Here is a 144,179-nt window from a genome sequence, read left to right as displayed (position 1 = left end):
CACAAAACAATAGGCCTACATGTATACTGTGCAGAGACATGACACGTAGAAATGTAGAATACTTGCAGCAATGTATATGTGAATACACATGGCTCAGACTTTCCAAATAAATAAATAACAGAAGGGAAAACAGTGTACTGTACTGTTGATCAGTAAGTATGATTTGTGTATAAATGACATATGAATATGTGCATTATATGTTTTGAATGCTGAATGTGTTGTGGACATTTTCACTCCATGATGCAATTACCATATAATGGAATGACCTACAACCTATGTGATAAATATATTTTGATATATTTATATTTTGATAAATATATATTTATATTTTGATAAATATATATATATATATATATATATATATATATATTCTGGGCCCTGGTAAAAAAAAAAAAAAACTATAGTGACAGTTGTAGTGACGGTAACAGGTAGTAGGGAAATATTGTGTGTGTGTGTGTACGTACCCTGTAGGAATCAGACACTAGAAAACACTCGGGCATCCCGGGGCCTCTGGAAGGATCTTCATTCACCAGGTACGTGTCAGTGGCCTGAAACACAATAATTGATTAATCGTTGATTGGATTTATATACATAACACAACATAACATAACATAACAACACACATTTCAAACTCACTTGTAGGCCTAAATTGCATTGATGTATTAGTTTAAGGCTTATCGTTAAGCAGTCTGAATAATCCTAGGAAAAACAGCTCCTGTTCAAGGACTTGGTACTATAGAGAACGCATTTTGTTTTACTACTGAAACATTCTGTTCTTCACCTACTTTTTTTCTACCATTTTGATTATATATGAACAAATTAACATACAGAACACAATTAAAAATGAAAGAACAACCACAGAAAGATGATGTATAGGCAGTTCATTATTCTATTGTTCACCTTGGTCACCATGAGGTTGGTACAAATCAGAGCTTTGATTACATTTGAATATTATCCCCTACAATAGGGTTTCCCAAACTCAGTCCCACACGGAAATGACAGTTTGCATGCCAATAACTCAAGTCAAGTTTCAACACATCCTGTCTACATCTTGGATGGAGGCTTTTATACCTTCTGTCTGGTCAGTGTACTAACTAGTCTGTATTCAGAGGGGACGTGTACTAAGTAGTCTGTATTCAGAGGGGAAGTGTACTAACTAGTCTGTATTCAGAGGGGAAGTGTACTAACTAGTCTGTATTCAGAGGGGCTTCATTTGTATTCTAAAGGAAGGGAAGGCTCTGGCAATGGCCTGGAGTTGTGAAAACGTGTGTGTGTGTGTATTTGTGCACTTCAGTATGTGCACGCGCTCCAGTTTTTGTGTGTGTGTGCGCTTCAGTGTGTTTGTGTGTGTGTGTGTGTGTGTGCGCTCCAGTGTGTGTGTGTGAGATACAGCTCCCTTCCCTTCCAGTTCTGCTGTGATCGGGCTAACTCACTCCACTCCACTCCACTTTGCTGACTGGAGCCCAAATCCACAGCCAGGTAGCTAGCCGCACAGTTCTGTGAAATCCTATTTACATTTCACAACTTTCACGGATAGAGCAGGAGAAAGAAACACACACATTGTTGCCAAACCGGTCTCCCCCCCCACTGTATACATCCACAGAAAAAGCCTACCTGGTAGTCTGAGTTTATATAATATACGCACACGAGGGCAAACATAATCACTAACACATATATGCATTTGTACATGCCCAAGTATGCCCTCTCTGACACTACACACACACACACACACACACACACACACACACACACACACACACACACACACACACACACGTGCAGTGCAGACACAAAGCCCATAATAAGAGCCAGACGTTGGCAGACCACACAACCCTGAGTTGTGGTGAAAACAAAGGCTATTCATATCCCTCCATTCGCAATGAACGCTCTCTCTCCTTCTCTCGGCCTTTCGCTCTCTCCATTCCTCTCTCTATCCTGCTCTCTCGCTCTCCTTCTTGCTAGGCGGCAGGTAGCCTTCCGATTAATAGCGTTGGGCCAGTAAATGAATGGTCGCTGGTTCAAATCCCCGAGCCAACTAGGTGAAAACAATATTTTGATGTGCCCTTGAGCAAGGCACTTAACCCTACCTGTGCCTGTAAGTTCCACTGCATAAGAGCGTCTACTAAAATGTAAATATTATTCTCTTTCTTTCACTCTCTCCTCCTTTCATTTTTTTATTGGGGATAATCTGTGCCCACAATGTTCTTTTTATTTATTGCGTATTGTGTGATTTCTAATCATCTTTATTAGCACATAAGCTTATTTTTACGGCGAGGCCCTCGTTTTTAATGTGGGCACACTGCTCTCATTGTTGAGAGAGAGGGGGAGAGGGAGAGAGAGGGGGAGAGAGAGAGAGAGAGAGAGAGAGGGAGAGGGAGAGAGAGAGAGAGAGAGAGAGAGAGAGAGAGAGAGAGAGCGGAGAACACTGAGCTGGGATAAGAGGGAGAGAAGGAGAGGGAGAAGGAGGGAGAGGTGGCCCACTGATAACACAATGCATGATGGGAAAGGGATGCTGCCACCCAGTCCAGTGCCAGGACACGTGTTAGATAGCAGGGCTTGGTCTTATTGGCCAGTGCTCCTCATGGACCTTAGCCACGGCACCTGTGTGTGTGTGTGTGTGTCTAGGGGCCGGCCACTGCTAACACTGTAGCCGGCCCCTAATGCATCACCAGGTGCACAGGCCCTCTGTGATTGGACGTCCCGGGCAGAGACACTGTCAGTTGCTCTGATTGGCTAAGCCCAGACCCAAAATGCTACGTGTTGGCACTGGGCACATGGGCTTGTCCAATTGGCTGCTGGCTCGTTTACTGGTGTGTGTGTGTGTGTGTGTGTGTGTGTGTGTGTGTGCGTGTGTGTGTTTGCGTGTGTGTGTGTGTGTGTGTGTTTGCGTGTGTTTGTGTGTGTGTGTGTGTGTGTGTGTGTGTGTGTGTGTGTGCGTGCGAGGATGCTACCAGGACTGCTGAAAGATGGCGTTCTGCATTTGGATGGAGAAAGCCCAGTTACAGAATGAGGATATTGAAGGATGGCTGAATGATCGCAACAGGAAAACCTTTCTAATCATTCTATTGGGAAACAAATGGAAACCTCATCATCGCACAGTAAGAATAAAGATGAAGCAATCCTATGCTCTCTACCTGCCAAGGGAGGGACAACACAGACCCCACAATATACTGTCTCCCTTTGTACTGAACCAATCCCCCTTCGGTTCTGTCCCAAATGTATCTCCTCTATCCCTCTCTTATCAATGCTCATCCCTGAGCCATGTGTGAATGATATATTGTCCTGTATATACAGAACATATGCTTGGTCCATATGGCCAGCCCTGAGCACAAATATCTCAAAGCACAGGCTAATTAACATTTTAGAGGGAAGATACGGAGGCGTTGGAAACGGAGGCAGCGTCCCAAATGGCACCCTATTCCCTTTAAGGTGCACTGCTTTAGTCCAGAACCCCCTATGGACCCTGGCAAATGTAGTGCACTATAAAGGAATAGGGTCCCATTTGGGACGCTGACAGAGTCTCTGACCTGTTTGGAAGTGGGTCACCAACACTAACCCAATGCAAATGTGTTAATTGAGATATTCCTGAAAAAAAGACGTGAGATGGATATAGGATGGATGCTTTTGTGGGAAGATCCAGTTGGTTAAATAAATTGCCATCCAGCTTGGTATAACTGACAAAAGAGAGATTCTTTGTGGGGATATATTGTGGACCATATGGCCCAACTCTCTGGAGGTGAGATCTCCCAAAACCTGTACTGGAACACACTAATAACCACATGCGCAATCACACAACACTAATAACCACAATCACACAAACACGCACACACACCTCCACTGAGCTTTGGGATTGATCCTCAGATAGTTCAGTTTTCAAGTTAATTACTGGAACTGTATACATAATCACACACGGCCACACACACACACACACACACACACACACACAGCCACAAACACACACATCCTCTTCCACGTTCACACACATGCTGCCCAGCACTGTGCAGACCACACCACACCTGGCAGTTCATGCTGTTCTCTCCAAAACCAGTTATTCTGGCTGCAGAACAACCATCCCAACTATCCAACCATTGTCAGTTTCTCTCTTTAACAACCAGTCATTATTATCAGCATTATTGTTTTGATTTATTATTATCAATTTGGTGGCCGGGATATCACGATGCCAAATAAACACACACACAGAGCCGTACGTACACGCGCTCGCGCACACACACACACAGAGCGGTACGCACATACACTGATAAACCAAGGAAGCCAACCTGCATGAGATGGCAAGCACATCAAAGGCTGGGCCGAAACCGGTCTGTTCCAGTGTGTGTGCATGTGTGTGTGTGTGTGTGTGTTTGGGAGAGGGGGGTGTATGAAAGGCAGAAATGTCCTCCGTGTGAATCCCTGCCAGAGCCACCTCAGGGAGAAAATGTTGGAAAAATGTGATTTTTCACACCACTATCTCAGGGGGGTGAGGAGGGAGTATGGGAGGAGGACAAAAGAAGAAGAGGAGGGGGGAGGGAGGAGGAGGGAGGGGGTAAGTAGTGGTTGTGTGTATGGGTGGGGGGGGTTCTGGAATGGATATGGGGCCTTTGCTAATTATTTCAGTCCACTTTTAAGGGTTTTAACATTATTTTCCTGGGTTCAGATGTTGAAGCCAAGACAGAGTGGTGCTGAATGTTGTTTTCTGGTTAATTGCGTAGCAGGTTTACACAATAGTAAACTGTGTGGTTAGAGATATATGTGGTCCACACATACAGTAGGTGTGTGGGGAAAACTCCTTTAGAAGAAAGTATCTGACCTCACTTCAGTGTAAATTAATGATGTGTGTGTGTGTGTGTGTGTGTGTGTACACGTTTACTATACTTGAGTACCAGAAGTCCTCACAAGAATAGTTAACCACCTACATTTCTGAGAATTGATTTTTCCGGACCTCACTTGAAAAGAAGTTAGGGTTAGGATTAGGGTTTGGTTCAAATTAGGGTTAGGGGTTAGTGGTTAGGTTTAGGGTTAGGCTTAGGAGTTAATGTTAGGTTTAGAGGTTAAGGCTAAGGTTAGGGTAAGGGTTAGGTTTGGGGAAAATAGGATTTTTAATGAATCAAATGTTGGTCCCAAAAATGTCCACACAAGTATATTAAGACATAGCTGTGTGTGTGTGTGTGAGTGTGTGCGTGCGTGCATAGGCGGATGTGTGTTGTGTAGTCACGACAAGTACCATTACCCATAACAAGTGTGAGTGATGTGGGTGGCTGACAGTATGTGGGTGGCTGAATGAATAAAGCATTGACAATGTAGACTAGCCCAGCAATTACCCTGACGAACTGATTGACAGACATACAGTAGAAAATCCCTCACATCATAAGAGTTAAAGGCAGACAGGACAGGGTGAACAAGTTCATACAGAACTGCATGGCAGCAGGAGAGAGTTACTGTACACCACCACGCCCCAGAAATGCACTATAAACCTGGCATGGTGACAAATACCCATTCTTTGAGACAGGATAGCTAGCTAGATGTAGGGTGAAGTTCCCCCAGCCTAGACGCTGATCTTAGGTCAGTTTTGCACTTTCCGCCCCTAATGGTTAAGGTTAGGATTGGGGGAGGGAAAACTGATCCTAGATTTGTACCTAGGAGAAACGTCACCACAGAACAAATAGCTAACTTCTAGCACAGGTTATACCAGGGCTGTATTGTATCAATATAGATATATTGTATCTATACCACGTGTTAAGTGTTAAGTGTTTAATGGTGGGAAAACGATTGGAACCATTTCCCTGTTTGACCGCTAGGTTTTATGGGTAATATGACAACTCCAATGTGGGGCTCTATAGTATCAATAAATAAATACAGTGGGGGAAAAAAGTATTTAGTCAGCCACCAATTGTGCAAGTTCTCCCACTTAAAAAGATGAGAGAGGCCTGTAATTTTCATCATAGGTACACGTCAACTATGACAGACAAATTGAGAAAAAAAATCCTAAAAATCACATTGTAGGATTTTTAATGAATTTATTTGCAAATTATGGTGGAAAATAAGTATTTGGTCACCTACAAACAAGCAAGATTTCTGGCTCTCACAGACCTGTAACTTCTTCTTTAAGAGGCTCCTCTGTCCTCCACTCGTTACCTGTATTAATGGCACCTGTTTGAACTTGTTATCAGTATAAAATACACCTGTCCACAACCTCAAACAGTCACACTCCAAACTCCACTATGGCCAAGACCAAAGAGCTGTCAAAGGACACCAGAAACAAAATTGTAGACCTGCACCAGGCTGGGAAGACTGAATCTGCAATAGGTAAGCAGCTTGGTTTGAAGAAATCAACTGTGGGAGCAATTATTAGGAAATGGAAGACATACAAGACCACTGATAATCTCCCTCGATCTGGGGCTCCACGCAAGATCTCACCCCGTGGGGTCAAAATGATCACAAGAACGGTGAGCAAAAAATCCCAGAACCACACGGGGGACCTAGTGAATGACCTGCAGAGAGCTGGGACCAAAGTAACAAAGCCTACCATCAGTAACACACTACGCCGCCAGGGACTCAAATCCTGCAGTGCCAGACGTGTCCCCCTGCTTAAGCCAGTACATGTCCAGGCCCGTCTGAAGTTTGCTAGAGTGCATTTGGATGATCCAGAAGAGGATTGGGAGAATGTCATATGGTCAGATGAAACCAAAATAGAACTTTTTGGTAAAAACTCAACTCGTCGTGTTTGGAGGACAAAGAATGCTGAGTTGCATCCAAAGAACACCATACCTACTGTGAAGCATGGGGGTGGAAACATCATGCTTTGGGGCTGTTTTTCTGCAAAGGGACCAGGACGACTGATCTGTGTAAAGGAAAGAATGAATGGGGCCATGTATCGTGAGATTTTGAGTGAAAACCTCCTTCCATCAGCAAGGGCATTGAAGATGAAACGTGGCTGGGTCTTTCAGCATGACAATGATCCCAAACACACCGCCCGGGCAACGAAGGAGTGGCTTCGTAAGAAGCATTTCAAGGTCCTGGAGTGGCCTAGCCAGTCTCCAGATCTCAACCCCATAGAAAATCTTTGGAGGGAGTTGAAAATCCGTGTTGCCCAGCGACAGCCCCAAAACATCACTGCTCTAGAGGAGATCCGCATAGAGGAATGGGCCAAAATACCAGCAACAGTGTGTGAAAACCTTGTGAAGACTTACAGAAAACGTTTGACCTGTGACATTGCCAACAAAGGGTATATAACAAAGTATTGAGAAACTTTTGTTATTGACCAAATACTTATTTTCCACCATAATTTGCAAATAAATTCATTAAAAATCCTACAATGTGATTTTCTGGATTTTTTTCTCTCATTTTGTCTGTCATAGTTGACGTGTACCTATGATGAAAATTACAGGCCTCTCTCATCTTTTTAAGTGGGAGAACTTGCGCAATTGGTGCCTGACTAAATACTTTTTTCCCCCACTGTATTGTATTTATACCAGGGCTGTATTGTATCAATAAAGACACAATGCCTTTGGAAGGTATTCAGACCCCTTTACTTTTTCCACATTTTGTTAGGTTACAGCCTTATTCTAAAATGGATTTTTTTCTCTCATCAATCTACACACAATACCCCATAATGACAAAGCAAAAACAAATTTTTAGAATTATTTGGTAATTTATTAAAAATTAAAAACTGAAATAGCACATTTACAGTGCCTTGCAAAAGTATTCATCCCCCTTGGCGTTTTTCCTATTTTGTTGCATTACAACCTGTAATTTAAATTGATTTTTATTTGGATTTCATGTAATGGACATACCCAGAATAGTGAAGTGAAAACAAAATAATAACTTGTTTCAAACAATTCTAAAAAATAAAGAACGTAAAAGTGGTGCTTGCACATGTATTCACCCCCTTTGCTATGAAGCCCCTAAATAAGATCTGGTTCAACCAATTACCTTCAGAAGTCACACAATTAGTTAAATAAAGTCCACCTGTGTGCAATCTAACTGTCACATGATCTGTCACATGATCTCAGTATATATACACCTGTTCTGAAAGGCCCCAGAGTCTCCAACACCACTAAGCAAGGGGCACCACCAAGCAAGTGGCACCATGAAGACCAAGGAGCTCTCCAAACAGGTCAGGGACAAAGTTGTGGAGAAGTACAGATCAGGGTTGGGTTATAAAAAAATATCTGAAACTTTGAACATCCCACGGAGCAACATTAAATCCATCATAAAAAAATTGAAAGAATATGGCACCACAACAAACCTGCCAAGAGAGGGCCGCCCACCAAAACTCACGGACCAGACAAGGAGGGCATTAATCAGAGAGGCAACAAAGAGACCAAAGATAACCCTGAAGGAGCTGCAAAGCTCCACAGCGGAGATTGGAGTATCTGTCCATAGGACCACTTTAAGCCGTACACTCCACAGAGCTGGGCTTTATGGAAGAGTGGCCAGGAAAGAATCCATTGCTTAAAGAAAAAAAATAAGCAAACACATTTGGTGTGGTTATGCACGCTCAAGTTCAGTTTTTTTGTCTTATTTCTTGTTTGTTTCACAAAAAAATGTATTTTGCATCTTCAAAGTGGTAGGCATGTTGTGTAAATCAAATGATACAAACCCCCCAAAAATGCATTTTAATTCCAGGTTGTAATGCAACAAAATAGGAAAAATGCCAAGGGGGGTGAATACTTTCGCAAGTATTCAGGCACTCAGTACATTGTTGAAGCACCTTTGGCAGCAATTACAGCCTCAAGTCTTCTTGGGTATGACGGTACAAGCTTGGCACACCTGTATTTGGGGAGTTTCTCCCATTCTTCTCTGCAGATCCTCTCAAGCTCTGTCAGGTTGGATGGGGAGCATCGCTGCACAGTTATTTTCAGGTCTCTCCAGAGATGTTAGATCAAGTTCATGTCCGGGCTCCGGCTGGGCCACTCAAGGACATTCAGAGACTTGTCCCGAAGTCACTCCTGCGTTGTCTTGGCTGTGTGCTTAGGGTCGTTGTCCTGTTGGAAGGTGAACCTTCGCCCCAGTCTGGGGTCCTGAGCGCTCTGGAGCAGGTTTTCATCAAGGATCTCTCTGTACTTTGCTCTGTTCATCTTTGCATTGATCCTGACCAGTCTCCCAGTCCCTATCGCTGAAAAACACCCACACAGCATGATGCTGCCACCACCATGCTTCACTGTAGGGATGGTGCCAGGTTTCCTCCAGACGTGACGCTTGGCATTCAGGCCAAAGAGTTTAATCTTGGTTTCATCAGCCAAGAGAATCTTGTTTCTCATGGTCTGAGAGTCTTTAGGTGCATTTTGGCAAACTCCAAGTGGGCTGTCATGTGCCTTTTACTGAGGAGTGGCTTCCGTCTGGCCACTCTACCATAAAGGCCTGATTGGTGGAGTGCTGCAGAGATGGTTGTCCTTCTGGAAGGTTCTCCCATCTCCACAGAGGAACTCTAGAGCTCTGTCAGAGTGACCATTGGGTTCTTGGTCACCTCCCTGACCAAGGCCCTTCTCCCCCGATTGCTCAGTTTGGCCGGGTGGCCAGCTCTAGGAAGGGTCTTGGTGGTTCCAAACTTCTTCCATTTAAGAATGATAGTGGCCACTGTGTTCTTGGGGACCAATGCTGCAGGAAGTTTTTGGTACCCTTCGCCAGATCTGTGCCTCGACACAATCCTGTCTCTGAGCTTTACGGAAAATTCCTTCGACCTCACGGCTTGGTTTTTGCTCTGACATGCATTGTCAACCGTGGGACCTTATATAGACAGGTGTGTGCCTTTCCAAATCATGTCCAATCAATTGAATTTACCACAGGTGGACTCCAATGAAGATGTAGAAACATCTCAAGGATGATCAATGGCAAACAGGATGCACCTGAGCTCAATTTCGAGTCTCATAGCGAAGGGTCTGAATACTTCTGTAAATAAAGGTATTTCTGTTTTGTTATTTTTATAAATTAGCAACATTTTCTAAAAAACTATTTTTGCTTTGTCATTATGGGGTATCGTGTGTAGATTGCTGAGGAGGTTTTTTTTTTTTTTAATCCATTTTAGAATAAGGCTGTAACATAACAAAATTTGGGAAAAGTCAAGGGGTCTGAATACTTTCTGAAGGCACTGTATATTGTATTTATACTAGGGCTGTATTGTATCAATAAAGATATATTGTATTTATAACAGGGCTGTATTGTATCAATAAAGATATATTGTAGCTGTGTTTCATCCCAGGAAGCTGTTCCCTTCTTTCTGTCCTTGTTCACTTCACTTGTCTCCAACTTCAGCCCAGCACTACCACACCTGATTCCTGTAATCATGGTCCAGACTAAATATCATGATTACCGAATATTTGAATGATTATTTGAAACAGGTGTGTTAGTGCTGGGCTGGAACAAAACCCTGCATAACCCACCCAATATACTGTATCTCCGGCACCATGTAGTGAGAGAGATCCCTATAGGCCAACACTATACATTTAGTTACACAGTAATGAGGGAGATCCCTATAGGCCAACACTATACATCTAGTTACACAGTAGTGAGGGAGATCCCTATAGGACAACACTATACATCTAGTTACACAGTAGTGAGGGAGATCCCTATAGGACAACACTATACATCTAGTTACACAGTAGTGTGGGAGATCCCTATAGGACAACACTATACATCTAGTTACACAGTAGAAGGCTGGTATTAATGTATATAACACAATAACTCTGTCCCTACATGTCTGTCTTTACCCAGATACTCTTACTAGTGAAACCACACTCTCTAACAACATGAAACCACACTGTGGTAACTTACTAATGAAACCACACTGGTAACTTACTAGTGAAACCACACTCTCTAACAACATGAAACCACACTGTGGTAACTTACTAGTGAAACCACACTGTGGTAACTTACTAGTGAAACCACACTCTCTAACAACATGAAACCACACTGTGGTAACTTACTAGTGAAACCACACTGTGGTAACTTACTAGTGAAACCACGCTGTGTGGCGCAGTGGTCTAAGGCACTGCATCACAGTGCTAGCTGTGCCACTAGAGATCCTGGTTCGAATCCAGGCTCTGTCGTAGCTGGCCGCGACCGGGAGACCCATGGGGCGGTGTGCAATTGGCCCAGCGTCGTCCAGGGTAGAGGAGGGAATGGCCGGCAGGGATGTAGCTCAGTTGATAGAGCATGGTGTTTGCAACGCCAGGGTTGTGGGTTCGATTCCCACAGGGGGTATGGAAAAAAAATAATGTATGCACTAACTTTAAGTCGCTCTGGATAAGAGCGTCTGCTAAATGACTAAAATGTAAAATGTAAATGTAACTTACTAGTGAAACCACACTCTCTAACAACATGAAACCACACTGTGGTAACTTACTAGTGAAACCACACTGGTAACTTACTAGTGAAACCACACTCTCTAACAACATGAAACCACACTGTGGTAACTTACTAGTGAAACCACACTCTCTAACAACATGAAACCACACTGTGGTAATTTACTAGTGAAACCACACTGTGGTAATTTACTAGTGAAACCACGCTGTGGTAACTTACTAGTGAAACCACACTCTCTAACAACATGAAACCACACTGTGGTAACTTACTATTGAAACCACACTGTGGTAACTTACTAGTGAAACCACACTCTCTAACAACATGAAACCACACTGTGGTAACTTACTAGTGAAACCACACTCTCTAACAACATGAAACCACACTGTGGTAATTTACTAGTGAAACCACACTGTGGTAATTTACTAGTGAAACCACGCTGTGGTAACTTACTAGTGAAACCACACTCTCTAACAACATGAAACCACACTGTGGTAACTTACTAGTGAAACCACACTCTCTAACAACATGAAACCACACTGTGGTAATTTACTAGTGAAACCACACTCTCTAACAACATGAAACCACACTGTGGTATTGTTGTTTCCCACAATAGGCTGATCCTGTGGAGTAATTTGCTTCTGAGCTCTAATACAGGGAGAGTTTACCACAACGCATTAGATTACAAAACACAAGCGTTTCAATGGGGCATATAATGTTAACACACGGGTGAGCCCATAGAAATAGAATCCAGATATTCAAATCAGTCAAATGTCATGGTGATGACGTGATGTCGAGGTTCACGCCCCCTTGCCAACTCACCAATGACAATATTGCACTTGACAGACGAGGCAGTTCAAAGTCCAAATCTGAGACTAATAATAAGCACAATATAGACTACAGGAAATCTTGTCAATGCTGTTAATGATGTTTTGTGTTGAATTATCGTGCTCATTGATGCATGAACTAACCATTTGTTAGGATACATTTTTCTATCTCTCAGGAACTTATTTTTACAACCCTGGCCCTCTACAGCAGGGTTTCGCAAACTCGGTCCTCGGGATCCCAAAGGTACACATTTTGTTTTTTGCCCTAGCAGTACACAGCTAATTCAAATAATCAACTAATCATCAAGCTTTGATAATTTGAATCAGCTATGTAGTGTTAGGGCAAAAACCAAAACGTGCCCCTTGGGGTCCTGAGGACCGAGTTTGAGAAATGCTGCTCTACAGTATTTGCTAAGTCACCTATAACGTAGGGCTGGCACAATTACCATATGGTTAAGGATGAAGACCCTCATGAAAGTAAAATAACCGTCATAACCGTTTAAAAAAAAAACGTTTTTGTGTGGAACAAACAGCTGACTGAAGACGGGAAGGCTGAGCATTCGTGCTGACTGAAGACGGGAAGGCTGAGCATTCGTGCTGACTGAAGACGGGAAGGCTGAGCATTCGTACAGTTGAGTCCGTTTTGGCCTTAACATGGACTCTTAACAACGTGATGAAACTTTGTTGCTCCTTGTTGAAACAAGCAAACTAGTCTTTGGTTGCCTAGGCAACACCCCCCACAATGCAGCAGCAGCACATAGAACTAGAATGAATAGAACAGACTTGGAACCTCTAACACTGGAAATTTGACTGGTAAACTCATGGGTACACTCAATAATTTATATGGTAATGTAGAATGTTCATTCAAATGATGTTAACTGATGTGGCTCATGCAATGGAGCGTATTTTTTGTAATGTCAGTTTAGTTGAATCAACAAATCACAGCACATATTTTAGCACCTATCTTTACTTCCTGTTTTGCTCCTATTTGCTCCTATGGGGCTATTTGAACGGTTATTACGGTGACAGCGGTCATTTGGCTGGCCAATTGCCATCATCCAAAATGCCATGACCGTCACAGCCCTACAGTATAACGTGTTAATGTATTGTATTATGTTTGTATGTTTGAGAGTCAGTGATGTGAGATTCCATGTGTGCAGGTGAGAGCCAGTCGGACTGACGGATTGTGTAGACTGAATAATGCTTGGTGCCGTAGGGCCAAATCACATCAGACACTATCCACACACACACACACACACACACACACACCACACACCACACACACACAGCCTATCAAGTAGTACATTTCAGAGGTGGGTGTTTGCCTCAGAAAGCAGGCTTCAAGAGAAGGCCTAGTGTGACACTCTGGCTCCATGGACTTTGATATTTGAGCCAGGGTGTATTTTGTTTTGTTGGGTATTTGGGTGTATTTCGATGTTGGTAGTTCTGTTGTGTGTATTTCTAGGTTTGCCTTTCTGTTGGGTTCATTTCTAGGTTTGGTCTAAGACTCCCAATCGGAGGTAACGAGTGTCAGCTGTCGGCTCGTTATCTCTGATTGGGAGCCATATTTAATCTGTATGTTTTCTTGTTGGGTTTGTGGGTTTTTGTTCCTTTTGGTCAGTGTACCGTAGGACTTCACATTCGTCATTTGTTTGTTGTTTTCGTGGTTGCTTTTATTTAAATAAAGTCATCATGTTCACTCCACGCGCTGCGTATTGGTCCGTTTCCTCAGACGATCGTGACAGAAAAACCCACCATAAAAGGACCAAGCGGCGTGTCAAGCGGCAACAGGATCCACCTACACAGGATTTATATCCACCCATAAAGGATTCATGGACATGGGAGGAGATTCTGGATGGTAAGGGGCCTTGGGCACAACCGGGAGAATATCGCCGTCCTCGTGAAGAGCTGGAGGCAGCTAAAGCCGAGAGGCGGCGATATGAGGGAGGCAGCATGGAGGCAAGACTGGAAGCCTGTGGGTACTACCCAAGAATTTCTTGGGGGGGCTAAGAGGGAGTGTGGCGAAGTCAGGTAGGAGACCTGCGCCTACTCCCTGGACTGACCGTGGAGAGCGAGAGTACGGGCAGACACCGTGTTACGCAGTTGAGCGCATGGTGTCTCCTGTACGCAGGCATAGCCCGGTTCGGTACAGTCCAGCTCCACGTATCGGCCGGGCCAGATTGAGTGTTGAGCCGGATGTCATGAAGCCGGTCCCACGCAGCGGGTCACCAGTGCGTCTCCTCGGGCCGGCGTACATGGCACCAGCCTTGCGCATGGTGTTCCCGGTTCGCCCACATAGGCCGGTGCGGGTTATTACACCTCCCCGTACTGGTCGGGCGACGGGGAGCATCAACCCAGGGAAGGTTGGGCAGGCTCAGTGCTCAAGGGAGCCAGTACGCCTGCACGGTCCGGTATTTCCGGTACCACCTCCTCGCTCCAGCCCAGTACCACCAGTGCCTACACCACGCACCAAGCCTCCTGTGTGTTCCCCGAGTCCTGTGCGTCCTGTTGCTGCTCCCCGCACTAGGCGTTATGTGAGTCCCCAGGGTCCAGCATGCCCTGTTCCGGCTCTCCGCACTAGGCGTTATGTGAGTCCCCAGGGTCCAGCATGCCCTGTTCCGGCTCCCCGCACTAGGGCGTTATGTGAGTCCCCAGGGTCCAGCATGCCCTGTTCCGGCTCCCCGCACTAGGCGTTATGTGAGTCCCCAGGGTCCAGCATGCCCTGTTCCGGCTCTCCGCACTAGGCGTTATGTGAGTCCCCAGGGTCCAGCATGCCCTGTTCCGGCTCCCCGCACTAGGCGTTATGTGAGTCCCCAGGGTCCAGCATGCCCTGTTCCGGCTCTCCGCACTAGGCGTTATGTGAGTCCCCAGGGTCCAGCATGCCCTGTTCCGGCTCTCCGCACTAGGCGTTATGTGCGTTCCCAGGGTCCAGCAAGCCCTGTTGCTTCTCTCCGCACTAGCCCTGAGATGCGTGTCCTCAGCCCGGTACCTCCTGTTCCGGCACCACGCACCAGGCCTACGATGCGCCTCAGACGGCCAGAGTCTGCCGTCTGCCCAACGGGGCCTGAACTGTCCGTCTGCCCAACGCCGTCTGAACTGCCCGTCTGCCCAACGCCGTCTGAACTGTCCGTCTGCCAAGCGCCGCAGGAACTGCCCGTCTGTACTGAGCCTGCAAAGCCGCCCCGTCTGCCATGAGCCTTCAGAGCCGTCCGCCAGACCGGAGCCGCTAGAGCTCTCCGCCAGACAGGATCAGCCAGAGCCTTCCGCCAGACAGGATCAGCCAGAGCCTTCCGCCAGACAGGATCAGCCAGAGCCTTCCGCCAGACAGGATCAGCCAGAGCCTTCCGCCAGACAGGATCAGCCAGAGCCTTCCGCCAGACAGGATCAGCCAGAGCCTTCCGCCAGACAGGATCAGCCAGAGCCTTCTGCCAGACAGGATCAGCCAGAGCCTTCCGCCAGCCAGGATCCGCCAGAGCCGTCCAGCCAGGATCCGCCAGAGCCGTCCAGCCAGGATCCGCCAGAGCCCCTTAGTCAGGTACTGTCCCTTAGTCCGGTGCCGCCCCTTAATCCAGTGGGGGTTAGTTGGGGGGTGGTCATGTGGAGGGGGCTACGGAAGCGGATAGTGACTAAGGTGGGGTGGGGACCACGACCTGGGCCAGAGCCGCCACCATGGACAGACGCCCACCCAGACCCTCCCCTAGACTGTATGCTGGTGCGCCCGGAGTGCGCACCTTTAGGGGGGGGTACTGTGACACTCTGGCTCCATGGACTTTGATATTTGAGCCAGGGTGTATTTTGTTTTGTTGGGTATTTGGGTGTATTTCGATGTTGGTAGTTCTGTTGTGTGTATTTCTAGGTTTGCCTTTCTGTTGGGTTCATTTCTAGGTTTGGTCTAAGACTCCCAATCGGAGGTAACGAGTGTCAGCTGTCGGCTCGTTATCTCTGATTGGGAGCCATATTTAATCTGTATGTTTTCTTGTTGGGTTTGTGGGTTTTTGTTCCTTTTGGTCAGTGTACCGTAGGACTTCACATTCGTCATTTGTTTGTTGTTTTCGTGGTTGCTTTTATTTAAATAAAGTCATCATGTTCACTCCACGCGCTGCGTATTGGTCCGTTCCTCAGACGATCGTGACACCTAGGGCTAGGCTAATATAACTCCTAATGTGACTGGGGTGTAGGTTACAGTATACTATTACTGATGCTGCCTGAATAATATAAATAAAATGCCCTTTTTTCATTCATGGTAACTATGGACTTAATATACATTATTATTAGTGGCCTCTTGAATAATAATGACTTTTCTATATACACTGAGTGTATACAAAACAGACAACAAAACAAAAAACTCAACAGAGCTATCAAAAGACTAATGCATCTGTCCCTTTACATATGAAATCATATATTAACGAAGAGTTATGATACAGAGATTATAATGGTAATCCAATATGGTTATGAACAGTCAGAGTTAAGGAGAGGAACACCATCCTAATATTGAGTTGCACCACCTTTTGGCCTCAGAACAGCCTCAATTCGTCAGTGCATGGACTCTACAAGGTGTCAAAAGCATTACACAGGGATGCTGGCCCATGTTGACTCCAATGCTTCCCACAGTTGGGTCAAATTGGCTGGATGTCCTTTGGGTGGTGGACCATTCTTGATTCACACAGGAAACTGTTGAGCGTGAAAAACCCAGCAGGGTTGCAGTTCTTGACACACTCAAACCGGTGCGCCTGGCACCTACTACCATACAGTACCCCGTTCAAAGACACTTAAATATTTTGTCTTGCCCATTCACCCTCTGAATGACACACATACAAAATCCATGTCTCAATTGTCTCAAGGCTTAAAAATCATTTTTTAACCTGTCTCCTCCCCTTCATCTACACTGATTGACTGTAAGTCGCTCTGGATAAGAGCGTCTGCTAAATGACTAAAATGTCAAATGTAAATTTAACAAGTGACATCAATAAGGGATCATAGTTTTCACCTGGATTCACCTGGTCACTCTGTCATGGAAAGAGCAGGTGTTCCTATATAGTATTCCTATTAAATTTTATTCAAAGTCATATATTATTCTAGTTATTATTAGCATATTATTATTATAGCTTGTGGTAAGGTAACCACGTGCTTCTGGCAATAAAAACAAGTCTGATATCCATTGGATGGTTTGAACGGCAGGCCTATGAACTATAAACACTCCAATACTGAAGGCAAACATATACCCGCTTCCCCCTCCCTTTGCGCGAGGCTATATGAAGTGTCATCAACCACGCAACTCAATTAGCCGACCATTGATGAACATACAACCGACAGGCTACAGAAAAAAAGACAATTCAGCAAGTAGGAGGAAGAGAGAAAGAGATTGGGATTATTTGTGTATTAGTAGGCATATTGTACTCTTAGACATTTACTGCACTGCTGGAGCTAGGAACAAAAGCATTTCGCTGCCCCTGCTTTAACATCTGCTAATCTGTTTATACATACACGACAAATACACTTTGATTTGATTTGAAAGAGATGCACCCCAGACACTGAAGCTTCTAAAAGGTTGAACATTGGGTCTCCAACACACAAGAACCACCCGCACTGTCCCATATTCTGGCCTGTCAAACTGCTCTCTCAGAACAATAAAACATGCTGTCGTCGCATGTGTTATTCGTTGGTTATTCCTTTTGATGTAGGCTAACCACCGCAGAATAGACCCAGTTTCCCGCCACTTTGTCATCACATGGGTTTTATATTCAGATGACTATTTTGTTCTCAATGTTTTTTTAGTGTTTTTTTTTATATAGCCTCATATTTATTTTGACTTCGATAATAATAAATAATAGGCCTATAGGCTAAATATAATAAATGTTATAATAAATGTATAATAATTTATCATAATAAATTATCATATAAATAATAACAGGCCTACATTAAATCAAAATCGTGGTTAAATAAAAAAGTGTGAGAAAATAAATGTGGGATAATAAGCAGTTTATGATATTCAGACACATCACAATAACAAAACGGAGTGGTTACCACTGGCACCTTGTCTAGCCAATTATAGCAAACACGATGGATACAGGTGAGCTTTGCTTGCATTGTGGTGCTTCACTTTTGACAGTTTAGTGACAAGCAATTTCACTCAACTCTCTGAATCAACATACGAACCTGCACACATACACACACAGTAACACACACGCGCACACGCACACTAAATAAAATAATATTACTTAAATAATAAAATAATACACCTGCAGGCCTATACTAAAGTAATTCGTCTAATCAATAACAAATACTCCACTTTTGACTGACTGAGAGGTAGATTTTTACTGACGTGAATCAAATAAATCCCCTCTTATATTAATTGTAACATAATGAGAACATATTGTTAAAGTGTAAAGGTATTCTACATTTCAACCTTAGAAATAATACGGCAATACTTTGAAAGGCTTTCTCCAGTGATATTATTAATTTACATCACGTACCATTATAGCGCAGGGAGATGTGCCAACTCTCTCAAAGACCCATTTTACTTTAAAAGTTCTGCTTCCAGAAAAAGTGAGAGAGAGGGTGAGGGAGCGAAGAGGGCGAGAGAGCGCGACTCGGTTTTTTCTTCGATGTTACCGGAAGCAAAAACAAGTCCTTTAAACAAGTCGGCCTGTGGCCCAGAAAACGGTATTTGAAAAAGTTAGTCTTCTCTTCTGCGAGAGAAATGGAAAGGAAAGACAGCGTAGCAGCAGCCTCCCTCCCCACTTCTCGTCGTTATTCTGGGTTCTTCTTTTCACTTGTTAGCACAAGTTGCATCCATCTTCAACGCTCGTCGTCGGCCCAAGAAGTTCGGGAGACGTTTGAGTCCAAATCCTGCTGCCTTCAACACCGAGCGGTGAAAGAAAGTTCTGCAACAAATCAGTGACGTGAGAGAGACGCCGAACCACCAACAAACGTCTCACAAATAGGCTAAATACTGTGTGGACGGAGATAAGATTGAAAGTAAGTTTTTGTTTATGTATTTTCTCCCCCTTCAAAATAACAGCTCTCTCTGCTCCCGTTTCCAAAATATGAATCCAAACTAACACCAACACCCCTATCTCTTCCTCCACCGTCTCTCTTCTCCCTCTCTCTCACTCTTGATCCACAATCGGAGAGTCCCCTGGTCCCTCGCCTCCTCCTCCTCAAAGCGTACGAGATGAAAGAGACGTCTTCAAAATCATTATTGCATTGCCGAGATACCAGAATGCCTACACTTCAGCAACAAAGACCTGTCGAAAAATCCTCACGTAAAATGCTGACTGCTGAGGCGATAGCCTTAGCCTACGTTCCAATATCAATGCTGATGGTCGGTTTATTCCCCAATATCAGCGACACAAAAGGAGGTTAATGTTCCTTTAAAATTGAATAAGAATGAGGGCAGTTGTATAGCGTTATTAGCGTCTGGGCTGGTCAGAGCGATCAGCCGGTCGTGGTCTCGTGGAAGCGTCGAGTTGGTTGAATTATTAATAACGCGAACTGTTCGCAGTCTGTCGCGGGGAGCAAGTGGCCAGGGTAGCAGCTGGGGGGTTAGGAGCATTATGCGGGCTCGGGCTAAATCACGGGCAGCGGGGATTACGGGCTGCCTGTACTGTCTTGCGCTACCGTTACCAGCCGCAGAGGAACGGAGAGAGAAAGCGGGAGATGAGTGAGGGATAGAGGTGTCAGGTGTAGACTAGTGGAATAGTCCTGGTCAGGTCAGGTCAGGTAGTCAGTTCAACTAGGAACTTTTCCCATAGTGACATATTCATTAACTGCAGTCGATAGAAACCTATTAACAATGTCTTTAAAGGTCATCTGGGTCAGCTAAAGTTTCCAAAGTGACCAGAGTACACGTCCTTTGGCAGTGCCACAAACTTGGTGAGGTGAGGCAGCGCGCGCTAACTTTGCTCTGAGGCCTCCCAGATATTCTCATAAAAACGTCCCAAAGTTCAGAGCCTATAGAAAATGATATTTAATATGCATGGATCATGGATGCAATAGCAATTGAATTTGGAATATCCTACACTGGAACATCCAAAAAAAGGTTCTGGATAGAACCAAAAAGAGTTCTATGCTTACTTCATAAATGTTACCCTTAAGGTTCTAGAACCGAAATTGGTTCTATATGGAACCAATTTTGGTTCAATGAAGAAGAACCCCTGGGGTTCTGATCAAAGAACCCTACAAAATGGTTCTATATAGAACCTTTAGGGGTGCCATATGAAGCAAGCAATATAAACCTTTTCGTATCACAGACAAAAAGTTGACCTTGAAGACACAAGCTGAGGAAAGTTTAGGCCATCCACCTAAGCTTATTTAGCTAACAGGTGCAGCACAATTGATGTGACATTACTGAATTCAGGAATGGAATTTAACCCATGCAGTTGGGTTTTTTGTTCTCTGTCTGTCCTGCATGGCTATACTTTTCGGGAGTTCGTGCAGTTTTCTAAAATGTATATAGGACTGAAATGCCGCTCATTTGCAGCCATAATCACATTTGCAACGCAGGTTGAAGACACAAACACACCACATATAGGCCTACACACATGCGTAAAATAAAAATAAAAACCTGCTAAATAGGCTATTTATGTACTTTTGATAAATAACGATAATCCTAGTTTTTTGGATAATGTTCACTGCTTATGTTATTATTTTTGGGTTGATACTATCCGGACTAAAATCTGGAGCTAGTCAACCAGACATGCCACATATAGCCTAGGACCAAGAAATACAACCATTAACATGGGTGGGGGCCAACACATGTATGTGTTATTGATAGGCTACATATATCTTTATATTTTGAGGTCTTATTTTTGGTTTGTTTGAGAGTAAAGATAAGTATCCGGCCTAAAATCTGAAGCTATTCAATCAGACACGCAATGACATTCCTGCAGCACATCACATCAGGAGTAACATAACGGCGTGATTAATTATTGAATATTGACCTCCCAACGCATTTGGCCTCATCTATTATTAATTCCTTGAATTATGATTTAAGTTATTATTTAAACCTAATTTAGATTATTCCATTTAACACGAGAGGGTTAAAAGGTGTGGGGGGGAGGGGGATGTGGGAGCAAGTCTGTCAAGAACGCGACAAAGCATTAGTTTATGCTCTGCTTTTGAATATAAGAAATAGACTGCAGTGTGTTGAGGAGTGTAGCCTAGAGACCAAACACAGAAAGAGTTTAACCTAATCCTCGCACAGTTAGGCTAGTTTTTTCTCTTAACTCATTTTAACAAACAAAACAAAAACATTGTCTTAAATATCTCAATTATGTCTGTATCTTTAGCAACATTATTTTGCCATGGTAATATTGATTTTCACAGGCCTTAGACAAATATTGTCTCTGAAGGAATCAAAATAGAATAAATAGAGATTCCAAATTCCAATCGTTTCTCTTTTATCGTCTGTGGTAGGTCATTTCACCGAGAGAACATAGCTTATGAGCCCTGCTTACCACGGTTGAACAAATATTAAACAATAAGTAGGCTAATAAATACAACTTTGATCACTAAATAGCCTGCAGGGTAGGCTACTATGATAATGATATTGACTATAGGATCTTAGTTGTGAAGATGAGATGACCCATTGTTTATAAATCAGACCTATGTGAAAACGTCACTTAGTTAACTGTGAATTGCACTTGTCTATCAGCTATAGCCTATATTTCAGCATTGTAAAACGTTTTCGGAATAACTATACACAATTTTCGTTTCAAAATATGTTATGTCCATTTAATTATCTAGGGCAAGTCCTTATCAATTCATAGACAATGTTCTTTTATAACAAATTATGTGCGTACTTCCTAAAGCCTACAATAAGGGCATTCGATTATTTTAGTAATTCATTTTCAATGCATTTGTTTTTCAAAAACATTATTTTTCTCTTATTTCCATCGTCAACTGGCACATAGTGTTTTATAAGTTATTTCAGTCTTTTTGAACATTCTTTACAGAATTTCTGACATCATATTATATTTCACATGCAGTTGCTTATTGAGAAGCTGTCGCTTCGTTGACACAGTAACTTTTATATACTCCATTGTTACAAATAATTCTTCATGGTCACGATATCAATTTAGCATAACCAGTTTCCATTTAACCCTCTAGAAACCGGTTTCACATCATATTTTGCATATAGGAAACAAATTATTAATGTTACACATTTCAGAAGAACAATGACAAATATAAAAACGAAAAATGACTTTTGTTCAACAAATATTTAAAGGTTAAGGCTTGAGGAGCGGAATTTACCTCTAAAGCAATCGAAATATGTGATGTGTGTTATCATTGATAATTCTTCTGGTCTTTTTTTTTTAAAACACCTAGCTATTATTTTCTATTCTTTGTAAACATTTAATAAATAAAAATGACCATAAATTTGCACAACTATAGGTATAACAAAACTGTTCAGAATAAAATAATTTCATAGTAAAAAAAAAATGGCAATCAATTCGTACAATATTTCATCTGAAAGCTAAACACTTTGTTCAAAATAATATTGTCAAAAAATATACATGACATTAAGCCTAGACGAACGAAGAAAAACGAATAATGATGGGCTATATCCAAAAATGTAAAGTATGAGGGATAAATGAATGCAAGAACTTGGACCAATAGGACCGGATATGCCTGCAGTATAAATATATAAATGCATATAAAATAGGAACTTATTATGGTGGTAAATTCTGCAGTCCTTTGTGCACGAGGGCACTGCAATGCGTCGGACTCTTGTCGCATAGCCAATAGATTTGAAAATAAATACTAAACCTCTGTCAAATATACTACTTTCAATGACACACGTTGTGAAAATGTTTCACAAAAATATGACAACTGACAGATTCATTATTAATAGCCTGTGTTGCAATATTTTTAAAGTGGCCTAGGCTTGTTGATGCATTGCATGCACGCGAAGCTGGCTGTCCTATATTCACAACTCACTAGTGTGGCGGGCATGAAACTGCCCTCAAAATGGTATTTTCATGATTTGACAATAGAATCAATAAATATAATATAATGTATTCTAATCTAGGCATAATATAATCTATTTCTGCAATATGAAGTCTCCATGCCCCCTCCAGTTTCACCCCTGTTCTGTGGTTATAGCTGTAGGTCCGTAACCTTTGTCTTATAATAATCATAATCATTCCCTATTTTTATGGATATGAAATTAATAGTCTTTACTTGAAACTTGGTAGCAGAAAACTATTTGTTTATAAGAACAATGAAATAATGTTTTTAAGATGTTGAGATAAAGTTGGGATAAAATAAATAAATTGGGATTTGCTTGATTTAATTAATCAAACGCAATAGGCCTAGCCAAGAAGAGAAAAGAAAACAGTGAGACTGTAAGCCTTCAATGCTGGGAAAAACAGTTTCAAATAGTTTGTTTTCACTTGGACAGAGACAACATGGAGCAAAACCATTCTCTTCAAAAAAGATCGAAATAATACTATGTTCCAGGGAGTTAAAAAAACAAACAGTTGAACTTTTGTTGGCGTGCGGGCTCAGTAGGGCATAATTGTCTCCACACAGCACGAGCAAAGGGAAGCCTAACGCGAGCCCTCTACGGTCTCTACGCGTCAATTAGAGGAAGCTTTGGACTAATGAAAGGTAATTAAGGGTTAGCGGTGCACAGCGGTTACCGCAGCCCCCATTACGACCTCTCTCGCGACCACATTGTTTTAAGAGCAGCCATTATGTGGGCTATGAGTTCTTAAAAACCTCACTGTCTGGAAGCTCGAGTGACGGCGGTATATGGAACGATCAGAGAGGAAAGTTCACCCTGGACCCTCTTTCAACTTTTCTAGCTCTTTTTCGATAAGACAAATGAGTTATGGAATAAACAGTTATGGGATAGGTGGCCTATAGTTATGAAAAAATAAGGCACAACATGTTAGGCCTGTCCAGTTATTGCAGCATAGAGGGCAATTGTCAATGTTGAGAAATACATATTTCTATCACCTTTCCTAAACCATGTGGATGTATTCATTAAGGAATGACATATTCCCTCACATCAGGGACTGGCTCACCACTTTGCTCATCATATCATTTAGTAGGTGAGCAGTGGAACAATATAGATCCACACTAATCTCATCCAGGTGTCCACACTGAGACTCAGCCCTCAAACTGGGCCTTCAATCAGGACATCTTCTAGAGTGAATTATTAACATGAACTTCACATCGATCGAACAACTAAGAGTAAACGCAAAAACACACAGAAGACCAAACGGATATGATGAGATATGATGACTGTAAATGTGGCCTTGACACAAGGTCTCCGATGTACAGTATCCCACCCTGGCATTACATATCCATACAGACAAAATCATGGTAGCAGGCCTATTTCACAATTCGCTAAAGCAATCAAATCAAGATAAAGACAAGCGTTCAGCCTTCAACATAAAAACCCCAAACCGAATCTGATCTGCCTAGTAGGCCTATACTGTGTGTTCCTCCTCTATTTGGACTGGCCAACAGAGCTGTGAGAAGGGAGAAGTGCCATATCCCACACAAGGTCTACGTCCCAAATGCCACCCTATCCCCCATAGGGCAGTGGTCAAAAGTAGTGCACTATACAGGGTTTAGGGTGCCATTTGGGGCATACACAAGGCCCTGGAACACACAAGGCCCTGGAACACACAAGGGCCTATTTGTCTGCAGGCAGAGAGGGAGAGGGGTTTATTCTAGCATTGCATTGCGACTGACTGAGTGTTGTCTAGCATTACAAATCTCACTCTCTGGCTGGATGGAGTTTGGACGGCTTTTCTGGCCATTTCTCCTTTTCTCTGTCTGCATCCCATTTACAGTCTGACAGTAAGAGTAACAGAAAAGAGAGGGAGGGAGAGAGGGGGAAGGAGAGAGAAAGCAAGAGAAGAGAGAGAGAAAAACCCAAAAGTGAAACAGAGGCACTACTGGCCAACCGAGGGTGAGGGTGAGGAATGCTAGCTGCCTCCTGGCTGGCTGACCAACAAGCTTTAACAGTCTCTTTACATGTTGTTCCAAACGTCTCATTTCGAAGTGTTTAAGGTTAAGGTTAGGCATTAACTCCAAAATCTTAAGGTTAGGCATTAACTCAGAACGGTTAAGGTAATGGTTAAGGTTTGGGATAGGCTTAAAACAAAATCAACAACTTTCTATTGCTGGATTCGAACATACAACCTTTGGCACCAGAGGCTGATGCTTACGCTCATCCACATCGCCTTAGCAAAACCTAAACCTACTTGAAGGTAACAGCGCTCACTGTTGCCCCTAGTGGCCGTTTTCCACATAATCTCCCGACGTCAAATACTGATTTGTATAATAATAATAATAATAATATGCCATTTAGCAGACGCTTTTATCCAAAGCGACTTACAGTCATGCGTGCATACATTTTTTGTGTGGTCCCGGGGATCGAACCCACTACCTTGGCGTTACAAGCGCCGTGCTCTACCAGCTGAGCTACAGAGGACCACATGTATCACGGGTGACCAGGCTGGGCTGACACAGTTAGGTATGGAGGGTATAAAGTATATCCACATCACTGTGAGACTCAATACCATGTGGCTGGTGGATTGAATTTGAAACTCCACTAAACCCAATACACAACTAATACTCAAAGGCAAAAAGTGAGTTGTGTTCCTGGTTACTAGACTTCTGGTTACAGTACCAGGAGTTGAAAATGGAACACTACCCTGGTAAATGACAGGCCTGTCCAGGCTAGTGCAGTCTGGTTGGACCGGTGCTTATCACCTACTGCCATGGGCAGCTCTGTGAACCTGATAAGATACTCGGAGACGCAGGCTGGCACGCAGACACACACACACACACACACACACACACTCACACACACACACACACACACACACACACACACACACACATATACACACACACAGACACAGACACACACACACACACACATATACACACACACAGACAAACGATAGCCATGCACACACACCACTTAAGGTACATAAAAACATTCATACACTGAAATACAACCACAAGATACACTCATGCACAGACACCTGCCCATGAAATGGAGCAACCGAGCCATCGACAGTGGCAGTGTGTACCTCAGGAGGCTTTCTAAGTAAATATTCCCTGTTTGCAAACGTGACACAGGGCAGAGAAACCAGTAATTACCCCTCTAAGTCCACATGTTGGTCAAAGGAGGAGACGGCACACACAAACTGTCTTAGGTGCAGCATTGAGAAAACAAGCAAATGAACTAAGCAGTGGGCCGGGTCAGTTAGAGTTAGCTTCAACTACTATTAGCCAACACAGTTGTTATTTGTAAAGAGGGCCGGTGCAGTGGAGGGTCTACAGTGTGTGTGTGTGTGTGTGTGTGTGTATTAAAGAGTGTGTGTCTGTCAGTGTGTGGTGTGTTCGGGGGGTGCTCTGCTCCCCCAGGAGAGAAAGAGTGGACTCCTAATCTGTTTTCCTGGCTCTTCTTTAAAGGGAGAGCAAGACACTAGAGACTCTCTCTGATCTGCTGCCCCATCCCTCGCTTTCTCTCTCTTTCTCTCCTCCATCTCCCCGTCCTTCTCTCGCTCCCATCATCTGTCTCTTGCTCCCTTTTGCTTTTACCCCTATTTTTCGTCCCTGTGTCTGTCCCCCCATGTCCCTTCCCTCCCTCCATCTCATCTGCTGTTTTGGCCAGCGTGTGTGTGTGTGTGTGTGTGTGTGTGTGTGTGTGTGTGTGTATTCTTTTTATTCTGACAGCCCCTCTCCTCTCCTGATGCAGTAGCTATAGCTGTATAACTCTGACGTCATCATCACATCACTCACTTTTGATTAGTTTTCCTTCCAATCTGTTTGCTATTATAACAGAATGCATGTATGTACTGTGTAAAGCCATAGGCTGTCATAGTGCTTAGTCTTGTGTAACCAGACAAGTGTGTCTCTGAATATTGCATACACTCAGCTGTGACCAAGATTATAATGCTTTACATTGTGGTGGTAACTAACTCACCCCATCCACTATCAATGTGTAGCTAGAATTAGCGGCCACCTGGTAGATTTAGTAATGTTGAGTAAAAAAATAATATATATTTTTAAATTTATGATGGCACTTATTTAGCTGTTTGGATGACTCACTTACATTGACATTTTAGTCATTTAGCAGATGCTCTTATCCAGAGTGACTTACAGTTAGTGCATTCATCTTAAGATAGCTAGGTTGGACAACCACATATCTCAGCCTTAGTATGTACACTTTTCCTCAATAAACTAGCTATCAGCAAAGTCAGAGATGGGGGGGGTCATGTGTAAGTGTTGGTTCAGGAATTATTAATATCATTTTTATTCGAGGTGAGGAGGGGGATTATTTAAGATACTGTGTGTGGAAGTTGAAATGATCTCGCCCCAAAATGGATGCCGCCCGTCACTCGATGGCCACCATTTTGTTGCCTCCAGTCTGTTTTCGGCACTTCTCGTGTATAGCTTTTTGATAAAAAATATTTTGGATGAAACTACTCGGTCTCTGTGTCCCACTCCTTAGATGACTGGTTGTCTACTTATTGGTTACAGTTTGTGTATTTTGAACTCTTCGACCAATGAGAACCAGGAGTTTGACTGACGTTGCCCTCCCTCTCTCTGTTTCCAGGGGCTTCCTGTCTGTGACCGGGGGAGACATGGGCGCTGGCCATCACCTTTACTGACTCTACTGGGAGAGAGAGAGAGAGAGTGAGAGGGAGGGGGGGAGAGATAGATAGGGAGAGAACATTAGAAAAAGGAAGAAAGGGAGAGAGAGAAAGATGGAGGCAGGAATCTGCCAGGATTTCTGATCCTGCCTGGGCAGAACTCGGCTGTGATCATAACATTAATATTCATGAACTCGGCCCCTCCCATCCCAACTCAGACCCCCTCCCCCCACCCTTTCTCCCCCACCACCCTTTCTCCCCCTCACCCCACTCCCTCTCTCCCTCCATTGGGTGGCAACACTTGGTAGTGCCACATGGTGAGACAGCTGTTGCAGGCCAACATGGGCATCTGTGCCCACTACAGAGAGAGAGTTCAGGCGAGGAAGGAGGGAGGGGTGGGGTGGCATCAGTTGGGCCAGGGCAGGGCAGGGAGAGAGAGAGGCCATCAGTGGGCCAGGGCAGGGCAGGGAGAGAGAGAGGCCATCAGTGGGCCAGGACACTGAGGGCAGGGCAGGGAGAAAGGGAGACGACCCTGATGCAACCTGAGGCCTGGACTGAAGGAGAGATAAGGGAGAGAGGGGTATAATCACCCAACCCCAGCTGTGGGTAAAAAGTAGAGAGATGGAAAGAGAGACAGGGAGAAAGAGAGAGAAAGAGACAGGGAAAAAGAGACTGTGAGAAAGAGGGAGAGAGAGGGCATCCCAAGCATCCCATGCCAGCTTGTTATGGGTGAAACGTAGCACCTGTCCTTTAAGAGCAGAGCATTAGCATGATAAAACCATTCATACTCCCAGTTCCATGTGAAGTGTTAAGAGTTCTCTCAATACATACACTAACAACCCATCCATTCTCTCTCGCTCTCACTCTCTTTCTAGCGCTCCCTCTCTCTCTCTCTCTCCCCCCTCTCTCTTCATCCCTCTTTCTCTAACACCCAACATCCCCCTATCCCTCCCTCCCTGATATCTACAGAGGGCATGGGACCATTCCCAGGGTGATTATCCCATGCCAGGTGCCCTCTCCTCCCCCTCTCTTTTCCTCACTCCCTCAGCCCCACCACACACCCTTGCCATTTCCCTCTCTCCCCGAGCGCCAGCAGTACCCCCCCCCAGTGGTGGTGCCAACGTGGGCAGCCTCTGCCTTGGCGGTTCCCGGGCCTTCTGGTGCCCCAGATAGGCTGTGTGTGTGTGTGCATTTTGGTGAGTGTGTGTGTGTGTGTGAGTGTGTGTATGTGTGTGTGTGCACAATGGGCCAGCTCTATGTGGGCATCGCCAAGCCTTTAAACTGTGTCAATGCTCCAGATGCTGAGAGAGACTGGGATTAGAACAGGCGGGCGGGCATCCGTGTGGACACACACACCAACATTAACATTGTATTAGAATCCCCATTAGCTGTTACGAAAGCAGCAGCTATTCTTCCTGGGATCTACACAAAACATGAAACATGACATAATACAGAACATTAATAGACCAGAACAGCTCAAGAACAGAACTACATACATTGAAAATAAGTAAGCATGCATTCATACATGTATGCCTAATCATGTGATTCATAACGTTACTGAATGCAAGTGTAACACACGAAAACTAAAATGCAATAACAAGGAGGTGCATTGCAAATAGGCTGACACTTTTTGCTAAATTCCCCTGACGTGAATATAGCAACCTTGTTTCAATAAAATTCCCCTGATGTGAATAAAGCTACCTTGTTTCTATAGTTACCGCCCGTAATGGGTATGCTGGGGTAAAGTGTAGACTTTTTACAGTTACCACCTGCAATGGGTTTCCTGGGGTAACATGTAATCTCTTACATTTGTTGGCCTTTTGTTACAGATACCACCCGCTATGGAATTCATTAGGTACAATGCAACATTCATGAAATAACCAGGCCTTGAATCTTGAGCCTTGTTACAGTCTATCGCCCTTAACGGATTAGCTGAGATAGTGTAACGTGTTACAGTCTACCGCCCATGAAGGGTTAGCTTAGGTATAGTGTAACGTGTTACAGTCTACCGCCCATGAAGGGTTAGCTTAAATATAGTGTAACGTGTTACAGTCTACCGCCCATGAAGGGTTAGCTTAAATATAGTGTAACGGGTTGCAGTCTACCGCCCATGAAGGGTTAGCTTAAATATAGTGTAACGTGTTACAGTCTACCGCCCATGAAGGGTTAGCTTAAATATAGTGTAACGGGTTGCAGTCTACCGCCCATGAAGGGTTAGCTTAAATATAGTGTAACGTGTTACAGTCTACCGCCCATGAAGGGTTAGCTTAAATATAGTGTAACGTGTTACAGTCTACCGCCCATGAAGGGTTAGCTTAAATATAGTGTAACGTGTTACAGTCTACCGCCCATGAAGGGTTAACTTAAATATAGTGTAACGTGTTACAGTCTACCGCCCATGAAGGGTTAGCTTAAATATAGTGTAACGTGTTACAGTCTACCGCCCATGAAGGGTTAACTTAAATATAGTGTAACGTGTTACAGTCTACCGCCCATGAAGGGTTAGCTTAAATATAGTGTAACGTGTTACAGTCTACCGCCCATGAAGGGTTAACTTAAATATAGTGTAACGTGTTACAGTCTACCGCCCATGAAGGGTTAGCTTAAATATAGTGTAACGGGTTGCAGTCTACCGCCCATGAAGGGTTAGCTTAAATATAGTGTAACGGGTTGCAGTCTACCGCCCATGAAGGGTTAGCTTAAATATAGTGTAACGGGTTGCAGTCTACCGCCCATAAAGGGTTAGCTGAGGTATAGTGTAACGGGTTGCAGTCTACCACCCATAAAGGGTTAGCTGAGGTATAGTGTAACGGGTTGCAGGTTACAACCCATAAAGGGTTAGCTGAGGCATAGTGTAACGGGTTGCAGTCTACCACCCATGAAAGGTTATCTGAGGTATAGTGTAACGGGTTGCAGTCTACCACCCATAAAGGGTTAGCTGAGGTATTGTGCTAGGCTTTGGACCTGCTGAACAAGGTTCTCGTGAACCAGATGGAGTTGTTACGCTCCTGCTAATATAAACTGAACCAGAATCAGATGGGGGTTTCACTGAAGGTCCTTGGCTCCCACTGAGGCTTTCACCTCAGTCACTGTGATCAGAGTTAACAGACGTGAATGCAGCAACCTTGAATCGTGTGGAGTTTCCTCCCTCTCAAGTTTCAACTGAATGGTTTCCACCTCAGCAGCTTGTCTTACATTTCCACCTCCATTCCGCTACACCCATTCACACCCAGCAGTGTCCACCAGTCACTAGTGATGGGGGGAAAATGGATACAGTTCCATATCAGGATATCATTCTTTGACAATATTTCGTATCATTTGGACAATTATTATTTTGCCACTAGTTGGCTGTACCTGCACCAAAACGCCACTATTTTTCCTTCATAGCTTGTTCTCCATATTCTCTTCAAATAGGGAGACAATTGTTTTCAGCACTTTTATTTCCATGACTGATCAAAACTCGTTTTCTCATGGCTCTCTCCTCTCCCTCTGCAGCAGACATACAGTGAGCAATATGTTGGGAACATCGTATCGCAATAAAATTACAGTATCGAATCGCAATACATATAGAATTGTGACAATTGTATTGTGACAAAAGTATGGTGATAATATCGTATCGTGAGGTCCCTGGTAATTCCCAGCCCTACCATTCACAAACATACCAGTACATAGGTATCAACTCAAGAACAGGACTACATACATTTAAAATAAGAATACACAATTTATACACTTAAGCCTAACATTCAATACATCAATAATACTTTGCTTTACTGAGGAAGGCCCTGATATCCTAATGTCACTGCACCAATGTTCCTCACATCACACATGTGCTAAACATGTAATGCACACACATTCATCCATGAAAGTAAGTTATTGCTACCATTTATGTTAGTATTATAACTGCTGTACAATATCACTGCGCTTGCTAAAGCATTTCTATTGTACTTTGCACAAATGAGTTAGTTACTTAGCAATATAGAGAACATTTATCATTTGAATATAGTGGTTTGAATATATGACTTTGGCAATGGCGTCACATGGTGTATTGATGCCAAAGCAGCACCTTTGAAAGTGGATTTGGATTACACAGAGAGACAGAGGGAGAGACCTTGGAGACCTGACATACACACACCCGTGTCCACACACTGGCCCTTTAGCTGGGTGCCAATACCCCGCGGGCATGGAGAGATTGGAGACAAACAGGCTTTTACATTCAGCCACATACAGTGCCTTCAGAAAGTATTCACACCTCTTGACTTTTTCCACATTTTGTTGTGTTACAGCCTGAATTTAGAATGGATTCAATTTAGATTTTGTGTCACTGGCCTACACACTATACCCCCATAATGCCATAATGCCAAAGTGGAATTATGTTTTTTAAATGTTTAACAAAATGAAAAGCTGAAAGGTCTTGAGTCAATAACTATTCAGCCCCTTTGTTATGGCAGGCATAAATAAGTTCAGGGGTTAAAATGTGCTTAACAATCACATAATAAGCTGCATGGACTCAATAATAGTGTTTAACATGATTTTTGAATGACTACCTCATCTCTGTACCTCACACATACAATTGTCTGTAAGGTCCCTCAGTCAAGTGGTTAATTTCAAACACAGATTCAACCACAAAGACCAGGAAGGTTTTCCAATGCCTCGCAAAGAAGGGCACCTATTGGTAGATGGGGAAGAAAAAAAAAAGCAGACATTGAATATCCCTTTGAGTATGGTGAAGTTATTAATGACACTTTGGATGGTGTATCAATACACCCAGTCACTACAAAGACACCCATACACACAAAAAAATGTATGCACGCATGACTGTAAGTCGCTTTGGATAAAAGCGTCTGCTAAATGGCATATTATTATTATTATACAGGTGTCCTTCCTAACTCAGTTGCCGGAGAAGAAGGAAACTGCTCAGGGATTTCACCATGAGGCCAATGGTGACTTTAAAACAGTTACAGAGTTTAATGGATATGATAGGAGAAAATCCACATTACTAACCTAAATGACAAGAGCAAAAATAAGGTAGCCTGTACAGAATAAAAATATTCCAAAACATGTATCCTGTTTGCAATAAGGCACTAAAGTAAAACTGCAAAAAATGTGGCAAAGAAATGAACTTTATGTCCTTAATACAAAGTGTTATGTTTGGGGCAAATCCAACACAACACATCACTGAGTACCACTCTTTATATTTTCAAGCGTGGCGGTGGCTGCATCATGTTATGGGTATGCTTGTCATTGGCAAGGACTAGGGAGTTTTTTAGATTGAAAATAAATGGAATAGAGCTAAGCACAGGCAAAATCCTAGAGGAAAACCTGGTTCAGTATGCTTTCCAACAGACACTGGGAGGCAAATTCACCTTTCAGCAGGACAATAACCACATTTCTAAAAACATGTTTTCACTTTGTCATTCTGGGGTATTGTGTGTAGATGGATGAGAAAAAATATAAATTGAATCCATTTTGAATTCAGGCTGTAACAACAAAATGTGGAATAAGTCAAGGGGTATGAATACTTTCTGAATGCACTGTATGTATACACAGTGATGAGCAGTCGCGCGCAAACACACACACACACACACACACACACACACACACACACACACACACACACACACACACAGGGTATACATATGCAGATACAGTACTAACTCATTCCACTGGGCATTCTTTGTGACATCATTCTGCCAGGACTCAGAGGATGGTGCTGAACTGTTCTGAAACCGTTGAAGAGCCACATCAGTATTATGGAGGAAAGATGGTGATGACACCAAGACTGTAAATAAGGGTGGCATGTGCGCTTGCTGAAATTAGCTAAGGCTGTATACTACACTGCTCAAAAAAATAAAGGGAACACTTAAACAACACAATGTAACTCCAAGTCAATCACACTTCTGTGAAATCAAACTGTCCACTTAGGAAGCAACACTGATTGACAATACATTTCACATGCTGTTGTGCAAATGGAATAGACAACAGGTGGAAATTATAGGCAATTAGCAAGACACCCCCAATAAAGGACTGGTTTGCAGGTGGTGACCACAGACCACTTCTCAGTTCCTATGCTTCCTGGCTGATGTTTTGGTCACTTTTGAATGCTGGCGGTGCTTTCACTCTAGTGGTAGCATGAGACGGAGTCTACAACCCACACAAGTGGCTCAGGTAGTGCAGCTCATCCAGGATGGCACATCAATGCGAGCTGTGGCAAGAAGGTTTGCTGTGTCTGTCAACGTAGTGTCCAGAGCATGGAAGCGCTACCAGGAGACAGGCCAGTACATCAGGAGACATGGAGGAGGCCGTAGGAGGGCAACAACCCAGCAGCAGGACTGCTACCTCCGCCTTTGTGCAAGGAGGAGCAGGAGGAGCACTGCCAGAGCCCTGCAAAATGACCTCCAGCAGGCCACAAATGTCACAAATGTGCATGTGTCTGCTCAAACGGTCAGAAACAGACTCCATGAGGGTGGTATGAGGGCCCGACGTCCACAGGTGGGGGTTGTGCTTACAGCCCAACACCGTGCAGGACGTTTGGCATTTGCCAGAGAACACCAAGATTGGCAAATTCGCCACTGGCACCCTGTGCTCTTCACAGATGAAAGCAGGTTCACACTGAGCACGTGACAGACGTGACAGAGTCTGGAGACGCCGTGGAGAACGTTCTGCTGCCTGCAACATCCTCCAGCATGACCGGTTTGGCGGTGGGTCAGTCATGGTGTGGGGTGGCATTTCTTTGGGGGGCCGCACAGCCCTCTATGTGCTCGCCAGAGGTAGCCTGACTGCCATTAGGTCCCGAGATGAGATCCTCAGACCCCTTGTGAGACCAAATGCTGGTGCGGTTGGCCCTGGGTTCCTCCTAATGCAAGACAATGCTAGACCTCATGTGGCTGGAGTGTGTCAGCAGTTCCTGCAAGAGGAAGGCATTGATGCTATGGACTGGCCCGCCCGTTCCCCAGACCTGAATCCAATTGAGCACATCTGGGACATCATGTCTCGCTCCATCCACCAACGGCACGTTGCACCACAGACTGTCCAGGAGTTGGCGGATGCTTTAGTCCAGGTCTGGGAGGAGATCCCTCAGGAGACCATCCGCCACCTCATCAGGAGCATGCCCAGGCGTTGTAGGGAGGTCATACAGGCACGTGGAGGCCACACACACACTACTGAGCCTCATTTTGACTTGTTTTAAGGACATTACATCAAAGTTGGATCAGCCTGTAGTGTGGTTTTCCACTTTAATTTTGAGGGTGACTCCAAATCCAGACCTCCATGGGTTGATACATTTGATTTCCATTGATAATTTTTGTGTGAATTTGTTGTCAGCACATTCAACTATGTAAAGAAAAAAGTATTTAATAAGATTATTTCATTCATTCAGATCTAGGATGTGTTATTTTAGTGTTCCCTTTATTTTTTTGAGCAGTGGTATATACAACATCTACAGTCAAATTAATTCAAGTGAGTGAGTGGAGATGTTAACAAGGGCCTCTCTCTCTCTCTCTCTGTATGTATGTGTGTGTGTGTGTGTGTCCTCCTGTCTGTCACTGAGCAGTAGTTAGTTCTAGTAGTACCAGTCAGTTCTGGAGTGTTAGCCTTAGCAGGAGCCCTCCTATCTGCCTAGCCAACACACACTGACTGAGCAGTAGTTAGTAGCTAGTTCTAGTACTACCAGTCAGCTGTGGAGTGTTAGCCCTCCTATCTGTCTACACACACACACACAGTCTTGTACAGACAGCTAACCTTGTGGGGACGCACAATTCAGTCCCATTCAAAATCCTATTTTCCCTAACCAGTGCTCTTACCCTTACCCTAACCTTAACCCCTAACCCTAAACTTAACCCAAAAACCTAATCTTAACCCTAACCCTAAAACTAACCCTAGCTCTTAACCCTTAAAGTAATTCTAACCCTAACACTAATTCTAACCTTAACCCTAAACCCCCTAGAAAAAGCATTTGACCTCGTGGGGACCAACAAAAAGTCCCCAAATCTTTGTTCGTTTACTATTCTTGTAGTAATAGTTAAACACGTCCACACACACACACACACACACACACACACACACACTCACCCACTCATTCAGTGAGCAGTAGTTAGTTCTAGTAGTACCAGTCAGTTCTGGAGTGTTAGCCCTAGCAGGAGCCCTCCTATCAGCCTTGGTTGGCACCAAGCCCTAATTTAGGGAATTAAAAAGCACTAGACAGGCCCTTTGTGCCACTGCGCGCCCACTTTAATCTCCCCACGCCTCAGCGGACACCCACAGCACGCGCACACACAAACACACACACACACACAGCGTCAGGAGTGGGCACGGTGCCCATATGACCCTGGGCAATATGGAAATGTCCACCAAAACCCCTAACTAAGCGCCCAGGCTGCCTCTGGTAGAATCAGTACACAGTGGGAACACACTCTAATACCGTCCCCCCACTGCACTGAAGCACAGAGATACACACCGCACTGCACACACACACACACAGCATGCAGATGCTTCCACATGCAATTAAATGTATGCATAGTTGTATTCATAGACAGACAGAGCGAGAGAGAGCGAGAGAGAGAGAGACAGACGGACAGACATACACATGCATTCTTTCACTGTCTTTCTCCATCAAACACACACACACTTGTCAGAAGTTTCTCTTTGAAGTGTAGGTAAGTGTAACTGCAGCGTCGATGAGGCCAATTTCTCATGAGGTCATCCATCACCTCTAATGAAACTGGCAGAGCCTGACTGTCTCGCTGTGTGTGTGTGTGTGTGTGTGTGTGTGTGTGTGTGTGTGTGTGTGTGTGTCTCCCTGGGCAGATCCACTGGCGCCTTGCTAACCCAGGGAGGAGAAATGGACTGATTTAATTACAGATGAAACACACACACAGGCTGGCTATCACAGATTTTTTCACACAGACACAGTCAAAGAGCACAGATTTTATACAAAGTTCATAAACACACCTTTTTTCAAGCCAGTCTGGTCATGTTAGCATGCTAGGAGGCTACAATGGGGAGCTGAGTGGTTGCTGACTGGTGTTCAAGCTAAGCTACAAAGTCAAAGCTAACTTAAAGGGGCAATCAGCAGATGCTACATCCATTTATGTACCGATTGATTTTTGAAGAATATAATGTATAAATGCCTCATGAGCTTAGTTTAACTGTCACACCCCATCAGAACCCAAAATATAAGCTTGTTTTACTCCAATGTTTGCAAACAATGTAAACAAACACTATATAGCCTCAAAATATAGTTAACACTATACTTTTTATATCGTGGATGGTCAGTCCTTGCATCCATAGCTCTGTCAATGAATTTGAGAGTGGTAACATTTCTCCAGCCCCATCCCTCAGCTTTTTACAGAAACAGGAGAATGCTTTGTTATTGTTTCTACTGCTGATTGCTCCTTTAAGTAGCTTCATAACAGTACAGCATGAGTTACAGTTGAGGGTAAATTGATCAGCATTTGTTAAATCTGTAGTTAACAGTCCTCTTTTTGATACTGGTGATGGGAGGCGACTATCTCTTTGGTTCTTGTTACGAAACCAATAACTAGCCTGCTAATATTGTTGCACTCACTAAGTCTAAGGGGTCTTAGGCCTAGTTAACTGGTCTGTAACCTGATTTAAGGTTGTGAGAAATCAGCGTATGCGCCTAGGCGTTGAATGTACAGTATGTACCCAGGAGACAGCTACCTATCTTAAGTCCAGGGCCAGCTCCGTCTTGACCTCTTGGTCGGCCAGTCCAAGCGGATTATTATTTGTTCATATTGTGAATCAATAAGTATGTACAAAAAGAAAAACTACAAAAAGGCACGCCCAAACTAAAGACTGAAAAACAAACAAAAGGCCTCAAACAAAACCAGCTGCTTCATGGCTTTTCAACCTGAGACACTCACTGACAATCTTAATTGGCAGCACCTGATGTGCTTTTCAAGCCTTGGCTCAGCACCTAGACCCGTTTGCTGCCACCTGGGGGATGGAGTGTGGAAGTGTGTCCTGGATAGTGTGTTTATCTATGTCCTAGCACTAACCTTCCCCCCAAATCATAACATTCTAAAGAAAGGCAAACCAGCTGACGAATGCTCTTTCATTCAGGCCTATTTCAATCCAGAATTTAGCTGTACGGCTGTTGGCCAAAACATTGGCCACTAGACTAGAAGTGGTGCTCCTGTCACTCATCAATATCGACCAGACAGTATTTGTCAAGGGCAGATACTCTTGCCATAATATAACAAGCCTTCTAAACATTATTCAACATGCAAATCTATATAGCCCAGAGGCCTTAGTGATCTCACTTGATGCAGAGAAGGCCTTTGATTGGGTCGAGTGGACCTATCTGATTATGACACTTGGAGATGAGTTCATCAAATGGATAGGGATTACTTTACACCTGTCGTACTACTGCTGTTCTCACCAATGGGATCAGATTTCACACTAGGAAGTGGAACCAGGCAGGGTTGTCCAATGACCGCTCTGTTATTAGCTGTGGCAATAAGGCTGGAGGCTGCTATAGGTGGGATCCGATTGGGGACCAAAGAGCATAACATTTCCCTATACGCAGACAATGTTTTGCTGTATTTGGACACATCTAGAAATTATATTCTAAAACTTCTAGACCTTATTACCTCTTTAGGAGCTACAGCCTTTCCAATGGTCTCCCTCTGCTTTTACTTACTTGACTATTAAAATCTATCCTGTGCTAAAAGACATGTATACACTACCGGTCAAAAGTTTTAGAACACCTACTCATTCAAGGGTTTTTCTTTATTTTTACTATTTTCTACATTGTAGAATAATAGTGAAGACATCAAAACTATTAAATAACAGATATGGAATCAAGTAGTAACCAAAAAAGCGTTAAACAAATGAAAATATATGTTATATTTGAGATTCTTCAAATAGCCCTCCCTTTGCCTTGATGACAGCTTTGCACACTCTTGGCATTCTCTCAACCAGCTTCATGAGGTAGTCACCTGGAATGCATTTCAATTAACAGGTGTGCATTCTTAAAAGTTAATTTGTGGAATTTCTTTCCTTCTTAATGCGTTTGAGCCAATCAGTTATGTTGTGACAGGGTGTGTGGGGGGGGGGGACCGCCACAGGAATGGAAGACCCAGAGTTACCTCTGCTGCAGAGGATAAGTACATTAGAGTTACCAGCCTCAGAAATTGCAGCCCAAATAAATGCTTCACAGAGTTCAAGTAACAGACACATCTCAACATCAACTGTTCAGAGGAGACTATGTGAATCAGGCCTTCATGGTCGAATTGCTGCAAAGAAATCACTACTAAAGGACACCAATAATAAGAAGAGACTTACTTGGGCCAAGAAACACGAGCAATGGACATTAGACCGGTGGAAATGTGTCCTTTGATCTGGAGTCCAAATTGAAGATTTTTGGTTCCAACCGCCGTGTCTTTGTGAGACACGGTGTGAGTGAACAGATGATCTTCGCATGTGTATTTCCCACCGTAAAGCATGGAGGAGGAGGTGTGGAGGTGTGGAGGTGCTTTGCTGGTGACACTGTCTGTGATTTATTTAGAATTCAAGGAACACTTAACCAGCATGGCTACCACAGCATTCTGCAGCAATATGCCATCACATCTGGTTTGGGCTTAGTGGGACTATCATTTGTTTTTCAACAGGACAATGACCCAACACACCTCCAGGCTGTGTATGGGCTATTTTACCAAGAAGGAGAGTGATGGAGTGCTGCATCAGATGACCTGGCCTCCCCAATCCCCCGACCTCTACCAAATTGAGATGGTTTGGGATGAGTCGGACCGCAGAGTGAAGGAAAAGCAGTCAACAAGTGCTCAGCATATGTGGGAACTCTTTCAAGACAGTTGGAAAAACATTCCAGGTGAAGCTGGTTGAGAGAATGCCAAGAGCATGCAAAGCTGTCATCAAGGCAAAGGGTGGCTATTATAAAATATATTTTGATTTGTTTAACACTTTTTTGGTTACTACATGATTCCATATGTGTTATTTCATAGTTTTGATGTCTTCACTATTATTCTACAATGTAGAAAATAGTAAAAATAAAGAAAAACCCTTGATTGAGTAGGTGTTCTAAAACTTTTGACCGGTAGTGTATAGTGCCTTACAAAAGTATTCATCCCCCTTGGCGTTTTTCCTATTTTGTTGCATTACAACATGTAATTTAAATGGATTTTTATTTGGATTTAATGTAATGGACATACACAATATAGTCAAAATTGGTGAAGTGAAATGAAAAAAAAAAATCACGGAAAAGTGGTGCGTGCATATATATATATATTTTTTTTAATCACCTTTATTTAACCAGGTAAGCCAGTTGAGAACAAGTTCTCATTTACAACTGCGACCTGGCCAAGATAAAGCAAAGCAGTGTGATAAAAACAACAACACAGAGTTACATATGGGGTAAAACAAAACAAAGTATTCACCCCCTTTGCTATGAAGCCCCTAAATAAGATCTGGTGCAACCAATTACCTTCAGAAGTCACATAATTAGTTAAATAAAGTCCACCTGTGTGCAATCTAAGTGTCACATGATCTGTCACCTGTTCTGAAAGGCCCCAGAGTCTGCAACACCACTAAGCAAGGGGTACCACCAAGCAAGTGGCACCATGAAGACCAATGAGCTCTCCAAACAGGTCAGGGACAAAGTTGTGGAGAAGTACAGATCAGGGTTGGGGTATAAAAAAATATCAGAAACTTTGAACATCCCACGGAGCACCATTAAATCCATTATTAAAAAATGCAAAGAATATGGCACCACAACAAACCTGCCAAGAGAGGGCCGCCCACCAAAACTCACAGAGCAGGCAAGGAGGGCATTACTCAGAGAGGCAACAAAGAGACCAAAGATAACCCTGAAGGAGCTGCAAAGCTCCACATCTGAGATTGGAGTATCTGTCCATAGGACCACTTTAAGCCGTACACTCCACAGAGCTGGAAGAGTGGCCAGAAAAAAGCCATTGCTTAAAGAGAAAAATAAGCACCAGTTAGACTGTGCTATCATATATTTTTTCTGGCGAAGGAAAGGACCTAGGTTGAGGTACAGCTCTCTCACCCTACCTACCAGGTTAGCTGGTTTAGCAGCCCCTTCACTTAAATGTTAGCAACTGGCATCTCAATTGAGGTTTATTGAGAGCATTGAAAACCCAAGTGTCTCTTGGCTTAATGGTGAATCAGCTACTATTGGGACAATCCCACGCCGTACACTTTTATACATATCCCAGACAAAGATAGCCAAATGGACTAAAGACAATTCATTATATGCTGAAGAACAACTCTCTATCTGGGGACAGGTCAGAAATTTAGAAGGGCATGATCATTGTTTCTCATTACTGACCCCTTTGAATGAAACCTAATTTGTCTAGTCTTTACAATAAGTGTCATGGTGCGGATGGTTTTCTTATTCATTGTTTCTGGGATTGTCCTTACATATAAATATTCTGGTCGGAGGTTCTACAGGAGATTGATACAGTTTTTGAATGCTCTCTCCAGCTGGGTGCAAAGTTTTGTATACTGGAAACTAGAGATGAGCTGCCTCTTAGTCGTAAAAATAACAAACATCTGTAGTTCAGTGCTAACAAACACTGGCATAATCAGTGAGAAGCTGATTGGCTAACTAGCCTAGCTGCCCTCCCTGTTGCTGTACACACATATTTTACTATATTGTGCACAAAAATGTATTATTCTGCTGTGGATATCTGATAAGGCTTCCTCAAGAATTCAATGGGAACAAAGGGTCATTGATTTAATTCCCAATTAGGCTTTCTCTACAGCATTGGAAAATAAGCCTTATCAATTCTTTAAGATGTGGGACCTCTTCTTCAACTAACTCCGCCAAAACAAAGCCCAAGTGTTAATTTCAGGACTGTCGGGCCTGGCCTGGTGCGATTCAGCTACCTGAGAATGATCCTACTCTATGTAGGCGGCTTGTACTCTTTTCACATACTTGACCTCTGTGATTGTGTAGTCTGATGCTTATTGTGTGTCTATGATCTGTATACTGATGAATGGTCTTTTTATTTATTTTGTATTGTTGTCTTGTCTGTCTGTCTGTCGGTCTGACGTCTTTATGCATCTGTCTGTCTGTCTGTCTGTCTGACGTCTTTATGCATCTGTCTGTCTGTCTGTCGATCTGAAAGTTATGCTCCTCATTCCCCTGTTTGTTTTTAGCCTTGTTTTCTTCTATGATATATTTAGTGTATTTGTCTTACTCTGTAAAAGCCACAAAAGTTAGTAAAAATAGTTGTAAAAAATAAATAAAAATCTGCTGTGAAGTGCTAACAAACACTGGCATAATCAGTGAGAAGCTGATTGGCGTTAGCACGCTAACTAGCATAGCTGCCCCTCCCTGCTGCTCTAGGCATGTTCACAGTGTCCTTTTCCTAAAACAAAGACACACTTTGGCCCAGAAACCGGATACACTCCCACTTCTCCTCCTTCTCTCTCCCTCTCTGCCTCACACTTTCTTTCTCCCCTTCTCACCCCGTCGCTCTTTCCCGGCTTCCCATTCTCCCTTTCTCCTTCAACTCGCTTTTTCTCTCCTTTTCTCCCCCCCCCCCCCTCTCTCTCTTCCTCCTCCCTCTTTCCTTCCCCCCTCTCTTTCTCTCTCTCATTCTCTCCATTTCTCTCTCCCCACTGGTTTCACTTAATAAGCTTCAAAGGGTTTCTGGGCAACGTGGTTTCTTAAAAAAAGTAACCATGGCATTTATTTGGCACACAACATCTCCCCTCTTTCTGAGGATATGGGGGTTGCCATGACATCGGTGGGCACCTTATAAAGCGCACCATTGTTGCTGTGTGTGTGTGTGTATATGTGTATATGTGTGTGTATATGTGTGTGTGTGTGTGTGTGTGTGTGTCAGTCTTGTGCCAGCTTGGTCTAAACGCTCAGACTCCTCATATGAAACGCAGAACGTTGCCTATGCCAGGGAGGAGAGAATACAATTATACCAGCCAACTCATGCTTACCAGACTAGTCACACACATTCTCTCTCCTTTACTCTCCCTCCCTCCGACACACACCCAACTGAATGGTTACTCACACAGCGTTCACACTAAACTACGATAATTCTATAAGATAAAATGTTGTGGTTAGCGGCGATATAGGCCTATGTGTTAACAAGTAGTGTCTAAAATAGTTTTTTCTCTCTCAGTGTCAACTCTTCCCTCTCTAACAATGATCTCCTGTAGCTCCCCTTCCCCACTCTACCCACTCCTAAGGCTCTCTTCATCTATGCCCAGAATGCTTTACTCAGACACCACTGAACACACGCACACACAACTCCATCAGACACACACACACACCTCCATCAGACACACACACACACACCTCCATCAGACACACACACACACACCTCCATCAGACACACACACACACACACCTCCATCAGACACACACACCTCCATCAGACACACACACCTCCATCAGACACACACACCTCCATTAGACACACACACACCTCCATTAGACACACACACACACCTCCATCAGACACACACACAAACACCTCCATCAGACACACACACCTCCATTAGACACACACACCTCCATCAGACACACACACCTCCATTAGACACACACACCTCCATCAAACACACACACAAACACCTCCATCAGACACACACACAAGGGACTGAGGGTCTTGGGCCCATGCAACCATGGAATATGTGTAGCATGAGTGTGATGAGTTCTCATCTCACAACTCCATATTCTGGGACTCTGGTGGTCTCTATTGGTCACCATATGTAATTACATTTCTATTCAACCTCAGGTACAAGGCTGGAATTGGTTCAATCCATGTGTTTGAAAGAAAACAGATATTATTTAAATTCAAGTTTGTATTGAACCCTCATGTTGCAGCTGCTGCTACTGTATATTATAAATATGGCTAGTTTTTGTTTTTGTTGATCTGTTTATGCTTGACTAACCGACAGCCAGGGGCCAGGACTCTAAAGCAAAACCTTTCTCCACTCTAAGCCAAAGTGGACTTATTATGTTACTGGTGGCGATGGCAGAATTCCCAGTACAGAATTAGGACCTCTGAGCTCCGACAGCGCTCCTGAATCGCATTCCCGGCAAGGCATCATCGCTTTCCTGGTGGTCACAGTGGAGAACACCCCTTCTAAGTCAAGCCAAGTCACACACACACACACACACACACACACACACACACAAAGCCTCATAGGTTCACACAGTGTAAGTAAGCTACTCCCCAAGCCGAGACAGGATTTAGTTATTAAAAGTGAGTAATACGACTGTTTGGGTAAAGGTTAGACAGTGCTACTGTGACTACTGACTACGCCTGCTCATATTGAACTTGAAGGGTCACTCACACAGAGGACAAAACAGAAAAAAATGTCTGATAAAACTGCAGTTCCTCACAATAAAATGACAGCTCTTAAGATTGTTTAAAAAGACAGAAGAGCAGCTCTATACAACATTAAAACTAATCGTTTTGAGCTAATAGGAACTCTGGGTCCAATTCATTAAGGCAGGCCTTTAAAAGGCGTTAGAAAAGTCCCCTTTATCAATATGTTCTCTGGGCTGGCTCAATCCACTCCAACCTGCATTGAGTCATATGTGGATTCAAGCTTCAGGCAGATAGCTGTGAGGAAAGGTTACCTTCTCTTTCTCTGACTCCCCAGCAAACATGACCCCGTTGGTCCGATGTGGGTATTCGGTGGGCAAGGTGTGCTAACCTACGCCAGCCCAACAAAGGCTAGCCCACGCCAACCCAACACGAGCCAGGCCACACCAACCCAACACGGGCCACACCAAGCCCAACAGGGGCTAGCCCACACCAAGCCCAGCTAGAGGCAGGGGCTCATTAGAATATTTGGGGGCGTGGTTTACACACAGTTATTTTTGTGCAACCATTACTGAGAGTGTCGTTCCAGTCTAAGTGTTCTGTTGTGTGCTGCCTACAGTTGAAGTCGGAAGTTTACATATACCTTAGCCAAATACATTTAAACTCAGTTTTTCACAATTCCTGACATTTAATCGTAGTAAAAATTCCCTGTGTTAGGTCATTTAGTATCACCACTTTATTTTAAGAATGTGAAATGTCAGCTTTTATTTATTTTATCACATTCCCAGTGGGTCAGAAGTTTACATACACTCAATTAGTATTTGGTAGCATTGCCTAACTTGGGTCAAATGTTTCGGGTAGTCTTCCACAAGCTTCCCACAATAAGTTGGGTGAATTTTGGCCCATTCCTCCTGACAGAGCTGGTGTAACTGAGTCATGTTTGTAGGCCTCCTTGCTCGCACACGCTTTTTCAGTTCTGCCCACACATTTGCTATAGGATTGAGGTCAGGGCTTTGTGATGGCCACTCCAATACCTTGACTTTGTTGTCCTTTTGCCACAACTTTGGAAGTATGCTTGGGGTCATTGTCCATTTGGAAGACCCATTTGCGACCAAGCTTTAACTTCCTGACTGATGTCTTGAGATGTTGCTTCAATATATCCACATCATTTTCCTTCCTCATGATGCCATCTATTTTGTGAAGTGCACCAGCCCCTCCTGCAGCAAAGCACCCCCACAGCATGATGCGGCCACCCCCGTGCTTCACGGTTGGGATGGTGTTCTTCTATTGATTGCAAGCTGCCCCCTTTTTCCTCCAAACATAACAATGGTCATTATGGCCAAACAGTTCTATTTTTGTTTCATCAGACCAGAGGACATTTCTCCAAAAAGTATGATCTTTGTCCCCATGTGCAGTTGCAAACCGTAGTCTGGCTTTTTTATGGCGGTTTTGGAGCAGTGGCTTCTTCCTTGCTGAGCAGCCTTTCAGGTTATGTCGATATAGGACTCGTTTTACTGTGGATATAGATACTTTTGTACCTGTTTCCTCCAGCATCTTCACAAGGTCCTTTGCTGTTGTTCTGGGATTGATTTGCACTTTTCGCACCAAAGTACGTTCATCTCTAGGAGACAGAACGCGTCTCCTTCCTGAGCGGTATGACGGCTGCGTGGTCCCATGGTGTTTATACTTGCGTACTATTGTTTGTACAGATGAACGTGGTACCTTCAGGCATTTGGAAATTGCTCCCAAGGATGAACCAGACTTGTGGAGGTCTACCATTTTTTTTCTGAGGTCTTGGCTGATTTCTTTGGATTTTCCCATGATGTCAAGCAGTTTGAAGGTAGGCCTTGAAATACATCCACAGGTACACCTCCAATTGACTCAAATGATGTTAATTAGCCTATCAGAAGTTTCTAAAGCCATGACATCATTTTCTGGAATTTTCCAAGCTGTTTAAAAGGCACATTCAACTTAGTGTATTGTATGTAAACTTCTGACCCACTGGAATTGTGATACAGTGAATTATAAGTGAAATAATCTGTCTGTAAACAATTGTTGGAAAAATTACTTCTGTCATGCACAAAGTAGATGTCCTAACCGACTTGCCAAAACTATAGTTTGTTAAAAAGAAATTTGTGGAGTGGTGGAAAAACGAGTTTTAATGACTCCAACCTAAGTGTATGTAAACTTCCGACTTCAACTGTATCTCTTGTTGATCTTGTAAACTGCCAATGATGAAGTCTTTAGAAACACTAACGTAAGTTTTTCTTGTCAAATATATTCTGTATGTATGATAGTAATAACTTGGTTGTCTTTCTGACAAAATGTATCACGTTCCCTAAATACCTGTAAGGCTTGAAAATGATGCAATATATGCAGAATTAAATTGTAATAAATAAATGTTAAATAGCGAAGGTGCTTTGGCCCAATGTGGGCAGCCTACATGGGGACAATATTTGAGCCTGCATTGGGCTCAAATCGTGCCAATGTGGGCACGTTTGCTGGGAAAATATGGGCTTATTTCAGGCAAAGTGACAGCTGCCTCACCAGATCTGGGCTGCCCACACTGAGCCACACTGGGAAAATGCCTTGGGGGCCAATGTGGAGCCGATGAGCAAAGGGGCTTTGGCCCAATGTGGGCAGCCTACATAGGGCCAATATTTTAGCCCGAATTGGGCCCACATCGTGCCAATGTGGACATGTTTGCTGGGGCTAAAACCTACAATTTCTAGTTCCTTGTCATTTTATCACTTTCTCTCCACGGTGCCGTAAGAAAACAATAGAGTCCAAATCTCCCAATCTCCTTAATGTTGTTCTAATCTAATGGATCACACACAAACACACACACACACACACACACACACACACACACACACACACACACACACACACACACCTAATGTCTCACATTGGGCATATTAAGCTGATTGCCTGCATTAAACTACTGCGGTCAGAGCAGCATGACAGACATTACCAGCACTTAAGGCACTTTGTTTGTGTGTGTGTGTGTGTGTGTGTGTGTGTGTGTGTGTGTGTATTCGAACACCCCAAATCTGATTTTCCCCAAGTCTGTAATCGTGCCCGACAGTATGGTCGATTTAAAATGTAAAAAATGTCTCAATAAAGTCATGATATCATGCTGCTGCTCTACTGCTGTGCTGTCACCTCTACTGTGATCATAAGAGACAGGAGAGAGAACGGCAACATCAATGCTTGGGTAACAACTATTACTTGACACTAAATATGTGTATGGATATGAAAGGTCTTGGTAGACTGTATAATGTGTCAGTACAATGGATGTCTTGAATACCATACAAACTCCATAACACAATATCTGCTTCACATGCCACTGTTCTTAAGGCCGCCACACACACACACACACACACTTGTGGATGATGTGTGTATTGTTATTGTGTTGATAGATATTGATGCATTGTTAGAGCTAGGAAAATAAACATTTCGCTGCACCTGCGATAACATCTGCAAAACTGTGTACACGACCAATAAACTTTGATTTGATCTGAAACACACTCACTCACGCACTCTCTCTCGCACACACGCACATACACCCACCACACTCCATACAAACACACACACACTCTTCCACCCCCCCAACCCATACACACACAACGCCTGATGGGTTCAGTAGCAGTTCCCTCAGGCTCCCATCCTGACAGGTGTCTCCCATAGTAGTCCTGTAGGCCCTGTCCCACCCTGTACCAGTGGAGACGCACAAAGTCCCCATTGTGTGTCCCCACAACCCCCCTACCATTCCTAACACCCCCGTCACACCCCTCCCCCTCCCCCCGCAAAAGCATCCCGGGCATCCCTCTTTAACTGGGGGAGATTATGCAAATTAGCTCTCATACCACCAAAGTGACAGAAGCCCACTTATAAGAGATTCATTCAGAGGAGTCTATAGATCACAGTTCATATAGGACTGTCTATGGGAGGGACTGGAATGTATAGATACTGGTGTATAGACCACAGTTAATATAGTCTGTCTATAGTAGGAACTGGGATGTATGATTCTGGTGTATAGACCACAGTTAATATAGTCTGTCTATAGTAGGGACTGGGATGTATGATACTTAAGCAATAAGGCCCGAGGAGGTGTGGTATATGGCCAATATACCACGGCTAAGGGCTGTTCTTAGGCACGACGCAACACGGAGTGCCTGGACACAGCCCTTAGCCGTGGTATATTGGCCATATACCACGAACCCCCGAGGTGCCTTATTGCTATTATAAACTGGTTACCAATGTAATTAGATCTGTAAAAAGAAATGTTTTAGACCACAGTTAATATAGTCTGTCTATAGTAGGGACTGGGATGTATGATTCTGGTGGTGGCCGGAGAGGGTGTTCAGTAGGAGAATCACAGGTTCTGAAACCACACTGGAGAGTAGGAGTAGGAACACATACTGGCCCCCTGTGGAGCTCAGTTGGTAGAGCATGGCGTTTGCAACGCCAGGGTTGTGGGTTCGATTCCCACGGGGGGCCAGTATGAAAATGTATGCACTAACTGTAAGTCGCTTTGGATAAGAGCGTCTGCTAAATGACTAAAATGTAAATGTAAAATGTAAATACTGGCTGGTTAGCTGGCTGTACACACACAAACACTCTAGCTGTGAACCCTGAGGTCTATATGTAGTCTGTAGCTACTGGTCAGGTTGGTCAGGCTGTGTAGAATGGGCCTTTGTCATAGTGTGGTGTGTAAATTAATAGACTGGGGGTTTAATAGACCCTGTTCACCCTCCTGTGTCTGAATTGGAGCTATGTGTGTGTGTGTGCATGCAATCATGTCAGTTGGTTGAGGGGATTAGGAAAGACAGGGATGGTGTTTCTAGAGGAATGCAGAGATGTGTGGGAAGAAGACAGAAAAGAGAGTGATGACAGAATGATAGAATTAGGAGGTTCTGGGATAGGTTGAGGGGTCAGATAGGGACTGAGGTTATAACAGGGTTAAACTTTCCCCTACATGATAAACAGATTTAAGAGAGAAATGCATGCCAATAACGGCCATCTGTTTTATTTACCTCCTCCTTCTCTCCCAATCTCTTTTCACTCTCCTTCTCTCCCACATTCCCCCCTTTCCCCATCTCCCAACTCTCTCTATTGGAGAAGAGAAAATTAAACGTTAAACTAAAAACGTACACCTTCTGGTCTTTAGAGAAAGTGAGCATAAATATTTGTCAAATCCTAAATATCGGCATTCATAACCAAAATCTCTTGACATTGTATGAGGGTTAATACAAGACAAAGATGAGTTTTTGTTTGAGAATGATAACATATGCTGAAGTCCAACTGTCAACTATCTTTAGTGTAAAGACACCTCTATCTACAAAGCAAAACAACCTTCTTTTGTCTTCAGTTGGATTTGATAGCTTCTTCTTTTTTTGTTCCCTGGAAATCTCATGGAACACGTGCCAACATTTTTAAGAGCTACGAAAAAACTGGGCTATTTTATTTTTTTCCACGTCTTCTTCCTCCACCTCGCAGGTGTTTCGTTTTAAGGCGTGCTGCACAATGCCAAGCTCTGCTCGCCTTGGCTCGTCTTGAATGCAGAGGGCCCACGGGGGAAAACTTGGGTTGGAGGAGAGAAATCGTATTGATTAGCAATGAACCACGCTTCCCTTTCTCTTTTCTTTCTCTCTCACTCTCTCTCTCTCACTCTCTCTCTCTCTCTCTCTGTGCTCCACTTTTAAAGTGTCGATGGGGGGAAGAGACCAAAAAAACCTTTGTATGCCAGGCCAAAAAAAATTGGGGAAGCGAAAACGAAACCTTAAACTAAAAACGTACACCTTCTGGTCTTTAGAGAAAGTGAGTGTGCTTGAAGTGGTACAGAACAAAGGTGTTGCTTTAAGTGAGACTTGGCTTTTGGAATGAATAAGTGTGACAGGGTGTGTGTGTGTGTTTGCTTCCTTACTTGTGTGTGTGTGTATGTGCATATGTGTGTGTGTGTGTGTGTGTGATTGAGTGCGTCCGTTCAACAGCAGTATACGTGGCAGTAGAATCTCTGTACCTTTGTCCGGGCCAGCTAGCTTTAGGCCAAAGCGTCATTCGAAAATTAACAACTCTGTTATTTCACCCCTTCATGCCTTTAGGCCAAACAGCGGCTTACCTATTAAACAATAATATGAGAAACATTTCCATAATGATTTTTCTGCTTCAAAAATAGTCGCCTGTATGAGCAATTATTTAACATGTTATCTCGTTCTGAAACTTGACCTGTTTTGTGAGAAACTGTTTAGTATTCTGGATAAGTCAGCGCTTTAAAGACACAAGAACACACACACTTGTGTGCAAAAGAACACACACACACGGACACACACACTACTACAACTAAGCCATACAATCACAGCCAAACGTTTGTTAATCTATGTCAAAACGGAACAGAACAGTGCAGAGTTTTATACTGCCACCATGTGGTTTCCCTAAGTAACTACAGGTGAGTCATTTTTAATAGGCCGAGACTGCGGATCCGTAGGTAACCGCCCTGTTCTGCCCTATGGATACCGCTGGAAAGATTCGTATCATGTTCTGCGCATGTGTTTCTTTACCTCTACTTTATGCACACATTTTTGTTCACCCTCCCTTCACATTATTTATTTATTATTATTATTATTCAATTTCTCATTGTCAATTGTGAATGATAATTATTCTAGTTTTACCGGTGAAACGTCCATGCAGCATCTTCATGCCAACCATTTGATCTCAATCTGTTTCATGGGAATATGCATTTAGATCTTTTTTGTTATGTACAGTGAGCTGATTTTAGAGCAGATGGTGTTAAACTGTAACATAGCCTACCCGTTAAACTGTAACATAGCCTACCTGTTAAACTGTAACATAGCCTACCCGTTAAACTGTAACATAGCCTACCCGTTAAACTGTAACATAGCCTACCCGTTAAACTGTAACATAGCCTACCTGTTAAACTGTAACATAGCCTACCCGTTAAACTGTAACATAGCCTACCTGTTAAACTGTAACATAGCCTACCCGTTAAACTGTAACATAGCCTACCCGTTAAACTGTAACATAGCCTACCTGTTAAACTGTAACATAGCCTACCTGTTAAACTGTAACATAGCCTACCCGTTAAACTGTAACATAGCCTACCTGTTAAACTGTAACATAGCCTACCCGTTAAACTGTAACATAGCCTACCTGTTAAACTGTAACATAGCCTACCCGTTAAACTGTAACATAGCCTACCCGTTAAACTGTAACATAGCCTACCTGTTAAACTGTAACATAGCCTACCCGTTAAACTGTAACATAGTCTACCCGTTAAACTGTAACATAGCCTACCCGTTAAACTGTAACATAGCCTACCTGTTAAACTGTAACATAGCCTACCCGTTAAACTGTAACATAGCCTACCTGTTAAACTGTAACATAGCCTACCTGTTAAACTGTAACATAGCCTACCCGTTAAACTGTAACATAGCCTACCCGTTAAACTGTAACATAGCCTACCCGTTAAACTGTAACATAGCCTACCCGTTAAACTGTAACATAGCCTACCCGTTAAACTGTAACATAGCCTACCCGTTAAACTGTAACATAGCCTACCCGTTAAACTGTAACATAGCCTACCCGTTAAACTGTAACATAGCCTACCCGTTAAACTGTAACATAGCCTACCTGTTAAACTGTAACATAGCCTACCTGTTAAACTGTAACATAGCCTACCCGTTAAACTGTAACATAGCCTACCTGTTAAACTGTAACATAGCCTACCTGTTAAACTGTAACATAGCCTACCTGTTAAACTGTAACATAGCCTACCCGTTAAACTGTAACATAGCCTACCCGTTAAACTGTAACATAGCCTACCCGTTAAACTGTAACATAGCCTACCTGTTAAACTGTAACATAGCCTACCTGTTAAACTGTAACATAGCCTACCTGTTAAACTGTAACATAGCCTACCTGTTAAACTGTAACATAGCCTACCCGTTAAACTGTAACATAGCCTACCCGTTAAACTGTAACATAGCCTACCCGTTAAACTGTAACATAGCCTACCCGTTAAACTGTAACATAGCCTACCCGTTAAACTGTAACATAGCCTACCCGTTAAACTGTAACATAGCCTACCCGTTAAACTGTAACATAGCCTACCCGTTAAACTGTAACATAGCCTACCCGTTAAACTGTAACATAGCCTACCCGTTAAACTGTAACATAGCCTACCCGTTAAACTGTAACATAGCCTACCCGTTAAACTGTAACATAGCCTACCCGTTAAACTGTAACATAGCCTACCCGTTAAACTGTAACATAGCCTACCCGTTAAACTGTAACATAGCCTACCCGTTAAACTGTAACATAGCCTACCCGTTAAACTGTAACATAGCCTACCCGTTAAACTGTAACATAGCCTACCCGTTAAACTGTAACATAGCCTACCCGTTAAACTGTAACATAGCCTACCTGTTAAACTGTAACATAGCCTACCTGTGTTTTGTTCAAATCAAAGCACATATTTTGCCTAGTGGCGCGCGCTGTTGAGTTGTGTCCGCATGAGATGAAAATGCGTACTTTGCCAAAATCATCCTAAAATCTCATAAGAAATTAGGTGGTGTTTTTTGTCTTACAGTGACAAACTATGCTATTATTTCGGTTCTGTTATGTACAATACTATCGTTATGTGATCTTGCAGACATTGATTCAGCTTTGATCTAACTTTATTAAACGAGCACCATTCGACAGAGTAGCCTGTTCTCTACTATTGGTAGATAGAGACTGTGCAAATACAGTGAGGAAAAAAAGTATTTGATCCCCTGCTGATTTTGTACGTTTGCCCACTGACAAAGAAATTATTCGTATATAATTTTAATGGTAGGTTTATTTGAACAGTGAGAGACAGAATAACAACAACAAAATCCAGAAAAACACATGTCAAAAATGTTATAAATTGATTTGCATTTTAATGAGGGAAATAAGTATTTGACCCCCTCTCAATCAGAAAGATTTCTGGCTCCCAGGTGTCTTTTATACAGGTAACGAGCTGAGATTAGGAGCACACTCTTAAAGAGAGTGCTCCTAATCTCAGCTTGTTACCTATATAAAAGACACCTGTCCACAGAAGCAATCAATCAATCAGTTTCCAAACTCTCCACCATGGCCAAGACCAAAGAGCTCTCCAAGGATGTCAGGGACAAGATTGTAGACCTACACAAGGTTGGAATGGGCTACAAGACCATCGCCAAGCAGCTTGGTGAGAAGGTGACAACAGTTGGTGCGATTATTCGTAAATGGAAGAAACACAAAAGAACTGTCAATCTCCCTCAGCCTGGGGCTCCATGCAAGATCTCACCTCGTGGAGTTGCAATGATCATGAGAACGGTGAGGAATCAGCACAGAACTACACGGGAGGATCTTGTCAATGATCTCAAGGCAGCTGGGACCATAGTCACCAAGAAAACAATTGGTAACACACTACGCTGTGAAGGACTGAAATCCTGCAGCGCCCGCAAGGTACCCCTGCCTAGCCAGTCTCCAGACCTTAATCCCATAGAAAATCTGTGGAGGGAGCTAAAGGTTTGAGTTGCCAAACGTCAGCCTCGAAACCTTAATGACTTGGAGAAGATCTGCAAAGAGGAGTGGAACAAAATCCCTCCTGAGATGTGTGCAAACCTGGTGGCCAACTACAAGAAACGTCTGACCTCTGTGATTGCCAACAAGGGTTTTGCCACCAAGTACTAAGTCATGTTTTGCAGAGGGGTCAAATACTTATTTCCCTCATTAAAATGCAAATCAATTTATAACATTTTTGACATGCGTTTTTCTGGATTTTCTTGTTGTTATTCTGTCTCTCACTGTTCAAATAAACCTACCATTAAAATTATAGACTGATCATGTCTTTGTCAGTGGGCAAACGTACAAAATCAGCAGGAGATCAAATACTTTTTTCCCTCACTGTAGATAATCCCAAACACGTGCAGAAGCTTCGGGACCTTTAGCGGTTGGTAATATTCAGAGAATACTGGTAGTCACTGAGAATGCGTCACTGAGGATATATCCCAAATGGCACCCTATTCCCTATGGGGCCTGGTCAAAAGTAGTGCACTACATAGGGAATAGGGAACCATTTGGGATGTAGCCTGAATAGGGCGTGGGTTCTGGTTGAGTAGAGATCTCATCTAACCACAGTACAGAGGTTTGAAGTATGAGGGTTGATGCATTGAGAATGATAGGGACATAAACAAACACACACTCATTAACACACACATACACTCTAGACTATATATATTATAAGAGAGAGGAGAGTGAGGGGGAGAGAGAAAGAGGGAGAGAGAGGAGAGGAAAGAGAGAAAGAGGGAGAAAGAGCGAGAGAGGAAAGAGAGAAAGAGGGAGATAGAGGAAAGAGAGAGATAGAGGAAAGAGAGAAAGAGGGAGAGAGATGAGGAGAGAGAGGAAAGAGAATAGAGGGAGAGAGAGGAAAGAGGGAAAGAGGGAGAGAGAGGAAAGAGAGAAAGAGGGAGAGAGAGGGGGAGAGAGGGGAAAGAGAGAAAGAGGGAGAGAGAGGAAAGAGAGAAAGAGGGAGAGAGGGGGAGAGAAAGAGGGAGAGAGAGGGGGAGAGAGAGGGAGAGAGAGGAAAGAGAAAGTGGGAGAGAGAGGAAAGAGAGAAAGAGGGAGAGAGGAAAGAGAGAAAGAGGGAGAGAGAGGAAAGAGGGAAAGAGGGAGAGAGAGGGGGAGAGAGGGGAAAGAGAGAAAGAGGGAGAGAGAGGAAAGAGAGAAAGAGGGGGGAGAGAAAGAGGGAGAGAGAGGGGGAGAGAGAGGGAGAGAGAGGAAAGAGAAAGTGGGAGAGAGAGGAAAGAGAGAAAGAGGGAGAGAGGAAAGAGAGAAAGAGGGAGAGAGAGGAAAGAGGGAAAGAGGGAGAGAGAGGAAAGAGAGAAAGAGGGAGAGAGAGGAAAGAGAGAAAGAGGGAGAGAGATGAAAGAGAGAAAGAGGGAGAGAGATGAAAGAGAGAAAGAGGGAGAGAGAGGGGGAGAGAAAGAGGGAGAGAGAGGAAAGAGAAAGAGAGAGGAAAGAGAGAAAGAGGGAGAGAGAGGGGGACAGGAAGAGGGAGAGAGAGAGGAAAGAGAGAAAGAGGGAGAGAGAGGGGGAGAGAAAGAGGGAGAGAGAGGAAAGAAAGAAAGAGGGAGAGATAGGAAAGAGAGAAAAGGATGGACAGAAGGAGAAAAGTCAGGATCAGTCATACACCTGCTAGATGTAGGGGATGAGAGGATGAGAAGAGGGGGGAGATGTGTGAGATGGAGAGGGAGATGAAACGAAGAGTGGGGAAAGAGGAACCATCTGGGGGGTTTCAGAGGGACGAAGAAAAGGGAGATAGAACTGGAAAGAGAAGTGGTGAGTGCCAGAATATAGCAGAGGAGAAGAGAGGAGAGACACAGGAGACGAGAGGAGAGGTAAGGAGAGGAGATTTATTTGATTTGATTAGGATGCACAATAGCTGATGCCATGACAACAGCTAGTCTTCCTGGGTTGTCCGACACATAACCAAAACAACATTACAGACAAAAGAGGAGGAGAGACACAGGAGGAAAGGAGAGACAGGAGAAGAGGAGAGACACCGGAGGAGAGGAGAGACACAGGAGGGGAGGAGACACAGGAGGAGAGGAAAGACAGAAGAATGGGAGAGACAGGAGAAGAGGAGAGAGGAGGAGAGGAGAGACAGGAGAAGAGGAGAGACACAGGAGGAGAGGAGAGACACAGGAGGAGAGGAGAGACACAGGAGGAGAGACAGGAGAAGAGGAGAGACAGGAGGAGAGGAGAGACACAGGAGGAGAGGAGAGACAGGAGGAGAGGAGAGACACAGGAGGAGAGGAGAGACACAGGAGGAGAAGAGAGACACAGGAGGAGAGACAGGAGAAGAGGAGAGACAGGAGGAGAGGAGAGACACAGGAGGAGAGGAGAGACAGGAGGAGAGGAGAGACACAGGAGGAGAGGAGAGACACAGGAAGAGAAGAGAGACACAGCAGGAGAGGAGTGACACAGGAGGAGAGACAAGAGAAGAGGAGAGACAGGAGGAGAGGAGAGACACCGGAGGAAAGGAGAGACAGGAGGAGAGGAGAGACAGGAGAAGAGGACAGACACCGTAGGAGAGGAGAGACACAGGAGGAGAGGAGAGACAGGAGGAGAGGAGAGACACAGGAGGAGAGGAGAGACAGGAGGAGAGGAGAGACACAGGAGGAGAGGAGAGACAGCAGTAGAGGAGAGACATAGGATGAGAGGAGAGATACAGGAGAGGAGACACAGGAGGAGAGGAGAGACACAGGAGGAGAGGAGAGACAGGAGGAGAGACAGCAGTAGAGGAGAGACATAGGATGAGAGGAGAGATACAGGAGAGGAGACACAGGAGGAGAGGAGAGACACAGGAGGAGAGACACAGGAGGAGGAGAGGATAGACAGGAGGATAGGAGAGACACAGGAGGATAGGAGGCAGGAGGTGAGGAGAGAGGGCTTGCAGGGCTAAGTCTGGCAGTGGTGTGGATGCAGTGGCACACTAGCATCAGGAGGGCACATGACTCTGCATGCAACTGGGGTCCAGCTGGGTCAACGCTTTGCACAGCCATGTTGTTTTGGCTTTGGTTTGGTTCCTCACTCTCTCACACTCTCTCTCTCCATACAAACACTCCCTCTGTCTCTCTAATACACACACACACACTCTCCCTCTCTCTTCCTCTCTCAACCACACACAAACACACATACACACACACATAAATTGCGTGGCTCTGGCTATGCCAGGTCGCTTCCAATGGAAACGCCAAACTGGTTACTCTAACGCTGGGTGACAAGGGCACCTTGGGCTGCAGATGTTCCTCTCTATGACAGATGGTGTTGGCATTGCCAGGGGACAGTGGGCCCGCGCCCGCCCGCGCCAGCCTGCTCCATGCCACCTGCACCCCCTTATACTTCCTCTCTCTGTGGCACACACACATATGCAGACAAGAAAGCACACACACTAAAGATACACACATGAATGTATACACACAAAGACAGACAGACATCACATACCGTAATCACACACACACACACACACACACACACACACACACACACACACACACACACACACACACACAGTCTCTCTCCCTCTTATAGACAGACACACACACACACACACACACACACACTTCTACTCCTTCTCTGTGTACTCTGCCATCCACCACACACACTCAGGCCCTCACAAACACACACACACCACACGGCCAAAGCAACAATGCCTTTGTGCTTTTGTAGACACACATCCATCTCCATCGCATTTGAGTGTGTATTTATCATGAATGGATCTCGTATTGCCGTTGGTACTAATAGCATTGTAGCTGGTAGTAGTAGGTATTGTAATAATCAGTTAGCCTATATGATATAGTCCCAGTAATAACAACATGTATTATACGGAAATTGCTTGGTGTGAAACACTGTTTTTTGGCAGTAACACAAGTAAAGGTTAAAACTGCTGCCGCTTTATCTGAATTTTGGAATGTTATAAGACTCTCTGTTACAAACCCCGAAACGTTGAATCATGTTGAACATTATCCATTACAATTTTGTACTTCCAAAAAAAAAAAAGGATTCCAACAGGATGTTTAATCGATGACAGAGCCTGTTTAATGATACCATTTATCTTCATAGAGATGGTGACAGGATTCTGGAGGCGATTCGTCTGGTCTGGCGGAGTCAGCGGTCCACCAGGATTATAACTCTCTCTTTCCCTTCCCCTCTCTCTCTGCCTCTCTCTCTCACTCTCTCTGCCTCTCTTTCTGCATCTCTCTCTCACTCTCTCTGCCTCTCTTTCTGCCTCTCTCTCTCACTCTCTCTGCCTCTCTCTTTCTCTCCTTCTCTCTCGCTCAAACAATGCCGGTGGCCAGATCACCAAACTACTCCACTCAACCACTCCATTCGATTTCAATCAATGATGCATTTTACAATGTCGTAAAAGTGTGTGTGTGTGTGTGTGTGTGTGTGTGCCATCGCATAAAAGCCCACTTCAAAAGAGCTCAAACTGTCTGGAATGTGTGAGAGTGTCTGGAGTCAGATTACTACACCTACCGTATCCACCATGTTTGGTGGGATGCCCTTAAAACCCCATCCTCACTACCATTCCCACTGTTGGCTTCTGGGCTTGGGACATGTCTGAACCATGGAAAGAGGAAGACATTGGAATGGATTGGCTGAGAAATGCAGGAAAATGGAGCTGCGGGTAGACAGACGTCCCAAAAGGCACCCTGTTCCCTACTTTTGACATGCACTTTAAAGGGAATAGGGTGCCATTTGGGACGCAGACAGAAACTCATCAAAGGTTTTCTCACAGACGTCATGATGGATTTTCTGGAGGTCTGGATGAGTGAAAGTGCCCCCATGCCAACTAACAAATAGACAAATCCAACTCTCACACACACGCACGCGCATACACACACACACACACTGCTGTCAGCTAGAATCATGCTTGGTTAGATTAAACCAGGAAACCAAAAGGGTTTCATATGTTTCTATAATTTAGATCACCTTCGTCAGCCAGATCAATGTCTCCATCTTGGCCTTGTTTGGTCGTTTCCACTCTGTCCTTCACTTCGTTCTGTGAGAGATTTGGAGGAATGAATCTGGATTGTGAAACCCATTCTTTTGATGCATCATGAGAAATATAGTAGGTGTTTGGAATAAATGTTGAAATGGAACTAGAATGGTTCTGTATGTTCCGATTGGAATGTTGTGGTTCTAGACGTTACTATGCTAAATTGAATACTTGCTAGTGTTACGGAAAAGAAGGTGAATTTAACATTTGGATGAACTACCTCTTCATGATCCATGTTGGTATGTGTCACACATATTCTAATGGGTGAATACAGTCTCACTGTTTCTTATTTGAGCGATACAGACGGATGCAAGGGATCAGTAGAAGTGACTTTTTCTGTAGTCTCTTCTCCCCACCTGCTGCGTCTGACACACAATCCATTAACACGCGAGTTTGGCAAAGCGAGACTACTTTGTCTCTGCACTTATTTACAGCAGTTAACTCCACATTCTGAGCAGAAGGAGATAGCCCCTGGACTCCTTGAGTGTGTCACTCACTGACCCAGCTCGAGGCTTTTACAGTACCCCCGACTGACCCACACTCCCACGGATCCAAAACTACAGGAGTCTTTTATCCCTTCCCCGTTGCTCCCGTGCCCACCAGCCCCCTCTGTCCTAAAACCATGTGTGACTTGTCACTACCCAGAGCCACTACCCAGCTCCCTCAGCAAAAAAAACAGAGGGAAAAAAGAGAGAACAGAATAATGATCTTATCCCGCCTCGTTAGAACCTGGCAATCCTCCCTCTTATTTCCTCTCTCCTTCCTGTCGTTGTTAGACAATAAGTTGAGTGGAGACTCTCTTAAGTGCTTCTGAAGTGGACCGTTTAGGAGCTTTTAGACGTCATGTTTTTTTTAAGTGGTGGCGGGTAGCGATGGTCGGTTGTATCTGGGAGTGGAGGGTGGAGAGAGCTGTGCCTGTTTTTCTGCCCATGAGGAGAAATGGTGAGTGGTGTGTGTGTATTTGCATGTGTGTCTGTATGTATCTAATGTGTGTGTGCGTGTGCATCAGGAACCCGATGGATGGATGATGGCATGGTGCGGGCGCCATGGCGACGTGCGGTGATGAAAGCCCACAGCAGGGTGAAGAGGAGGAGGAGGAGGAGCTGAGGGGGAGAAGCAGGCCAAGATGTGAGAGGAGGTGCAGCGGTCTCCATTCTCTTCGCCCTGCCAGGTCTTGATTATGTTAATTGGAATCATTAAGGGAACGACGAGAGATGTCACCTGCAGCTCACACAGCCCTGCACCTGCCACCATAATGACAGCATCATTATTATCACACACACACTGGGAAGGAAGGAGAGGGAGAGACAGGGGGACAATGGCAGCTCCCGAACAGCCGACTGACGTCATCCCAAATACTGATTCTATTCTATCCTACACCCCAGTTCCACTGGATATGAAGGAGTGGTCACCTGTCCAGGAACATGGTGGTTGTGTCCCAAATGGCGCACTATATTTGTGCACTACTTTTGACCAGGGCCCACCCTATGGGCCTTGGTCAAAAGTAGTGCACTACATGTGGAATAGGGTGCCATTTGGGATGAATCCATGGTTTGAGAATGTTATCTGACACAGTAAGACCCACTAGGCCCTGGCCCATGCTAGTATCTATGAATGAACCCTTCTCTTTCTATTGACTCACAATCAGAGGGAGTCTTCAATCTCAGCTTGATACTATTAGCAGTGAGAGGATTTCAATTGACAATGAACGATTATGAAGAATAATACTATCCATAGCGAATCTCTTTGCCCCACTAATTGTGAAATAAGTTTTATTGACTGGCAGACTGGCACCATTGCTGGCATCGCCAAGTCCACCTCATTATTGTCCCCACCCCCCGGCTACATCCATCTCTATCCCCCCTCCCCCTCCCCCCACACAGCACCCGGCAAGCTGGCACAGCCCCCGGGCACTGTCTCCCTGCCCAGCTGCTCCTGTGGTTAGTGCCATAGAATGTAGCTACCACTGTATTGGTGTAAAGGCCAGCTATCCTACCAGCTATCGCTTATTGCCCAGGATCTAGCAACTCTCCTCTAGCCTGGCATTTCAGCATGTAAAGCCCAGGAAAGCCTCAGGCGTTTGGGGAATGTCCGGTCCTCTGCCATGCCACCCAGAGCCTTTCAATTAGCCCCACTGTCTGAGTTCTGAACGAGCAGAACCCACCACATAGCTCAGAGACGTGGGGATGAGTAGGTCTAGCTACCGATAAAACTGGTTGCTCCGAAGGCCTCTGAGGGCCAAGATAGTCAGGTCAAAGATCACAGGCCTGGTTTGCTTGGTGGTTCTGGTTAATTCATTTAGATGGGATAACTGAGCGGTGACGTAATTACCCACCAATATTCAGTAAGGTACACAGTGAGATTTACAATCAATGAACAAATATATATAAAAATGCACATGCAACAATTTCAATGATTTTACTGAGTTACATCAGTCTATCAGTCAATTGAAATAAATTCATTAGGCCCTAATCTATGGATTTTACATGAATGGGCAGGGTGACTGCAGGTATGTCCACCAGAGCTGTTGCCAGAGAATTGAATGTTAATTTCTCTACCATAAGCCGCCTCCAACGTTGTTTTAGAGAATGTAGTACGTCCAACCGGCCTTACAATCGCAGACCACGTGTAACCACGCCAGCCCAGGACCTCCACATCCGGCTTCTTCACCTGCGGGATAGTCTGATACCAGCCACCCGGACACCTGATGAAACTGAGGAGTATATGAAACTGAGGGAAAAACTGGCAGGTCCTGGCCCCCAAGTGGGTGGGCCTATGCCCTCCCAGGCCCACCCATGGTACCATGGTACCCATGGTCCTGGGCTGGCGTGGTTACACGTGGTCTGCGATTGTAAGGCCGGTTGGACGTACTACATTCTCTAAAACAACGTTGGAGGCGGCTTATGGTAGAGAAATTAACATTCAATTCTCTGGCAACAGCTCTGGTGGACTTACCTGCAGTCAGCATGCTAACTGCACGCTCCCTCAAAACTTGAGACATCTGTGGCATTGTGTTGTGTGACAAAACTGCACATTTCAGAGTGGCCTTTTATTGTCCCCAGCACGAGGTGCACCTGAGTAATGATCATGCTGTTTAATCAGCTTTTTGATATGCCACACTTGTCAGATGGATGGATTATATTGGCAAAGGAGAAATGCTCACTAACAGTGATGTAAACAAATTTGTGCACAACATTTTAGAGAAATAAGCTTTTTGTGCATATGCAACATTTCTGGGATATTTTATTTCAGCTCATGAAACATGAGACTAACACTTTACATGTTGCGTTTATATTTCTGTTCAGTATAAATGACCACAAATGCAAACGGAATGGGTTTCTAATCGCTGACTCTAAAATGGGGACAATGAACCTATTCTAATCTATTCTAATTGCACGGAGCACTTGAACTGTGATCACTTCGCTTCGAATCTCCCTACTAAACTCTGGGACCCCTGAAGAAAGTGTGAACAATGTAAGGCTCATTGTTTGTCTTCTGGCGTTAACTAGGCCACTTAGCGACCCGCCATGACGATGATCGGATCCCCAAGGCGTTGAACTTGGCAGCGTCGTCGTGCCCACGCCAAAATACGAATAAGCCCCCCCACATCGTCGTCACTCTGCCCCTATTCCCTCCCTCCCTCGCCATGGGAACCAGGCCATCTTTAAAAACGCAGGAGTGCTCGACGAAGCTCCCACAATGCAAGAGGGCTGACATCTGTCTCGCTAAGTGGGCGCACTCTAGTGCTCCTTGTTTGTTCCAATCGCCCCCGACCCCCCTCCTCCATCCTGTACCCTTTCTCTCTCTCTCCCCCTCTACACTCTAGTGTTCCTCCTGTGTTTCCATCACACTCCCCCTTACCTCTCTTCTATCTCTCCCCCCCTCTCCCCCTCTCCCTCCAGAGAAGAGAGGAAGGAAGACGAGTCACATGGAATGTGAGGAGGAGAAGGGGAAGACATATGAAGCTTTTTTCTTATGAGATCTCAATCTCAAGATCACTCAGCACTTCCCAGTATATACTGTATGACCCCCACTATAGGCTGAGATGACTTCCCTTTCATCATTATGTAAATGACGCAAGCAAAACATTCAACATACTTGGATTCAGTCTGCTTGGAATATCCAGCCAGTCAGTCTTGATCAATAGCACGTCAGATGGATGATTGAGATGTAGAACTCAGAGCTCAGACAACTCTGACAGGATATGTTAGTTTACCCTCGTCACCTCCCCACTCTACAGAGATGGGAAATAACAACAGCCCAGACCTTCACCTCCTTACTAACCAGACCCCCTAATTTGATTCTATATGTTAAGTCCAGAGCAAATATTATTCTCGTCAAACTCTTTTGTGGAAATATAGTCATCAACCCTTTGCAAATGCAAATGTAGGTCTAAATCCACGGGCCTCAATCAACGCAAGCATCCCCCGTAGCTTTATAAAACACTGAATGCAAATTGGTGTGAGTAAGTAAGTTAGCGGTGTTATTGACAGCTTGCCAAGGCTACACGATGTAAAGAAGAGCCTCCTTTATATTCCGCTGGGAATGTATGGATGTGTGGGATGAGTTCATTTTACCAGGCACACACACACACACATGCACGCACAAACACACATGCACGCACACACACACACAAACACACATGCGCGCATATCCATGCATGCACGCACACACACACACATGCACTCACACATGCACAGGTTCCAGGAAATAAATGAATAATACTTGTTTTAGGCCGCTAACTGAAAACACTCAAGTGCATCTACAGGTTTAAAAGCTACAGTCTGAGATCTGGGACACTGTTCAATGGTCATTTCAACTAATGATACACCCATTGATTCTTGAGGAATGTAACTTATAAATGCCTCATAAGCTCAGTATAACCTTAAATTATCTTTGGTATAACAGATTTGAATTTTAGAGTGGTTACATTATCCCTCAGCTTAATACCAAACCAAGTTGTGGGGCGGGGCCACCGTTTTTGCTGAAACACAAACTCCAGATTGTGGCTTTAAGGATGAGAAGATGATTTCCCACCACAGTGAAAGAGCCAGGGGAGAAAGAGACAAGATGCCTTATACATACTGCAGTGTCTCATGCTGAAACAATTACCTCTGTTTGTTCCTCTAAAGTACCCATGTTCAATGCTGTACACACACCAGCTCTGCCTCCCAAATGGCACCCTATCCCCTATATAGTGCACTACTTATGACCACAGTGCACTAAATAGGAAATAGGGCGGCATTTTGGCAGTTCAGTGCTTTCAGATGTAACTGGAGTGTGGTGAAACTGCACTAAAACGTTTTAATAAAACATGGAGGCTGATACTACTGGAATACTAAATGTTTTCCCCATGTTTGTCTATGTAGATTATCTTGCGTGAATCAAAGCGCATCAAGGGTAAAAACCAAGTGATAGGCCAAAAATAGATAGACATTTTTATTTCACAAAAACAAAATGCAGTTCAGTTCAGATGAATCTAAACAAGTTATTCAACATTATTACACTGTCCGGTGTGGACGACTCATTCTGCCATAAGGTTGAACAGAAATGTGCATGACAAAAAATGTTAGTCACTTGTCAACAATCATTGGTGACATTTGCCTCCAAATCGTTTTTTCTCTGAATTAGAAATTCAGACTCACACATACAATACACATAATCAATGTCCATATCTGACATCACAATATAAATTATATTTACTGTCTCAAGTCGTCTGCTAAATGACTCAAATGTAAAATGTAAGTCATCAAAATAGGCTAGAGCAGGTGCTGTGAGACGGGAAACGAGCATTTAGGGCGATACTTTCGCACTGCAAAAAAATACTGTAAACCTCATTATAATCTCGCAGTGTAGGTTTTGTAATTGGCACAGTGCTTTTGCACTAGGAAAATGTCACCCTTAAACTAGAGTCTCTTCAGTTACAAGTGCATGGAGGCCCCAGCCTCAATATTCCCCTCCTCTCGGCCAGTCTCACACTTGCATTCTTCCACCACCATCACGCGCTTCTCCCGCACCTCCATCCCACAGCGCAGAGGCACGGTCACTGTGTGGGCCTTGGATGGAGCGCAGCGGGAACAGGGCGCACGGCGGTGTCCCCCTGCACCGGTCAGCCTGGCGGACTCCCAACCAGACGGGACGAACAGCGAACTGCATTGACCGAAGCACAGTTTGTTGTGGACCGTCACCGTGTCGCAGCCCTCGGACGTTATCCGCTGTACATGGAAGATATCTTTTTTTTTTTAAATTGGACTAGCATTAAACATTTCGTATTTTGATGGTTCAAGCATTAGGCCCTACTTATAAAACATTTCTCCCTTTTAACTTTCTAATTTAGGCTAATCATTTGATTAAACATTAAGCCTACTGTACTCTACTGGCCTACACCATCTTTGTCATTGTTAACCAAAATTGAAAGGTTTGACTCACCTGAGTAAAAGGCACGGCGGCGCAGCTCTGTTTGTTGGCAGAGTCCTTCAGACTGAGGGGCAACGACATGGACATGGTCTTACTGTGGTCGTTCTTATCCATGGCCCTCTGCCACATCTCAAATCCCTGCCTCTTCTTCATACCCACCCCACCATCGCCCTGACCGTCGGGGTGCAGGTGTGACAGTGGATGCAGAGGCACCGTAGCTGCTTTGGCAGGGAGCGCAGGAGGGCCAGGACGTCCCATGGACAAGAAGGCCGGGAAAGGCATTCTCGGACCGGGTGCGCCTCGGGGGAAAATCCCACCTCGTCTAAAAAGACCCGACTGACCCAGATTATTGGGGTTAAATTTGACTACTTTGACCGTTCCCCGGATAGGCTTCTGTTCATCGACTGGACCGTTACCGGATGATTCAAAGTCCCGGCTCGCGCCCATCTTCGGAACACTCTTGATGGAGTTGTGAGGGAATGGAAGTGCCAAAGCCACGGCAGCAAATGTGGACAAAAACACAAAGTTGATGAAGAAAGTCATTTTTTCCTCAAAAAAAATAGAAAATCACATATACAAATGTGAAGAAAATCTTAGATATTTCGTTCCAGATTTCAGAAAAACCTAATTATTCGCCAGCAAATAAATCAATAATCAATTGGTTGTCTATATTTGAGTGGTTCAAGGTTCCAAATGGAGACCTTGCTGTCAGTCTGGGCTATGAGACACTGGAGTTGGTGGCAGCCTTTTATAAGGACCGACCAACCAACCCAGCCTTCACCTCTTGGAAGGTGTCATAATTCCCATGCTAATGGTCGGTATATCACACCTAGTATTTAGGATTTTATTAGGATCCCAATTAGCAGTTGCTGAAGCAGCAGCTACTCTTCCTGGGATCAACACAAAACATAGAACATGACATAATACAATAAAAACATATTTCTTTAAACATCAAGAACCGCCCAAGGACTGAACTACACCTGCTGGGTCGTATAAGATCCATTGACATTTCCAACTTCAAAGGGTTTCAGTTTATTACAGGTGGGTGTTTGAAAGGTGGTTCCAACATTTGAAGTAGTCCTATTGAGTTTTGCTAGACTCTGAGGATGTGAGTTTGAGAGGTACCCCGTATCAACTGAGAATAATACCTAGCCAAACAAGGGGCTTTCATTACATGTGGTGGTAAAGTCATAATGGGTTTATGTTCCGAGGATAAAAAGCCCAGCTCCCTTGTTATGGCCCGTCATAATACCATTAGAGTCCTGTGTTCACTCACCCATGACCTGATCAGTCATTGGCTGTCTGGAGTTCTAGAACCCTGCTAGGAGTTCCCATGGACAGGCTCGGTGTTAATTGACACATTCACTTTCCCATCCACACCCCCATTCTACCACTTTCCCATCCTCACCCCCATTCTACCACTTTCCCATCCTCACCCCCATTCTACCACTTTCCCATCCTCACCCCCATTCTACCACTTTCCCATCCTCACCCCCATTCTACCACTTTCCCATCCTCACCCCCATTCTACCACTTTCCCATCCTCACCCCCATTCTACCACTTTCCCATCCTCACCCCCATTCTACCACTTTCCCATCCTCACCCCCATTCTACCACTTTCCCATCCTCACCCCCATTCTACCACTTTCCCATCCTCACCCCCCTTTCTACCACTTTCCCATCCTCACCCCCCATTCTACCACTTTCCCATCCTCACCCCCATTCTACCACTTTCCCATCCTCACCCCCATTCTACCACTTTCCCATCCTCACCCCCATTCTACCACTTTCCCATCCTCACCCCCCATTCTACCACTTTCCCATCCTCACCCCCATTCTACCACTTTCCCATCCTCACCCCCATTCTACCACTTTCCCATCCTCACCCCCATTCTACCACTTTCCCATCCTCACCCCCATTCTACCACTTTCCCATCCTCACCCCCATTCTACCACTTTCCCATCCTCACCCCCATTCTAGAACTTTCCCATCCTCACCCCCATTCTACCACTTTCCCATCCTCACCCCCCATTCTACCACTTTCCCATCCTCACCCCCATTCTAGAACTTTCCCATCCTCACCCCCATTCTACCACTTTCCCATCCTCACCCCCATTCTACCACTTTCCCATCCTCACCCCCATTCTACCACTTTCCCATCCTCACCCCCATTCTACCACTTTCCCATCCTCACCCCCATTCTACCACTTTCCCATCCTCACCCCCATTCTACCACTTTCCCATCCTCACCCCCCATTCTACCACTTTCCCATCCTCACCCCCATTCTAGAACTTTCCCATCCTCACCCCCCATTCTACCACTTTCCCATCCTCACCCCCCTTTCTACCACTTTCCCATCCTCACCCCCATTCTACCACTTTCCCATCCTCACCCCCATTCTACCACTTTCCCATCCTCACCCCCATTCTACCACTTTCCCATCCTCACCCCCATTCTACCACTTTCCCATCCTCACCCCCATTCTACCACTTTCCCATAGGCAGGTTCTATCTGTTAGACAACTGACCAAGTGAAGTTTAGAATTACTGTTACTGAGTGAAGTGACTGTTACGGATTACAAAAATGTATGCACGCACTGCTGTTAGTCCCTTTGGATGAAAGCGTCTGCTAAATGGCATATATTATTATTATTATAACTCAATGGTACTTAATGTTCCCAGACCGGTGACTGACCAGGATACTGTGATACTGCCTCTGACACTTCAGACATATTCCACAGGAGGGAGTAGTTGTCAAAGCGTTTTTCCTGTTCACTAGACTGCTATTCATCATAAATTCACATACAGATCTACCATAAACCCTAAGCAGACCCTAAGCACCACAATAACCACAGTCTACTGACAAGGCGGCTTCATTTGCAAGTCCCATTTATTATGCTGTTGTCTCTGGTCTGGTTGGACTACCCTGCCTGGGTCAGGCTCTGTTCTCTGTGTTGCTGCTGGTCTAATAAAAGGTGTTACCTAGTCTGACGAACAACACTACTGACACCATCATGGACGCCAACTGTAACACACACACAACAAAAAACACACACATTAGGCCATGGGAAACACATTGAGGCGTCATGAACACACACCACATGCCACGGGAGGGAAACTACAGTATATCTCGAACTTAGACTCTGTCTGACGAAATGGTTTAGTCGGCTTTGCTGACAGTTCATTCATGTTGTAATGGTGTTGTTTGCGTCGCGCGAGCGCACACACACACACAACTACGTTTTAACACAAAAGTCTAACTTTGGGCTAAGTTAACGTTTCAGTTCATTTGTGTGGAGGTGGTGTTAGTGGTTGTAGAGTCTCTCTCTCTCAGAAGGACAGTGTCATGAATGGAGTCATTTCAATAGTGGATGCCAAGGCAGATAAGACTAAGTCTGCATCCCAAATGGCACTATATTCCCTACTGTACATGGTGCACTACCTTTGATCAGAGTCCTATGGGCCCTTACTTACAAGATGGTGACCACAATGGAAATGTCTCTACCCTCTAGTCATGCTGTTCCCATATACGTTTGGGCAACTCTCACCATATATGTTTAGCCAACTCTCACTATATAAGTTTGGGCAATTCTCACCATATAAGTTTGGGCAACTCTAACCATACAAGTTTGGGCAACTCTCACCACATATGTTTGGGCAAATCTCAAAGGACACTTACCTCCATGACACAGATGCCAGAAGCGGTGGAGCCAAAGATGACGCTCTGGTCCTGGATCACATTGATCAGTTTGGTAATGCAGCTCTGGTGATCGACAGATAGATAAAGAGGCCGTTACCATCTGTTTCTTCACAAGACATGGCCACTACCCAAGTTAGGATTTGGCCCTTAGAAATGGACAAAGCAGTAATGGCTTTTCTCACTACTACATCCACCATAGTTGCTGGAACCGTGCTGAAAAGGACAAACACATTAAGAAAATATCTAAACCAGCACAGTTTGACATGGGTCAACACGATAGTGTGAAAAGGGTCAGAGTCGTTCCAGCTATGGTGGATGCGTAACCAGGCCAGCTCGGTACAGCTTGGTTTGGCTCGGCTTATTCATGTGGAAAAGTGTACCCTACCTTTGGGTGTATCAGGCCCTGGGTGGTGTCGAGGCCGTCGCAGGCGGTGCTCGTCAGGTCAACACAGCACGTCTTGGGGTACAGCAGGCCAGTGTTAGCACTGAACACAGAGTTCTTGAAGTCAGCCGTGGAGTTGTCAAAGCCACAGCACTTGTACTGCACACAGTAGAGAAAGGCAGAGTGTTGAGACAGTGAAACAGGTGGGCTTCTATTGGTTCCCATTGACAATTTCGATGGGCTTACATGTTTCTTCCGGAGCTTTTGCACATGTACAGTAAAGAATGGCAGATCTAGCCTGAAAACCAGACCTGTTTTGTGCAAAAATTCCATTCCTTGTAGTCCATGTCATATGCCAAAGTTTGGCATGACAAGGAGAGGCAAGGAGTGGAATGATAGACCCAGGATATGGTAGATCCTACTGGTATTAAAGCGGCAATCAGCAGTAAAAACAATAACCCGTTCTCCCCACCCGTTTCGGTAAAAAGCTGAGGGATGGGGCTGGAGAAATGTTACCACTCTCAAGTTCATAGACAGAGCTATGGATGCAAGGACTGACCATCCATGATATAAAAATGATAGTTTTAACCATGTTTTGAGGCTATACAGTGTTTGTTTACATTTACTTTGTTAACAAACATTGGAATGAAATAAGCTTACAGTATATTTTGGGTTCTGATGGGGTACGACAGTTGAACTAAGCTCATGAGGCATTTATAAATTATATACTTCAAGAATCAATGGGTACATATCATTAAAGTCCAAAAATGAATGTAGCAACTGCTGATTGCCCCTTTAAGGTCAGAGTTCACATAGCCCACTCACATGGACCATGATGGTGTTCCAGGCTGTTGATATGGGGTCTGCAGCCGTCGGTCCCATATAGGACATCCGTAAAGAGTCCTTACTGGCTCCACGAATCGTAACCTCCACCTGAAACACAGGAAGTAACCCAATCATTTACCCCAGTGCTTGACTGTTAATTAAACCAAGACAACTTTACAGCATCTTTGTAGCAGTTCAGACAGTAAGGCTGTGAGTATACTATCTGTGCTTTGTAGAGTTTCTTTGTTGCAGTTTAGACAGTGAGCGTGAGTAGGTCATCTGTGCTAAATACAGTCTCTTTTGTACTTTACAGTATCTTTGTTGCAGTTTAGATGGTGAGAGTGACTAGATCATCTGTGCTAAATACAGTATCTTTGTTGCAGTTTAGACAGTGAGGATAGGGTCCATGTGGATCGTCTGTGCTTTGTACAGTATCTTCTTTACAGTTTAAACAGTGAGGGTGAGTGGATAATCTGTGTTTTGTACAGTAGGGTTGTTACAGTTGAGACAGTGAGGGCATGAGAGTGGATCGTCTGTGCTTACCAGATCTTTGTACACCAAGATGAAAATAACTCCGGTAACCTCAGCCGCAAACATCATGGACACAATGATGAAATACTGTCAGAACAAGGAGAGGGTTAGAATCAACCATATCATAGTTCCAAAGGTGAGCAGGACAATAACTGTATACTCTCTATACCGGTGCATCCCCACTTCCTGCTCTCCTGTGACCAGTGACCTATGACCCTCTAGTGTACAAATTAAAGTGACGCTACAGATGTTTTGTATAATTTCAGCCAGTAGTTTTGAAAGTTGTGCTCACGAGCCAAAACGGGTCCGGGAAAATCATGCACAATTGTGTACATCATCCATTTCGTATGATATGCTACGTCCTAAAAAAAATATTTTAAAAAAATCATGCAATTCTTACACTATGTTAGCAAATCCAATTCGTACGATACGTTACGGATTTGTAAGTGCTTAAGATCCCGTTCAATCTCTTTAAGTGGACTAGACAAAGACTATGGAGCAACCTTCATCAAATCTCTCCGTGGGGACCCCCAGCCGTTTCATGTATTTGAACCATTTCAGAACTTGCCTAGAACACCTGATTCAAGTAATAATCAAGCCCTTGACTACTTAAATCCAGGGCCCGTTCAGGACACAACATTTTGGAATGTTCAGATAGAAATATGTTACGTAGAACAAACATGCCTCTCCGACATGTAGAACAAGGAATCATGTTGGCTCTATTTATGGCATTACTATCTGCAACGTTTGACAACTGAACGTGGCCCAGGTTTACTAGCTCAGGGCTACAATAAAATTGTGAAACATCTGGGGGTCCCCGAGGAGAGGTTTGAGAAACAAGCCTATAGACTACACTACACAACAACCACATAAGTAGGCCAAAATGGCTCCTTCTAACAGACTCGCAACCAATACCAAGCCTTTATGTAGACTACACTCCACAAAGAGCGACCCAACTCCCTTCTAGACTGAGCCCCAAATGGCACCCCATTCCCTATATAGTATCACCCCCCCCCCAAGTTATACTGTTACTGAGGTTTATATCTTTAGAAACGACAAGGGGAATTTGAATGTCATGCTTGTTTTATGATTTAAAAGTGGAACATGAATTGCCTCATTCAAGTCACGAGTGTGTCCCGAAGTTAAAGGGTTTATTGATCCGTTTCGACAGCAACAGAGGGCCCTCAGAGCGAGTTGGTAGGTGCGAGGGGGTGGTCTGGGATTCACGGTCTCTTACCAGCATGATGAGGCAGCGGTTCTCGCTCCAGGCCCCGTAGCAGCCAATGAACCCCAGCAGAGACAGGATGGCCCCCAGGCACATACACACATAGCTGATGGTCACCAGCTGTGCTGAAAAAGAGCCCATCACCTGGACAAAGGTGGCCGCACCATACCTGATCCACACACCCAGGCCAAACAGCACAAGGCCACTCACCTGGATGGGGGAAGAGATGGACCATAGACATTGGATGTACTCATTGGGTGAATTAACATGAGATTGATCATATTGATGCATTTATCATCATTATCGTGTTTTCCCCATCATTTATTGTAGATGCGAGCTAAGAGTTGTTCATACTAGATTCTGAAATGATTGCAGGGCCTCAACTAAACTGTATTGAATTTAAAACGGTGGACTATCCTGAGCATACCATCTGTAACACGTAGGCCAGTTTCCTGGAACAGATTAAGCATAGTCTTGAACTAAAAAGCTGTTTCAATGGAGATTCTCTGATGTCTGATGATTATATCAAACTTTCACTCCAACCTACACGTAGTAGCGAATGTAATCGTTCTGCAGTGCGGATCTGATTGAGGTCCAGCCTAATAGTCTCTTATGGTATAATCTACAGATATATAAAAAATATATATATTACAAAAGCATACAAAAATGCGGTACACTTACAAATATGATGCCACTGAGTAGCATCATCAGGTACCTCAACAGGCCATACAGGTGATGTAGTCTGGACATGGCTGACTGCGCTGTAATGTCATGAACCGAATGGTTCAATCTATGGAAACCATACATACAGTTTAACATTTTTCTCATAGACTTACGATCTGGTCGTTTTCAATACTTTCAATAACTAGCTACTACAGGCATGGATATTTCATATTCATTTGTACAAATTTGCATTTTTTGCTAGTTATCTAGACGTTAGCTAGATACTGTATCACCCTTGCTTTAATAATGACCAGAAGAAGAATAAATTGGCCAAAGGCAAAGCTAAAACTTATGAAATTCCTTATTTGCTGTTCAATAATTGACAAATCCGTCAATAGCACTTGCATTCTCAATTACCTTTTTGTAGGCCAGCTGACACGCTAACTTGCTATAGGTATGTTCTTTTGACAGTGGCACGAGCACGAACCTTCATGTCAATGCGCACCCGTTTCCAAGGGCAACGCAGGTCTGGGTCATGAGGTCATAATCAGAGGTGTCACGATTAACATTTCGTAACAATGGATGTAGCTGAGGATACAATGTAGATAACAATAACTTTATTTATATTGTGCTTTTCAATACCAACCTGGTTTCAGAGCATTTCGTATTATTCTGTATGTAAATCTGAGGCACTCTATATAGTATGATATGTTACGTTTTGTATGGTATGTATTGAGGATGTCCAAACCCATTGTATGCTATGTTACGAATTACAAATCGTATTATATGTTAAAAATTTGAAAACTGTACAATATGTTACGAATTCGCCAAACGTATGATATGTTACGAATTCTAGCTAGGTGGCTAATGTTAGCTAGGCTAGGGATTAGGGTTAAGTTTAGGAGTTAAATTAAAGGGTTAAGGTTAGGAAAATGGTTAAGGTTAGGGTTAGCTAAAAGGGTTAGGGGAAAGGGGTTGCAAAGTAGCAAGTAGTTGAAAAGTTACTAATTAGCTAAAGTTGTCCGTGATGAGGTTCAAACCCGCAACCTTTGGGTTGCTAGACGTTCGCCTTATACGGCCACCCAGCCAATCACTCTGCTTTCATTTAATTAACCATCTGTCTTATGTAACCATACCAAAAGTAACATATCATACTAATTTGCATTTCCCGGATTTACATTTACTATGTTATGTCTAGTCTATGAGTCCAGGCTGTCAATGTGGTCCTCTGTAGCTCAGCTGGTAGAGCACGGCACTTGTAACGCCAAGGTAGTGGGTTCGATCCCCGGGACCACCCATACACAAAAATGTATGTACGCATGACTGTAAGTCACTTTGGATAAAAGCGTCTGCTAAATGGCATATTATTATTATTTATATTATAATACAGGTAAAAGTGCTTCATATCATAAAATAAAAGTACTAACAAAGAAACAAAGACAGGAGGAAGGATAATGACAAATAAATTGCTAATTAAAATAATTCATTAAAAATCATACATTAAAAGTATCTTTATAAAAGTATCGTCTTCAGCAGGGTTTTAAAAAGAGTAGCCTAGTAGATACCAACTTTAGGTAAATATGATTTAGAAACTATTGCAAATAAGAACATTTTAATAATTTCCTGGTAAAGAATAGAACAAGAAATAAAACAAGTCAAATGTTATGTGGTAATTTCTAAACTTCAATATTTATATGTACAAAAAGAGACACTCATTCCATTCAAGACAGCTGAAGTAATAACAACAAAAAACAAATCAAATGTCTTGCCAGTTACAGCAATCACTTTTCTCAACACAAAACGTCATACATTCATGTAAAGTTTTCAGCTTGTGCAAGAAACAAATAAGGATACAGAGATAAAGGAATCTAATTTAAACATCATAAAATATGAACTGAATGCGTACAGTAGGCTCTATACAGTATATGTGCACAGATATTGTTGATATACCATGGAGCTGATTGATAGTCATGGATGTCAGTGCTATTTGTTACCAATCTGTTGGTAGAGAACCATTGACACCACCATGGCAGCAATCTGAAACGATGACAGGTCACAAGTGTTAACACAATATAATAGTTACGTTCCAAATGGCACTACTACTGTTGACTAGGGCCCAAATGGCATTCTATTACCTTTATAGTGCACTACTCATGAACAGGGCCCATAGGGCTCTGGTCAAACGTTGTGAACTACAGTGCCTTCGAAAGTATTCAGACCCCTTGACTTTTTCCACATTATTCTAAAATTGATTAAATAAAATCTCAGCAATCTAAACACAATACCCCATAATAACAAAGCGAAAACAGATTTTTTAGAAATGTTTGCAAATGTATTAAAAATAAAAAACAGAAATATCTTATTTACATAAGTATTCAGACCCTTTGCTCGAAATTGAGCTCAGGTGCATCCTGTTTCCATTAATCATCCTTGAAATGTTTCTACAACTTGATTGGCGTCCACCTATGGTAAATTCAATTGATTGGACATGATTTGGAAAGGCACCCACCTGTCTATATAAGGTCCCACAGTTGACAGTGCATGTCAGAGCAAAAACCAAGCCATGAGGTCGAAGGAATTGTCCGTAGAGCTCAGAGACAGGATTGTGTCGAGGCACAGATCTGGGAAAGGGTACCAAAAAATGTCTGCAGCATTGAAGATCCCCAAGAACACAGTGGCCTCCATTATTCTTAAATGGAAGAAGTTTGGAACCACCAAGACTCTTCCTAGAGCTGGCCGCCCGGCCAAACTGAGGAATCGGGGGAGAAGGGCCTTGGTCAGGGCAGTGACCAAGAACCCGATGGTCACTGACAGAGCTCTACAGTTCCTCTGTGGAGATGGGAGAACCTTCCAGAAGGACAACCATCTCTGCAGCACTCCACCAATCAGGCCTTTATGGTAGAGAGTGACCAGACGGAAGCCACTCCTCAGTAAAAGGCACGACAGCCCACTTGGAGTTTGCCAAAAGGCACCTAAACGACTCTCAGACCATGAGAAACAAGATTCTCTGGTCTGATGAAACCAAGATTGAACTCTTTGGCCTGAATGCCAAGCGTCACGTCTGGAGGAAACCTGGCACCATCCCTACGGTGAAGCATGGTGGTGGCAGCATCATGCTGTGGGGATGTTTTTTCAGCGGCAGGGACTGGGAGACTAGTCAGGATCGAGACAAAGATGAACGGAGCAAAGTACAGAGAGATCCTTGATGAAAACCTGCTCCAGAGCGCTCAGGACCTCAGACTTGGGCGAAGGTTCACCCTAAGCACACAGCCAAGACAACGCAGGAGTAGCTTTGGGACAAGTCTCTGAATGTCCTTGAGTGGCCCAGCCAGAGCCCGGACTTGAACCCGATCGAACATCTCTGGAGAGACCTGCAAATAGCTGTGCAGCAACGCTCCCCATCTAACCTGATAGAGTTTGAGAGGATCTGCAAAGAAGAATGGGAGAAACTCCCCAAATACAGGTGTGCCAAGCTTGTAGCGTCATACCCAAGAATACTCTATGCTGTAATCGCTGCCAAAGGTGCTTCAACAAAGTACTGAGTAAAGGGTTGAATAATGATGTAAATATGTTATCCGTTTAAAAATAATAATAATTTAGCAAACATTTCTAAAAACCTGTTTTGGCTTTGTCATTATGGGGTATTGTGTGTAGATTGATGAGGGGGGATTAAAAAAAAATCCATTTTAGAATAAGGCTGTAACGTAACAAAATGTGGAAAAAGTCAAGGGGTCTGAATACTTTCCGAAGGCACTGTATGTAGGGAATAGGATGCTATAGGATGGTATTTGGGATGCAGATAGTATTGTAACAGGTACTGTACCTCAAGAGCAGCGATGCCCAGTCCCACAGCTCCAATGATGACAGCGTTGTCCTCGATCAGGTTCAGCAACATATTAAAGCAGCCAATGACTTCCTGGGGAAGAAACAGTACTACAGTATTACAATTAGATGTAGATAGGGGATTCATTGATTAAAAACACACAAACACAGGCTATTAAATGTCAAACCTAGCCAGGGGAAGGAGTTTTTCGTGACCCCACCAAGAATGGTCAAGTCCAAGGACCCAGAGTTTTACCTGGTCAGGTACCAGTGTAAGGAAACACTCCTGATCTAAACAAAGCACATAGGATGACCCTGTACTGTATTACTAGATATCTGTACCGAAGACTCCGCAGCTGGTTCCATGCAAGTGGCAGTGTTCTTGCAACATGTGAGTGGGTAAACAGAGATAATTGGGTTCCCTTGAAAGGGAGATCCATCGAAGTCTGTGTAATTGCGGAATCCACAGCACTTGAACTAGGAGGGAAGCACAGAGACAAATCATTATTACATGGTAGCATCTACAGAACACAGTAAGCAACTAGCTTAGCAAAGCACCACTGCCTTCTCTGAAACCTGTAAATAATCTGTATAAGAACATATGTATTTCTTGAGTATACAAATGTGAGCTAATAACATCCACTGGCATAGTGGCAATAAATTCACTACTTAATATAGTAGTATGAATGAATGAATGAAGTATACCTGTTCCATGGTGCCATTCCATAGTGAAGTCAGGCTCCCATCATTCCCATAGTCGTTTTTAATGCTGGCAACAACCTTCTCACTAAGGTCCTCAAGAATTTCCTTAGCCTAAAACATACAAACAGAACACAAACTCATTTCCACAAATTCATAAAAGCTTTACTGTCCCAACATTAGGCAATGTGATTTATAACTGTATAAAAACTGTTTTCATCTGCCAACATGAACAAAACCACCACCAGCATAGCCAAATAAAGTTTCAAACGTTCACCCTATTTACTAATTAGTGCACTGCTTTTGACCAGGGCCCGTGTTAATAGCTACCTACCAGTGGTTGGAAGACTAGGACCAGAATGCACCCAGCCACCTCTGCAATGAATATGATCAGGATGATGATAAAGAACTGGAAAGGAACAGACAAGCATACAATGGTTAAGGGTTTGATTTAAAAACATTTTTAAAAGGGGTCAAAACTATGACCAATATGACATCAGGTCAAAGGTCAAAATTCTATAAATATAATTGTATTGGCTATCAACATACAACATCATTTTGTGATCAGGATGATAAATAACTGGCAAGAATAAAAATGGCGACAGGCAAGCATACAGTGACCAATTACCAAGCAAAAGATAATGGGTCAAAACTATCACTATGACATTATGTCAAAGGTCAAGATAGCCCTATTTGGTAAAAGACCAAGTCCAGATTATGGCAAGAACAGCTCAAATAAGCAAAGAGAAATGACAGTCCATCATGACTTTAAGACATGAAGGTCAGTCAATTCTGAACATTTCTAGAACTTTGAAAGTTTCTTCAAGTGCAGTCGCAAAAACCATCAAGCGCTATTATGAAACTGGCTCACATGAGGACCGCCACAGGAATGGAAGACCGAGAGTTACCTCTGCTTCAGAGGATAAGTTAATTAGCGTTACCAGCCTCAGAAATTGCAGCCCAAATAAATGCTTCACAGAGTTCAAGTAACAGACATCAACATCAACTGTTCAGAGGAGACTGTGAATCAAGCCTTCATGGTCGAATTGCTGCAAATAAACCACTACTAAAGGACACCAATAAGAAGAAGAGACTTGCTTGGGCCAAGAAACACGAGCAATGGACATTAGACCAGTGGAAATTTGTCCTTTGGTCTGGAGTCCAAATTGGAGATTTTTTGGTTCCAACCGCCGTGACTTTGTGAGATGCGGCGGTGTGGGTGAACGGATGATCTCTGCATGTGTATTTCCCACCGTAAAGTATGGAGAAGGAGGTTGTTATGGTGTGGGTGCGCTTTGCTGATGACGCTGTCTGTGATTTATTTAGAATTCAAGGCACACTTAACCAGCATGGCTACCACAGCATTCTGCAGCGATACGCCATCCCATCTGGTTTGGGCTTAGTGGGACTATCATTTGTTTTTCAACAGGACAATGACCCAACACACCTCCAGGCTGTGTAAGGGCTATTTGACCAAGAAGGAGAGTGATGGAGTGCTGCATCAGATGACCTGGCCTCCACAATCCCCCGACCTCAACCAAATTGAGATGGTTTGGGATGACTGCAGAGTGAAGGAAAAGCAGCCAACAAGTGCTCAGCATATGTGGGAACTCCTTCAAGACTGTTGGAAAATCATTCCAGGTGAAGCTGGTTGAGAGAATGCCAAGAGTGTGCAAAGCTGTCATCAAGGCAAAGGGTGGATATTTGAAGAATCTCAAATATAAAATATTTTTGATTTGTTTAACACTTTGTTGGTTACTACATTATTCCAAATGTGTTATTTCATAGTTTTGATGTCTTCACTATTATTCTACAATGTAGAAAATAGTAAAAATAAAGAAAAACCATTGAATGAGTAAGTGTTCTAAAACTTTTGACCGGTAGGGTACACAATTACATATTTATAGACTTTTGACCTAATGTCATAGTGATAGTTTTGACCCATTACCTTTTGCTTGGTAAATGGGTCACTGTATGCTTGTCTGTCGCCATTTTGTTTCTTTCCAGTTCTTTATCATCATCAATAAAAGGAGGAGAAGAAAAAAAGGAACAAATATTGAATGAATCTTTCCATACCAGTATGTAAATTCAAAAATAAACAGAGTAAAAGTCAAGTTGGTATTTGTATTAAATCAATTTATGAATATTTATGTTCAATGGTCAAAGGTGACTCACCAGCATCAGCATACACCTGGACTCCTTCATGGCTCCACAGCACCCTAGGAAGCCCATGATCAGCAGGACAACTCCAACCCCAATGAGCAGGTAGGCCACGTTAGCCAGCTGGCCCAGTTCTGCTGGGGCATCCTCAATGTTGTCTAACACGCCCAGTAGAGAGCCACTGTCCACCTTCACCCACACCCCCACCGCCAGGATGGCCACACCCGCCAACTGATACACACAACAGGGAGAGAGAAAGAGGAGAAATAGGGGGAGGGGGTAGATTTAGTGTTTGGGACAATGTTGATGAAGAGCACAGGGAGTATACTTTCAATACTCTGTGAAAACTCCAAAGCATATCATAAGAATGCATCGTGGAGAAAAGCTGAGTATAAGTGGGGAAAGTGTTGTCAACATCATACAAAATGTGGTAATCTACGCAACCATTACCTTTAAACAAAAATAAAAAATGTAAATCCCAAACCCACAGTAATTAGCAAGTATGACAAGGCAGGTTATTCATCTACTGTGACTAAAAATGACAAGCAATATTAATTCTGGGAAATATTATAACCAGATAGAGTATATAGGTAAAGTTTTCCTCAGTACACAAATCTATCCTCACAAAGATATGACTCATTTATGGTCACTGTGGAACTTGGATGTGACACATTGTTGTTCTGAAGTGCACTTTCTTATCCTGTTCGCTCTCTGAAAAACCTGAATGACCTTGAAAATATCTAAGGGGTTATTAACCCTAACAGGTCAGGAGGCTTGGGTTCAAAATGGCGGTTGTGTGGACATCTACATGTTCCGAGTGATACAGAGGACAGGGGAAGTGACAACTTAATTCAGAGCCTTCAAGTGAATATAATAGCTTCTGTTTTTAGCATAATATGCTTTCTCTAGACTGTTTTGATGTTAGTATAGAGATGGAATATAGGAGATGGGGAGGGGGGATTATTGAATGTTAGCTGAATAAAGGTTTAAACTTACAAAGATGGCTCCATTGAAGATGAACATCATAATCTTGAGAAACCCGGAGCAACACATCTTCACCGTCTGTTGTTTCCTTCTCTTGAACAACAAAACAAAACTTCAACAGTGAGTTTAGGGACAGGGTTGCCCAGCCCTGTTCCTGGAGAGCTACCCTTCTGTAGGTTTTCGCTCCAACCCCAGGTGTTACTAACCTGATTCATCTTATCAACCTGCTAATTATTAGAATCAGGTGTGCTAGGTTAGGGTTGGAGCAAAAACCTACAGGACTGTGGCTCTCCAGGAGCAGGGTTGGGCAGTCCTGGTTTAGGAGATACACTTGGACATACAGAATACGTAGTCAGCTATGGTTTCAGGCCAGTGTGTGTGTGTGTGTATGTTCATACAATTGTAGTGTTGTAACTAGACAGCCAACCTGTCTGGTTACAAGATCACAGGATGTTAAACCAGGCTTGTCTGAATCATGTTACAATGGCATAGGGCCTCCACGCCAGCGTCCATTTTAGTTACACATTAACCAGGGAGAAAGAGACGGTTATGGGGCGAAAGCAATGCTGTCTAAATATAGCATTTTATTTGTTTTCATGTAGCAATAAACTGGGTTTGTGGTTGAAATTAACAATCAGAAAAGACAACTACGTTTACATTTTGTAAAACTGTGTATTCTACTATGTGCCCATGTTGTGTTTGCCAGTCAAATTCTAAGAAGACTTACCAATCACAACATCTTCATGACGCTAACTTCTTTATTTCAACTGTCAGTCCCACATCCCTCAAAAACCCTTAGACTGGTAACACGGCTTTCACACCTTGCAAGATAGTACCAGTCCATCTCTTTACTTGAAGTCGGAGCTACTGGGCAGATAACTGTCAAAAGTAGTCCCTTGGTCAAAAGTAGTGCACTAAATAGGGAATAAAGGGCCATTTGGGATGCACTCAGAGTTGATTGATTATTTATTACTAGAGGTATTTTACAGCCATTGGTATTACTGGAACAGTCGATTAGTCTTATCGGAATGTTCCTGACAGTCACTGACCTTCAGTAGCATAGAAAACACCTCCATGAGATACAGACTTAGCTATCAAGACCCATAATATCTTTATGGTCCTTTTCTCCAGTAGCTTGTGGGCTTCGTGGGAATTGAAAAAGTGTCACTGGACGAGACCAAGCCTAGTTTTTTGGTGTGTACTTTAGTATCATAGTAAATACATTTACATTTTTTTTTTACATTTTAGTCATTTAGCAGATGCTCTTATCCAGAGCGACTTACAGTTAGTGAGTGCATACATTTTTTGTACTCCATAAGGCACACAGACATATAGTTTAGAATTGTTATGTTGATACAGTATTTGTTTATGCCCTCTTCTCTAGTAGCTTGCTGGCTTCCAGTGAACTGGAGAAGTGTCACTGGATGAAACCAAGCCTAGTTTTTATGACCATCATGACCAGGTTGTTCCTTATTGCTGTTTATCAGTCACTGTCTTTATTTACTTTGACAACTTTCACCTGGTACCCACAGGGCCATAAACGTCCCCGTGACCAGGAAAGATATAACAAGATTGAGAGGCAGAATGCTACCTGAGTTAATGTTTTTAAAACAAAGGGTGAATTTCCCGGACAATGATTAAGTCTAGTGCTGGACTAAAAAGCATGTTCCGGTCTAGGCTTAATCTCTGTCTATGAAACTGGCCCTAAATGTGATTTATCAACAGCACCATCCCAGGCCAGGAGTCTCGGTTTCCCTCTAGTCACACGACTAGGGTATGAGAATGCAGCAGCACCATCAACATTTTAACAAGTCATTAATATGTTGCCATTTGATCTCATGTCTGTTAGAACTTTAATGTGAACCAGTCTTTCATTGGGCAAAGTTCTCCCCTTAGATACAGGATCTTCGGACAGAAGCAACCGGATTCATGCTAATAAGTTATTTATTAATCCCAAAATTCATCTTCCTTCTAACAGAAGACACATTTCTTAATTTTTTTTAAATACAATGTATCAGTTAAATAGAACGACTTCTCTGGATGTCTGCGATCTGACTTTCTGTTGCATATTGGATGCAAATGCAACCTGTCACAAAATGTATTAAATTGAGTATTAGTTTATTTACTGAAGTACTGGTTTTCATGAAGTGTTTTTTATCTAGTACATCAGACAAGTACTATTGTATCATTCAAGTTTGTGTATAGTGGATTACTTTAAGTGGAGTAGGATAATTGAGTCTCTTACCTGTGCTGAGGTGATGACTGTTGAGGTCTGAGAGGAGTGTTTGTCCCAACAAGTCTCTATCTGACCCTTTATTCTCTCCCACAGGTCTGACACACACATGAGGGGAGGGAGTAATTGACCAAAGCACCACTGATTGGTTTCTAGTTTAGGACAACTTCCTGGAGGCTAAAGTCCTACCGAGGTGAAAAACACACACACATTCTAGAGGGTGAAAAACACAACTACACAAATTATTGCTGCACTTTTGTCACTTATTCCTCTTCAGAATCTATTGAACCTCAAGAAGACAAAAAGTATTTCAAACTACCTTTCATTCAAACATGTGGTATTGCACTCTCTCACTGTTTACTGCGTGGCTCATCATTCATTTATAGACCAGGAAAACTTTTTTTCAGTCAAAACCCCAACACATTGACATCACTCAGCCAAGTGTCATGACCTGTCGCTAAGTCCAGTAAGAACTGCTGTAAAAAAAAAAACTTTGTAAGCAACCCAAATGGCACCGTATTCCCTATGTAGTGCACTACTTTTGACCAGGGCCTGTAGAGAATAGGGTGACATTTGGGACATACCCAAACCTATCCCTCAACTCTATTTTTACCCCTTTTATGAATGGAACATCTGGAGATAAGAAACATTTTTAGATTATGTCTAAGGTAGACCTACTAGGTCTATGTCAAATGACCACAAACAATGGCAACAACTAACTGCACTCAAACACACTCAGACATTCCCAAGGAAATGTATTCATACATGTTAGCTGACATGGGAGTTCATAGCATTCATCTTACAGTATAAAGTAATTAGAAGCAGTTTCTACGACTGAACTATTCAATGAGGAAGTCACTACATGTTACTAAGCAGTTACTGTAATTGAAGGTAGGCAAATAAATATATTTTGGGATGAAAGCAAGAGAGATACACCTGACCGGACTTCAATAAATTTACATTACATTCTTTATTTTGTTCATTCGAGGGGATTGAGCAGATATACAGTCATTAACTGAAATGAATCAAATGAAATCATGCTATGACTTTTACATTCGACCTGAGCACTAAAACACAAACCTATAAAACACAACCAGACCATACACAAATACAGTAAGACGTTTTTCCATTGAATGCCTGATGTAGAATCTAATAGCTCATTCAGTTACAGTAGTTAGTGGGACAGTGCAGGTCAGGAAGGACATTTAGTCCAGCACGGTTGGGGTCAATTCCTTTTCAATTCAGCCAATGCAGGAAGTAAACCGAAATTCTAATTCTCCACAACACTACTCCATAAGAATAAAAATGGAATTGGAATTTCAGTTCAGTTCCTGAATTGACTGCATTGAAATTGAATTGACCCCAACCCCAGTATCCAGTTGAATCAAGAAACTTTGGCAGGTTGGTTGGTCAGTCATAGTTGACCTAACATTTTGGTTTACAGTGTATAGGCTACAGCTGAACATTCATAAGCAATAGCCTCATAAGCCAGCCATCTAGACGCTCCCTTAGTATAGGGCCTTGAGTTTTTCCACCACGCAGCCAGGAGAAACTCAGGGCCCTACAATGTCGTTGATGTCAGGCAGACACAGCTGCGTTATTGACACTATTAGAGCAGGTGCTTCCATTATTACTGCAGTGACACGCAACATCCACATGGGGGCAGTATGATCATTTTTACCCAATACATTACTGGGAGGTTATACATGTGGAGTGTGCGACTCAGTATGATCATGACACAATCAAACAGAATCTGAACTACAGCACTGAACAACTGTTCTTAGGCTAGGCTTGGGTTGTGGGAAGGCTCCCAGATGAAGTTTCCCCTAGGTACAGATCTAGGATCAGCTTACCCTCCCCAATCCTAACTATTAGTGGGGGAAATGTTAAACTGACCCAAGATCAGTGTCTAGGGGCAACTTCACCCTACTCTGGAAAGCTTATCCTATAGCAAAATACATGCCATCAGCTCATTCTAAACAAGAGAACTGATGTGAAATCTGTTGTTAGAGGCAAAGTGAGTGCAAGTGACTGGGGAACCAGTCGGTAACAGGGATAGTAGCAACAATGTTACACAAAACCAAGAGTACATTCACAACGCTAGATTTCTGGCAAGTCATTGAGCGTGTGTGGGAGTGTTTGTGTATTTAATTTTTTCAGTGTGTGTTTGTGTGTGTGTGTGTGCGCGAGCATGTATACCGTATGTATGTTTAAGGCGTTATCAGCAGGAGCAGCCACCCTTGTTGTCTGGGGGCGTGTCCTGTAGGCTGGGGCCCTTGTGATTGGCCAATGGGCTGGGCTCCCCATTCATGCTCTCGCTCATCTTCTCGCAGATGCGGTCGACGAGACACTCGAACACCTGCTTCACGTTGATGTTGTCTTTGGCACTGGCCTCGAAGAACTGGAACCCTGGAGAAAGAGGGAGGGAGGATGGAGAACAGGGAAACAAAGGATTACTAGAAGCAACAAACCTAGCAAAAGAGTGACTTGCATTTTGTTCTCTGTGAGAGATAGAGATATATATACAGTGGGGAAAAAAAGTATTTAGTCAGCCACCAATGGTGCATGTTCTCCCACTTAAAAAGATGAGAGAGGCCTGTAATTTTCATCATAGGTACACGTCAAATATGACAGACAAATTGAGAAAAAAAATTCCAGAAAATCACATTGTAGGATTTTTTATGAATTTATTTACAAATTATGGTGGAAAATAAGTATTTGGTCACCTACAAACAAGCAAGATTTCTGGCTCTCACAGACCTGTAACTTCTTCTTTAAGAGGCTCCTCTGTCCTCCACTCGTTACCTGTATTAATGGCACCTGTTTGAACTTGTTATCAGTATAAAAGACACCTGTCCACAACCTCAAACAGTCACACTCCAAACTCCACTATGGCCAAGACCAAAGAGCTGTCAAAGGACACCAGAAACAAAATTGTAGACCTGCACCAGGCTGGGAAGACTGAATCTGCAATAGGTAAGCAGCTTGGTTTGAAGAAATCAACTGTGGGAGCAATTATTAGGAAATGGAAGACATACAAGACCACTGATAATCTCCCTTGATCTGGGGCTCCACGCAAGATCTCACCCCGTGGGGTCAAAATGATCACAAGAACGGTGAGCAAAAATCCCAGAACCACACGGGGGGACCTAGTGAATGACCTGCAGAGAGCTGGGACCAAATTAACAAAGCCTACCATCAGTAACACACTACGCCAACAGGGACTCAAATCCTGCAGTGCCAGACGTGTCCCCCTGCTTAAGCCAGTAGATGTCCAGGCCCGTCTGAAGTTTGCTAGAGTGCATTTGGATGATCCAGAAGAGGATTGGGAGAATGTCATATGGTCAGATGAAACCAAAATATAACTTTTTGGTAAAAACTTAACTCGTCGTGTTTGGAGGACAAAGAATGCTGAGTTGCATCCAAAGAACACCATACCTACTGTGAAGCATGGGGGTGGAAACATCATGCTTTGGGGCTGTTTTTCTGCAAAGGGACCAGGACGACTGATCCGTGTAAAGAAAAGAATGAATGGGGTCATGTATCGTGAGATTTTGAGTGAAAACCTCCTTCCATCAGCAAGGGCATTGAAGATGAAACGTGGCTGGGTCTTTCAGCATGACAATGATCCCAAACACACCGCCCGGGCAACGAAGGAGTGGCTTCGTAAGAAGCATTTCAAGGTCCTGGAGTGGCCTAGCCAGTCTCCAGATCTCAACAGCCATAGAAAATCTTTGGAGGGAGTTGAAAGTCTGTGTTGCCCAGCGACAGCCCCAAAACATCACTGCTCTAGAGGAGATCTGCATGGAGGAATGGGCCAAAATACCAGCAACAGTGTGTGAAAACCTTGTGAAGACTTACAGAAAACGTTTGACCTGTGTCATTGACAATAAAGTGTGTATAACAAAGTATTGAGAAACTTTTGTTATTGACCAAATACTTATTTTCCACCATAATTTGCAAATAAATTCATAAAAAATCCTACAATGTGTTATTCTGGATTTTTTTTCTCATTTTGTCTGTCATAGTTGACGTGTACCTATGATGAAAATTACAGGCCTCTCTCATCTTTTTAAGTGGGAGAACTTGCACAATTGGTGGCTGACTAAATACTTTTTTTCCCCACTGTATATATATACACACACACACACACACACACACACTACCGTTCAAAAGTTTGGGGTCACTTAGAAATGTCCTTGTTTTCCATGAAAACATACATGAAATGATTTTGAATAGGAAATATGGCAAAATAAATAGGAAATGTAGTCACTGACAAGGTTAGAAATAATGATTTTTTATTGAAATAATAATTGTGTCCTTCAAACTTTGCTTTCGTCAAAGAATCCTCAATTTGCAGCAATTACAGCCTTGTAGACCTTTGGCATTCAGTTGTCAATTTGTTGAGGTAATCTGAAGAGATGTCACCCCATGCTTCCTGAAGCACCTCCCACAAATTGGATTGGCTTGATGGGCACTTCTTACGTACCATACGGTCAATCTGCTCCCACAAAGGCTCAATAGGGTTGAGATCCGGTGACTGTGCTGGCCACTCCATTATAGACAGAATACCAGCTGACTGCTTCTTCCCTAAATAGTTATTGCATAGTTTGGAGCTGTGCTTTGGGTCATTGTCCTGTTGTAGGAGGAAATTGGCTCCAATCAAGCGCAGTCCATAAAATGTTACAAAATTCCTTCATCAAGATCCCTTTTACCCTGTACAAATCTCCCACTTTACCACCACCAAAGCACCCCCAGACCATCACATTGCCTCCACCATGCTTGACAGATGGCATCAAGCACTCCTCCAGCATCTTTTCATTTGGTCTGCGTCTCACAAATGTTCTTCTTTGTGATCCGAACACATCAAACTTTGATTTGTTTGTCCATAACACTTTTTTCCAATCTTCCTCTGTCCAGTGTCTGTGTTCTTTTGCCCATCTTTATCTTTTCTTTTAATTGGCCAGTCTGAGATATGTATTTTTCTTTGCAACTCTGCCTAGAAAGTCAGCATCCCGGAGTCGCCTCTTCACTGTTGACGTTGAGACTGGTGTTTTGCGGGTACTATTTAATGAAGCTGCCAGTTGAGGGCCTGTGAGGCGTCTGTTTCTCAAACTAGACAATAATGTTTTTGTCAGTTGTGCAACGGGGCCTCCCACTCCTCTTTCTATTCTGGTTAGAGCCAGTTTGCGCCGTTCTGTGAAGGGAGTAGTACACAGCGTTGTACGAGATCTTCAGTTTCTTGGCAATTTCTCACATGGAATAGCCTTCATTTCTCAGAACAAGTATAGACTGCCGAGTTTCAGAAGAAAGTTATTTGTTTCTGTCCATTTTAAGCCTGTAATCGAACCCACAATTGCTGATTCTCCAGATACTCAACTAGTCTCAAGAAGGCCAGTTTTATTGCTTCTTTAAATCAGCACAACAGTTTTCAGCTGTGCTAACATAATTGCAAAAAGCTTTTAAAATGATAAACTTGGATTAGCAAACACAACGTGCCATTGGAACACAGGACTGATGGTTTCTGATAATGTACGCCTATGTAGATATTCCATTAAAAACAATACAATAGCCATTTACATCATTAACAATGTCTACACTGTATTTATAAGTGACCTAAAACTTTTGATACTGGGGTCACTTATAAATACAATGTAGACATTGTTAATGATGTAAATGGCTATTGTATTGTTTTTACATACACACACACTACCAGTCAAAAGTTTGGACACACCTACTCATTCAAGGGTTTTTCTTTATTTTTACATTGTAGAATAATAGTGAAGACATCAAAACAATGAAATAACACATATGGAATCATGTAGTAAACAAAAAAAAGTGTTAAACAAATCAAAATATATTTTATATTTGAGATTCTTCAAATAGCCACCCTTTGCCTTGATGACAGCTTTGCACCCTCTTGGCATTCTCTCAACCAGCTTCACCTGGAATGCTTTTCCAACAGTCTTGAAGGAGTTCCCACATATGCTGAGCACTTGTTGGCTGCCTTTCCTTTACTCTGCGGTCTGACTCATCCCAAACCATCTCAATTGGGTTGAGGTCAGGGGGTTGTGGAGGCCAGGTCATCTGATGCAGCACTCCATCACACCCTGGAGATGTGTTGGGTCATTGTCCTGTTGAAAAACAAATGATAGTCCCACTAAGCCCAAACCAGATGGGATGGCGTATCATTGCAGAATGCTGTGGTAGCCAAGCTGGTTAAGTGTGCCTTGAATTCTAAATAGATCACAGACAGTGTCACCACAAAGCATCCCCACACCATAACACCTCCTCCTCCATGCTTTACAGTGGGAAATACACATGCGGAGATCATCCGTTCACCCACACCGCGTCTCACAAAGACATGGCGGTTGGAACCAAAAATCTCTAATTTGGACTCCAGACCAAAGGACACATTTCCACCGGTCTAATGTCCATTGCTCGTGTTTCTTGGCCCAAGCAGGTCTCGTCTTCTTATTGGTGTCCTTTAGTAGTGGTTTCTTTGCAGCAATTCGACCATGAAGGCCTGATTCACACTGTCTCCTCTGAACAGTTGATGTAGAGATGTGTCTGTTACTTGAACTCTGTGAAGCATTTATTTGGGCTGCAATTTCTGAGGCTGGTAACTCTAATGAACTTATCCTCTGCAGCAGAGGTAACTCTGGGTCTTCCATTCCTGTGGCGGTCCTCATGAGAGCCAGTTTCATAATAGTGCTTGATGGTTTTTGCGACTGCACTTTAAGAAACTTTCAAAGTTCTTGAAATGTTCCGTATTGACTGACCTTCATGTCTTAAAGTAATGATGGACTGTCATTTCTCTTTGCTTATTTGAGCTGTTCTTGCCAAAATATGGACTTGGTCTTTTACCAAATAGGGCTATCTTCTGTATACCCCCCCTACCTTGTCACAACACAACTGATTGGCTCAAACGCATTAAGTCAATTCCACAAATTTTAAGAATGCACACCTGTTAATTGAAATGCATTCCAGATGACTACCTCATGAAGCTGGTTGAGAGAATGCCAAGAGTGTGCAAATGTGTCATCAAGGCAAAGGGTGGCTATTTGAAGAATCTCAAATATATTGTCATTTGTTTAACACTTTTTTGGTTACTACATGATTCCATGTGTTATTTCATAGTTTTGATGTCTTCATTATTATTCTACAATGTAGAAAATAGTCAAATTAAAGAAAAACCCTGGAATGAGTAGGTGTGTCCAAACTTTTGACTGGTACTGTATATATGTTTATTTTCTGGGTGTGTACTGTATATACAGTGGGGGAAAAAAGTATTTAGTCAGCCACCAATTGTGCAAGTTCTCCCACTTAAAAAGATGAGAGAGGCCTATAATTTTCATCATAGGTACACGTCAACTATGACAGACAAATTGAGAAGAAAAAAAATCCAGAAAATCGCATTGTAGGATTTTTTATGAATTTATTTGCAAATTATGGTGGAAAATAAGTATTTGGTCACCTACACACAAGCAAGATTTCTGGCTCTCACAGACCTGTAATTTCTTCTTTAAGAGGCTCCTCTGTCCTCCACTCGTTACCTGTATTAATGGCACCTGTTTGAACTTGTTATCAGTATAAAAGACACCTGTCCACAACCTCAAACAGTCACACTCCAAACTCCACTATGGCCAAGACCAAAGAGCTGTCAAACACCAGAAACAAAATTGTAGACCTGCACCAGGCTGGGAAGACTGAATCTGCAATAGGTAAGCAGCTTGGTTTGAAAAAATCAACTGTGGGAGCAATTATTAGGAAATGGAAGACCACTGATAATCTCCCTCGATCTGGGGCTCCACGCAAGATCTCACCCCGTGGGGTCAAAATGATCACAAGAATCCCAGAACCACACGGGGGGACCTAGTGAATGACCTGCAGAGAGCTGGGACCAAAGTAACAAAGCCTACCATCAGTAACACACTACGCCGCCAGGGACTCAAATCCTGCAGTGCCAGACGTGTCCCCCTGCTTAAGCCAGTACATGTCCAGGCCCGTCTGAAGTTTGCTAGAGTGCATTTGGATGATCCAGAAGAGGATTGGGAGAATGTCATATGGTCAGATGAAACCAAAATATAACTTTTTGGTAAAAACTCAACTCGTCGTGTTTGGAGGACAAAGAATGCTGAGTTGCATCCAAAGAACACCATACCTACTGTGAAGCATGGGGGTGGAAACATCATGCTTTGGGGCTGTTTTTCTGCAAAGGGACCAGGACGACTGATCCGTGTAAAGGAAAGAATGAATGGGGCCATGTATCGTGAGATTTTGAGTGAAAACCTCCTTCCATCAGCAAGGGCATTGAAGATGAAACGTGGCTGGGTCTTTCAGCATGACAATGATCCCAAACACACCGCCCGGGCAACGAAGGAGTGGCTTCGTAAGAAGCATTTCAAGGTCCTGGAGTGGCCTAGCCAGTCTCCTGATCTCAACCCCATAGAAAATCTTTGGAGGGAGTTGAAAGTCCGTGTTGCCCAGCGATAGCCCCAAAACATCACTGCTCTAGAGGAGATCTGCATGGAGGAATGGGCCAAAATACCAGCAACAGTGTGTGAAAACCTTGTGAAGACTTACAGAAAACGTTTGACCTGTGACATTGCCAACAAAGGGTATATAACAAAGTATTGAGAAACTTTTGTTATTGACCAAATACTTATTTTCCACCATCATTTGCAAATAAATTCATGAAAAAATCCTACAATGTGATTTTCTGGATTTTCTTTTCTCATTTTGTCTGTCATAGTTGACGTGTACCTATGATGAACATTACAGGCCTCTCATCTTTTTAAGTGGGAGAACTTGCACAATTGGTGGCTGACTAAATACTTTTTTTCCCCACTGTATGCCAATATTAGTCTGTCTTAAGGTTGCGAGACAGACAGACAGACAGGAGACGGACAGAGAAAGAGAAGAGTGTGTATTCCCTGCCACCCAGCTCTTCAGCCAGTCTCTGTCCGTCCTCAGAAAGAGAGAGGGAGCGAGAGACAGACAGGAGATGGACAGAGAAAGAGAAGAGTGTGTGTATTCCCTGCCACCCAGCTCTTCAGACAGTCTCTGTCCGTCCTCAGAAAGAGAGAGGGAGCGAGAGACAGACAGGAGACGGACAGAGAAAGAGAAGAGTGTGTGTATTCTCTCCCACCCAGCTCGTCAGCCAGTCTCTGTCCGTCCTCCGCTGGTACCAGCCTGTCGTCCTCCAGGTCAGCCTTGTTCCCCACCAGGATCACCTGGGCGTTGTCCCACGAGTACGTCTTGATCTGGGTCGCCCTGGGGACCGGACAACGACAATCAATATATGACTTTCATAACAATAGTATGCATCTGTTACTGTATTTAACCTCAGAGGTAACTAGTGTTGCAAAACCCTCGCATTCCAGCTGTTTCATGACTTAGCGAACACGATTTTCCAACAACAGGTAAATCGAATGGAGAAAGCTGAGCCCCGTGGGAGTACTGTACCCACCAGTCCTGCCCACGCACGCACGCATGCGCGCGCACACACACACCCACAGAGAAAGTTAGTGTGAATGTCTGTGCTGTGTCAAATGTAATTGAATAAACTTTATTGATCCTAAAAGGGGATATGACCCACCAGTCCTGCACGGCGTAGAATGAGTCCTGGTTGGTGATGTCATACATGAGCAGGAAGCCCATGGCTCCTCTGTAGTAGGCTGTGGTGATGGTCCTGTAACGCTCCTGGCCCGCCGTGTCCTGTCTCACACACACACACACACACAGTTGGTTGTTTTAAAGAGAGAGTTAGTACCATGTCGTCTATGCCCCACCTAAATAAATACACACAGCACAGCTTTTAAATGGACGCCTCCAGTTTCAAAACACAATAGGCTTATCCTTACTGCAGCAACAGACAGATGAGCCATGAGGGCTACTAGGCTAGCACACAGAAACACTGTCAACCAACATACTGTAGGTCCTGTAGCGATGGAGAATCACCTTCCCCAAAGAAATAGAATAACTTAAGGATTTAAAAATCACCCATTATGACCTTACCTCATTGACTTGAAATGGGGACACCCGTTCTAGTATTTCTATGGGGTTCACATTGCCCCAGCACAGCAAAAGCCATAAGGGCCACCATCATACAGACACATGAACAGCGCCGGAAGAAGATGGCTGCCGTTTTACAGCCCTCTAACCAATTGTACTACTATGTGTGTTTTTCCGCGTTATTTGTAATTTATTTTGTACATAATGTTTCTGCCATCGTCTCTTATAACCAAAGAGAGCTTCTGGATATCAGGACAGCGATTACTCACCTCGCGTTGGACGAAGACTTTTTCTTCAACGAGGCGTTCGCGAAGGATATTCTACAGACTCCCGACAAGGCCCAGATCCCCGTCATTCGCGTGAGGAAGAGACGGAGATATCGTGGACGCAGATCCGGGTGCCTTGTAAGGATCCGACGGCGAACGAGTAAACTGCCTCTCCCATCAATCCTATTAGCCAATGTTCAATCTTTTGAGAATAAAATTGACGATTTAAGATTACGGTTATCCTACCAACGGGACATTAAAAACTGTAATATCTTATGTTTCACGGAGTCGTGGCTGAACGACAACAATGACAACATTCAGCTAGCGGGCTATACGCTACATCGACAGGACAGAACTGCAGACTCTGGTAAGACAAAGGGTGGCGGTCTGTGTATATTTGTAAACAACAGCTGGTGCACAAAATCAAATACTAAGGAAGTCTCGAGGTTTTGCTCGCCTGAGGTAGAGTATCTTATGATAAGCTGTAGACCACACTATTTACCAAGAGAGTTTTCATCTATATTTTTCATAGCTGTCTATTTACCACCACAAACCAATGCTGGCATTAAGATTGCACTGAATGAGTTGTACAAGGCCATTAATCAACAGGAAAACGCTCATCCAGATGCAGCGCTCCTAGTAGCCGGGGACTTTAATGCAGGGAAACTTAAATCCGTTCTACCTCATTTCTACCAGCATGTTAAATGTGCAACCAGAGGGGAAAAAACTCTAGACCACCTTTACTCCACACACAAAGACGCATACAAAGCTCTCCCTCGCCCTCCATTTGGCAAATCTGACCATAACTCTATCCTCCTGATTCCTGCTTATAAGCAAAAACTGAAGCAGGAAGCACCAGTGATTCGGCTAATAAAAAAGTGGTCAGATGACGCAGATGCTAAGCTACAGGACTGTTTTGCTAGCACAGACTGGAACATGTTCCGGGATTCTTCAGACAGCATTGAGGAGTACACCACATCAGTCACTGGCTTCATCAATAAGTGCATCGATGATGTCGTCCCCACAGTGACCGTACGTACATACCCCAACCAGAAGCCATGGATTACAGGAAACATCCGCACTGAGCTAAAGGGTAGAGCTGCCGCTTTCAAGGAACGGGACTCTAACCCGGACGCTTATAAGAAATCCCGCTATGACCTCCGACGAACCATCAAACAGGCAAAGAGTCAATACAGGTCTAAGATTGAATCATACTACACTGGCTCTGACGCTCGTCGGATGTGGCAGGGCTTGAAAACTATTACAGACTACAAAGGGAAGCACAGCCGCGAGCTGCCCAGTGACACAAGCCTACCAGACGAGCTAAACCACTTCTATGCTCGCTCGAGGCAAGCAACACTGAAGCATGCACGAGAGCACCAGCTGTTCCGGACGACTATGTGATCACGCTCTCCGTAGCCGATGTGAGTAAGACTTTTAAGCAGGTCAACATTCACAAGGCCGCAGGGCCAGACGGATTACCAGGACGTGTACTCCGAGCATGTGCTGACCAACTGGCAAGTGTCTTCACTGACATTTTCAACATGTCCCTGACTGAGTCTGTAATACCAACATGTTTCAAGCAGACCACCATAGTCCCCGTGCCCAAGAACTCTAAGATAACCTGCCTAAATGACTACCGACCCGTAGCACTGACGTCTGTAGCCATGAAGTGCTTTGAAAGACTGGTCATGGCTCACATCAACAGCATAATCCCAGAAACCCTAGACCCACTCCAATTTGCATACCGCCCCAACAGATCCACAGATGATGCAATCTCTATCGCACTCCACACTGCCCTTTCCCACCTGGACAAGAGGAACACCTACGTGAGAATGCTATTCATTGACTACAGCTCAGCATTCAACACCATAGTGCCCTCTAAGCTCATCACTAAGCTAAGGATCCTGGGACTAAACACCTCCCTCTGCAACTGGATCCTGGACTTCCTGACGGGCCGCCCCCAGGTGGTAAGGGTAGGTAACAACACATCTGCCACACTGATCCTCAACACGGGGGGCCCCTCAGGGGTGCGTGCTCAGTCCCCTCCTGTACTCTCTGTTCACCCATGACTGCATGGCCAGGCACGACTCCAACACCATCATTAAGTTTGCCGACGACACAACAGTGGTAGGCCTGATCACCGACAACGATGAGACAGCCTATAGGGGAGGAGGTCAGAGATCTGGCCGTGTGGTGCCAGGACAACAACCTCTCCCTCAACGTGACCAAGACAAAGGAGATGATTGTGGACTACAGGAAAAAAAAGAGGACTGAGCACGCCCCCATTCTCATCGACGGGGCTGTAGTGGAACAGGTTGAGAGCTTCAAGTTCCTTGGTGTCCACATCACCAACGAACTATCATGGTCCAAACACACCAAGACAGTCGTGAAGAGGGCACGACAAAGCCTATTCCCCCTCAGGAGACTAAAAGATTTGGCATGGGTCCTCAGATCCTCAAAAAATTCTACAGCTGCACCATCGAGAGCATCCTGACTGGTTGCATCACCGCCTGGTATGGCAACTGCTTGGCCTCTGACCGCAAGGCACTACAGAGGGTAGTGCGTACGGCCCAGTACATCACTGGGGCAAAGCTCCCTGCCATCCAGGACCTCTATACCAGGCGGTGTCAGAGGAAGGCCCTCAAAATTGTCAAAGACTCCAGCCACCCTAGTCATAGACTGTTCTCTCTGCTACCGCACGGCAAGCGGTACCGGAGTGCCAAGTCTAGGTCCAAAAGACTTCTCAACAGCTTCTACCCCCAAGCCATAAGACTCCTGAACAGCTAATCATGGCTACCCGGACTATTTGCACTGCCCCCCCACCCCATCCTTTTTACGCTGCTGCTACTCTGTTAAGTATTTATGCATAGTCACTTTAACTCTACCCACATGTACATATTACCTCAACTACCTCAACTAGCCGGTGCCCCCGCACATTGACTATGCAACGGTACCCCCCTGTATATATAGCCTCCCTACTGTCACTTTATTTTACTGTATATATAGCCTCCCTACTGTCACTTTATTTTACTTCTGCTCTTTTTTTCTCAACACTTTTTTGTTGTTTTATTCTTACTTTTTTGTTTAAAATAAATGCACTGTTGGTTAAGGGCTGTAAGTAAGCATTTCACTGTAATGTCTGCACCTGTTGTATTCGGCGCATGTGGCCAATAAAATTTGATTTGATTTGATTTGATTTGACATGGTGTGAGTAGTGGAGGAGTATTAGGGGTTAACTGGTTAACTGTAGCCTACTCTGCTGCTGGGAAGAAGATAATTATTAACCCATAACTGCAGCAGAGCAGAGGGAAGTCCCTGCCAAGACAGCCCTCCTGTTTCCACACCCTATATGTACACCAGGATACAATGGCACTGATGCAGAATACTGTAAACCTGGTCTGACTAACATAACCTATAGGGCAAGGCGTTATTCCATCCTGAGCCGGTAAAACTCTGGGCCCTAGTTATAGTAGCAGTAACTAGGACCTGGAAGTTGTTCCTGGTCAGGTCAGGGAAACGGCTGGCACTAGCAATAACACCTCAACGAATAATCAATATTACAAATAAGCTAATGTGGATGGTTGATCTAGATAGCAACATGCGGGCGGCAGGTAGCGTAGTGGGTAAGAGCATTGTGCCAGTAACCGAAAGGTTGCTGGTTCTAATTCCCGAGCTGACTAGGTGAAAAATCTGTCGATGTGCCCTTAAGCAAGGCACTTAACCCTAATTGCTCCTGTAAGTCGCTCTTATCTAAATGACTAAAATGTAAATATCAGCGGTCATAAAGATATGACCAGTAGTTTAGTGTAGTGGTGAGAAAGCTACTGTGAGATAATCTTCTAGGCACCCTTTTCCCTACACCTACATAGTGCACTACTTTGTCATGATAATAGGGTGCTATTTGGGACGCAGCCTTAATCTTCTTCTTGTGAGAATCCCATCTGACAGACAGCAATACTGTAATAGACATGTATAGGGCGGCAAGTAGCCTAGCGGTCAAGAACGTTGGGCTAGTAAACGAAAGGTTGCTGGTTCGAATCCCTGAGCTGACTAGGTGAAAACCCTGTCGATGTCCCCTTGAGCAAGGCACTTAACCCTAGTTCCTCCTGTAAGTCGCTCGGGATAAGGGAGTCTGCTAAATGACTAAAATGTAAAACGTATTGGGTGTCAGATTGCACTGTAAGCAGAGACAGCAGCACAGCCTTCCGCATCTTTTGTCAAGGGATGATGTTCAACATCAAGTGAGGTTAACGTCGAGAGTGTATAGTCCAACCACAGTCTGTGTCCAAAATGGCACCCTATTCCCCATATAGTGCACTACTTGGGCCCTGGTCAAAAGTAGTGAATGAGGAAACAGGGTGCCATTTCAGATACCGTACATAATACAGTAAACAGGCAACATGTTTCAAGCAACTGTGGGCCCTTCTTTGATGTGTATAGTTGTTATTTCAGGACCCTTCTTTGACTTGTATAGCCGTTATTCAGGACCCTTCTTTGACTTGTATAGCCGTTATTCAGGACCCTTCTTTGACATGTATAGCTGTTATTTCAGGGCCCTTCTTTGACGTGTATAGCTGTTATTTAGGGCCCTTCTTTGAAGTGTATAGTGCTGTTATTTCAGTGGACAAACATCCTCCTCACTCAGCATACCATCATCAGCCTGCTGGAACATAAGGGGCAAAAATTCAGAGAATTAATGTTGTTTTAGCAAAAACTTCCTCTCCTTCCTCCCTTGTTTTGAGTAGGCTGGTAAAACAAGCCAGGCAAACATAGCAGACAAAAAGGCACAGTAACAAGCAAGAATGTGCACAAGGATGCTCACACACACTCCCTCAAGTTTTACACACCTTCCCTATAACCTTTGACCCCCTTGCTGCCAGCTCTTAGGAAACTGTTGGGGAAAAAACGTGTTTGACCAAATACAATGCTATTACTCTGTAAACAAATTAACAACATACTTTCAGCATGCTTATATAGAGAAGGGCACTCAACACGTACTGCACTGACACAAATGACTGATGATTGGTTGAAAAAAATTGATAATAAGATGATTGTGGGAGCTGTACTGTTTTCAGCGCAGCCTTTGATATTATTGACCATAACCTGTTGTTGAGAAAACGTATGTGTTATGGCTTTTCAACCTCAACTCTGAATACTCAACTCTGAATACACGATAAGGTAATCCATCTAATAGAACTGGAAGTTTCTCTAATGTCAAACATGTCAAGTGTGGTGTACTGTAGGGCAGCTCTCTAGGCCCTCTACTCTTTTCTATTTTTACCAATGACCTGCCACTGGCAATTAACAAAGCATGTGTGTCCATGTATGCTGATGATAGACCTCAGTTGAATCTGGTAATGAATGGTGTGGCTTTTGAACAAGTTGAGGAGACAAAATTACTTGGTGTTACCTTAGATTGTAAACTGTCATGGTCAAAACATATAGATTCAATGGCTGTAAAGATATGGAGATGTCTGTCCGTAATAAAGAGATGTTCTACTTTTTTGACACCACACAAAGCAAATCCTGCAAGCTCTAGTTTTATCTTATCTTGATAATTGTCCAGTCATATGGTCAAGTGCTGCAAAGAAAGTTAAGCTGCAGCTGGCCCAGAACAGAGCGGCACGTCTTGCTCTTCATTGTAATCAGATGGCTAATATTAATACTATGCATGTCAGTCTCTCTTGGCTAAGAGTTGAGGAAAGACTGATTGCTTCACTTCTTGTTTTTATAAGAAACAATGTGTTGGAAATTCCTAATTGTTTGCCTAGTCAATTTACACACACCACTGACACACACACTTACCCCACCAGACATGCCACCAGGGGTCTTTTCACAGTCCCACGGTCCATAATAAATTCAAGGAAACGTACAGTATTATACAAAGCCATGAGTGCATGGAACTCCCATCTGACATAGCGCAAACCTGGTTTCAAAAAACAAATAAAGCAACACCTCACGGCACAACGACTCTCCCCCACATGACCTACTTGTTGTGTGTATGTACTGACATGTATGTGTAACTGATAGAGGCACACACACGCACACTACATGTAAAGTATTGTCTGTAATGTCTTTTTCCCAGTAAGACTAGCTGTCCACCATTGGCGTCGGCTAATGGGGATCCTAATAAATCTAAATCAAACCCACTTCTTACCCAGATCTGTAGCTTGACCCTCTTATCGTTGCGGTAGACCGTCTTGACCTTGAAGTCGATGCCCACGGTGGAGACGAAGGCCGAAGTAAAGGAGTCGTCAGCGTAGCGGAAGAGTAAGCTGGTCTTCCCAACGCTGCTGTTGCCGATGATCAGCAGCTTGAACATGTAGTCAAAGTTCTGGTCCGCGGCATCCTTCTGGGCCTGGGTCTGCTGCTGGCTGGCACCGGGGTCGCTCGCCAGCGCCATCTAGAGGAGCGGAGGGGAGGAAAGAGTTGAAGCAGTGCAACTCCTAGTCCAGGGGTGCGTTCAGTACGACAGAACTGTGTGTAACGTTTAATTCCACAGAAACGGTACTGTACCGAACGACCAGCTAAAATAACGTTGTGATTATGGTGGCCCAGAGGTCGATTGAGTTTTGCAATTTCAAATGGTCATACCCATATTGTTCAGCCCACACCATAGGGCCAAACCTCGCCCACATCCTTTATGAAACTATTCAATATTTGGTCAGTCATTGGACCTGACTATGTGATGATCAGGGTGAATTTATGACAATGTTGTGAGTCAGCAGGTTTCCTCCATAACTCTCGCTCGCCCTCTGTTTTCCTGTATCATGAATAAAAGCCAGAGTATCCTGTCCACTCCCTCCATCCCTCACTCTCCTCCATCCCTTTCCTCCCCCATCCCTCTCTTCACTATAGTCCTGCAGCATGAATAAAAAGCCTGGGGTAATTCCACATTAACGGAATTGCACTGAGACAGATTTCTCACTTAAAATGTATGCCAAACAAAAACCATTGATTTCAAAGTTTAACAAACCATAAAGCTCTATGCACAATGACTACTTTTAACAATAGAACACTGAATATTTTACAAAAACATATTTACTGGAAGAACTGTGCAGATGCAAAATTTGGTAACAGAATTTCGGTAAAATCTCCCTCAGTTTATGTGTCCACGTTTTCCTAAATATCTGCTCTGAATTAAGATTCAATAATGTCTGCAGAAAGAATGGTTTTTGAACTACAGTAAGTGAAGTCTATTTACACCAGGTAACGGAATTGCAGTAATGGAATTTCATCATGGGTCTCTGATCTGTACTACACAGAAATGCATAATCATGGATATGAACGTCATTCTCTTCATGGTGATGTATCCTAGGTATAAATATGCAATATCCTCCTTGGGTATTATTCTACACACTGGCTATTATTTTAATGAGCTCTATACCCAAACAAGACCAAATTTGGTTGGTCCGGACCAAATTGGAACCAATCATAGACATCTATGTTTCACAAGTTTGGACATCAAAGTAAAGCACAGTAGAGTACAGTACAGCACACCAGTAGAGTAGAGATCAGTACAGTAAAGTATAGTTCAGTACACTACAGCAGAGTAGAGTTCAGTACTGTTCAGTAATGTAGAGTATAGTTCAGTACAGTAGAGTTCAGAGCAGTACAGCAGAGTACAGTACATTAGGGTACTCAACTCTAGTCTGCTCTACTGTACAATACCCTACTTTTCTTTACTGTATACTGTGCAAACTTGTGAACCCAACTGTAGTTTGTGAATACTATGATTTCCCATTGTAGCTATTTCGATTTGGTAATGGAATTGAGTTTTACCAACAAAATTGATATCAGTAAAAACCCTAATTGATCGGTCTACCTTCACTTCTTACTTTTGTGAACTTTCATTATCCTCCCTCCTCATGAGGGAGAGAAATTAGAAAATATCTTAAAGATATGTGGGTTTTTGGTAACGGAATTAAGGCAAAGGGCAATGTTTCTTAAACTTACAGAGTTTACAAAACGAAATATACTCTGAACAAAAATATAAAATGCAACATGTAAAGTGTTGGTCCCATGTTTCATGAGCTGAAATAAAAGATCCCAGAAATTGTTAATACGCACAAAATGCTTATTTCTCTCAAATGTTGTGCACAAATTTGTTTACATCCCTGTTAGTGAGCATGTCTCCTTTGCCAAGATAATCCATCCACGTGACAGGTGTGGCATATCAAGAAGCTGATTAAACAGCATGATCATTACATAGGTGCACCTTGTGCTGGGGGACAATAAAAGGCCACTAAAATGTGCAGTGTTGTCACACAACACAATGCCACAGATGTCTAAGGTTTTGAGGGAGCGTGCAATTGGCATGCTGACTGCAGGAATGTCCACCAGATGTGTTGCCAGAGAATTGAATGTTCATTTCTCTACCATAAGCCACTTTGAACTTAGTTTTAGAGGATTTGTCAGTACGTCCAACCGGCCTTACAACCGCAGACCACATGTATAGCGTTGTGTGGGCGAGCGGTTTGCTGATGTCAACGTTGTGAACAGAGTGCCGCATGGTGGCAGTGGGGTTATGGTATTGGCAGGCATAAGCTATGGACAATGAACACAATTGCATTTTATTGATGGCAATTTGAATGCACAGAAATACCGTGAAGAGATCCTGAAGCCCATTGTCGTGCCATTCATAAAAGGTTGAAGCTCATTTACTGCATTTTAAAAACGCTATTTGGAGAACAGCAAAAACAAGCAAAAATGACCTCAGCCATTATCACATTGGTTACTGTAGCTTCATTCACCACAATCGATCTACAAACACATAGCCTATTAGCTATACAATTAGCTGCTGCACATTAACTCAGCACCGGGATTAAAAACTATAATTTATTACATACTGAGGGATCTGTTAGCAAAAAAAGTATTTTATTAACAAAAGGTAAACAAATAAGTTTGCTTTACAGAACCATCTTTTTTGTGCAGTTTTATAGAACATTTCCTGCAATGCTAAACATTCTGCCATGGGGTAGGGAGACATTTTTGCAGTTTTAAAGCTACATTTCATGCAATTCTACAATAACCTTCTTTGCCATGACTTATGCCAGGTTAATATGATATCTGAGTGAAAGTGACAAAATCAATGGGTGCCCCTTGGAGGTCAGGACCCCCTGGGCACGTGCCCAGCGTGCCCGGTCGTAATTCGGCCATGATTACTACAAGTTTAGATAGCTGGCTAGACTAACTACACTAATCGAATCTGTTTGACTAACATGGGCTAATTGAGTGACTGTCAGTGAGTGGAAAAAGTTAATCTGCTGCAACCAAGTTTTGAAATTGCACCTTTTATATTCTACTATTCTAACACTCAACAGTAAGTTGAGACTCTGACTGAGTTCCAATGGTTTAAAAATAAATAAAGATCTGAACCTCGGTGTCCTCATATGTAGCTACGACCCTGTATATGCCTCAATTTCTAAAAAAATATAGACTTTGGTTTGACACCCATTTTGACATGCTCCTATGAACTTCACATATTGGTGCTCATTGGTCCTTTTACATGGAAAGGACCCCAGAATGTCCACTCTTCCTTCATCCCTCTCTCCCCTGGCCTGCAGCATATGAGCGACGCTGAGCCGAGCAGTGCTCTTTGCCTGATTAAGACCGTTTCCTTGGCGACAAGCTCAGCACAAACCATCCAGGGCCATAAAAGAGGGACTGGCAAATACAAACTAAGCAGAACAGAGACTCAACACACACAATGAATACAGTAACACGACTAGAAGACACCAGAGCGTGCTGCTGTTGCCAAAATAGCACTCAATTCTGACTGCATTTATGTTGGCATCCATTTTTGCGGTCTTTATGAGGAGAATTGCCCCATATCAATGCATTCAATTTCAATGTAGGCCCTTTTATCAATCATAAAACCATACAGGTATATTACCCTCCTTCCAAAAATGGACATATTCAAAAGCAAAGATACTACACATGATGAGTGATCCATTGCCCTTTAAAAAGGAGGTAATTACATATTCAACTGGTAACAGTTGCCAACATTACAAGTATATTTGGAGATGTTACAACCTGAGGCTGGAAATGTTGTTCTCTCTGACAAGGTCTAGGTGACCGTGACCCAGAGGAAGAGGGACTTGAGCTCACAGTGGTGGTGGAAGGCATCAGGACATGATTCAACATTCCACTCACTGTACATAGTGGGCATATCTGAAATACTACTTCCCCTAGAGTCTACAGTGCATTACTTTTGATCAGAAACACATAGCTGGTGTGTGTGTGTGTGTGTGTGTGTGTGTGTGTGTGTGTGTGTGTGTGTGTGTGTGTGTGTGTGTGTGTGTGTGTGTGTGTGTGTGTGTGTGTGTGTGTTGATGGAAAAGGTAAATGAGGTCACCTGTTTGAGGTGATGATGGGTGGGACGCTTTTAATTCCTCCCAACAGGATATGACGACCCAACCAATTTATGGTGGTGTCCCGAATGGCACCCTATTCCAAGTGGTGCACTAGCGAGTGCCATTTGGGATGCCAACATTACACTCTCATTCATGTATGGCCAATAGACTATAGGTCTAACATACAAATGTAAACCGTTGAACTGCCTGCTCAAAAAGTAAGCAGTAAAGGGATAAATTCCCAATTCAAGTTGCCCAACAGCCTTCGTTCTTTTTTATTTACAGTTGACGGTAATAGATCTGTACACATAGGCCTAGTCTACTCTACTTTGACATAGTAGGCATAATAACCATACAAAATAATGAGAAAACTGGTTGTAGGCACTTGCTGAAAGCTTTTTACATAGAGAAACTCGAGGCAGAACGCAACAGCTGTCCCAAAACCACACGAGCAGTCCTCGTCTAAGCTGACTGTAGCCTTTTGCAAGAAATATATTAAAAACACCCATAACTTTGGTTTTGACACTCATGAAAGTCAACGTTCAGAGAAGCATCTCTGGGCTTCCATATGGCCAATATTTAATTTATTTACATCATGTCAAATAAGAAAAGAACCTATGGAAAAGAACCAAACACAAAACCCCATAAGAAATGCTCCTGAAAATACTGTCGGTTTCTTTTTCATTACCTAAAATCCAGTGTGTGAATCCTTTTTTTCGTCCACTCCCTCCTCCCGTTCCAACTCGATGTCTATTTATTTTCTCTCGCCTAATGTAAGGTACTCCCGGATCTCATGCTCGCTCCTCCGTTGATTTTGCGATATGGAAGGCTGCGGAAGTTTCCCAATTTTAATCCGGTGTCACCGACAGACCGACTGACGGAACGTCGATGAATCCACGTTCACACAACCTCTAAACATACAAACTCTGTAAGTAGTGTTGCCCGTTTGCTTAACTCCAAAGGTAGTCAACGAGTGCGGTGCGCGTTGCAACGTTGTTGCTTTTTGATGTATTGTTAGTTTTTCTCTCTCATTCAACTAAGTTACATTGTTACAGTTCAGGGGAAACGTATAGTCAACCAGGCAAACAAATACAAGTTAGCTATTCTCCATCTTTTTCTCTAAGAGAGTTACTCAAATAATGTAGGCCTACATTGCTAAATATTAAATTGATAGAGATCAGAATTCATACAAGGAACAGCTTAGTTAGAAGAAAACCCAATCAGCGTTAGTATCAGCGATAGTGTGCTATGTAGGCATATGAGTAGGGTTTCAAAATTCCAGTGTCTTTCCTCAAATTCCCCGGTTTTCCAGATAATCCTGGTTGGAAATTCATGGCATTAGGAGGGAATAAGAAATCCACGTGTCCTCCTACCAGGATTTCTGGAAAAATTGTGCAACCCTATGAATGAGACACCTGTAGATATATTTATACCACTAACTAAACGGTGGGAATGTATTTCTGTTTTATCATGGAGAGGATACCCAACCCAGATTACGGTTTTGATTGAATAGGGCTTTATATATTCCTGAGAAGTTATTGCCGCTTTCATGTGCTAGTCGGAACTAGGAAGCTCTGAAGTTTCCGACATTGCTAACTGGTTGTAGTTATACACTTGCCGAGGTCAACCAGTGTGAAAGTCGAACATTTCAGAGTTTCCTAGTTCCGACTAGCACCTGAACGCAGCATTATTCCTCAGTCAGCCTTCTGAATGTCCACCCCCACAGCCAGGGGATGAAGGCAGTCTAGGATACAGTACAGTCCAGCTGACACAGAGCAATATGAAAGATCTAGTCTAGCTGACTGGCCTGTACCACCCAGGGCTCTGACTGATCATATAAATAATGCTCCTTCCTGCATGAGAAATGGAAGTACGCTATGGATCCTGGGAACAAGGCCAAATGGCACCCTATTCATATAGTGCACTACCTCTGATCAGAGCCCTATGGTGTCTGGTCAAAAGTAGTGCACTATATAGGGAATAGGGTGTCATTTGGGACACAGCTCCTGGGGCATTGAGATGCAGGAGACCTGCCAGATTGCAGTAGAGTGGATGAGTAGGTTTTTTATTGGAGCTGTGTGCTCTGTGAGAAGCATTACAAATCTCTTCTGCATGAGTGCAGTGCACCACTTATCCCTCAGTGCAATTGTTATGACTGGGTATAGTTCTCCGACTCTTAATGATAAGCTATAGGATGGACTGAGTTAACATGAAGTATTCTTATTATTTCCATCTTTATCTAAATACTGTAATGAAATCCTATTTTAAATATAACGTTTAACATACAAAAATAACACATTCCACTCTTAGTTACCCAATTTAACATTACTTTTTTTTTTGAAACAGAATTCAAATGACTTTTGTATTAAAATATATAAAACAAATTGTCATACAATAACAAAATACCTCAGTGTAAACAATGTAAAACTACAAAAAACGTTCAATATAAAAGTACAAAATATCAAACTACCCAATTCTACATCATCACCAGGGTAAAGCAGCGATTCATCTGGCAAAAAACTATTACTTCTACTAAAGTAGGAAAGTACACATACAGTCCATGTCTCGAAGTCTCTCTACTTGACGAAGATAGCTGGTTTCTTGACCAGTACTGCCCAATCCTAACGTACCACACTACACTAATGCAAACACGATTTGTATTTGGACACGTTTGTCCCAGATAAGGACCATACAACCTTTGTATCCATAGTACTAAACTAGCAGGTTTCTCAGAAATGGAAAATATAAAACAACTAAATATACAAAATAAAAATCTCCATAATCACCGTACCAGTTGGTAAACCAAAAGTAACCACTAGCTACTGCTACTGTAACACAAATACTTCAGCCATGTTTCTCAGTCTCTATATAGTACTAAACTAGCAGCTTTCTCAGCGATTGATGGCAGGTTTCTCCTAGCCGGGTCATTGACGTCCCAGAGCCTCTGGAACTCAGTGATGAAAGGCAGGACCAGGTCTGGTTCCTCCGTGACCAGGATGTTCTCCTTGTTGCTCTGGATGGCTGTCAGGGTCCAGTTCAGGGAGCCGGTGATCAGGCGCCGGCTGTCCACCACGGCAAACTTGTGGTGCATGTGGACGGCGCCGGAGTCACACCTCACACAGATGCCTGGGGGAATGGAAGGGGAATAGACAGGATGAGAGCGGCCATGCTATATTATGAATAGTCACAGTTGTGGTGCATTGTGGTGGAGTCACACCTCCTACAGAGTCAAACCTCACATGGACATCACACAGATTCCAAATAGGAGGGGGAGGGGGAGAGAGAGCCATTCATAACATGTCTATCTAAGGAAGTGGTTCCCAACCTTTTTTGAATCGTGGCACACCTTGATGGGATAAACAACTCTGCAGCACACTGAAAATGAAAATGTCCCTGTTAATGTCACCTAAAATGTCCCTGTTAATGTATTTAGTAGTAATGACCTCCATCTAACTGATCCATACTGCTTTTTTATAGATTAAATAGGGTTTATTTGTACTATTTTCATAATTCCTTAATCATGATGATTAATTTGTGTGTACCCAGTGCTTGACTTGACTGAAATAGGTTCAGGTACTAATTTTGGGTGCCGGTACTGTTTATATTTAGGTGCAGGAGCTCCAAAATACTTTTCAACATATATTCTATAAAAGGGAACAGGCAGTAGTAGCTCAAGCAGTAGAACATTTGAGGTGCCAGTACTCAGCTCCTGCCCAAGTCAAGCACTGTATTTAACCCTTTTAAGAGCGTCCCGCGAATCCGTGCTAGAAATAAAATATTTATACTAAACAAAAATATAAAACGCAACATGTAAAGTGCTGGTCCCATGTTTCATGAGCTGCAATAAAAGAGCCCAGATATTTCCATAGGCACAATTTTATTTCTGAAAAACAATTTTTTTTGTTTACATCCCTTTTAGTGAGCACTTCTTCTTTGCTAAGATAAACCATCCACCTGACAGGTGTGGCATATCAAGAAGCTGATTAAACTGCATGATCATTACACAGGTGCACCTTGTGCTGGGGACAATAAAAGGCCACTCTAAAATGTGCAGTTTTGTCACAACACAATGCCACATATCTCTCAAGTTTTGAGGGAGCGTGCAATTGGCATGCTGACTGCAGGAATATCCACCAGAGGTGTTGCCAGATAATTGAATGTTAATTTCTCTACCATAAGCGTCCTCCAACGTAATTTTAGAGAATTTGGCAGTACGTCCAACCGGCCTCACAACCGCAGACCACGTGTAACCACGCCAGCCCAGGACCTCCCCACATCCGGCTTCTTCACCTTTGGAATCGTCTGATACTAGCCACCTTGACAGCTGATGAAACTGTGGGTTTGAACAACCGAATAATTTCTGCACAAATTGTCAGAAACCGTCTCAGGGAAGCTCATCTGTGTGCTCGTCGTCCTCACCAGGGTCTTGACCTGACTGCAGTTCGGCGTCGTAACCGACTTCAGTGGGCAAATGCTCACCTTCGATGGCCACTGGCACGCTGGAGAAGTGTGCTCTTCACGGATTAATCCCGGTTTCAACTGTACGGTTCAGATGGCAGACAGCCTGCCTGTATGGCTTTGTGTGGGCGAGCGGTTTGCTGATGTCAACAGAGTGACCCATGGTGGCGGTGGGGTTATGGCATGGGCAGGCATAAGCTACAGACAATTAAGACATTTGCATTTTATCGATGGCAATTTAAATGCACAGAGATACTGTTACGAGATCCTGAGGCCCATTGTCATGCCATTCATCTGCCACCATCACCTCATGTTTCAGCATGATAATGCACGGCCCCATGTCGCAAGTATCTGTACACAATTCCTGGCAGCTGAAAATGTCCCAGTTCTTCCATGGCCTGCATACTCACCAGATGTGTCACACATTGAGCATGTTTGGGATGCTCTGGATCGACATGTACGACAGAACATTCCAGTTCCCGCTAATATCCCGCTAATATCCAGCAACTTCGCACAGTCATTGAAGAGGAGTGGGATAACATTCCACAGGCCACAATCAACAGCCTGATCCACTCTATGCGAAGGAGATGTGCCGCGCTGCATGAGGCAAATGGTGGTCACACCAGATACTGACCGTTTTTTTTCATCCACGCCCCTACCTTTCTTTAAGGTATCTGTGACCAACAGATGCATATACAGTGGGGAAAAAAAGTATTTAGTCAGCCACCAATTGTGCAAGTTCTCCCACTTAAAAAGATGAGAGAGGCCTGTAATTTTCATCATAGGTACACGTCAACTATGACAGACAAAATGAGAAAAGAAAATCCAGAAAATCACATTGTAGGATTTTTAATGAATTTATTTGCAAATTATAGGGGAAAATAAGTATTTGGTCAATAACAAAAGTTTCTCAATACTTTGTTATATACCCTTTGTTGGCAATGACACAGGTCAAACGTTTTCTGTAAGTCTTCACAAGGTTTTCACACACTGTTGCTGGTATTTTGGCCCATTCCTCCATGCAGATCTCCTCTAGAGCAGTGATGTTTTGGGGCTGTCGCTGGGCAACACGGACTTTCAACTCCCTCCAAAGATTTTCTATGGGGTTGAGATCTGGAGACTGGCTAGGCCACTCCAGGACCTTGAAATGCTTCTTACGAAGCCACTCCTTCGTTGCCCGGGCGGTGTGTTTGGGATCATTGTCATGCTGAAAGACCCAGCCACGTTTCATCTTCAATGCCCTTGCTGATGGAAGGAGGTTTTCACTCAAAATCTCACGATACATGGCCCCATTCATTCTTTCCTTTACACGGATCAGTCGTCCTGGTCCCTTTGCAGAAAAACAGCCCCAAAGCATGATGTTTCCACCCCCATGCTTCACAGTAGGTATGGTGTTCTTTGGATGCAACTCAGCATTCTTTGTCCTCCAAACACGACGAGTTGAGTTTTTACCAAAAAGTTATATTTTGGTTTCATCTGACCATATGACATTCTCCCAATCCTCTTCTGGATCATCCAAATGCAATCTAGCAAACTTCAGACGGGCCTGGACATGTACTGGCTTAAGCAGGGGGACACGTCTGGCACTGCAGGATTTGAGTCCCTGGCGGCGTAGTGTGTTACTGATGGTAGGCTTTGTTACTTTGGTCCCAGCTCTCTGCAGGTCATTCACTAGGTCCCCCCCGTGTGGTTCTGGGATTTTTGCTCACCGTTCTTGTGATCATTTTGACCCCACGGGGTGAGATCTTGCGTGGAGCCCCAGATCGAGGGAGATTATCAGTGGTCTTGTATGTCTTCCATTTCCTAATCATTGCTCCCACAGTTGATTTCTTCAAACCAAGCTGCTTACCTATTGCAGATTCAGTCTTCCCAGCCTGGTGCAGGTCTACAATTTTGTTTCTGGTGTCCTTTGACAGCTCTTTGGTCTTGGCCATAGTGGAGTTTGGAGTGTGACTGTTTGAGGTTGTGGACAGGTGTCTTTTATACTGATAAGTTCAAACAGGTGCCATTAATACAGGTAACGAGTGGAGGACAGAGGAGCCTCTTAAAGAAGAAGTTACAGGTCTGTGAGAGCCAGAAATCTTGCTTGTTTGTAGGTGACCAAATACTTATTTTCCACCATAATTTGCAAATAAATTCATTACAAATCCTACAATGTGATTTTCTGGATTTCTTTTTCTCAATTTGTCTGTCATAGTTGACGTGTACCTATGATGAAAATTACAGGCCTCTCATCTTTTTAAGTGGGAGAACTTGCAAAATTGGTGGCTGACTAAATACTTTTTTCCCCCACTGTATGTATTCCCACTCATGTGAAATCCATAGATTAGGGCCTAATTTATTTATTTCAATTGACTGATTTCCTTATATGAACTGTAACTCAGTAAAATCGTTGAAATTGTTGCGTTTATATTTTTGTTCAGTGTAGCTCCGGTAAAATATGTATTTAGTTTTGAACGGGTTGAGCTAGAGACAAGTGGTTTTTCTGCATTGTAAAGGTGAAAGTTGTGCAACCACAGACACAAAGCCATGCTCCATTGGTTTCTATGGTAGAGGCTGTGATGCAGCTAGACTAATCAGACCTGCCTGTGCTAATGGTTCTCACAGGCAAAGTAAAATGATACAAAATGACTTTGCTTGTGATGCGCAACCCTCAAATTATATAAACGTAGCCTAACCACAGCCTGAGCACACCGGACTTGAAACAACTGTACAGATGTAACCATGTGCAATTCAATGTATTTTTTCAGAGCTGCACTGGTGCTCCCAAGTTTAAATTCCATGTGCATTCCACAGGTCTCTGACTCGTCGGGGCTTGTGCTGGCAAGCCCACTAGGGCCAGATTACGCTTGCAACATATTTAATCATCCCTCTGGATACGTCCCAAATGGCACCTTATTCTCTATATAGTAGGGCTGCACAATTAAACAATTTCACATAGAAATCACAATATTTCCATATCGCAAGAGATCCATATCGCATGCAATATTTTGAAATGCATCTCAGCCTTGTGTAACGTCCGTTTTGATAATTTACTCTTATGTCACACCAAGCTCCGCCCCCTGTCACTCAAGCGGCGCAGTTCCTCCTCCTCGCTGTTACTTTGCATGCTGTTCTGTTAGGTCAAATGCAGTCAACCTATTGTTCCAAACAATAACATTTTGCATTCCACTTTTCTTCTTTAATATAAACCAACAGGACAATGATCCAACACACCTCCAGGCTGTGTAAGGGATATTTTACCGAGAATGATGGAGTGCTGCATCAGATGACCTGGCCCCCATAATCCCCTGACCTCAACCCAATTGAGATGGTTTGGGATGAGTCGGACAGCAGAGTGAAGGAAAAGCAGCCAACAAGTGCTCAGCATGTGGGAACTCCTTCAAGACTGTTGGAAAAGCATTCCAGATGAAGCTGGTTGAGAGAATGCCAAGAGTGTGCAAAGCTGTCATCAAGGCAAAGGGTGGCTATTTGAAGAATCTCAAATATAAAATATATTTTGATTTGTTTTACACTTTTTTGGTTACTACATAATTTCATGTGTTATTTCATAGTTTTGTAGAACATGGTAAAAATAAAGAAAAACCCTTGAAAGAGAAGGTGTTCGAAAACTTTTGACCGGTAGTGTATATTTTTTGGGAACTCAGTCCAGCTTTCAACTTACTCTTGAAAGTTGTAATAGTAGAATGCACAAGGTGAAATTTCGAAATTGGGTAGTGCATCAGCAGATTTCCTCTTGTCATGTCAGTCATTTCATACCTTAGAGAGCTATTTATAACTCAAATGTCCATATCAACTAGCCCATGTCACCTAATGTTTTTTTGCCCATAGATTTTGTTGTAATGTTTGAGTCACTCAAATATGACATGAATAAACATTAGACATGGCAAAATGTATAGAATTGCAGGAAATAAACAAACCTGCAACATTTTCTCACCGTCAACAAGAGGGGTGTGAACAGTTTGTCATGAACAGTGCTTGTGCCCATAGAAATAGACGTGGGGCGCGGGATGTTCCCCAATGCAGGAAGGGGGGCCTGAGTGAAAAAGTTTGGGAACCCCTGGCCCAACCTGCTTTGCAGATGAGTGATGTAGGCGCATAAGGGGATAGTACAGTAGGGCCCTGTGTGGCTCAGTTGGTAGAGCATGGCGCTTGCAACGCCAGGGTTGTGGGTTCGTTTCCCACCGGGGGCCAGTATGAAAAAATAAAATGTATGCACTCACTAACTGTAAGTCGCTCAGGATAAGAGCGTCTGCTAAATGACTAAAACGTAAAAATGTACATAGCTAGGTGGTAGGTTCTAAGAACTGCTTTAGGATTGGGCCTCTGCCATCAGCCTACCTGCTCTGCAGATGGCCCCTATTTATAACATTAGCAGCAGTGAGAGAGGCTTACCTCCCTGTCAGTGACTTGATTTATTGACTTTGGCATATCAGCCTACCTGCTCTGCGGATGGCCCCTATCTGGGAGCCGGTGATGAGGGTGTAGTCCATGTCAGTGAGGATACGGATGGGGATGCCCCTGGTGTGGAGGGCCAGCACGGCCCGGCTCAGGTCCAGGTTGGTGAAGGCGAACACACACAGGTCCAGGGAGGAGGAGGCAGACAGGATGTGGCCCAGGAGACGGGTGAAGGAGGTGTTGACGTTGTGGGGTAAGGGACAGGGGCAGGGGCTTGGGGGGGAGAGAGGAAAGGGGGGGGGGACATGGGAAGAGGAAGGGAAGATGATAGGGGGACAGAGGAGAGGAGGATAAGAGGGAGAGGAAAGGGGGAGAGAGAAGGAGTTACTGTGGAAGGTGGATCTACTGTATAGTAGTCACTCACTGAATAATTGTTCCTAGCCCGTAGCAAAACATCTGAAATCAATAGAAAGACTATAAAAAAAACAGCAGAATTCTTAGAGATATTGGATAGATATATTATTAATGAAAATGATGGTGAGTAGTTAAAGTTGACTGTGCCAGCATCCCAAATGTTACCCTAGGGCACTAGTATCCACTACTGGGCCCTGGTTAAAAACAGTGCACTATATAGGGAAAAGGTGCCATTTGGTATGCATACTATTACTTACAATGGTGAGTCAGGAGTGAAGAGACGCTCCGTGCAGGCGACCTCCGTGGGGAAAAAGAACACTTCTTTCAGGGGCCCCCGGGATATTTTCCGGGGCCAGAGGCGACAGAGGAGCCAGCCCAACCACTTCACACTGAGAGTGAGGGCCACAGCCCCCAGACCCACAATCTTCACCATCTGAACCACTGACATCTGTGGGCAGAGGGCCAAGTTGTCATGAAAATGTTGAATGGAAGCGCTAAATTACATACAGTAGGCCTTCCCTTCTTTCCCCCCTGCCTTTCAGCTCTTGGTTAGGATTAGCCTAGTTAGGGTGAAGTCTTGACAGCTAATGATAGTTGAGGTCTGTTGGGTATGCAAAACAGCCATTAACTTCTGAACGGTGCTCGTTTTCACCAGCTTTATGGGGACAATGACATAGCTAGCAAATAATGGAACTCTGCTGCAGCCCAGAGCAGAGGCTAGCTACTTAGCTAACTACAGTAAGTGATTTGTTAGCTAGGCCCATCTAGCCAGCTTATCTCTGCAAGTCTGAGCTACCTTCATGCAGTGGTTTTTTTGTAAGCACACTTTCTCAGTTCATTCCTTGCTGTGTGCTAGAATTAACTCTTGTTTTAAACCACTTTAGACCTAGCTACCTTGAGTTTTTTCACCGGCGAGTATCGGTCTCCACGACGGACTTTTATTTGAGTGGACGTCGAAGACGAACGCCGGCGGGTGCTCTAGATCTGTCAATCAAATTGAAACTCGCAGGATATTTGCAACGTTTCCACCAATCAGGGGACAGTTGTTGAAGCGGTTGAACATGTATTATTATTTTGTGAGATGTATGATGTAGAAAGGGAGAGGTTGTTTGACAGGGTCAGAGAAGTTGGACAGGAATGGGAAGTGGGTGGGGATGATGGGAGTAGTGAGGGTTGTAGGGAATTATTTTATTGTATTAGAAATTCAGGGTTAGTTAAGAGAAAAGTGGTATAGATAGGTCGTGACCGGCTTCACACTCCACTACAGTAGGTGGCGGTGTATGCACCTGTCAGTTGGTTGCGATTCGCCAATAAAACTTGAAGAAGAAGACGAACATGGCTTAATGTGAACTTCCGGTTCTGACGGCGATCGCAGGAGGAAAAATGGCGGAAGCGGATGTTCTGTTTGAATCAGATGGCGTGTCGACTGGAGAAGAACGTGAGGAGAATTGGATTACTGTGGCGGATGCAAAATGAAATAAGAGAAGCAAAGTGGTAGTGAGTTTTTTTGGCTGGAATAAGGGTTTTGGGACGATGTTGTTACCTGGAAGATCCGTTTGAAGTCTATTAAAATAGTGGATGCGTTGAATGAGGTGGCGTCGATGAGAATAACGGGAAGTGGGTTTATTTTGTGTTTCTATGGAACAGAAGGAGCATGCTTTGCGCCTCAAGAAGATTGGAATGTGTCGTGTGTGGATCTTTGAAGCAGGGCGCCTATCAAGGGTGTTATCTCTGGGGTGGCGCTAGAAGTAAATGCAAAGGCTATATGCGTGAAGAATTGGATCAAGTGGTTGGTGCACAACGACTGACCCGCATGGTAGATGGAGTGCGGAAGCACTCAAATGATTTGGTCATGTGTCAAATGTATGTAGATGGGAGGAGTATTAACATGCACCTGCATTTCTGAAGTGTCCTGTTAGTGTGGAGGAGACGGAGGTTGCATGAATAAGGGCTGTCCAGAATGTCTTCTATCCGGAGGCGTTGAGAACAGTGGAATAAAGGCGTGAAGTTGAAGAAGTAATGGTAGTTGGAGTAGAGACACAAGATGTTCTGTGTCAACAGAGGGATCCTGACATGTTGCATGTTAAGGAGGTGGACTTTGTAGCATTTATTACTTTAGTTATCAACTACACAGCGCAAACGGAGAGGAAATCGGAGAAAATAGGCATCATTGTGAGTGCGGCTGAGCATTTTTCTGGGACTCAGTGACTTTTCTGCAGAGGCATTACAAGGAATCCTGTTGAAAAATGCTCCATCCTCACAGGCACCTGAGCCTGTGTAGGGATGTGACTGAACAATTGGGATGGTTGTTTTGATTATTTATTTTGTATTTTGTATCATCTCGTTCAAGAAACAAAACAAAAATAATATATTCCATTGCGAGATGGGGGGCATCTCGCAATGGAATATATTATTTTTGTTTTGTTTCAATACCCCGTACAGTAGGTGGCGGCAATACACCAATAGGTGTAGTCTGCCATAAAACTTTGACGAAGAAGAACTTCCGGTTCTCGTTGCTTGCTTACTTTCTCCACTAAAAAGCCGAAGCGTGTGCTTTCTTAGGAAAGGTAGCGAAACAAATACATCGTTTCATGGAACAATTATTTAATATAAGGAGCTTGATTATAGATAATGTTGTACTTTCCATTATTAATAACGAAACATTCAGTTTCATGAAACCACCGCCGGCATCAGCAAGGAGCCAAGAGTTGTTGGAGAGTTAACAGTTTATGACAACAACACACGTTGTTGTAGCTAAGCTAGCTAGCTACTTGCGCCTAGCAGGATTACATTATTAATTTACAGTTTAGAAAACGTTGATTTGATTGAACGACTGCGATCTATTCAGTTACAAAGTTGCATTATTTGTCATTGATGTACATTTGCTCCACAGAGTTTAGCCAACTAACTAGCTAACCTTACAGTACACGTGAAGACTACCTAATATGGGTCGCCGCAAGTCCAAGCGAAAGCCCCCTCCAAAGAAGAAGCTTACTGGAAATTTGGACACTCAATTCACCTGTCCATTCTGCAATCACGAAAAGTCCTGTGATGTGAAAATGTAAGTAACAAAGTACAGTATGGCTACCTCCCAAATGGCGAATCAAAACCATCGCGCTCTCCCAAAAGCTTGGCGGGTGGTGCGTGAAACCCGCGAATTCAGACAAAAAAAAGAGGTGTAATGGGTTCGCACTCAAAATTATGTCGCATAAAGCTTACTAAATTATTCGATGTTTTAAAATGTTTACTGCATCAGGGATAGTGTACATAGAAGTTTCGGCTACACAGACGTGACCTCCTAAATGGCACCCTATTCCATACATACTGCACTACTTTTGACCAGAACCCTATGGGCACTGGTCAAAAGTACACTACGGGCATTAATATGGAGTTGGTCCCCCCTTTGCTGCTATAACAGCCTCCACTCTAATGTGAAGGCTTTCCACTAGATGTTGGAACATTGCTGCAGGGGACTTGCTTCCATTCAACCACGAGCATTAGTGAGGTCGGGGACTGATGTTGGGCGATTAGGGCTGGCTCGCAGTCAGCGTTCCAATTCATCCCAAAGGTGTTCGATGGGGTTGATGTCAGGTCTCTTTGCAGGCCAGTCAAGTTCTTCCACACCGATCTCGACAAACCATTTCTGTATGGACCTCGCTTTGTGCACGGGGGCTTTGTCATGCTGAAACAGTAAAGGGCCTTCCCCAAACTGTTGCCACAAAGTTGGAAGCACATAATTGTCTAGAATGTCATTGTATGCTGTAGCATTAAGATTTCCCTTCACTGGAACTAAGGGGCTTAGCCTGAACCATGAAACAGCCCCAGACTATTATTCCTCCTCCACCAAACTTTACAGTTGGCACTATGTATTGGGGCAGGTAGTGTTATCCTGGCATCCGCCAAACCCCAGATTTGTCAGTCGGGCTGCCAGATGGTGAAGCGTGATTCATCTCTCCAGAGAACGCGTTGCCACTGCTCCAGAGTCCAATGGCGGCGAGCTTTACACAACTCCAGCCGACGCTCGGCATTGCGCTTGGTTATCTTAGTCTTGTGTGCGGCTGCTCGGCCATGGAAACCAATTTCATGACGCTCCTGACGAACAGTTCTTGTGCTGACGTTGCTTCCAGAGGCAGTTTTGAACTCGGTAGTGAGTGTTGCAACCGAGGACAGATGGTTTTTACGCGCTTCAGCACTCTGCAGTGCCATTCTTTGAGCTTGTGTGGTCTACCACTTCACGGCTGAGCCGTTGTTGCTCCTAGATGTTTTCACTTCACAATAACAGCACTTACAGTTGACCGGGGCAGCTCTATCAGGGCAGACAAAGTCACTGAGCTCTTTACTAAGGCCATTCTACTGCCAATGTTTGTCTATGGAGATTGCATGGCTGTGTGCTCGACTTTATACACCCGGGTGTGGCTGAAATAGCCTAATTTACTAATTTGAAGGGGTATCCACGTACTTTTGTATATACAGTGTAGTTCACTAGAGGGTAATGCACTACAGGCTGTAACTCTTACATTTTAATGACTTAACTATTTATTCATGCTTTGTGTTTTAACTTCCCTTTCTTGCCAACAGGGAAAGGACCAGAAATACTGGGATAATATCATGCACAGTTTGCCTGGAGGAGTTCCAAACCCCCATTACCTGTATCCTTTGAATGCTGATCAAGTCTATTGAACTCAGACACAATAACTGTTGTTGTTATCACATTTGGTACGTTTACATGCACACTAATAATTCAATATTAAACTGATTATGGCAGGTTATGCAATAGTCGTATAAACACCTTACTCTTCTTATCTTGATCTGCGTAAGGTTAAAATCGTAGTAAGCATAAAACAACTGCTTTTCTGAGCAATCTATCTAATTATTAGGACGGTGTATTTGATCTGCACATATGCTAACACCAGCCAAGCGAGCCTCCCTCTTTAGCGCGAGTGAAGTGAGTTCGGAACAACTGAATGTACGCGTCTTAGGGACTTACCTGGAGGAAATCGGATCTCTCTGAAATAAAAATGGATTGCCCTCCCTTCAGTAAAATAATATTTTTACCCAACCCACCCTGAACACTTAAAAAAAAGTAAGTGACCCCTATACCCAAATTAATAATTAAAACATAAAGTGGATTGCAGAGAACATGCCTACTGTTTACCCTCACTCCTAGGACAGACCAGAGCCATAGATATGCAGTTTTAGAAACTGTTCTTCATTTTGTAAGGATTACATGGCAAAGCAGCCAGAAGGTTGTGGATTCACAGACCACCACTGACAAGGGGGGAGAAAAGATATCCATTATAATAAAAGCACTGCATGAATCTATCTTATTTGTGGTCTGTGAAAAAATTACCTCTTATAAACGCATTTCATGCAATTCTACGTAATTTTACATAATTGGAGACAAGCAGAATCTTTTTTAATATCACAGAACATGACAACAAATGAGCGCATGCTGCAGCACCGGATACTTTTTTATTTCTATACAGGCTATTGTTAAAAAAGAGGATAGTCTAAGTTTGGAACAATGCTGAAGTTGTCTATCAACAGTAAATATTGAGCACAACATCAGTTACAACGGAAGTATCTGATCATCAATGAATTTGAGAAAAAGCCATTCAATGTTTAACACAGCAGCCATATATCATCAGTTAGGCCTATATGCACTTGTAAACCATTTTCATTTGGGAAACTTATCATTTTCAAATGTATTCTGTTTATTCCATGATATTGTTGTTACAAAATAGATTTGTGTTGACTGTGATTGGGGCATGGGAATATAAGAGCATCTGATAGGCTAAATTAACAAACTAGGCATGCATAGCTCACAGCATGATCCTCAAACCAAAGACTGGCCAAACTCGTGTTTCTAAAAGTGAATTACAAGGCACTGTAGAATGACTGTATAGCCTAATAAGGCATTTTTTGTTTCATTATTATTTAATTCTAAGTAATAATTGTAAATATTGTATACAGCATAAATGCTAAATGTATAGACATGTTGTTGAAGTGCTGTTGTTGAAATGCTAAGCTCTCCTGCCAGTCTGTAGCGTGTCACAAATGCTTCACAATGTGTTTCTTAAATAGCAGGCTGTATTCCCTGTCTTCTTTCTCTATGGCGGTGGTGAATTATGACCTGTAGGCGTGTGTGCAGAGGCCCGTCGGTCGGAGGCGTGGCCAGTTTGAGCGGGCCCAATCCGACGTAACAAGAACAGCCACAGACACAGAACTCTACCAGGGGTTGCTAAAACGGCTGTCATCAAAACGCACTTGAACTCACCCTACTGTCCGAGTGCTTAGCTTACAGAAACGTACCACCTCTATTGCATATGCAGACAAACTCATCCACCGCGTGAACCTTATCATGACACCAACGAGAGCTGGGATCCAAATTCACAGCGCGTGTGCCATGATGTTTATAAAACTCAGCGGACCCCCTTGCGCAGTGGAACTCAGAACGATACGTGAACATTGCTGTCCTTTCAGCAGCGAGATTCGAAGGGCGCTCAAAATAACCCTCATCAAGATGTAGCCTACTTATCACTTGTTATTATTACTAATAGAAGATTATCACTTTTCACAGTGGTGCTCGTTTAGTAACGTTAGATCAAAGCTAAATCAATGTCTCGCAAGAGCCCATAATGATTAATTGGGATTTGACATAGCAGATCCAAATATAGTAGCATATAAGCCTATAATCTTACACCAGAAACACCTCCGCAGTCATTTCTTATCTGATGCTAAATAGTCATATTTTCCTCACGTGGCCAAAACGGAACAGTTTGCGCACCGCAGGCAATGCTTTGATTGATACAAAATAGTCTTACAAGAAATGCTAATAGTTTAACACCATCTGCTTTAATTTGCTCGCAAAAAAGTTATTCAAGAAGATCTATATGCATATTCCCATGAAACTGATTGAAATCAAATGATTGGCATGCAGTTTGGACATTTCACTAGTAAAACGTGAAGAATTCTAATTCACGATGGACAGTGATAATGGCCTACTAGGTATGCCTAACCTGGTGTTTGAGGGGTATTAAAAATAGAACATTTTCTTGAGACGATGTTGTGGGCATATAGGCAGACGTTGCAATTGGAGTATGCATTTTATGCACCTATTCTTAAATGATATTCAATCTGTCGGTACAAACGTTGAGAAATTATGTCATCAAAAAAAATGCGGAAAAGTAGCTGCTGCCTTGGCAACAGCTAATGGGGATCCGGAATAAAATCCTATAGAAATACCTCTGGTCCTCATCTTCACGCTGTCCCTCTCCAACTGAACAGGACATCAGCAGGCCTAGTCGGCACTCACAGACATTGCATTTTTTGACAAATTGACTCGCCTCCTGAAGTGACAGCGTACACAGCACAGCCATTGGTTAGGCAGCACAAACACAGCACAGCCATTGGTTAGGCAGCACAAACACAGCACAGCCATTGGTTAGGCAGCACAAAAGGGTTACATCAGCAAGAGCAGGGCAGGCTGGGGCTCATGATTGGGAACGCCTATCCATTACAGTGTAGCCTAGTTTTATATACACCATCCCAGCAGTGCAAAAACACGGGAAGGAAGTACATTTTATTAGAAATATAACTTTGCCCTGTGCTTCTCCTAGCATGCTCTATAGTATAGTATAGTATAGGCTATGGGTCATTTGATTGAGCTACCATACACTTGATATTGCGCGCCCAGCAGAGAATCAGGGTGGAGGGGCATCATCGGGCACAAATGAGATACTATAATAAGCAACTAATTCTTAAACCCTGAGAAATATGACATTTAGTAAATTACAAATTACACGACCCTCCCCTGGACTAAATGTAAAAAAATACTAAACCATCTTCCGCCGGGTAACTATTGTGTACATTTCGATCTCTCCTTTAGAAGTTGTTTTCACATACACATTTGATATGTTTGAACTCAGAATCAAATATGCTTCCCAAAAATAACATGGTCGCTGTGGCAGAAGGTTTATTTTGATTGCCTCTTTTCTCATTTATCAGAGTGCCAACAGGTAGCCTGGTTTCAGATGTGTCCATGTAAACGGGATCGAACAACACAGGTATCTTTTGGTTATCACTATGGCAACAGCCTCCAGGAACAATAAAAAAAACACAATATTTACATCTTACAGTTAAATGAGAAGGAATTAAACAACAACATTTAAATCAAACTATTATATTAATCGGACTATCCACAATAATCGCATTATTGTGTGCATGTAACCATACTAATTGATACGTAATCAATAAGGCTGCAGCAGTTGTAATTTCCTAATGATGTAATGCCTAATTTCATTGTATTGGCTCTTATGATAATATTGTTTCTAGGTATTTTAACATCAGGAATGCAAACAGCCCAGTTACACAGACTATAAGTTGCTCTGGATAAGAGTACTGGGGAGGTGGTTAGATACTGCCAACACTGGGGAGGTGGTTAGATACTGCCAATACTGGGGAGGTGGTTAGATACTGCCAATACTGCCATGACTAGACACAGTTGCATGCAGTCGCATTTTCTCCAATCTCCTGTTGCTAACATCTTCTGGTTGAGTGTATATAAGTTCTATTTCCTTACCTTACTCTCTAAGATCTGTCAGAGCCTGTGGATGTGTACAGTGATTGGATAGACGCTTGTGAAGCAGCCAATCAGTAGCTCAGGCTCACCGGGGCTGAAGACATCACATTGGAACAGGAAGCTGATTAGAGGTGGCTCTCGTCTGCTTCTCACCAATCACTGCCCGTCTACAGCCCAACATAATGGTCCCGTTCCAGGCCGACTACGTTGCAGATGTTGCATTGCATCAACCAAGTGTTGCGTGCCATGTCGTCAACTGCAGTTGGGCATCATATTGCTATATCATGTCGTGGTTAGCTGATATGTGAAACAACTATCAAGTCGTTGTGAGATCTGGCAGATGCCTGCAATGTAGCGGCCTCCGACCCTTACCTCACCACACATCTCCCACACTAGTGACCTGGCGTCCACCGAGACGGTCAGACCAGTCTGTCTTGCATAGCTATAGTTCAGTCCAGAGACATATATAGGTAGCGTCCCAAATGGCACCCCGTTCCCTATGTAGGGCACTACTTTTGACCAGCTCCCATAGGGCTCGGGTGGACAATAGTGCACAATATTGGGAATAGGGATGCAGCCATAGAGGTATATATGACTGGTTAAGTCAACCTATTCCCCTACTCACCGTTTGTTTTAATTTATACAGACCTCATCTTACAAGCTGTCAGTCGTCATGGCTCCTAGTTTACTGGTCGGATTATACAGTTAGTAGCTGCTGTGGGGTCAGTTTTTGTTTCACCACAATTCATTTTTACTCTCCCCCGTGTACAGTTCTAGAGATACCCCATTGGAATGACCCAACACTGTGGTATTGTGTATATTCGGTGTAACTCTTGAGTGTGTTTTTATGCAGAGTAACTTGTCACTAGTGGGGTGTTCCAGAAAGCAGGATCGTTAAGTTAGCCAGCTAACTTTGATATGCAGTTAAATATATCTCTTCATCTTTTTATTTAGAAAGCTAAACTTGAATAAGGGTTGTTGTTGGTTGTCAAGTCAATTATACCATGAGAATTTCAAGTTTGATTTTTTGGGACAGTTAGCTGGCTAAGTCATTGATCCTGCTTTCTGGAACAGTCCAAACACTCAAGTAGTTTTATGTCAAGTGGTTTATGAAATATTTTCTATGAATATCCAAGGTCCTTTTTCTAAATGATAGAATGGTTAAGGTATCTCCCTGAAGACATGTTGCACCATTCCTTTGTTAGAGAAAATGGACTAAAGGGGGAGAGGTAGAACGGTACATACACACCAGGTAAACAGTAGGTCCAAATTATTATTATTATTGATTTGAAACTATTATTGATTTGATTATTTTTAGTTTTTCAAATGATAAGAAAATTGCCAATGATTTGCAATTGGTTGCCCTTTGTAATATTGTAATGACTTTTATTTTCAATGTGACAAATTAAAAAGTGTTGTATTTTGACACCCACAATGAATGTGTCTGTGTCAATTGTCTGATTGAGAGTTAACCATCAAAACTATAATGTATATAGAGCATATTTCTACCGGAGAGACATGCGGTTTCATTTCCTGATAATGGGCTAGCTAGAGGAAAACGCCATACTGTCCAGTTTACGACTAAAACTAACAGATGTGAGCACCATGTATATGTCGGTACGTGTGTCCGCGCGCCCCAATGCATTTGTGTGATTGTGTGCGTACCCATGGTTCTCAGCTGGGGATATTGACAATAAGTTATGATTCACAGAGGGCTATGATGAGTGGTTATCAGTTTGTCTATCACTCCATCCCTATCTCCCCCTCGATCTCAATCTCTCCTCTCATTCAGCGTGTGAGGTCAAGTATCACTCTAGTCTCTGTCAAGGCTGCCAATAACCTATACAACGGTGCCATGGCAACCATTTCCAAGGTAACAAGTATTTGGTTTCTAGGCACCTGGAGCTGTGCTCACACAATCTGCAATTTTTTTTTTACTTTTACAGGCTCGCTATCAACAAGTTGCATAATGTATGTACATCCTAATTGCCTCATTTAAACACAATGCAAATGATTAAGGAACACTTACAGGGCATTGAAACAGTCAGTTGATGGTGATATAATGTACAGTGCCTTTGTGCTAAAATAATTTTTGGGGGTTTGACTGCTCTAGGGATTGATCTCTTGAATCTCGGAGTTGCAGAATTGGGATGAAAAGTCTATATTTTTTGGCTTCTAGCTAGCTGGCTGTTTGGATTCAAATAATGCAGCCACAGCTTTATTGTTTCATCTGTAGGGAAGAATTACAACAAGTACTGCATGCTGTGTCTAGAGATGGCAGAAGAGGCTCAGGGACTGTTCTTAACCACTGCCAAGATGTGGTGCAGCCGTGGCATCACCCAGGTGGGTGCTACATGTTTGGCAATGGAGAAGTTGGTCCTATGGAGGAACTGACCGTCAGAGGAGCAGGTGTGGTGCACTGATGAAGCGCTCCGGGCCTGTTTGTCAGATTGTCTTGTTTCTCTCTGGCTGTACCATCGATGCCCCCTCCCCTGAAGCTACACTGCCTTTCCAATCCAAACTGCCTCAACTCCCAGGCTTTCATCAGAAGCCAAATAGAGACATCAATATCCATCTCAACCATCTCAATTTCAATTAATTTGTTTTGCTTTTTATGCGCTCTGAGGTTATTTTCTGTAATGAAAAGCACTATGCAAGTTAAATTATTATTATTACAAAACAATGCCATGAAATTACTAAATATACAAGGAAAGCTAAAGTTGATTTATTGGACATATATTATCAGCAATAATGTTAATGAACCAAAATTTATTTCAACACATTTATCCCCAACTCCTCTGGCACTTTCTAATCTGCAACCATTCATCAGTTAGGGGGTGTATTTACTATGAACCAAACGAAAGCCAACACTCTGAAACAGGGAGGGACCTACCTGAACTTGTCCAATAAGAAACTCTTGTTTTTGTTACAAAAGTTTTCAGTTGCAAAGCGTTTTGCTACAGTGTTCACTAATGAACACACCCAGGCCTTGACACTGTATTAGCCTGAGTAGAACAGACTGAACACTGTGTTTCATTGTGAGCGCAGGATTCAGTCTGGTTTAACCGGGGCCAGGCTATCAAAATATTCTCCAGATCCCTTGGTGAGATGGATGTTGGAGTAGAGTGATGCTGCCTCTAGACACAGGTCAATTTGGGCATTTTCACCATAAGTGGTTTAGGTTAGGATTTGGGGAGGGTGAACTGATCCTAGATCTGTGCCTAAGGGCACCTTCTATCTGGAGCTGAAACGTCAGCCACCGCAAATGTAGTCCTTAAAGTTGCCCCTAGACACTGATCTAAGGTTAGTTTTAGCCTTGGGGAGGGAAAGCTGATCCTAGATCAGTCTACAGTATCTGGTGCTGATATAGTATTACAGCCACTGTGATGCAAGCCTTGACATGTCCTCATGTGTTACTGTCTCTAGCGGTCGCTGCAGGCGTCAAAGTCACACGCACAGTTCTAGCATGTGGATATATAAATAGTGATAGGAGAGATAGAAAGAGGGAGGGAGAGAGATGGAGACAAAGAGGTGGAGTCAAAGGGTGGTGGTGGTGTTGTCATGGACCAGCACAGGTGAAAATACAAAGTACCTCTTTATCCCTACACACTTGTTAAGGAGTTGATTGGGCATATATAGGTGAAACATTTGAACAGGAAGTGAGTGGCCTGTGTCTTCCAGCAGCCGCTGACACGTCACATGCATGCCAGAGACGGCATGGGTTTGAATCTGGCCCACTGCCCTTTGACTCACCCTTCCCCTATCTTCCATGTCTTTCCAACACTATCTCTTCAATAAAGCTCAACAACAGAAAGGAAAAATACCTTGTCCATCATTAGAGCTCTTTAAAAAGTATTTATATTTTTGTTGTTGTTGTAATGATAGTCAATTGTCGATGCAATAGCTTCCACTCGGCTACGCGTATTCTCAAGCAATAACATCGACATCTGTATTATCAACCCAAGAATACCCGTGGTCGAGACGGGAGCACCGGGTCCAACCACCTCCCCTCCATCCTTTCTTCTCCCCTCTATCCATTGTCTCTCCTCTTTTCTCTTCTTCATTCTTCACCCGTAGAATGATAGATGGGAGGGGGCAGAAGACATCGGTGAGAATGGTGGCCTGGGAAAGAAAAGTGTTTGATTAGAAAACAAACAATAACATACACTGTACACAAAGAAAGACAGAAATCGGTACCTGAAGTGAACTGGTAAACAGTTTCCATTCCTCCCTTTTCTGACCTCTTCACCCCTGTTATTAAACAAGCTTTTAACCTACTGTAGCTCTCCCTGCCTGCCTGTCTCTCTCCCTCCCTCCCCCTCTCTCCCTGCCTGTCTCCCTCCCTCCCTCTCTGGTTCCCTCTCTCTCCATGCCTGTCTCCCTCCCTCCCTCCCTCTCTCTCTCTCGTCTTCTCTCTCTCTCTCTCTCTCTCCCCCCTTTATCTCCCTCTCTCCCTGTCTCCCTCCCTCCTCTCAGCCTCCTCTCTCTGCCTGTCCCATTGAGAATAAGGCAGTCAGCAAGACTCAACCACACTCTCACTTGCTAATTAGAGGCAGTGGATGTCAATCAACAGCTGAGAGGAGGAGAGGAAGAGGAGGAAAGAGGGAGAGGGGGAAGAGGAGAGGGAGAGATGGAATGCATCAGCACCATGGACAGCTCCCGGTGGAGAACTCAGGGCAGGTTTCCAAACATGAGTTTACTCCTCTCTCTCTCTACCTCTCCTGTCGAATTTAAGGTTTATATCTTGATTGACTGATTTACTCTCTACTAGCCCATCAATCACATGGTGTAACATGCACCTTGAATAGAGGAACACTGCCAAATGCTCTGTCTGAGAGAGAGTCCCACTCTGTCAAATTTCTCACCATCCTTCTTCCTGTCTGTCTACTTCCCCTCTCATCGTCATTGACAGGAGGTGCCAAAACAAGTCTGACACGTCAAGTATTCTGACACTATATCCCTCAATACCTGGCTTATAGGTTTCTACCTCTCGCTCTCACTTTGTTTCTCTCTCTCCCTCTCTTCCGCACTCACATGTGGTAAACACTAGGAAAGAGGGTGTTTACTGGTAGGCTATGAGAACAGCAAGCTTATCATTAAAGGAGGACATTCCTCCTTTACTTTACTGTTCAATTACTTGGAACTAAAGCGCTGCTGTAAAGATGTTTATGTTGTTTACCTACAGCAGCAGTTCTCTCCTCCAGGTCCTATAGCCACTGATGCTGGAGCCAGAGTCACTATTCTATAACTTCATGAATCAGTTGACAACATGATCAATCTGTAGCAAATGTATTGTATTTTTTTCCTCACAGTTTTTGGCAACACTTAGTGACAAAGAATTACATTTAGTAGAAGAGTATACTGAAGCCTAAATACACAGTAATCACGATTCCATAAAGACATCTTCTAACCACTGTAAATAGCAGCACCTGTTTTGTTTCTACGTAACAGGATTGTATATTAGGGTTTGTTTGTTTGTAAATACTGTACATCCGGTAGACCGCTTCCTGTAAGTGGAACATAGTAGGCTACACTCAGAATAGCAGTGAACTGATTCTTTCAGCCTTATACTGCACACTATTCATTTCCCCATCAAGTAACAGCCCTTAAAGGAGCAATCAGCAGTAGAAATAATAACAAATAATTCTCCTGTTTCTGTAAAAAGCTGAGGGATGGGGCTGGAGAAATGTTACCACTCTCAAATTCATTGCCAGAGCTATGGATGCAAGGACTGACCATCCATGACATCAACATTATAGTTTTAATCATGTTTTGAGACTATATACTGTTTATTTACATTTACTTTGTTTACAAACATTGGAGTAAAACAAGCTTATATTTTGGGTTCTGATGGGGTACGACAGTTGAACTAAGCTCATGAGGCATTTATTTATGTTAGGCTATATTCTTCAAGAAAAGAAAAAAGAATCAATGGATACATATCATTACTTTATAAGTAAAATACATTTATGTAGCAACTGCTGATTGCCCTTCTTCCTAAAATAAATAATTTAAATAAAATTCCAAGAACAACAAAATAGCCTAACCAATTAAACACTGTAGAATAATGTTCTGTGATATTGTTGACAGTTCTGACAGTGCATGCTTCATTTTAATGGGACCTGTCTTTGGTTATCTATTCATCAACATATTCCTGCTTCCTTCCATCAATAAACAAAGTGTTATTCATCTATACAGAAGAACAATATAAACGCAACATGTAAAGTGTTGGTCCCATGTTTCATGAGCTGAAATAAACGATCCCAGAATTTTTCCATATGCACAAAAAGCTTATTTCTCTCCAATTTTGTCCACACATTTGTTTACATCGCTGTTAGTGTGCATTTCTCCTTTGCCAAGATAATCCATCCACCTGAAAGGTGTGGTATATCAAGAAGCTGATTAAACAGCATGATCATTACACAGGTGCACCTTGTGCTGGGGACAATACAAGGCCACTCTGAAATGTGCAGTTTTGTCACACAACACAATGCCACAGATGTCAAAATTTTGAGGGAGCGCCCAATTGGCATACTGACTGCCGGAATGTCCACCAGAGCTGTTGCCAGATAATTGAATGTTCATTTCTCTACCATAAGCCGCCTCCAACTTTGTTTTAGAGAATATGGCAGTACGTCTAACAGGCCTCACAACCGCAGACCACGTGTAACCACGCCAGCCCAGGACCTCCACATCCGGCTTCTTCACCTGCGGGATCATCTGAGACCAGGCACCCTGACAGCTGATGAAACTGAGGAGTATTTCTGTCTGTAATCATGCCCTTTTGTGGGGAAAAACTCACTCTGATTGGCTGGGCCTGGCTCCACAGTGGGTGGGCCTGGCCCCCAAGTGGGTGGGCCTATGCCCTCCCAGGCCCACCCATGGCTGCGCCCCTGCACAGTCATTTGAAATCCATAGATTAGGGCCTAATGAATATTTCAATTGACTGGTTTCCTTATATGAACTGTAACTCAGTAAAATCGTTGAAATTGTTGCATGTTGCATCAATATTTTTGTTCAGTATATATATATATATATATATATATATAAATATAAAACTCGATACTAAGCCATCAGTGAATTGTAGCCTAAATGTCGCTACACCCGCACGATATGACAGGCTTAATAGTTTATAATAATAAGTGATAAGCTCACCCGTCCATCGCATTTCCACCGTTGTCCCAGATCGGATATCTCGAGTCCATACCACATAGTGTAACCATGTTTTCATAAAAAATCAGCGAGAAACGCTCCCCAATTCCTTTCTCTTTTGTGCGTTGCAGTTTTTGGCAACCACCCCTCTTTCTCCGGAAGGTCTTTGCTATTTGGGATCATTGGGACGTCCTTTTAAATGGTTAAGGTTAGGGTTAGGTAAGGGTGGGGGTTAGGGTTAGGGTTTAGGGGTCGGGACGTCCCAGGGATCCCGGATAGCACTGACCCGAAAGCTCTACAACGAACCAATGGGATGAACCAACGCTTGTGGCATCTCCCGGCTGATTGTGAACTACAACCTCTCACTTCTCCTCCGACCCCCATCCCGAGGAAGAGCACGCCCTCCCTCACCACTCGCCACACCCGTCGCTATGGGCGGGCCATAGGGGGCCGGGCCCGCCCCCCAAAATGCTTGTGCCCCCCACTTGAGGGAATTTATTATTACATATAGGTACTGTAGGCTAATAATAATTGTGCCCTGCCCTCCCATGCATTTCATATGCCCCCCTTAAGACTGAGGTCTGGCGACGGGTCTGCCACTCGCTCACACGCGCCTGTAGAAAATGCATAAAATTAAAAGGCGCAGTGGACTTCTTCTTCAAGATTATTTTCCACTGAACAAGAGTGAGGAAAATCTATGTCCAACAACGACGTGGTGAAGGCTAAATGACAGTCGGTTTGAAGTTACTTTTTGTCACGAATTCAGCCGAGACTGCCCCTCCTCCTTGCTCGGGCAGGTTTCGGCGTTCGTCATCACCAGCTTACTAGCCACTACCGCTCCATTTATCATCACTCCATTTGTCTTGTCTTGTCTTGTCTTGTCTTGTCAATCACACACACCTGGTACTCATTCCCTCATTAGTCTGTGTATAAGTGTTCCCTCTGCCCCCTTGTCCTTTGTGAGTGATTGTTCATTGTGAGAGTGAGTAGCTCGGTTGAGCTACTCTTTCCTTGTATGTAGCCAAGGTGGATTTTTCCCTTGTGCTAGTTTCGTTTTGACGCTTGCTGCGCTTTATTCATGTGCACTGAATAAACTCTGGATTTCGGTGTTTTACCTCCTGCGCCTGACTCCGTCATTCACACCTCATCACAGAATCACTCACCCTCTATGGAGTCAGCAGAAGAGGAGCGCACGCCTGGAATAGTGGCAAGGGTCCAGGAACATTCCACTATGCTGGCCAGCTTAGGGGAAGCGATGGATCGGGTTCTTCAGGTCGTCCAACGCCTGGAGAGAAGAGGAACCTATCCGTCGAGACCAGCTGTGCAACCGGATCCAGCCACCTACATCACTGCACCCGGAGGGATCCAGATATCTCGACCACGGGCGTTCGATGGGACGCCGGCTCTATGTCAGGGATTCCTTGTCCAACTGGAGCTGTACTGCTGAGGCTGACAGGGCCTTCAGTAACCTGAGGGAACTGTTGACCTCGGCCCCGGTACTGGCCCACCCCGATCCATCACTACCGTTCGTAGTGGAGGTGGATGCGTCCGAGGTTGGGATGGGAGCAGTCCTGTCTCAATGCTCGGGCACGCCACCCAAGCTCCGCCCCTGTGCGTTCTTCTCAAAGAAGCTCAGCCCGGCGGAGCAGAACTACGGCGTTGGTGATCGGGAGCTGTTGGCTGTTGTTCGAGCTCTGACCGTGTGGAGACATTGGCTCGAGGGGGCGAAACACCCATTCCTCGTCTGGACAGACCACCGTAACTTGGAGTACATCCGGGCAGCGAGGAGGCTGAACCCTCGCCAAGCCAGGTGGGCCTTATTCTTCACCCGGTTTGATTTCACACTGTCATACATTCCGGGTACGAAGAACGTGAAGGCAGACGCACTGTCCCGGCTGTATGATACAGAGGAGAGGCCCAGAGACAATACCTCCATACTGCCAGACTCATGCATTGTGGCACCGGTAGTATGGGCGACGGACGCAGATATAGCGCAGCCATTACGCACAGATCCATCTCCTCCACAGTGTCCAGCTGGGCTGCAGTACATGCCTGCGCTTATCCGTGATCGTCTGATCTACTGGGCACACACGTCACCCTCCTCTGGTCACCCAGGTATCGGTCGTACAGTGTGCTGCCTGACCGAAAAGTACTGGTGGCCTACCTTGGCTAAGGATGTGAGGGTGTATGTTTCCTCCTGCTCAATGTGCACCCAGAGTAAGGCACCTAGGCACCTCCCAGCGGGTAAGTTAAAACCTTTACCAGTTCCACAACGACCATGGTCTCATTTGAGTGTTGATATTTTTTTAAAACTGATCTGCCTCTCTCTCAAGGGAACACCACCATCCTGGTCGTTGTGGACCGCTTTTCGAAGGCCTGCCGCCTCCTTCCTCTGCCCGGTCTCCCCACAGCTCTGCAAACTGCGGAGGCCCTGTTTACACACGTCTTCCGGCACTACAGGGTACCAGAGGATATAGTGTCTGACCGAGGTCCCCAGTTCACGTCAAAAGTCTGGAAGGCGTTCATGGAACCTCTGGGAGTCTCGGTCAGCCTGACCTCTGGGTTCCACCCTGAGAGTAATGGGCAGGTGGAACGGGTAAATCAGGATGTGGGTAGGTTCCTGAGGTCCTATTGCCAGGACGGGCCGGGGGAGTGGTCGGTGTTCCTGCCATGGGCAGAATATGCCCAGAACTCTCTCCGCCACTCCTCTACGAACCTAACGCCATTTCAGTGTGTTTTAGGTTATCAACCGGTTCTGGCACCGTGGCGCCAGAGCCAGACCGAAGTTCCTGCGGTGGATGACTGGTTTCGGCGCGCGGAGGAGATGTGGAACGCTGCCCATGTTCACCTCCAACGCGCCGTGCATCGTCAGAAGGCCAACGCTGACCGTCACCGCAGTGAGGCCCCCGTCTTTGTACCGGGGGATCGGGTCTGGCTCTCGACCCGGAATCTGCCCCTCCGCCTGCCCTGCCGGAAGCTGAGCCCGCAGTTTGTAGGGCCGTTCAAAGTCCTGAGGAGAATCAACGAGGTCACATATAGGTTATTACTCCCCCCTGATTACCGTATTAACCCCTCGTTTCATGTGTCTCTCCTCAGGCCGGTGGTGGCTGGTCCGCTCCAGGAGTCTGAGGTACGGGAGGTCCCTCCACCTCCTTTGGACATCGAGGGGGCGCCGGCGTACTCTGTCCGTTCCATACTGGATTCAAGGCGCCGGGTGGGGGGCCTTAAGTACCTCGTTGGAGTGGGAAGGGTACAGTCCGGAGGAACGGTGCTGGGTCCCGGTGAGAGAACCTCGATCCCTATCTGTTGAGGGACTTCCATCGTCGCCATCCGACTCGCCCTGCTCCGCGTCCTCCTGGCCGTCCCCGAGGCCGACGTCGGCGCACTGCTGGAGCAGCGCGTCAAGGGGGGCGGGTACTGTCACGAATTCAGCCAAGGCTGCCCCTCCTCCTTGCTCGGGCAGGTTTCGGCGTTCGTCGTCACCGGCTTACTAGCCACTACCGCTCCATTTATCATCACTCCTTTTGTCTTGTCTTGTCTTGTTAATCACACACACACCTGGTACTCCCTCATTAGTCTGTGTATAAGTGTTCCCTCTGCCCCCTTGTCCTTTGAGTGATTGTTCATTGTGAGAGTGAGTAGCTCGGTTGAGCGATAGAAGGATTACTTTATAATATTCCAGGTATTCTTTAAAGAGGTAGGGTTTCAAGTGTCTCCGGAAGGTGGTCAGTGACTCCGCTGTCCTGCCGCCGTGGGGGAGCTTGTTCCACCATTGGGGTGCCAGAGCAGCAAACAGCTTTGACTGGGCTGAGCGGGAAATGTGCTTTCGTAGAGGTAGGGGAGCTAGCAGGCCAGAGGTAGTGCCCTCGTTTGGGTGTAGGGTCTAATCAGAGCCTGAAGGTAAGGAGGTGCCGTTCCCCTCACAGCTCCGTAGGCAAGCACCATGGTCTTGTAGTAGATGCGAGCCTCAACTGGAAGCCAGTGGAGTGTGTGGAGGAGCGGGGTGACATGAGAGAACTTGGGAAGGTTGAACACCAGACGGGCTGCGGCGTTCTGGATAAGTTGTAGGGGTTTAATGGCACAGGCAGGGGGCCCAGCCAACAGCGAGTTGCAGTAATCCAGACGGGAGATGACAAGTGCCGCTTTCTGTGTAAGGTAGGGTCGTACTCTGCGAATGTTGTAGAGCAGGGAACTTCAATTCCAGTCCTGGAGGGCCGAAACACTTCTGTTTTTTATTTCTACCAGGTAGTTAATTGCACTCACCTGGTGTCCCAGGACTGAATTAGCCCCTGATTAGAAGGAGAGGATGAAAAACATAGGTGTTTCGGCCCTCCAGGACCGGAATTGAAGAACCCTGTTGTAGAGCATGAACCTGCTGGATCGGGTCACCGCTTTGATGTTAGCGGAGAATGACAGGGTGTTGTCCAGGGTCACGCCAAGGTTCTTTGCACTCTGGGAGGAGGACACAATGGAGTTGTCAACCGTGATGGCGAGATCATGGAGTGGGCAGTCCTTCCCCGGGAGGAAGAGCAGCTCCGTCTTGCCGAGGTTCAGCTTGAGGTGACCATTGTTCTAGGTTGCTAAGGGGAATGGTAGCTGTGCCATTTACCTTGGCCCAGAGTGTGTCCAACTTGTTCTCTCTCTCTCTCTCTCTCTCTGTTAATGGCTCCATAATTGTCTGAGGCGGTTTTCACATTGATTATTTTGGTTGAAATGACATGGAAACAATGTTGATTCAACCAGTTTTTGCCCAGTGGGTGGTGTCAAGTGTAAATAAGATTGAGAACACTTCGGGAGGAGGGTGGGAGAGAAGAAGGGGAGGAGGGTAGGAGAGAAACATACTGTATAGAGAGAGACATACTGTATAGAGAGAGAAAGAGGGAGACAGAGAGAGGACAGTGTGTGTGTGGGAGAGAGAGAGGGAGAGCAGGTGCATCACTAATGTCTTGTTAAAAAGGTTACAGCATGGCGCTCCTCTTTTCTAATGGGGCTCCGACTGTGCTTGAGAGGCAATTTCCGGAGAAGATGATGGTGCTTTTGAGAGAGTGCTGGGAGTTCTCAGTGTGTGTGTGACTTTGTGTGTGATAGAGTGAGAAAATGTGTGTGTGTGTGTGTATATATGCCAGCTTGCATCTGTCTGCGTATTTTGAAGAATTACTGTAGCCTATCAATTCATTTATTTGAAAAATGCTGTACATAAAATCAGCCGGCTGTTCCAAACACCCATTCTCAGCATTTTGTCAAATATCACATTTCCAAATTGAGTCTAAATTAAACAAAACAAGTGCTACTCTCAATAACCCAAATCAGCATTTTAAAAATCATACTGTGAAGGGTGTATTTTCCTCTCAATAAATTACAAGTGAGGTAAATGTCGCCACCATGTGGCCAAAAAACACTCTCACAGTTTGAGATGGACCGTTCCTTGAGTTTGAATGCTTTGTTTGGAACCAATTTGTCCAATATAAACAGCAACATTTCTCTCACATGTTTTATTTCAAGGAGAAATTATGCCTTTATTTCTTTAAAGGGGCAAACTGCGATTGCTACATCAATTTTTGGACTTTTAAATTAAGAATATACACCCATTGATACTTGAATGTAACTTATAAATGCCTCATGAGCTTGGGGAAATTGTCATACCCCACCAGAACCAAAAATATCAGCTTGTTTTAATTCTTTATTTGTAAAAAAATGAAATTGTAAACAAACAATGTATAGCCTCAAAACATGGTTAAAACTATCAGTTTGATCTTATGGAATTTGAGAGTGAGTTAATTTCTCCAGCCCCATCCCTCAGCTATTTACCAAAACACTGGTGGGGAGGTCACTTTGCTGTTTTTCAGGGAGAAATATGTTCATATAACACTAGGTGAAACATTGCACCATACTGGATTGCTTTGCTCAGTGTCCTTACATTTATTTTTGGTAAATTCTATTAGGAATCTCAATGAGAGAGTGGAATCATTAAATAAATGATACCTTCAAGGCTTAATCATATAAAACATGTAATTAGTGAGAAGAAGAACTCATTAAGTTTTCTTCCAACCAGAGCTTCCAACAGCAGTGTGAAAGGAAAATGAGAGCTTGTCAAACTTGGTATAGCAATAGGCATTTCTTTATTTCTTATCTGACAAATCTATCCAAAACAGAGGATACATCATACTATGAATACAACATCATAATGAGCACCTTCTTCATGAAGACGCCTTTCTAACGGGTCCTCAGAATTCCTGAACTTCCACTTAAGTTATGATGACTGCATGGTTATGGTAGGAGTATATGACAGCCAGGGAACCCCCCAAAAAGTTTGGATCAACACATTAACAGTTAGGATGTTGTGTTTTTCAGGCACATACACACACTTCAGTCATTCACTCACTCTCTCAAGTTGAGTCAATTGTTGATCACTGACTGTACAGCACGTGTTAACAATGTGTCTGTTATAGAATGTCACTTCACTTCTCTCTTGATGCTACAATCCAGCTAAAGTTAGATGTTTGCTACTCTTGCTCTTAAAAAACAGTTTCAGGTAGCTTGATGCTCTTGTTAGCATGACTGATATAACATACAGTATAACATAATCAAATACAACAGGAAACCTATATACCTTTAAGACACGATACCCTCTTGTTCCAGTGTTATAACTAGACTGGAGAGAGAATGGAGGGAGTAAAGGTGAAAGAGAGAATGAACGAGGGAGATAGACAGGGTGGGGAATATAGAAGAGGTACAGTACAGATGTTGCACTGAGAAAGACGGGGTGGAAGAGAAGCCTGGAATCCAAAGTGAACATACTTTCTTTTTACTTTTGTTACAACAGATCGATAGTTGGATTTAGACTATTTAAAGACAAGGAGAAGTACGACAGGGCAAAGTGATGACGATGGTGAGGAAGAGGAACATGAGGAAGAGGGTAGGGTCTGTGTAACTGCCATGCTAAGTGAAAGAGTGAACCACACTGACCTCACAGCAACATTTAGCTGCATGAATATAAAAATCGATAGAAATACAAGTAAACAAACCACAACTGAATGAATGACAGGTAGCCAGTCCACTTCAATAGTGATAATGAATGACAGGTAGCCAGTCTACTTCAATAGTGATAATGAATGACAGGTAGCCAGTCTACTTCAATAGTGATAATGAATGACAGGTAGCCAGTCTACTTCAATAGTGATAATGAATGACAGGTAGCCAGTCCACTTCAATAGTGATAATGAATGACAGGTAGCCAGTCCACTTCAATAGTGATAATGAATGACAGGTAGCCAGTCTACTTCAATAGTGATAATGAATGACAGGTAGCCAGTCTACTTCAATAGTGATAATGAATGACAGGTAGCCAGTCTACTTCAATAGTGATAATGAATGACAGGTAGCCAGTCCACTTCAATAGTGATAATGAATGACAGGTAGCCAGTCCACTTCAATAGTGATAATGAATGACAGGTAGCCAGTCCACTTCAATAGTGATAATGAATGACAGGTAGCCAGTCCACTTCAATAGTGATAATGAATGACAGGTAGCCAGTCCACTTCAATAGTGATAATGAATGACAGGTAGCCAGTCCACTTCAATAGTGATAATGAATGACAGGTAGCCAGTCCACTTCAATAGTGATAATGAATGACAGGTAGCCAGTCCACTTCAATAGTGATAATGAATGTATATTTAAAGAAATATATCAAATGTATATTCCAGTATGTAGGAAAGTTATTGGGTGTTAGTAACCGGGCTGTTGCATTGTGACGTCTTGAGAGTCTTTGAGCTATTAATGTACGTTTCATAACATTTTCATCCAGCTGTATAATAACAGTAATGTAATCATATGTTGTTATATCCAGTTGAATGTTACAACATCACATTACTATAGTGTGAAGCTACAGCAGAGCAGAGACTAGTATTTAACTAAACTAAATATCCACCAAAACACAAAATACACAACATATACTTAATCATATATAAGCATATAACCATCTGTTAGTTAATCTGCACCATCACCATCATTTACAAAAGTGCCTCCTCTTTCACCACATAAAAATATTTTAAAAAATCTTCTTAACTGTTCTTATTCCTTTGTCTTGGTTATTTTTCCTGAGTTTTACAAACGGCTCCTTTGATTCGATCGTTCAGTCACTGAGGGCTTATATTGATCTTTCCACTGTGTTTTTATTTTCTTTCTGTGCCGTTCAACCACTGTTCAGAGTGTTCTCTGTCTGAACACTAAAGACTAGAAGAAGAAAAGGAGGAGACCCAAAAGGAGAAGTGGAGACAAAACAGTAGAACTGGGACGAGGGAAAAGGTACTGTAATTGCTTCCACAGCTCTTAGTAGTCTTGGCTTTGGTGAGCTTGTATTTGTACCTCACTGGGTCATCTTGGGGAAAAAATTCAAAGAGTAGGAGGCAAAAAATAACTTTTGATGAACAAGGTCGAGACAGACAGAGGAAAAGGACGCCATATCCGATCAAATCCGTTTAGCTCGTAGAGAGGGACTTAGACGGTTGCCATGGCCGTCGCCAGGGTCATCTCCATGGTGATGGTGAAGTTGGCGGCTCGAGGAGGAAGTTGCCCTTTAACCGCTAACCACAGATCTAGTATCAGATTCCCCTTACCCCCAACCCTAACCTTAACCATACAAGGATGACAAGGTATTTCACCCTGTATTAATGTAAACTTCAACCTACTTCAGGGTCGTATTCATTACTGCACACCATAGCAAAACGTTTTGCAATGAAAAACGAAAACAAGCCTTTCTTATTGGACAAGTCCAGGTAGTCCCTCCCTGTTTCAGTCAGTTTTATTCCATTTGGTGCCTAATTAATACAACCCATGTAAGGGTGCTTTGAGGTTGGATCTGGGTGATTTAGGTTCTAGGTTCCATGTTCTAGACCTGGGTGGAGAACGAGCGTTGGAGAGGGGGCCGCCCCTCAGGGTGGGCGGGGCAGGGGGCGGGACAGGGGGCGTGGTGCTCGGAGATGGAGGGCAGGTCTAGACTTCGCTGGAGATGAAGCGCCGCGAGGGGAGGAGCACATCGGGAGGGCCGGGGCACAGGTATGGCTGATGGTCATGTGATCTCAGAGTACGGTAGTCCTGGAACCTGGGGGAGGGGAGAGAGAAGGAGAGAACAAGGTTAGGAGGAAAGAAGGATAGGAATGTGTTAAAGGGTTAGAAGTACCGAGGGATAGGACAGGGTGAAAGAGGGAAATAATATATGGTTTAAAGAGGAATAGGTCTGTGTTGGGAGGGGATAGGACAAGGTTTAGACAGATCAAGTTTCATAAAGGCTGGAAAAGGGGAGGGCATTATTGAACAGTATCTTCTATTCAAACTTTATTTATCCAGGTTAGTCATAAGGGATATGAGGGTTAACCAGGCGAGAGAACTCATGCAGCAACCAAACCAATAAACAAAAGAGACCCATAAAAAAAAGACCCTTCTTGTAAGAATGAATATGAACAAATGAATTAATTGAATTCACATTCATATTTGAATTCATATTTACAAGAGATTTGAGGATGGCTCATTTTATGAGAACACGATCCCCTCTGACCCCCAAGCCCTTACCTGAGGGCCACTTAACTTTTCAAGTGGACTCTCCACGCGAGGTAGGGTGGACAGCTGTCTGCCGTGGGGGAGCTGAGGGCGCTGGGGGGGCAGCGGGGGCAGAGCTGACGCCGTCTGCTGGAAGTTGTTGATAACACACGACACCTGGTGGAGAGAGGTGGAGATTGGGGATGGAAAGAGAGACAGAAAGAGAGAATGAGAGCGATAGATGGAGAGAGAGGGTGTAGGGAGAGGAAAGAGTTATAAGGAAAGAGGGAGAGAGAGAGAGAGAGAGAGAGAGAGAGAGAGAGAGAGAGAGAGAGAGAGAGAGAGAGAGAGAGAGAGAGAGAGAGAGAGCGAGAGCGAGAGAGAGAGAGAGAGAGAAAGTCTGTAAAAATGTGCTGCTGAATACAAGTTATTTAAAGTGATGTAAATTGAAACATTGCAGCTCTAACTTGAAACTGAATGCGTAATGCACAAAATTCCCAATTCCCCCTTCCTCCAACTCCACTCTCCTACCTGCACCCCCATCCCCATCCCCACACCTACACCCACCACTACCCCTACCCCCATCTCCGCTCACCAGCCCTCATCCCCACCCCTACTCCCCCAGTCACCTCACTAGGAAGGCAGCGATGGCCCCTCCGGTCAGGTATCCAGCCAGGACGTTACCCACCCCTACCCCCTCCCCTCCCCGCCACCCCTAACCCCACTTCCACCACCTCCCCATCCCCTACTCCCCAGTCCCCTCACCAGGAAGGCAGCGATGGCCCCTCCGGTCAGGTATCCAGCCAGGACGTCAGCCCAGTGGTTCCTGTACTCTGTGACCCTCACCACCCCCACCAGCACAGCCAGGGACAGGAGGGTCAGACACAGGGTGGGCTTGGTCAGCCGGGTGCCCTTAGTACGGAACATCAGCGTCACGTACATCTGAAAAACAAACACAGAAAGGAATAGTTTCTTTAAAAGGTACTCTGCAGACACACACAGAGAGATGGAGGTTTAGATGCAAGCAGAGCTATAAAGTCTAGATATACCCTCTACCTCCACAGAAGCACACACAGAGATATAAAGTCTAGATATACCCTCTACCTCCACAGAAGCACACACAGAGATATAAAGTCTAGATATACCCTCTACCTCCACAGAAGCACACACAGAGCTATAAAGTCTAGATATACCCTCTACCTCCACAGAAGCACACACAGAGCTATAAAGTCTAGATATACCCTCTACCTCCACAGAAGCACACACAGAGATATAAAGTCTAGATATACCCTCTACCTCCACAGAAGCACACACAGAGATATAAAGTCTAGATATACCCTCTACCTCCACAGAAGCACACACAGAGATATAAAGTCTAGATATACCCTCTACCTCCACAGAAGCACACACAGAGATATAAAGTCTAGATATACCCTCTACCTCCACAGAAGCACACACAGAGATATAAAGTCTAGATATACCCTCTACCTCCACAGAAGCACACACAGAGATATAAAGTCAGATATACCCTCTACCTCCACAGAAGCACACACAGAGATATAAAGTCTAGATATACCCTCTACCTCCACAGAAGCACACACAGAGATATAAAGTCTAGATATACCCTCTACCTCCACAGAAGCACACACAGAGATATAAAGTCTAGATATACAGTACCTCCACAGAAGCACACAGACATGTACAGACACATACAGTACATTCACACAAAACAATGATATCAGAAAATATATCTCTATTCTTCCCGGTGTCACACTTTATTCCTTCCCCTCTAACTTCCCCCCAGTTCCTACCACAGTGTAGACAGCAGAGTAGATGCTGAGGGCCGCGTCCTTGGAGGGGAAGGACTTGCGTGCGGACGCCACCAGGTAGGGGTTCCCGGTGCAGGCGCGGCGCTCTGTGATGTACTGCATGGGGGACTGGCAGCCCAGGACGGTGTAGTTGGGGCGGCAGGCAGACAGGAAGTGAGGGGTCTGGTTTCCTGTCACCACCTGGCCCGCGTTGGCGAAGATAGTGGTGGCGAAGAGGCCGAATGAGTAGACGCCTGTGGGGGTGGAGGAGGTGGAGGGTGAGGGGAGAGGATGGGGAGGAGAGAGAGAGGGACAGGAGGTGGAGGAGGTGGAGGGTAAGGGGAGAGGATGGGGGAGGAGAGAGAGAGGGACAGGAGGTGGAGGAGGTGGAGGAGGTGGAGGGTGAGGGGAGAGGATGGGGGAGGAGAGAGAGAGGGACAGGAGGTGGAGGAGGTGGAGGGTGAGGGGAGAGGATGGGGGGAGGAGAGAGAGAGGGACAGGAGGTGGAGGAGGTGGAGGTTGAGGGGAGAGGATAGGGGAGGAGAGAGAGAGGGACAGGAGGTGGAGGAGGTGGAGGGTGAGGGGAGAGGATGGGGGAGGAGAGAGAGAGGGACAGGAGGTGGAGGAGGTGGAGGGTGAGGGGAGAGGATGGGGGAGGAGAGAGAGAGGGACAGGAGGTGGAGGAGGTGGAGGGTGAGGGGAGAGGATGGGGGAGGAGAGAGAGAGAGGGACAGGAGGTGGAGGAGGTGGAGGGTGAGGGGAGAGGATGGGGGAGGAGAGAGAGAGGGACAGGAGGTGGAGGAGGTGGAGGGTGAGGGGAGAGGATGGGGGAGGAGAGAGAGAGGGACAGGAGAAGGGGAGGAATAGAGAGACAGAAGGGAGGGCAGAGAGAGATAAAACTCTTCATTCTATACTGAATGACAGTATTGAGGCAGCATGCCCAATATATTGTCCAATATAGTAGGGCCAATATACACCAGGTTCAATATGGTCTAATGTACAGTGTGACCTATAGGCGAGGCTCACCCAGGAAGCGTACTATCCTGCGGAGGAGGGGGTTGAAGTAACAGCAGTCAGCCGTCACAATGGTCTTCTCCTGAGCCCCCTCTGCTTTCACAAAGAACGTTGTCACCTCTCCAATCAGAATCTACAGACAGACGGACAGATGGACAGACAGACAGACAGACAGAGAGAAAGACAGAGAGGTTAGTGTAAAACACTGAAAGAGCTACGAGCAAATCCAAACCAAATATATAAGAACGGTATCCTGTATTATACTCAATTCTTGTATGTGGCATTATTTATGGCTAGTTTAAGCCAGCCACAGTAACCTACAGTCGTGGTCAAATGTTTTGAGAATGACACAAATATAAATTTTCACAAAGTCTGCTGCCTCAGTTTTTTTGATGGCAATTTGCATATACTCCAGAATGTTACGAAGAGTGATCAGATGAATTGCAATTAATTGCAAAGTCCCTCTTTGCCATGAAAATGAACTTAATCCCCCAAAAACATGTCCACTGTATTTCAGCCCTGCCACAAAAGGACCAGCTGACATCATGTCAGTGATTCTCTCGTTAACACAGGTGAGAGTGTTGACGAGGACAAGGCTGGAGATCACTCTGTCATGCTGATTGAGTTAGAATAACAGACTGGAAGCTTTAAACTGAGGGTGGTGCTTGAAATAATTGTTCTTCCTCTGTTAACCATGGTTACCTGCAAGGAAACACGTGCCGTCATCATTGCTTTGCACAAAAAGGGCTTCACAGGCAAGGATATTGCTGCTAGTAAGATTGCACCTAAATCAACCATTTATCGGATCATCAAAAACTTCAAGGAGAGAGGTTCAATTGTTGTGAAGAAGGCTTCAGGGCGCCCAAGAAAGTCCAGCAAGCGCCAGGACCGTCTCCTAAAGTTGATTCAGCTGCGGGATCGGGGCACCACCAGTGCAGAGCTTGCTCAGGAATGGCAGCAGGCAGGTGTGAGTGCATCTGCACGCACAGTGAGGCGAAGACTTTTGGAGGATGGCCTGGTGTCAAGAAGGGCAGCGAGGAAGCCACTTCTCTCCAGGAAAAACATCAGGGACAGACTGATATTCTGCAAAAGGTACAGGGATTGGACTGCTGAGGACTGGGGTAAATTCATTTTCTCTGATGAATCCCCTTTCCGATTGTTTGGGGCATCCGGAAAAAAGCTTGTCCGGAGAAGACAAGGTGAGCGCTACCATCAGTCCTGTGTTATGCCAACAGTAAAGCATCCTGAGACCATTCATGTGTGGGGTTGCTTCTCAGCCAAGGGAGTGGGCTCACTCACAATTTTGCCTAAGAACACAGCCATGAATAAAGAATGGTACCAACACATCCTCCGAGAGCAACTTCTCCCAACCATCCAAGAACAGTTTGGTGATGAACAATGCCTTTTCCAGCATGATGGAGCACCTTGCCATAAGGCAAAAGTGATAACTAAGTGGCTCGGGGAACAAAACATTGAAATGTTGGGTCCATGGCCAGGAAACTCCCCAGACCTTAATCCCATTGAGAACTTGTGGTCGATCCTCAAGAGGCGGGTGGACAAACAAAAACCCACAAATTCTGACAAACTCCAAGCATTGATTATGCAAGAATGGGCTGCCATTAGTCAGGATGTGGCCCAGAAGTTAATTGACAGCATGCCAGCGAGGATTGCAGAGGTCTTGAAAAAGAAGGGTCAACACTGCAAATATTGACTCTTTGCATAAACTTAATGTAATTGTCAATAAAAGCCTTTGACACTTATGGAATGCTTGTAATTATACTTCAGTATACCATAGTAACATCTGACAAAAATATCTAAAAACACTGAAGCAGCAACTTTGTGAAGACCAATCCTTGTGTCATTCTCAAAACATTTGACCACGACTGTATGTGGTCATACAGTAGTATCATACAGTATTAACAGTACAACATGGTAAATGGAAATATTCCATTCTGTTACAACTTTCACCTGGAGAAGTAACTGTACATTACATTTTTATGGTTGTTGAATTATCAATGTCGAGTGGTGGAAACAGCAGGGCAGATCCCTGGTATAGTGTGGAGAGGAGGTGGGGACTGGTATAGTGTGGAGAGGAGGTGGGTACTGGTATAGTGGGGAGAGGAGGTGGGTACTGGTATAGTGTGGTGAGGGGGTGGGTACTGGTATAGTGTGGTGAGGGGGTGGGTACTGGTATAGTGGGAAGAGGAGGTGGGTACTGGTATAGTGTGGAGAGGAGGTGGGTACTGGTATAGTGTGGAGAGGAGGTGGGTACTGGTATAGTGTGGAGAGGAGGTGGGTACTGGTATAGTGTGGTGAGGAGGTGGGTACTGGTATAGTGGGAAGAGGAGGTGGGTACTGGTATAGTGTGGAGAGGAGGTGGGTACTGGTATAGTGTGGAGACGAGGTGGGTACTGGTATAGTGTGGAGAGGAGGTGGGTACTGGTATAGTGTGGAGACGAGGTGGGTACTGGTATAGTGTGGTGAGGAGGTGGGTACTGGTATAGTGGGAAGAGGAGGTGGGTACTGGTATAGTGTGGTGAGGAGGTGGGTACTGGTATAGTGTGGTGAGGAGGTGGGTACTGGTATAGTGTGGTGAGGAGGTGGGTACTGGTATAGTGGGAAGAGGAGGTGGGTACTGGTATAGTGGGAAGAGGAGGTAAGTACTGGTATAGTGTGGAGAGGAGGTGGGTACTGGTATAGTGGGAAGAGGAGGTGGGTACTGGTATAGTGTGGAGAGGAGGTGGGTACTGGTATAGTGGGAAGAGGAGGTGGGTACTGGTATAGTGTGGAGAGGAGGTGGGTACTGGTATAGTGGGAAGAGGAGGTAGGTACTGGTATAGTGTGGAGAGGAGGTGGGTACTGGTATAGTGGAAAGAGGAGGTGGGTACTGGTATAGTATGGTGAGGAGGTGGGTACTGGTATAGTGTGGTGAGGAGGTGGGTACTGGTATAGTGGGGAGAGGAGGTGGGTACTGGTATAGTGGGGAGAGGAGGTGGGTACTGGTATAGTAATCTCTCGTAGACAGAGATGTACAGTGAGGGAAAAAAGTATTTGATCCCCTGCTGATTTTGTACGTTTGCCCACTGACAAAGAAATGATCAGTCTATCATTTTAATGGTAGGTTTATTTGAACAGTGAGAGACAGAATAACAACAAAAAAATCCAGAAAAACACATGTTAGAAATGTTATAAATTGATTTGCATTTTAATGAGGGAAATAAGTATTTGACCCCCTCTCAATTAGAAAGATTTCTGGCTCCCAGGTGTCTTTTATACAGGTAACGAGCCGAGATTAGGAGCACACTCTTAAAGGGAGTGCTCCTAATCTCAGTTTGTTACCTGTATAAAAGACACCTGTCCACAGAAGCAATCAATCAATCAGATTCCAAACTCTCCACCATGGCCAAGACCAAAGAGCTCTCCAAGGATGTCAGGGACAAGATTGTAGACCTACACAAGGCTGGAATGGGCTACAAGACCATCGACAAGCAGCTTGGTGAGAAGCTGACGACAGTTGGTGCGATTATTCGTAAATGGAAGAAACCCAAAATAATTGTCAATCTCCCTCGGCCTGGGGCTCCATGCAAGATCTCACCTTGTGGAGTTGCAATGATCATGAGAACGGTGAGGAATCAGCCCAGAACTACACGGGAGGATCTTGTCAATGATCTCAAGGCAGCTGGGACCATAGTCACCAAGAAAACAATTGGTAACACACTACGCCGTGAAGGACTGAAATCCTGCAGCGCCCGCAAGGTCCCCCTGCTCAAGAAAGCACATATACAGGCCCGTCTGAAGTTTGCCAATCAACATCTGAATGATTCAGAGGAGAACTGGGTGAAAGTGTTGTGGTCAGATGAGACCAAAATCGAGCTCTTTGGCATCAACTCAA

General features: G+C 44.0%; 7 protein-coding genes and 2 long non-coding RNA genes across 25 annotated transcripts in view; 3 read left to right on the top strand and 6 right to left on the bottom strand.

The window, feature by feature from the left end:
- LOC121553920 (nuclear factor 1 X-type) overlaps window positions 1-19,688 on the bottom strand; it is a 153,935-nt gene extending 134,247 nt beyond the window's left edge. For 3 of the 12 annotated variants that reach the window (XM_041867314.2, XM_045205699.1, XM_045205697.1), the window contains exons 1-2: window positions 18,599-19,685; window positions 465-548 (exon numbers count right to left, since the gene is read on the bottom strand). In XM_041867314.2, the coding sequence (XP_041723248.1) occupies window positions 465-548; window positions 18,599-18,601 (87 nt within the window). In that variant the 5' untranslated portion in view covers window positions 18,602-19,685. Of the gene's footprint in view, window positions 1-464; window positions 549-18,598 lie in introns of all 12 variants that reach the window. The other 9 variants (XM_045205705.1, XM_045205702.1, XM_045205703.1 and 6 more) reach the window with 6 other exon arrangements.
- LOC121553921 lies at window positions 19,016-29,471 on the top strand. The gene is made up of 2 exons (XR_005997594.2): window positions 19,016-19,103; window positions 27,718-29,471. It is a non-coding gene; the product is annotated as an uncharacterized LOC121553921 (long non-coding RNA).
- Window positions 29,472-64,066: 34,595 nt separating this feature from the next.
- Window positions 64,067-73,266, bottom strand: dand5 (DAN domain family, member 5). 3 transcript variants are annotated; one of them, XM_041867329.2, is made up of 9 exons: window positions 72,805-73,266; window positions 72,406-72,514; window positions 71,737-71,934; window positions 70,512-70,586; window positions 69,969-70,076; window positions 69,147-69,302; window positions 68,741-68,824; window positions 65,072-65,608; window positions 64,067-64,857 (listed from the first exon to the last, which is right to left on the bottom strand). In XM_041867329.2, the coding sequence occupies exons 2-9, from the start codon at window positions 72,472-72,474 to the stop codon at window positions 64,564-64,566; spliced, it is 1,521 nt and encodes a 506-aa protein (XP_041723263.2). In that variant the 5' UTR covers window positions 72,475-72,514; window positions 72,805-73,266; the 3' UTR covers window positions 64,067-64,563. The 3 variants fall into 3 exon arrangements, with proteins under 3 accessions (XP_041723263.2, XP_041723265.2, XP_041723264.2); XM_041867331.2 differs by having other exon boundaries at window positions 65,072-65,518; XM_041867330.2 differs by having other exon boundaries at window positions 72,875-73,266.
- A 791-nt stretch (window positions 73,267-74,057) lies between these two features.
- LOC121553903 (tetraspanin-1) lies at window positions 74,058-82,411 on the bottom strand. Of its 2 annotated transcripts, none has more exons than XM_041867280.2 (8): window positions 82,298-82,411; window positions 80,065-80,145; window positions 79,084-79,299; window positions 77,243-77,317; window positions 76,915-77,022; window positions 76,552-76,686; window positions 76,211-76,303; window positions 74,058-74,424 (listed from the first exon to the last, which is right to left on the bottom strand). In XM_041867280.2, exons 1-8 carry the CDS (start codon window positions 82,394-82,396, stop codon window positions 74,371-74,373), a joined length of 861 nt encoding a protein of 286 aa, XP_041723214.1. In that variant the 5' UTR covers window positions 82,397-82,411; the 3' UTR covers window positions 74,058-74,370. The 2 variants fall into 2 exon arrangements, with proteins under 2 accessions (XP_041723214.1, XP_041723217.1); XM_041867283.2 differs by having other exon boundaries at window positions 80,065-80,140; window positions 82,298-82,378.
- Window positions 82,412-83,236: 825 nt separating this feature from the next.
- LOC121554018 (ras-related protein Rab-3D) lies at window positions 83,237-103,821 on the bottom strand. The gene is made up of 5 exons (XM_041867458.2): window positions 103,615-103,821; window positions 98,729-98,974; window positions 91,887-92,005; window positions 91,437-91,561; window positions 83,237-84,694 (listed from the first exon to the last, which is right to left on the bottom strand). Exons 2-5 carry the CDS (start codon window positions 98,972-98,974, stop codon window positions 84,507-84,509), a joined length of 678 nt encoding a protein of 225 aa, XP_041723392.1. The 5' UTR covers window positions 103,615-103,821; the 3' UTR covers window positions 83,237-84,506.
- Window positions 91,098-122,212, top strand: LOC121554020. Its single transcript, XR_005997610.2, has 2 exons — window positions 91,098-91,137; window positions 121,363-122,212. It is a non-coding gene; the product is annotated as an uncharacterized LOC121554020 (long non-coding RNA).
- Window positions 104,965-113,280, bottom strand: pld6 (phospholipase D family, member 6). Its single transcript, XM_041867457.2, has 4 exons — window positions 113,091-113,280; window positions 112,454-112,644; window positions 111,826-112,055; window positions 104,965-106,052 (listed from the first exon to the last, which is right to left on the bottom strand). The coding sequence occupies exons 2-4, from the start codon at window positions 112,642-112,644 to the stop codon at window positions 105,784-105,786; spliced, it is 690 nt and encodes a 229-aa protein (XP_041723391.1). The 5' UTR covers window positions 113,091-113,280; the 3' UTR covers window positions 104,965-105,783.
- LOC121554019 (transcription elongation factor 1 homolog) lies at window positions 114,665-122,212 on the top strand. The gene is made up of 4 exons (XM_041867459.2): window positions 114,665-114,763; window positions 115,090-115,257; window positions 116,775-116,845; window positions 120,791-122,212. The coding sequence occupies exons 2-4, from the start codon at window positions 115,142-115,144 to the stop codon at window positions 120,853-120,855; spliced, it is 252 nt and encodes an 83-aa protein (XP_041723393.1). The 5' UTR covers window positions 114,665-114,763; window positions 115,090-115,141; the 3' UTR covers window positions 120,856-122,212.
- An 11,812-nt stretch (window positions 122,213-134,024) lies between these two features.
- plppr2b (phospholipid phosphatase related 2b) overlaps window positions 134,025-144,179 on the bottom strand; it is a 61,482-nt gene continuing 51,327 nt past the window's right edge. For 2 of the 3 annotated variants that reach the window (XM_041867355.2, XM_041867356.2), the window contains 5 exons: window positions 140,300-140,420; window positions 139,277-139,527; window positions 138,231-138,407; window positions 137,515-137,642; window positions 134,025-137,031 (listed from right to left, as the gene is read on the bottom strand). In XM_041867355.2, the coding sequence (XP_041723289.1) occupies window positions 136,923-137,031; window positions 137,515-137,642; window positions 138,231-138,407; window positions 139,277-139,527; window positions 140,300-140,420 (786 nt within the window). In that variant the 3' untranslated portion in view covers window positions 134,025-136,922. Of the gene's footprint in view, window positions 137,032-137,498; window positions 137,643-138,230; window positions 138,408-139,276; window positions 139,528-140,299; window positions 140,421-144,179 lie in introns of all 3 variants that reach the window. The other variant, XM_041867357.2, reaches the window with a different exon arrangement.

This window comes from Coregonus clupeaformis, chromosome 20, assembly GCF_020615455.1.
Source record: "Coregonus clupeaformis isolate EN_2021a chromosome 20, ASM2061545v1, whole genome shotgun sequence".
NCBI lineage: Eukaryota > Metazoa > Chordata > Actinopteri > Salmoniformes > Salmonidae > Coregonus > Coregonus clupeaformis.
This window is presented reverse-complemented; position numbering and strand designations above follow the sequence as displayed.

What these genes read in the sequence shown, in the direction of transcription:
- dand5 (XM_041867329.2), bottom strand. Translation starts at nt 72,474, where the DNA reads ATGTCCAGACTACATCACCTGTATGGCCTGTTGAGGTACCTGATGATG. An exon ending in ACCGCTGCCTCATCATGCTG is followed by an intron (nt 70,587 to 71,736) that starts GTAAGAGACCGT and finishes TTGTTCTGACAG; the next exon opens with TATTTCATCATTGTGTCCAT. An exon ending in CCGCCGTGCCTTTTACTCAG is followed by an intron (nt 64,858 to 65,071) that starts GTGAGTCAAACC and finishes TTCCATGTACAG; the next exon opens with CGGATAACGTCCGAGGGCTG.
- LOC121553903 (XM_041867280.2), bottom strand. Translation starts at nt 82,396, where the DNA reads ATGTGTGTGTCAGACCTGTGGGAGAGAATAAAGGGTCAGATAGAGACT. An exon ending in AACCAGCTGCGGAGTCTTCG is followed by an intron (nt 76,304 to 76,551) that starts GTACAGATATCT and finishes TTTCTTCCCCAG; the next exon opens with GAAGTCATTGGCTGCTTTAA. An exon ending in TGGGCATCGCTGCTCTTGAG is followed by an intron (nt 74,425 to 76,210) that starts GTACAGTACCTG and finishes TCATCGTTTCAG; the next exon opens with ATTGCTGCCATGGTGGTGTC.
- LOC121554018 (XM_041867458.2), bottom strand. Translation starts at nt 98,974, where the DNA reads ATGGCGCTGGCGAGCGACCCCGGTGCCAGCCAGCAGCAGACCCAGGCC. An exon ending in GGGTCAAGCTACAGATCTGG is followed by an intron (nt 92,006 to 98,728) that starts GTAAGAAGTGGG and finishes TGTGTGAGACAG; the next exon opens with GACACGGCGGGCCAGGAGCG. An exon ending in TTCTACGCCGTGCAGGACTG is followed by an intron (nt 91,562 to 91,886) that starts GTGGGTCATATC and finishes TCCGGTCCCCAG; the next exon opens with GGCGACCCAGATCAAGACGT.
- pld6 (XM_041867457.2), bottom strand. Translation starts at nt 112,644, where the DNA reads ATGTCAGTGGTTCAGATGGTGAAGATTGTGGGTCTGGGGGCTGTGGCC. An exon ending in TTCACTCCTGACTCACCATT is followed by an intron (nt 112,056 to 112,453) that starts GTAAGTAATAGT and finishes CTCCCCCCCAAG; the next exon opens with CCCCTGCCCCTGTCCCTTAC. An exon ending in AGGGGCCATCCGCAGAGCAG is followed by an intron (nt 106,053 to 111,825) that starts GTAGGCTGATAT and finishes CCATTCCCCCAG; the next exon opens with GCATCTGTGTGAGGTGTGAC.
- LOC121554019 (XM_041867459.2), top strand. Translation starts at nt 115,142, where the DNA reads ATGGGTCGCCGCAAGTCCAAGCGAAAGCCCCCTCCAAAGAAGAAGCTT. An exon ending in AAGTCCTGTGATGTGAAAAT is followed by an intron (nt 115,258 to 116,774) that starts GTAAGTAACAAA and finishes TCTTGCCAACAG; the next exon opens with GGAAAGGACCAGAAATACTG. An exon ending in GTTCCAAACCCCCATTACCT is followed by an intron (nt 116,846 to 120,790) that starts GTATCCTTTGAA and finishes TTACTCTCTAAG; the next exon opens with ATCTGTCAGAGCCTGTGGAT.